General features: G+C 49.4%; 4 protein-coding genes and 1 pseudogene across 4 annotated transcripts; 3 read left to right on the top strand and 2 right to left on the bottom strand.

Annotated features, from left to right (window-relative positions):
• Positions 1-2399: 2399 nt before the first annotated feature.
• LOC137205628 (hypoxanthine-guanine phosphoribosyltransferase-like) lies at positions 2400-3159 on the bottom strand (annotated as a pseudogene).
• A 45253-nt stretch (positions 3160-48412) lies between these two features.
• On the top strand, positions 48413-75290 carry VAX2 (ventral anterior homeobox 2). The gene is made up of 3 exons (XM_067703898.1): positions 48413-48662; positions 68209-68396; positions 74632-75290. The coding sequence occupies exons 1-3, from the start codon at positions 48425-48427 to the stop codon at positions 75067-75069; spliced, it is 864 nt and encodes a 287-aa protein (XP_067559999.1). The 5' UTR covers positions 48413-48424; the 3' UTR covers positions 75070-75290.
• Positions 75291-77361: 2071 nt separating this feature from the next.
• ATP6V1B1 (ATPase H+ transporting V1 subunit B1) lies at positions 77362-105270 on the top strand. The gene is made up of 14 exons (XM_067703897.1): positions 77362-77479; positions 84099-84154; positions 96706-96804; positions 97013-97106; positions 97698-97775; positions 98664-98803; positions 99742-99843; positions 100361-100458; positions 101437-101560; positions 101706-101856; positions 102096-102178; positions 103021-103125; positions 103322-103451; positions 103542-105270. The coding sequence occupies exons 1-14, from the start codon at positions 77362-77364 to the stop codon at positions 103703-103705; spliced, it is 1542 nt and encodes a 513-aa protein (XP_067559998.1). The 3' UTR covers positions 103706-105270.
• An 11869-nt stretch (positions 105271-117139) lies between these two features.
• ANKRD53 (ankyrin repeat domain 53) lies at positions 117140-122641 on the top strand. The gene is made up of 6 exons (XM_067703845.1): positions 117140-117391; positions 117578-117811; positions 118148-118347; positions 119643-119807; positions 120182-120302; positions 121922-122641. The coding sequence occupies exons 1-6, from the start codon at positions 117140-117142 to the stop codon at positions 122639-122641; spliced, it is 1692 nt and encodes a 563-aa protein (XP_067559946.1).
• Positions 122642-125362: 2721 nt separating this feature from the next.
• TEX261 (testis expressed 261) lies at positions 125363-131657 on the bottom strand. The gene is made up of 6 exons (XM_067704778.1): positions 131475-131657; positions 130510-130589; positions 128961-129114; positions 127043-127110; positions 126258-126360; positions 125363-125999 (listed from the first exon to the last, which is right to left on the bottom strand). Exons 1-6 carry the CDS (start codon positions 131542-131544, stop codon positions 125884-125886), a joined length of 591 nt encoding a protein of 196 aa, XP_067560879.1. The 5' UTR covers positions 131545-131657; the 3' UTR covers positions 125363-125883.
• Positions 131658-141933: the final 10276 nt, after the last annotated feature.

Here is a 141933-nt window from a genome sequence, read left to right as displayed (position 1 = left end):
GAGAACGCTCCATACTTTCTGCTCAATTTTGCGGTAAACCTAAAACTGCTCTAAAAAATAATCTATTTTAAAAGAAGGGGAGGGACTTCCCTGGTGGCACACTGGTTAAGAATCCATCTGCCAATGCAGGGGACATGGGTTCGAGCCCTGGTGCATGAAGATACCAAATGCCGCGGAGCAACTAAGCCCGTGGGCCATAACTACTGAGCCTGTGCTCTAGAGCCCACACCGCAACTACTGAAACCCGCGCACTCTAGGGCCCACGTGCCACAACTACTGAGCCCGCATGCTGCAACTACTGAAACCCATGCGCCTAGAGCCCATGCTCTGCAACAAGAGAAGAACCAGCAATGAGAAGCCCAAACACTGCAACGAGGAGTAGCACCCGCTTGCTGCAACTAGAGAAAGCTATGTGCAGCAACGAAGACCCAATGCAACCAAAAATAAATAAAATTTTTTTTAAAAAAAGAAGAAGGGGAGAAAATCTAAGGCAAGAAGCTTTAGCTAACTACTGCATTGGGACAGCAGAGTGGGGAAGAAAAGCAAAATATAAAGATGAAATCTCTTCCAGAGTTTGATGGGGAAAAAATGTGTGTCAATGGACCAGACCTACCTCCACCGTTCCCTTCCACCCCCGCCCCCTGCCCTGCACCCTCTCCCTGCAGGAAACTCTTCTTAATTGATTGAGAGGGACTGAGCCAATATGGACTCAGAAAGCAGGCGCTGAGGTCAGGCCATAAGCAGACAGCCTGTGCAAGAGGAAGGCCATTGAGAGACCTGGGCAATGCAGGTCTCCTGAAACCCCCCAAATACATGCCCAGGAAAATGAATTGACATTTACAATATGCTGCGTCCAGAGGCATGAATACCAGATTTCAACTGTTCCCATCAAGGAAGACCTTTCTGACACCTGTAGCAAGCTACAATTTAGGAGTGGGGTGGGTAGAATGAAGAAGAGAGAAAGGAAGGGAACAAGATAAAAGCCAAGCCCTCCCCCCAACATCTCATACTGGGGAAGGAGAGAAACTCAAATCTGATGGGCATTTGCCCTTTTGTGGTTTTTTGACTCGATTTTTTTATTATATTAAAGTGACTAGAAAAGCTATAACACCTGCCTGAGGTTCCATCCAGGGTGAAAAAGAACAAGAAACGAAAGCAAGTTTGAAGGGCAATCATAAGGTTACTGTCTAACTAGTCCCGCTCATTCAGTAAACCACTTACTGAAGGCTAGTTAACCGTTAGAAGTCCCCAGAGCTCTAGAAACCACAGACCCAACATGGGGCAAGAATCACAGCTTCTTTCATCCACCTGCGCCCCCAGGCTTTCTTCTCAGGCTCATCCAAAACTTGGCTGCATAAACAAGGACCTACTGTATAGTGCAGGGAACTATATTCAGTATCTTGTAATAACCTATATTGAAAAGAACCTGAAAAATATCTATATATGTATAACTGAATCACCTTGCTGTATACCTGAAACTAACACAACATTGTGAATCAATTAAAAAAGAATATATGACAACTGTAAAAAAAAATAAAATACATATGGTTTTGATGTGATTCACCATGCTAAATATACTGATTATATAAATTATTGTTGACTATTTTCTTTCCCATAAAAAAGTCTATATTATTACTTCTAATGGAACCCTAGTACTCTATTGTATTATATAGCTATAACAATTTATGTAACCAATTCTTTATTAGTAAACAATTAGGATGCTTTCAGTTCCTCATCACTATAAACAACCTCACAATGAATATCTTTCAGCAGTATCTCTGTGTTGTATCCATGATTATTTCCTTAGGATAAATTCCTATAAGCATAATTGCTGGACCAAAACATGTATTTTTTTAAAAAAAATAGATTTTGTGATAAGTTTGGACGATTATGCTCTCGAAAGGTTTGTATATAATAGAACAAATCATTTCTCCTGGACCCTCATCAACAGTGGGAGTGAGTAATTCTTTTTTTCTTTTGTACCCATATTATAGCCAATTTTTATATTGCATTTTCTTGATAGCTAGTGAGATTACTGAAGACTTCACATGTTTTCTCTGACGTGTGTTATTGTCCTTTGTGGATGGAGTTTATTATTATGATTGTCTTCATTTGTAAGCATGCTTGAAATATTAAGCATATTAAACCATTGTCATGTGCTAAGAAAACACACAACAACAATCCACCCAAAGGGAACTGAGCCTATGACTAGGCTCATAGAGCAAATAAAGAGTTCTGGAATGCAACAACTGACATTGCTAAAATACAAAACAGATAAAATTCTTAGAAAGTACATGCAATAAGCTCTACTAAGCAGCTGGCCACAGACCTAGAACATTTGACAACTTTACTGGTGATTTCAGTGGGACTCCAGACGTTTCCAAACTTGAACTCTCATCTTAGGCTTCGTATTTTGCTTTTCCAGTTTCACTAATGACAAAAACATGATTCAAATCCCTGAAGTATTCATTATAGTCAAGAGCATATCCTACAACAAGCTTGTCTGGAATTTCAAATCCAACAAAGTCAGCCTATATCCAACACTTCGAGGGGTCCTTTTCACCAGCAAGTTTGCAACCTTGACCATCTTTGGATTACGCTGCTTGACCAAGGAAAGCAAGGTTTGCATTGTTTTGCCAGTGTCAATTATATCTTCAACAATCAAGACATCTTTTCCAGTGAAAGTTAAGAGATCATCTCCATCAATTACTTTTATGTCGCCTGTTGGCTGGTCACTACAGTAGCTTTTCAGTCTGATAAAGTCTACAGTCATAGGAATGGATCTATCACTATTTCTGTTCAGGGCTTTGATGTAATCCAGCAGGTCAACAAAGAATTTATAGCCCCCCTTGAGCACACAGAGGGCCACGATGTGATGTCCTCCCATTTCCTTCATTACATCTCAAGCAAGCCATTCAGTCCTGTCCATAATTAGTCCATGAGGAATAAACACCTTTTCCAAATCCTCAGCATAATGATTAGGTATACAAAATGAATCTAGGTCATAACCTGGTTCATTATCACTAACCTCAAATCCAAATAGTTCCTCTCATCTAACAGTAGGGAAAAAAAATCACCAAAAAAAGCTAAGTGATTCCTTAAAAGCCCAAACTTCTAGAAGTCTGAGATTGTTATAATCAACCCATGAGGTGCCTTCATAGAGATGCTCTAAGGCTGTTTGTGTAGGACCGCGTATTGGTCATGTTGGTATGTCCAGTCCCAAGACACTGGGGCTGCGGGTCGCCACAACGGAGCTGGCTGGCGTGCTGGAGTGCAGGCTGATTGTTGAATGAAAATGTCTGGCAGCATTGGTCCAGAGTTAAGAGTCTTGAACCAGAAATGGAAAAGAGAAGTGAGCCACCTTGTGGCCAAAAAACAAACCTCAAGACTCTGTAGCCTAAGTGCCCTAGGGTTGCAGGTGTGTGCACGGGGCCTTGAGTGGCCTACCGCCTGTCGGTCACACACATGGAACACAGAACACGTGCCCAGAAAATCAAAAACACGCCCAGAACTTCTCACCAGAGTGAATCAGATGCCACCGCTGCGTGACTGAGACAGTAATGCACAGTCTCGGAGATATCGGAGGTTCTTCAAGGGACATCTCCGGAGTCTTCTCTGATGGCCAACCTTCCCTGATCCTGCCCCATTTTCCAAGTCTTCCCCTTGAGTCTGAGAGCAAGGGGTTCCCTTCCCAATAAATTCTTTTTATGCTTAAACTATGCCGACATGGGCTTGTAATTCCAATCAAGAACCCTGAGTGACAGATCCACCAAGATAGCTCCTTTCCTATTGACTGGCACCGTTTTCCCAAAGTGTGTTGCATGGGACACTAGTCCAGAAATATGCTCTGCCCAAAAAGGGTTCCAAGATTAAATAAGTTTGGTAAATATTCCATGCTGTGTGCCTTCTTAGAGATTCATGGTAACTGTGAGCATATTAAAGATTCTGAGACATCTTATGCTAAGAAAAGCTGTTTAGGGAATTCCCTGGTGGTCCAGTGGGTAGGACTCCGTGCTTTCACTGCCAACGGCCTGAGTTTGATCCCTGGTCGGAGAACTAGTATCCCACAAGCCGTGCAGCACAAAAAAATAGAAAAGCTGTTTAACATTGTTTATATCAGAGGTTTCTGTTACTGCTTTTCTTTTATGCTTACATGATGGATGACACTTCTCACTCTGAGAAACCCCGGCCTAAAGCCATGAAAGGAAGATTCAGAGAGACTGCAGTTTCCTCAGATTTCCAAGTTCTAGTTTGCTCTGAAGTCTTGCCACCTTCCCGGTTTAATCTCACAAAGACTCATCAGCCCCTTCACAGGTGTCCATGCTAAGCAGAGAATTTCAGCACCATTCTGTTGAATAATCTGTACCTTCCGCATTAATTTCAGATGTTTCCTTTGTTTGACATTTATAAAGTGTTTTATTCTGGCGTCTGTTAAGAGTCTATTTTGTTTCAGTCATCTTTGAATTCTGTCAATATTACCAAACTAATAACTGCTTTACAAAATATCTTAAAATATGACAGGTCCCCTTTTTTAACCTTTTTATTAATTAAAATTTTCTTAGCCATCCTTAACTTGTTCTTTCAAATTAACTTTTGGCAAGTTACAAAAACAGAGTCCTATTAAGAGTGTAAGTAAAAAAAAAAAAGTGTAGACTTCCATGGTGGCACAGTGGTTAAGAATCCGCCTGCCAGTGCAGGGGACACAGGTTTGATCTCTGGTCGGGGAAGATCCTGCATGCTGCGGGGCAGCTAAACCCGTGAGCCACCACTACTGAGGCTGCGTGCCACAGCTACTGAAGCCCGTGTGTATAGAGCCCGTGTTCCACAACAAGAGAAACCACCGCAGTGAGAAGCCCACATACTGCAACGAAGAGTAGCCCCCGCTCGCCACAACTAGAGAAAGCCCGCGTGCAGCAACAAGGACTCAATGCAGCCAAAAATAAATAAATAAATAAAAGAGCGTAAGTAAAGCTCAATTTTAGTAAATTCAGTAATTTTAGTAAAGCTGTAAAATAATTTGGGAAGATTTGGTGTCCTTAAAAATAGTCTACAGGGCTTCCCTGGTGGCGCAGTGGTTGAGAGTCCGCCTGCCGATGCAGGGGACACGGGTTCGTGCCCCGATCCGGGAAGATCCCACATGCCGCGGAGCGGCTAGGCCCGTGAGCCATGGCCGCTGAGCCTGCGCATCCGGAGCCTGTGCTCTGCAACAGGAGAGGCCACAACAGTGAGAGGCCCGCGTACCGCAAAAAAAAAAAAAAAAAAATAGTCTTCATACCTAGATGCACATGAAGTTTCTCTATTTCCTTTATATCTGTCAGTCAACATTTTTCAGTTTTAAGGTAAGTCCCAACTATTTTTTAAGAGAAGACAAAGTTATTATTTGCATATGACATTTTTTTTACCTATGAAATATGAAAGAAGCATCTGGAAGATTTATCTACATTGACAAGAGAGTTCAATAATCATATGCACAAAAATAATCCACATGAGTAACTTTCCTTTATATTAAAAATATGGATATACAAAGAAATTGAGAGAATTCCAGATATATCTAGGAACAGAATTAACAGGACTGGATAATGGGTTTGCTATAGTGTGTGGAAGGATTAATAAAATTTTTCAGAATGTTGTGTGGCTTCCTTTTGCCCTACCATCACTCTCCAGTAGAATCATGTTGGGTTATATAATCTCATTCAATTTTAGAGTCCAGATAGTTGCCTCCAGATACCATTTTTCAAAGTTCTTGGCATTACTTGTCTCAGCGCTGCTGGTGTGACTTTTGGCTACTTTTATTCATTTTGTTCTTTTCATTTCGGTTGGGTGGAAGTGGGTTTGGTTAGCTAGTCAGCTCCTAGAAAACCGTCTGTAAGGTTCTCTGTGACTATTTATCTCTCACTCTTTTATGGTTGTTTGATGAAGTAGGAGGAAAAGATCATTTGCTGGAACTAAGAAAGAGTTATCTGCTTGGAACTGCATACGGGGAACTGAAAGGCAGACCGAGTATTTACAATAGCATAGAGGAGAATGAAAGAGGAAATTCATCAAAGACAAGGAAATGGACAGGCAGCCCTGAGACCACATACTGTAGTAGCCCTATGATCCAAAGTGATCCTGTAAATTTCATATGCTCTCAGACCCTTTGAATAAGGAATTTAGCATGCATGGAGGTAGGCAAGGAAATACCAAAGGCTCTTTTCTGGACCAACTTAAAAACTTGCAAGTTATACACTCAGAAAAAATATATATATATCAGTGTAAATATTGTTATCAGGGCATCAAACTATTGAGCGACAACCAATCAGAATTATGGACTTTTAAGGGTTAAAGGCTACACTTCACAGTACATAACAATCTCTGAAGTCCAGGCATCTTAAAAGACTCCTTTGTTATATGAAAACAGAGCAGGATTATGCACTTTCAACAAGTCTTCCCACTGGCAGGAGAATAAAACTAATGCTCTTTGTGAGTATTCTCAATATACCTCTTTATCAGAACTCACTTTCAATAGGTCCGCTTTCCTCTAGTTTTACGGGAGGGAATATTTTCTCCTTAAGTTTACAAGATCTTTTTTATGAGCACCATCCTCAAGGTTAAACCTATTCTCAAGGTTAAGTTCACTAGTCCAGGAGAAAAAGAAAGTGCTGAGAAACCTCAGTATGGGGGAAAAGAAAGGTAGAAGAGAATTTCAAGTAAATGGAATATGCAGGGATGTGCTCATAGATGTTTAACAGCTGGTCCTCTGGGTCTAGAGGGAAACCCTCTTTTGTAATATTTGCTAATTACCGTTGTGTAAACATCCCTACATTAGCCAATTTCAAGTTACCATCATGATGTCACTGAATGCAGAGTTGGGAAGATATGCACACGATAGGCTCTTGAGAGCCAATAAGGTCCAAATGCCAGCACATCACTAAGGGACAAGTAGTATTTTCCAACTATGGTCCCAATCTATCCAATTATGTGGTTTTTTCCAAGCTTGCTCTACAGGAAGGAGAGGAGGAGATTCCGATGTAGGTTTGGGACAGAATGTCAGGGGTACTGTCAAATGCCATCAGGGAGACTCAGAGTGGGGAAAAGATGCAAAAACTCAGTATAAAATGGTAGAAACGAGTCCCTGTTCCTCTTGGAGATCCTCTATTCCAAGAACTTATTTGTCCATTTATACCAATTTCCACCAAGAAAGTGCTATTGCTTGTTGTAAGTTCTCTCTGTAAATTCCAGAATGAACCATTCCTCTTCCCTGGCCACAGGAGACCTGGCTGCCTCCACAACCATAACTGCCTGATATGGGCAGGGTTCCCTTTTCTTGGTGTGACGTATGGTCCCCTTCTCAGGAGACAGTGACTGACAGGGAAACCCCCTGATTCTTGGGTACTTTCCCAGGGACAAGAACCACAGGGACCACAAAGGCCCCATGTTTGACTACCAGAGAGATGGGTGGGGGAACAGCTACATGCTACAAGGAATAAAAATCCTTTCCATGGGTGTGGCAACTCCAGGGGTCTGGGGACATTTGCCGGGTATATGGGAAGAAATAAGCTGCATCATGGGATTTTAAAACATAAATCTGGGGGCTTCCCTTGTGGTGCGGTGGTTGGGAGTCTGCCTGCTGATGCAGGGGACACGGGTTCGTGCCCCGGTCCGGGAGGATCCCACATGCCGCGGAGCGGCTGGGTCCATGAGCCACGGCCGCTGAGCCTGCGCGTCCGGAGCCTGTGCTCCGCAACGGGAGAGGCCACAACAATGAGAGGCCTGCGTACCGCAAAAAAAACAACAAAAAAAAACATAAATCTGACCAAGTCCCTTGCTTCAAAGGGATTCTTCCTTGATTCTCATTACGCTTAAAAGAAAATAAAAAATCTTTAACAAAACCCTTCAAGATCTGGCACCTGTCTGTCTCTGCATTCTCATCTCTCACCATTCATTCCCCCGGCCCTCTTTTTGTTTGGAAATATGCCAAACCTGTTTCTTCCTCCGGCCTTTTGCACTTGCAATTGCATATATGTACACATATGTATGTATGTATGTATATATATTTTCTCCTTGCTGAACCATCTGAAAGTAAATTGCAGCTTTCTAGTATTATTTAATATTTCAGCATTTATATCCTAAAAACAAGGACATTCTCTCCATAATCATAATATCATTGCCACACCCAAGGAATTTAACATGGCTGCAATATCTAAGCTGTACATAAATGTCCTCTTAAAAAAAGTCCCTTGTAGCTGGGGGGTTTCCCGACTCTAAGATCCAATTAAGGTTGGTACATTGTGTTTGACTGTCATGGCTCTGTAGTTTCCTGTAACCTACAACAGCCTCACCACCTCCACAGTCACTCACACACACCTCTTTTTATCTTTCATGCCATTGACATTGTAGGAAGTCCAGGCCAGTCGCTTATAGAATGCCCCCAATTCTGGGTGTGTCAGATTGTTTCCTCATGATTAGATTCAAGTTATGGATTTCTTTTTTTAAAAAAAAACTGCGAGTGCAATTTGACAGCCCCTCATGGGCAGGGCATTGAGTGGTGACTGAACCAGGAACCCAGCATGTGTACACCAGCCATGGCCTAGCCTGGCCTCCAGGTGTCCCCTGGGCTCCACAGCCCTGAAGCTGCTCATATCCTGAACCCTCCTGGCTGGAACCAAAGAATTTTCTCGGCCAATAAGTGTTCCAGAGCTCCTGGGGCCAAGTGTTTATTGTCTTCTGACAGTGATACCTGAGCCCTGGGGCAAACATGTCTTGATAGAGGACATAGAAACTAGGAAGCAACTCTATCCAGAAGCCCATGTTCTGGGAACCCCTCACCAAGACCAAGAAGATGCCCCATTATTAAGCAGAGAGATGGTTTCCTGGCAGTGTTCGCCCTGGGTGTATCCTTAAGGTCTCCATTGTGGGACCATGAACCAGACCTATCACATATCTGTGATACCAACCACACCTAGCTGGTTGCACAGGACGATGCCTTTACTGTGTGACCCTGGGAACAGGGGCTGGGCCCAAATCCACTGAGATGGACTGGGATCTTCTAATGGTGCCTTTAGCCATTCAGGAATTTGGCTTGGCCCAGTTCAAAACTAAAGTGGTTGAATGAAGTCTTCTACTGCTGGCCAAGACAGGGTAACAGAGATAATGTTTACTCTCCCGCCTGGTGGAGGGGGGGAGAGGGGTGGAGAACATTCAGGAAACAATGGTCTTTAAAACACTGGACATCAGGCAATGAAGGATGTGATCTGTGAGATGAAGGAAACAAGTGAAGTGAGCCCTAAGATCGCCCCAGTCTACTCTCTTGAGAGTTTCCACAGCACAGGGAGGAAGAACAGGCAGAGCCAGGCAGACTCCCTGGGTTGAAGAGACAGAGCTGAGAGTCCGGGGAGACTGAGGCAGCCAGAGTACATAGGACAGAGCACCCAAGAGAAGACAGCTGCTCAGATACAGAGCTCCTGAGACCTAAAGAGGGCCCCCTGCAGCTTCCAGAAGAGGACTAATCATGCATGTGTGTGAGAGAAGCACACGAGGCCAGGGAGAGGACCACGCAAGAGAATTAGAAGGAGTAGTGTGGGCGTTCACACAAAGCCTGGAATAGTGCCTGTTTCCATCAGCCAGATGGAAAAACTGTAATTCACGGGGCCCGGGGTAGAGTTCTCAGGAAGGCCTTGTCTCAGCTGTAGAGGATTCCTAGCCCTAGACTGGGCACTTCTCTGGACCTGCCTCACAATCCGTAAGAGCTAAATCTGAAAGGACCTGTTACCCAGTAACCTTACTGCACCCCCAGAATAAAGTAAAGAAGATTCACAAATATGCAAAACTATCCAGTGTCCGAAAAGGAAAAATTCATAAGATCCGGAATCTAATCAAAAATTACCAGGGGGCTTCCCTGGTGGCACAGCTGTTGAGAGTCCGCCTGCCGATGCAGGGGACGTGGGTTCGTGCCCCAGTACGGGAGGATCCCACGTGCCGCAGAGCGGCTGGGCCCGTGAGCCATGGCCACTGAGCCTGCGCGTCCGGAGCCTGCGCTCCGCGGCAGGAGAGGCCGCGATGGCGAGAGGCCCGCGTACCGCAAAAAAACCCACAAAATTACCAGGTGTGCAGAGAGGAAGAAAAAACAGACCCATAATGAGAATAATCAGCCCCCTGAAATCAACCCAGAGTTGATATAGCCCTTAGAATTAGCAGAGAAAGACATTAAAACAGACATATAACTGTATTCCATATGTTTAAAAAATGAAGTAGAGGGAATTACCTGGTGGTCCAGTGGTTAGGACACTGCGCTTCCACTGCAGGGGGCACACCCAGGTTACATCCCTGGTCAGGGAACTAAGATCCCACAAGCCACATAGCATGGCCAAAAGAAAAAAGAAAAAAAGAAGTAGAGGCATGGAAGTTTTTAAAGAAGACCCAAATCAAACTCCTAGAGATGAAAACACTAATGTCTAAGATCTAAAAAAAAAAAAAAAAGACATGGGATGAGATTAACAAAAGATGGGACATTGCAGAAGAAAAGATTAGTAAACCTGAAGGCATAGCAACGGAATCGCAAATGAAATACAGAGAGAAAAGAGACTTTAAGAAATGAAAAGGGCATCAGTAGTTATCGGACTTTAAGCAGCCAATTGGATTTCCTGAGGAGAGAAGGGACAGAAAATTTTTTGAAGAAAAAGAGCTGAGACCTTTCCAAACTTAAAGAAAACTATAACCTGCAGATCCAAGTTCAACAAACCCCAAGCAAAAGAAACATGGAGAAATCTACATGAAGAAAGGCACATCAGAGTCAAACTGCTCAAATTAACATAGTCAGTATTATCAAGGGTTTTAAATATATCTTAGCCAAGCTAGAAAGTGAAGGTCCTTCCAAGATGCCTGTCAAGACAGCAGAGGAAGCCTCGGGGAGAAATGAAAGAGATGATAGCATCCATGGGGACACACCAGCTAGGTGACCACCAGGCAGCAGTGGCAGGAAGTATTCCGTGTGGCCAGCCCGGCCCCTGGCGTGGCCAAGGCCCTCACCACTACTGCCACCACACGACAGTCTGACATGTGCCCTACCCCCACTTCCAGCCCTGTGCCCCAGGTGTACTTTGTCATGAAAGTCACCTTTCAGTCCTATGTACTGTTTAGAGTGTGTCCTCTTTTGCATCTAGAGCCTACCATAAATTATTACATGGCCTCATCTATCCAAAACAACCTCTCTTAGCTGGACCCGCTTAGCCCCCTTTAAATGGGTAAGGAAACTGGAGAAAAGAGTCACAGTGGTTTGCCCAGGATAACAGATAATATGTGACAGCGCAAGAGTTCAAACCCAGCCTGCGTCTGAAATCAACGATTTTCCTGGCAAAGACAGTTGGGGAAGCATAATACGGCTTCGACTATAAGCTCCATGGGGTCAAGGATCTTCACCTGTTTCGCTTTCTGTTGCATCTCAAGTGCTTAGAACAATATAAGCCATTCCAATAAATATGTTAAATGAATAACCAGCTCTGAAGTCCGACAACCTTTGTTCAGATCTTGGCTCCACTCTTTCCCAGCTTTATGACCTCAGAGCAAATCATCCCAGCCGGACAGGGTTAATAATCAATAGTACCTACCTGCACGACCTGTCAGGCTTCACTGTGGAGATTCATAAAAATGACTAGCAGTGTCTACCACAGTAGACATTCAATAAATGTGTTAAAAATTAAAATAAGTAAATAAAGGAACCTAGTGAAGGCTCCCCGTTACCTATCCGGGCTTTTATTCTTGTGGCCAATGTTTTATCCTTTGCAGTTCTCTGCTTTCCTAAATTTAGAGGCTATTTGAACCCCATCTCTCCTGTGAGGCCACCAAAAGGGAGGCTGACAGTGGAGAAGGAAGGCCTGCGGAAGGGGTACAGACACCGTTGACAGCTCCTGCCTGTCTCATTTACCTACCACCCAAAGGAGGCAGTTTGGGAGAATGACTGAGGTCAAAGGGCAGGGAATGAGGCGGACAGTGTGTGCAGACAGACATCCACGTCCTTCATACACTGCTGAGGCCATCCAGGGCCACGGCCACCACAGACCAGCCGCCTGGTTAAGGAGGTGAAAGAGGGCGGGCCTCTGCTCTGGGGTACCAAGCACCTCAAAGGCCTCCCCTGATCCCTGTCACCCCTCACTGCCAACAGCTCAATGAAGGTGGGGATCTGGATGGGCACCCGGAAAGGAAGAGGCCAAAAGGGGGTTCCCATTCTTAACCAAAGGGAGTGTGTTAGTCTGAGTCCTCCGAGAAGTAAATGTCAATACAGAATGAAGCATGCAATAAATGTATTAGGGGAAATGCCTGTGGGGGAAATCTGGAAGGGCTAGAAGAGGCTGGGGAGCCGTCAGACCCCAGTGAAGTAGAGAAGAGAGGAGGTTGGGTGGAATCATCCCAGTGTGATCGTCATCCAAGGAGCTTTTGGCAAGGCCAATGGGGAGTACTGGAGCCAGTGACCCATCAAAGGAGTCTTACATCCCCCAGGCATCCCCTTGGTATCCTGCCTTAGTGTCCCCACTGCACTCTGCCTTTGACTGTGAGAACACTGTCAGAAGTGTGGCCTCAACACCCAGGAGGTGATGGATTTCAGAGCACAGCAGCTGAGGACCTCCATCAATTACACTCCCCGGAGTTGGAGATCTGACAGGCTCATTTTCATGCTCGCCATGGGGCGGGTCTAGCAGAGTGGAGGTTAAGGACAAGAAAGGGGTAAAAGGGTTCTTGCAGAAACCTTCAAGGGCATGAAATTTCTCTGAAGGTTGCTATGAGCTTCTCACCAATCTGTGACTCAAATTTTTCTGCCGAATCAGGACACCTCCTCCTCTTTCTTGGAGGCCTCATTTGTTTCAGATTCATGCTGCAAACAAAATGAGAAAGAGAAAGAAGAAAGAAGATGATCATTCCAGAAAGGACCTATGGGTCATCTCATCTAGCCCTCTGCCACTGGGGGCCCCTGCAGGCCGGGGCCAGCAGAGTATTGCTGTGGCTATGCTGGGGGCAGTATGGACCCAGATGTAGGGAGTATATATCCCCCAGGAGAGCACAAGCACTTGACTATAGAGCTCAGATCAGACGGTTCCCACCCACCCCCAACTGGGGCTCTACACTCTGGATGGGGAGAAGAATCAACCTCTCAAGGAAACCTACAAAAGACCCTTTGCTCCAAATTCAGCCCCAGCTGCTGCCGGGTCTTTCTTGAGTTCAGCAGCATCTCCCTGCTCACAATCTTCCCCTTTCTCAGCACCCCTTCCTTCCTCTTCCTCCACATCGCCAGATGAAGCCAGCAGGAGAACGGCAGCTGCTAAGATGCTTAAGCACAAGGGCCAGATCTTCCCCAGTGGGCTTCCCCAGAGCTGCAGGGGAGCAGACAGCTGCCAAAGCAGAGAAGCGCCGAGAAAGAAAAGCTGTGTCCCAAGGCACCCCAGGGGAGGACCATGCCTTGGCAGTGCTTTGAGGAAGGAGTGGGGAGACCTGACCAGACTTCCCCTCCAGAGTGTGGTTCCCTCCTTGTCTGCTGAGCCCTGGACTGGCCTGTTCTGAAGGGTCCCCCAACCTAGTTCCCATCCCAAGATTAGAAAAACCAGCAGGATGATTTGCCTGGGGCTCCGCACTCTCGGAAAGGGCTGGGTGGGGTGCCCGCAGGACTAGGAGGTAAGGCGCTCACCAGGGTACCCATTGCCAGCTGGGTCTGCTCCATCCAGCAGGCACAGCCCCCGCCCCCTGCCCCCCCAGTCAGCGGCACCAGGGCGATGCACATGTCGAATGTTGCATCTCCATTGAGCAGAACGTCACCAGAGTCCCCAGGCCCCACTCACCAAGCACCTATTCCTTCTTCCAGTGAAACAAGATGGAGTAAGGGCAAAGGCCAGAGGCAAGGGCAGACAGGTGATGCTGTCTTCTGGAGCACTCTGACAGGACACAGTCACCTTGGGAGGCATTGAGGGCAGAGAGCAGAGAACGAGAGAGAAGATATCTGACCACAACTCACCTGGGTTCCCCATGCTTCTCACTCACAGACCACCCCCTCAAACCTGTGCCCAGAAGCCAGGCCAGGAGAACACACCTGTAGGGAGGGGCTCCGGATTCACAGTCATTGCTAAGTCTCCATGTCCATCACCCTTGGAGAAGACCTAAATCCGTTTCTAAAACTTAAATCGGACCATGGCACTCCCCTGCTTAAAATTCTTCCATAACTTTCCATCCCTCACTGGGTAAAGTCTTCAAAAAGTAGACTCGAGAACCCCAAATGACCTGGCAGCTGAGGCCCACCTCTCAGCAGCCTCTGAACCCGGGGCTGTATTAGTGCTATTGTGGTGATGAACACTTTAATCAAAACCACGAATAAATGCTTACTTTCTGAGCCTCATGCTGCATTTGGAAAGGCAGGGAACACGTAGTGCATGTAGAAGGATGTACAGCAGGTGTTGGTGCAGATGTCAGAAACACAGGACAGTGCTGGAGCTGCAATCTTGGTTTCCTCATGCTGTGTATCTTTGGGCAAGTTACCTAACCTCCCTGTGCCTCAGTTCCCTTCTATATAATGGGAGCTAAGATAGCATCTATCTCATAGGATTGTTCTGAGAGTTAAAGAGTTAATACAAGTTTTGAGGAAGGCTGGCACTCGGTAAGCAAGTGTTGGGTATTATTAAGTAACTGAGACACACAGACTTGACTTCCCGGGCTGTATTTGATTGCATCCAGCCCTAAACTTGTCCCTAAGCTGTGATCCACTGCCTCTGCTCACACAACTACAAACCCCATTTCCACCAGGTTTTCTTGTTTTTTGTTTTTGGTCATGTTCTGGAAAGGAAGCCTTTAGCTCTGCTTTTGGAGACACAGACATCCACAAGCTTTATCTTTCCCCCTCCTTAATTCACACTCAGGCTCACATATTGGTCCATCCATCTCTTGTGTTTCTTATACACGTCTGGTCATTAAACAAAGATCATGTCACTGTAGAGTTCACTTCTCATTAGTCAGCAGGAAGAACATGGAATCCTGTTCCTGAGGGCCCTGCCGCTGCTATTCCCTTTGTGTTATTACAATTACATGGATGCTCTCGCCTCCAGTGACCCGTAGATGGCACTATTACCTTCGGCTGGGCACAGCAGGACTGTGCTGCTTAGAGTAATATTTTTACTATGGGTGTGAATCTGGTCCTCCTTGCAATTCTGTAGGACGGAGTGATAGATACGATGGAATCCTGGCTTTCCAGGGATTTCCAGACCCCCTCAATAAATGTGGCCAGTAATACTAGTAATCCTATCCCTACCCCTTCCTCCCTAGGCCAGTAAATGGATAAAGACTTCAGTAAATGGATAAAGTTGCCAGATTCTTTGAACAGAGAGACAGGTGCTGGCTTCATGGAAGACAGACAGCTGCGGGCCTTATCCCCACGGAGCAGACACAGAGGATCAGTCGTGGTCTTTGGGACAGAGTGGAGGTGGCCTCTTTCCCCCAAACTGTTGCATACACCAAGCCCTGACAAGTTAGGTCCTGAGAGTCTAGAACCTCTAGAAACACCAGGGTCCCCTGTTGTGAGGCAGTTCCCAAAAACAGGAGTCAGGCGGCAGTGGGACTGCACACATCCTTGCTCCACCAAAGTTGTTCTTATCAAGGTCATGGTGAAATGACCATTTTGTTTTTCTTATAGTCTGAATGTTTACGTCCCCCAAAATTCATATGTTGAAATCCTAACCCCAGTGTTATGGTATTAGCAGGTGGGGGTTTTGGGAGGTAATTGGATCATGAGGGTGGAGCCCTCATGAATGGGATTAGTGCCCTTATAAGAAGAAACATGAGAGATGACTTCCCTCTCCACCATGTGAGGGTACAAAGAAACAACAGTTGTCTGTAAACCAGGAAGAGAGCCTTTGCAGAACCCGACTGTGCTGGTACCCTGGTCTCAGCCTCCCAAACTTCAAAACTGTGAGAAATAAATGTTTGCTGTTTAAGCTGCCCAGTCTGTGGTTTTCTGTTATAGATGCCTGAAATAAGACACTTTCCAAATCCAATAGGCACTTTCCTCTCTTTGTCTTTTCTTACCTCTTTGCACCATTCCATCCAAACCCCACCCCCTTCAAACTCCCAGTGCCCTTGGATTTTGTGGTCCCACATGCTCCTGGTTTTTTCCTATTTCCCTGGCTGCTCCTACTCAGAAATCTTCCTGAGCTCCTTTTCTTCTACCTTTCATCTCGTGTCGGTCTTCCTTGTAGGTCTAATCTTGATGCTCTTCCCTGCTCTCCACACAAATTCTCCCTGGGTAACCTTCCTTCCCTCCTCACTCCCCAATTCTCTCTCAACCTAAATCAGTCAGCCAGACTCCCCTTCACTTGCTTATCACACAGAGCCTTCAAAGGCAGTAAAACCTGAACCAGACCTCATCTGTCCACCACAGTTCCTATCCCCTCCCTGGCCCCCAAGTCTGCCCCTGTCTTTATGTCCCCAAGTCACCTAAACCAGAAACCTGAGTATCACCCTTGACTCCTAGGGCTCCTAGTTTCCTAGGGCTGCTGGGAAAAAGTACCACAAACTGGGTGGCTTAACTTAAAACAACAGAATCTTTTTCCCTCACAGTTCTGGAGCCCAGAAGTCTGAAATCAAGGTGTTGGCAGGGCCACTCCCTCCAAAGGCTATGGGGGAGGATCCTTCCTTACCTATTCCAGCATCTTGTGGCTACACGTGGTCCTCAGCTCATGGCAACATCACTTCAATCTCTGCCTCTGTCTTCTCATGGCCTTCTTCTCTGAGTCTCTGTGTGTTGTTTTCTCTTATAGAAAGACTCTCCTTGGGTTTAGGGCCCAACCTAAATCCAGGATGATCTTGTCTTGATCCTTGACTTAATTACATCTGCAAAGACCCTGTTTCCAACGAAGGTCACATGCTGAGGTCCTGGGTGGTCATGAATTTGGTGGGGACATTATTCAACTCACTAAAACTCCTCCACTTCCCTCGACAATCTAACAATTCTACCTGCTTCACACAATGGATCCACTCACTTCTCTTCATCCACACGGTCAGGCCACCACTTCCTGGATCATGGCACATGGTCCAGGTCTCCAGGCCTCCAGCCCTGCCTTCTATCCACTCCCTACACCGCAGCCAGAACAGGTCAAATCCTGCTCCTTACCTCACAACCTTCAATACACACACACACACACACACACACACACACACACACACAGTCCCTGGGAGAAAGCGCAAGCTCCTTAGCCAGGACCCCACTCCCTCTGTAAACTGCTTTTGCCTTCCTCTCTGCCTTAGCCTATAACAACTAACTGTCCACCTGCTCTGTACTTCTCTTCCGCAGGCTCCAAGCTTAACTGGACCAAACACGCTCACGCTGCCCATGCCCAGGTCTCTGCACGTGATGTTCCCTGTGGCTGAAACGCCTCTTAGCCTTCCAGACTAACCTCACTGCCCGCCTTCACCACCTCACTGGCTCCTCCAAGTCTCAGTTTGGATGCGAATTCCTCTTAGATGTTCCTGATCCTCGTCACGGAAGATTCCCCTTGGGGCTCTCCCAGCTCCCCAGGCCACCCTCAGCACAGCCCTGGTCCTACTGTACCACGTGTGTTTCCTCAGGCACTGGGTCATGTTCACCACGCAGCTTCTGCCCCTGGCTCAGAACTGGATGCAACAACAAATAACACACTGTGAGTGCCCAGCCTATGTCAGGTGCTGTCCTCAGCATTTTACTTGCTTTAACTCATTTACTCTTCATAACAGCCCTGTGAAGTGGTTAGTATTATTCCCATTTTTTAGATGTAGAAACAGGTGCAGAGAAAGGGGGTAACTTATTCAAAGTAACAAAGCTAGGGACTTCCCTGGTGGTCCAGTGGTTAAGACTTCGCCTTCCAATGTAGGGGGTGTGAGTTCTATCCCTGGTCGGTGAGCTAAGATCCCACATGCCTCGGGGCCCAAAAACCAAAACATAAAACAGAAGCAATATTGTAACAAATTCAATAAAGACTTTAAAAATGGTCCACATCAGAGCTTCCCAGGGCAGTGGTTATGAATCCGCCTGCCAATGCAGGGGACACGGGTTCGAGCCCTGGTCCAGAAAGATCCCACATGCTGCAGAGCAACTAAGCCCGTGCACCACAACGACTGATCCTGCGCTCTATAGCCCGTGAGCCACAGCTACTGAAGCCCACGCGCTTAGAGCCTGTGCTCCGCAACAAGAGAAGCCACCGCAAAGAGAAGCCCGTGCACCACAAGGAAGAGTAGCCCCCACTCACCGTAACTAGAGAAAGCCTGAGTGCAGCAACGAAGACCCAATGCAGCCAAAAATAAATGTAAATAAAATAACTAAATTTTATTTATAATAAAATAATACATTTACTATTTTAAAAATAAATTATAAATATAAATAAATAAATTATAAAATATTTTTAAATTAAATAAATAATAAATTTAATATTTTTATTTATTTATTTATTCTTTTAGGTCCACATCAAAAAATCTTTAAAAAAAAAAAGCTATTAAGTGACAAATCCAGTATTCCAACACAGGCAGTCTCGCTCCAGAGTCTACTCTTAATCATTATGCTATAGTCAAATATTTATGGAAATAATTAATTAGTGACTTCATTAGTTAATTCATTAATGTAAAATGGAGACACCAAGCTCCCTAAACATGTATCAAACAAACAGAGTATGTGGAGTTCATTTGCAAGCTGATTAAAGCAAGCTACCTATAGAAAGACACATATGAGATAACACAAAAGATGTGAACAGTGACTAGATACTTGATGATGTTAAGAATTAGTACTAATAGTAGTTATAATTATTGTGGTTTTTCTAAAGAGTTCTTACTTCTTAGAGATACATACTGAAGTATTTACAGTAGAAATTATATAATATCTGGGATTTGCTTTAAAACAATTTGAGGAAAAACCATAGGGGTGTAGATCAAATAAGATTGGTCAATTGTTGACGCTGGGTAATGGGTGCATGGGTGAGGACATTATACTATTTTCTCTACTTTTGTATTTGCTCAAAAATGCAGAAAAAAAGGCTAAAATAAAAGAGTGCCCAGCACAGTACACGAGGCAGCCACAGTCAACCAGTCAGAGTTAAAATTATAAATCAGCCTTCTCTGGGTGGGAGTGTGGTAATCCTGGGAAGGAGGCTGTGAACCAGGAAAGAACCCAGGGGTCTGGTTAGGGCCAAAAGCCTGACCTTTAGAACCTGGCTATTTTTATAGAATGCATTTTTCCTTCCTTCTTTCTTTTTTTCTTTCTTTCATTTTCTTTTTTTTGGTATATATATATATATATACTTTTTATTTTTATAAGGGAAGGATCTCTTCTTTTTTATTTTTTAAATAATTTTTATTGGAGTATAGTTGATTTACAATGTTGTGTTAGTTTCAGGTGTACAGCAAAGTGAATCAGTTATACATATACATATATCCACTCCTTTCTAGATTCTATTCCCATATAGGCCATTACAGAGTAATGAGTAGAGTTCCCTGTGCTATACAGTAGGTTCTTACTAGTTATCTATTTTATATATGGTAGTATGTATATGTCAGTCCCAATCTCCCAATTATCCCTCCACCCCTTTTTCTTTCTTTCTTTTTCTTTCTTTCTTTCTCTCCTTCCTTCCTTCCTTCCTTTCTTCCTTCCTTCTTTCTTTCTTTCTTCCTCTTTCTTTCTTCCTTCCTTCCTTCCTCCCTCCCTCCCTCCCTCCCTCTCTCTCTCTCTTTCTTTTAATATTTATTTATTTATTTTGCTGCACCAGGTCTTAGTTGTGGCACGAGGGATCTTCATTGGGGCATGAGTGATCTTTTTTTTTTTTTTTAAATTGAGGCATGCAGACCTAGTTGCATTATGCAAACTCACTGTTGTGACATGTATGCAGGATCTAGTTCCCTGACCAGGGATCAAACCCAGGCCCCAGGCACTGGGAGCGCGGAATCTTACCCACTGGACCACTAGGGAAGTCTCTCCTTCCTGTCTTTCTTTTCTTCTCTTTTCTTTTCTTTTCTTTCCTTTTTTTTTTTTTTTTTTTTTTTTGTCTTTTTGTTGTTTTTGTTGTTGTTATTCTCCTTCAACCTTTGGTAGATTTCTTTTATGAAAATTCGAACTTCTTTCAGCTGTAATTAGTGGAACCAAGGAAAGTTGAGTTGGTTTGCCAAATGTTGAGACCTCCAGTTCCATGTCCAGATGTCTTCTCCTACTAGCTCCCAGCCTGCTGGCAAACCTGGGCTTTCCCTCAAAGCAGGAGACTGGGAGAACCCTCTCTGGGGAATCTGACCAGCCCAGGAGCAATATCTTCAAGGTGATGAAACTGATAGATTTCTCTGAAGTTTTTAAGAGGAGTTTTGGAGAGTTGACAGGTTGAATATTTTAAAGTACATAGAGAACTAAACAAACAAAAAAGAGAAAGCAATTATTAATTTTTAAATAGTACAGGGAAGGAAAATACACATTGTGACTCAGCTGTGAATAATTTTTACTTATTCATATTAATATAAATACTTAATTAATGTGCCATATGTTATTTACTGGTTTTCAATGTCCATTTCTATTCCTGCTATGTTCTCCCCTATGTTGCTGGGAGTGAAAGCTAGAAACTATATGTCCAGATTTGCATAAAGCTTGGGATCTGACTGTAGTTTTAGATCTGCCACAGAGACATGATTTTTAATGTTTGGCCTATCAATAATTTAGAAGTGTGCTGAAACCCCCAATAGGGATGATGAATTTGCACACTTCTTCCTGTAATTCCATCAGTTTTTTTCTCTATCACCAGAAGCTATGTTATTAAGTGCATACATGTTTAGAACTGTTATATCTTCTTGGTGAATGTTTTTGTCATTTTCAGTGTCCCTCTCTATCCCTAATGATGCTTGTTGTCTAAAAGTCCTTTTGGTAGGATATTAATATGGCCACACCAGCTGTTCGTTGTTTGCCTGATATATCATTTTCCATTTCTTTACTTTCAGTTTGTCTGTGTCTTTATGCTTTAGGTGTGTCTGGGGTTTTTTTCTTTTTTTGTTGAAGTCTAGTTGATGTACAATATTACATAACTTACAGGTATACAACATAGTGATTCACAATTTTTAAGTGTTATATTCCATTAATAGTTACTACAAAATACTGGCTATATTCCCTGTGTGGTACAATCCTTGTAGCTTATTTATTTTATACATAATATGGTAATTCCCTAGATGTCCAGTGGTTAGGACTCTGCATTTCCACTACAGGGGGCATGGGTTTGATTCCAGTCAGGGAACCAAGATCCCACAAGCCACACAGCATAGCCAAAAATAAAATAAAATAAAGTAAAAAATAAAAATATTTTATACATAAGAGTTTGTACCTCTTAATCCCCTATCTATATCTTGCCCCTCTCCCATTCCCTCTCCCGACTGGTAATCACTAGTTTGTTCTCTATAAGGTGTATCTGTTTTAAAAAACATATAGTTAGGTTTGTTTCTCCTTTTTTGAATTGTTTCTCCAAAAGTGTTTTCAGTATAGGTCATTCTACAGCATATACTGAGAAAAATATTTATTATGCCCTGATATATATTTTTTTTAATATTTATTTATTTATTTTTGGCTGCATTAGCTCTTCGTTGCTGAGCCCGGGCTTTCTTTAGTTGTGTCGAGCGGGGGTTGCTCTTCCTTGAGGTGCACGGGCTTCTCATTGTGATGGTTTCTCCTGTTGCGGAGCACGGGCTCTAGGCGTGCGGGCTTCAGTAGTTGCAGCACATGGGGTCAGTAGTTGTGGCACACAGGTTTAGTTGCTCCGTGGCATGTGGGATCTTCCCGGACCAGGGCTTGAACCCGTGTCCTCTGCATTGGCAGGTGGATTCTTAACCACTGTGCCACCAGGGAAGCCCATGCCCTGATACTTGAATGACAATCTGCCTACATATAAAATTCTAATTTCAAAGTTCTTTCCCTTGGACTTTCCTGGTGGTCCAGTCGTTACAGCTCTGCACTCCCAATGCAGGGGACCCAGGTTCTATCCCTGGTCAGGAAACTAGATCCCACATGCATGCCACGAGGAAGTGCCCACATGCCGCAGCTAAGACCCAGCGCAGCCAAATTAATTAATTAATTTAAAAAATTCTTTCCCTTCAATATTTTAGGAATACTGCTTGATTGTTTGTATCTGGTGTTACTATTGAGAAATCTAATGTCAACCTGACTTGTTTGGAGATCATCTGCTCTTACTCTGTGGAAGCTTTCAGAATTTTCTGTCTTTATATTCCTAAATTTCACTATAACGTATCTAGGACTGAGTTCTTCCTTAACACTCCTGCTGTTACTCCAGGGATACTCTGTAAACACTTTCAAACTGAGGTTGTTCATCTTTTTAACATTTGAAGAAACATTTCTATTAGTTTTTCAAAGATTTCCTCTTCTGCATATTTAGTTTTCTCTCTATGACTCCTGTTGTCTGGATCCTGGCACTTGTATTTCTACTGCCACACCTCTTTTATTCCAAATTTCCTATTTATCCCTCACAGCTTCCTTCTAGGAGGCTTTCTTAATTTGATCTTCCAACTCACTCATTGTTTGTCAGCTGTGACTGTTCTACTATTTATCCCATCTCTTGTGTTCTTTGTTTCAATTATTCTATTGTTCACGCTTAATATTTCCTCTTGCTTTTTTACAATTCTTTATTCTTACTTCATGTTACTAATATCTTCCCTTGTCTCCTTAAGTATATTTATCAAGCTTATTTTGAATTATTGGTTGTCCATCTATTATAATTCTTCAAAAGATGTATTGTCTCATTTGTTATTTTCTTTTAAGATAGTTGTTCTCCTCAGGTTGTTTTGGCCTGTGAGCTCATGTTCCCCACAGAATTCCAACTACTCCATCTGATAGTGAGTGTGAGGGAAGGACTGTTGCTCAGACCCTAGACCTTGTCAGCCCTGTGAGCACAAAAAGAAGGAGTGGGGTGAGCCCTGAGTTCTGAGCACCAGAACCACAGGTAATCACACCTGTTTTCTATCACTCCACCAGGCAACTTCTCAAGTCAAGCCTTGAACTTCAGACCCCATGGAGAAGCAGCATTGGGCAGAGGTGGTCTCCCTGGAGACCCGGGGGTATGAAGGAGGAGAAATAGAGGATAAATGCAGCAGTCCAGTCAGTGGCCAATGATTTTCCCAATTACCCCAGCAAGGGCTGTGTTCTGCCCTAATAGTACCCCCATGGACAGCTGCCCAAGACTTATGGGCCATTTTTAAAGACCAAGGGAGCAAACAATGGTGTCCCAAAGCAACAGGGTGGGGGCAGAGCAAATGGAAATTAAAATAATAGTCTGCCCAGGACTTTCCTGGTGGCACAGTGCTTAAGAATCCACCTGCCAATGCAGGGGACACGGGTTCCATCCCTGGTCTGGAAGATCCCACATGCCGCAGGGCAACTAAGCCCGTGCGCCACAACTACTGAGCCTGCTCGCAGCAATGAAGACCCAACGCAGCCAAAAATAAACAGTCTGCCCAAAGTTAAACTGACACCTCCACCTCTTTGAAGCTTTTTTTTTTTAATTTATTTTATTTATTTATTATTTTTTTGGCTGTGCCGGGTCTTAGTTGCGGCACGAGAGATCTTCGTTGTGGCATGCAGGCTCATTTGTTGCAGCATGCAGGATCTTTTAGTTGTGGTATGCAGGCTCATAGTTGAGGCATGCATGTGGGATCTAGTTCCCTGATCAGGGATCGAACCCAGTCCCTCTGCATTGGGAGCATGGAGTCTTACCCACTGGGATACCAGGGAAGTCCTTCTTTGAAGCTTTTTAATGGCAGGGTTTGAAGGAGCAGTTCCAGGTTCACTTCAAAAATCACAGTCCTGTCCTTGGCTACAGGGGGAATGCTTTCAGTGTTCCTCCAGTAAGCTCATGGCAGCTCTACACGTACTGATACAGAACCATCTTCAAAATATGATAAGTGAACAAGCAGGGTACAAAACAGTACGGTATGATGCCGTTTATGTAAAGACAGTGGATGTGTGGGTGTGTGTGCATTTACCTGTATATGTACAGGACACCCCTGGAAGGCTACACAAGAAACTAACACTACTGAATGCCTCTGAGAAGAATGCCTGAGTGACTAAAGACTGGGGTAGGGAATTTAAGCTGTTACGCTTTTTTGTAACTCTTGATTTTTAAACATGATTTTTTTAAGTTGATAAATATCTCAAGCAGTGTCTTACCTTCAGGTTCCAGGGACCCCTCCCAGCTTGCAACTAATGTCTCAATGAATACAACACTTCCCAGGTCATCTCTTTTTTTTTTGGCCATGCCGCACAGCTTGCGGGATCTCAGTTCCCCGACCAGGGACTGAACCCAGGCCACAGCAGTGAAAGCGCGGAGTCCTAACCACTGGATCACCAGGGAATTCCCAACACTGCCCATGTCATCTCAGCCTGTTGCAACTCTCCTATTTTTCACTAGCCATCAAAAACACCACATCTTTCATTAAGCCTTCTCTGAACACCACAAGAAGATTGTCTCTCTCCTTCGAACTCTCAGCTCCCTTTGGAGTCAACTGTTTTAAGGTCCTGGTCACTCTGTACTACCTGTTAGTTACCTGCATATCTGTCATGCCACTGCTCATTCATTCATTTGGCCTTGAGGAATATTAGCATTCCATTTTATCCTGAAATGGTCCCAGTATCCAAAACACCACAAATTCCTAGTGGCATCCTCCAGGCCCAGTTTAGATGATTTTCACTCACACAAGCCACACATTTCCCCATATCAACGTCCCCTGGTAGCCCCTGTCCTGGTCAGGGTCTACCACATCCTAGGCCAGTGACCTAAGGACCACCAGGATTCCACATTCAGATAAACCAATGAATGAATGGCCATGGGCCATTTCCTCCAATTTTGGACATACAACAAAACTGAACCACAGAAACCAATAGTCCAAGGTGGCCAGATTTATGGATGACAGCAGCAGCCTCTGACTCCCCTCTGTGGCCGATCTTCTGGACAACAGTCCTTAGCTAGGGAAGTCCTTCCCACAAGACAGAAGAGGGGTCTGGGAAAGGCCTGTCCTCCTGATCCTTAGGGGGACCAACCTTCCCCTGACATATTTCATATTCCTGTTGTCATGTTTTATTTGTTCAGTTAAAGATAATTATTGTCCTCTTAAGTTGGCAAACACAGTAAAGAACTGTCACCCCGTGGTCTTGAAGGACCTAATCTCCCACATTGTGCCAAGAAGCTCAGGAAAGAGACAGGTGCTGCTTGGAACAGAGCAGACCCAGATGCATACCTCAAAACTGCTACCCACCATCCCTCTTCCCAGAGCCCTCCTGCATAGGAAAAGTCCACCGGATGGGCTCCAATAGATGCTACCAAGCTTTGCTCAGGTGCAACCTCTTGGTGACCCCTAACCCTCCTAGCACCAAGCTTGTACCTTATACCCAGAATTATTCTCCTATACGTCATCCTGCATCATTTGCTCCTATGTCTGTCTCCCCTCCTAGACACCCCAAATGGCCTCTAGTCACTAAGAGGAGGAGGGCGGTGACGTCAGGCCACAGGGAGGCCTGCGGTAGGGGCTGCCATTGTTCACTACATTAAAGTGGGTGTTTTCATCATCCTTGGACCCTCAGTCCTCGGGACGTACCTCAGGAATGAACATAAGACGCCCCTTGCCCCGGCCACAGTTCTCTGGGCTCCCGGTCCTAACGGCCCTCGGTCCCGCCCGCTTCCTACCCCTCAGGAAGGACCGGGGTTGGGCGAGTGCACTCAGGTAAACCAGAGAAATGACACACGTGACCAGCTGCTCGGCCTCTGTCCGAGACATTTCCCTCGCCCCCCACCACTACCCGGGACCCTGGGCGTGGACGGGAGTCACGGGGAACCCAGAGGGCCGGCGCCCACAACCAAGAGCGCATGCGCAGGGAACTGGCAGCTGGGCGAAACCCCCTCTTCGCTGTAAGTCCTTGACTAGCAGGGAGCGGCACGAGGCCGCTTCCCTAAAGGTGGAGACAAGTTAGCGGCGTCCGGCTGGAGGACCGGCTGACACCCGGCTGCCGCGGCGGGAGAAGGAGAGAAAGGGCCGCCCCCTCGCCTCGCGGTAAAATTAGCGGAACGACAGGGACGGGGTAGTAGTGCGCATGCGTGGCGCACGTCCCGCGGTCCCTGACCCCCGGGACGGAGTAGTTACAAGCTCGCCCCGCTGTCACTAACGAATGACATGGGTGGGGTCCTGTGGTGCAGAGGTGAAGGAAACGGGCTTTGCCCTGAAACTGAGCGAATTTCAGTCTCACTGTTCACTGTGTAACTTTGGGCAAGTTACCGAACCTGCCTGAGCCTTGGCTTCCCCGTGTAGTAAATGAGGGTAGTAGAACCCATCTCTTTGGGTCATTATGGATCTCAGAAGCTCACGACAAGTGCTTAATAAATGTTAGCCCTTATCAGCACTTTTCTTATTGCATCGTAACTGCCTCTCTGCGCATCTGTCTCCTCCCCCCTCCCCGTTCCCCGCCACTAGACCCACCACAGGTGCTCACACTGTGAGCTCCCCTGGGGAGATAACACGAGTCAGTCATCTTGGTATTACCTGGCCCAGCACCAGCCCTTATACAAAAATAACTGCTCAGGAAGTGAGTGAGAAGCCAAGCAGCTGAGTTGGGATGAGGTTATGGGGGTTCCACATAGGGCCCTACAGAATACTGCCCAGACCTCAGTCCAAATCAGACACTCAGACCCTCAGACTCCAGCCCCACAGAGCTCTGCTCTATCTAGGCAGCCTGGCCTCCCTACTGTGCGAAAGGAAGTACTGTCTCCCAGTCCCCAGTGGTCCATTTAGACCACACTGGCTGTTTAGTCCACCTGAGAGTGCTTTGCCTGCACCTGGGTCTCCATACATTTCCATCTCTGGCTCCACCTAACTCTACCTGTGCTTGTGTCTGTCACAGGCTGTGGATTCCAAAAGGAGGAAGAGGGAGTACCATCTCTAATTTCTAACTCAACTGCCAGAAGTTGGTATATATAATTAGCCCTCCTCAGCTCTCTGCCAAAGAAAGCAAGTTGGAAGCTCAACCCAGCTGCTTCAGTCTGCAGCCTGTGAAAATTCTACTCTTCACTGCACAATCCCACTCAGGCCCCGATGGGTAGGATCTCCCCCAGAGAGCCTGGGCTAACCTCCCTGGGGGACTGCTGGGAAAGGAAACATGTCCTCTTCCGGAAGAGATGGCTGTGGAGAGAGAGGTCCTGGGGACCCTCCCCTGGACAATTTCATGAGGCTGGCCTGAGGCCAGGAGCCCTGGGCACTGGCTCTCTTGGCTCACAGGCAGGTCCACCTCTAACCCATGCAACACCTCTCTGAAAATGAGCTTAGGCTGGTTTTCAGTTCCCATTTACCTTCTGAGCCAGGCGGCCTTGTACACAAACTGCCCAGCTACATGGCAGAAAACTGCATCCTGCCAATCCACATGGAGAGGAGAAATTCAGACTGTGAATATGTCTGTGATCAGCCAGATGGCGACTTTTCCACCTCCACGCTCCAGGGCCATGGAGCGGGGGAGGGAGGAGGGGAAGACAGTCCTTGTTCCTATGAAAATATAACACTTCTTACTCCCATCAGTGGACCCACAACTCCACATGGCTCCCTCCAGAGCCTCTGACTCTGGACCTGATGGAGTCTACAGGGCAGTTTCAGGAAGCTTGTCAGGGGGCCTCTTCCCCAACTGCCTGGCATATCCTGGCCAAGATGGTTGACCACTCCTCTGTGCTCAGCTCTATCTCCTGGGCACCACCTTCTACGCCTCTTCACATTTCCAAAACCAGGAGCACTTCTCAGTGATGCCTACTTTCTTCCCAAACTCTTGTCTGACTGAGTTCCAACTCTCCACTACAGACTTGAGGACACTGTTACATGTGACTACATACAATGTCTTCAAATGTACATTCTAAATGAAAGACAACACTTCTAGAAATTCATCTAAAGAGATGTGCAGAGATGTGTGTTCAAGGATGGTTATGGGAGCATTTGTTTGTGAAAACTCCTGAAAGAGCCCAGATGCCCATTAATAGGGAAATGGCTTACTACTTTATGGGCACCCAAGCTGTGGACTTTTATGTAGCTTATGAAAAGATTTTCAAGACATTTTAAGTGAGGGAGGAAAGTTGGAGAGTAATGTGAAAAGTCAGATCTATTTAGGTCTTAAGGAAGGAGAGGACCAACATAGCTAAATGCTTACGGACAGACCTGGGAAAGCCAAAAGACCACCAAGCACTTGGAGAAGTGCTCGAGATTATTAATAATCAGAGATATGAAGATTAAAACAAAATATCCCCTTATGCCTCATAGACCAGCAACTAGAGAGTCAGACATGCCAGGTTGGGGGCCGAGGGGATACGCAGATACAGAAACCTGTGTGCCCTGCTGGTGAGTGTGGACTGGAGCGGCTATCTGGACAGCAAGCTGCCAGTGTTTAGGCAAGCTAGACATTTTCATATCGTGTGACCCAGAAATTCTATTCATGGGTATATAACCCAAAGGTATTTCCCGTAGGTGCTTAAGGAAACCTGTACAAGGATGTTCATTGTGGCATTATTTGAGGTAGCAGGGGAGTTGGAGCCACCTGGGTATATTTCCCCAGAAGAGCAGATAAGTAAAATGAGATGGTCACACACTATGGAGTGTTATACAGCAGGGCGAAGCAACAGATTAGGTGTGCACAGAAAAACAGGGATGGATCTATAAAACCGTAATGTTGCTCTTCCTTCCTGAAAATTCTTCCCAAAAGCCATTACGTGGGGCCCAGAAAGGCAAATGTCCACACAAGGGAGCGTGTGTGCCACAGTGATCCAGCACGGGGGTTGGGATCCAAGTAGGGAGACCCCAGTGGTTCAGTCCTGAGTGAGCCCCAAGAGGGTGAGAAGGGCCCCTGCATTTGGAACGGGGGGTGGGAGGAGGCAAGGCAGCAATAAGAAACTGGTTACATGCCAGAGAAATGATCAAGTAAACAGATTGAGGTTACTAGGAGCCAGGTTTCTCACTTCAGAGAAGGGAGCTACAAATACAGAAAAGAAGAAGAGCCCTGTGATGTTGGATTGGAATTGGAGCTATTGGTGTGAACTCATGGGTCTCAATAAATGTAAGTGTAGATGTGTTATAGGTGCATTCACATATTCCCTGGCTCTGTTCACTGAGAGCGTCTTGTAGCTACAACCCCCAACAGCAATGGTCATGGCTAGGACCCAGATCTTTGCTTCTAAAATAACATTTTCCACTAAGAGAACCAGAACTCCTTGGGGAAAATGGCTGATTCAAGAGCTAGAGCATGGAAAGGTATGAGGTGAAACTGAAGCATCTTGGGCCAGAAAGTGAGGAAGTGCTCAAAGAATGATAAGCACATGTCAGAAAGAAACAGGAACTTTTTGACAAGGGTGCCAAGAGAATTCAATGGAGAAAGAATAGTCTTTTCCAAAAATAGTGCTGGAGCAACTGGATATCCACAAGCAAAATAATGAAGTTGGACTCTTCTCTCACACCATATACAAGAATTAACTCAAAATGAATCAGAGATCTAAATGTAAGGCCTAAAATTATAAACCTCAGAAGAACACATAGGCCTAAATCTTTGACTTTTGATTTGACAAGGGTTTCTTAGATATAATACCAAAAGTATAAGCAACAAAAGAAAAAATAGATAAATTGGACTTCAACGAAAGTGAACACTTTTGTGCTTCACAAGAACACTACCAGAAAAGTGAAAGACGACCCACAGAGCTGGAGAAAATATTTGCAAATCATATATCTGATAAGGGACTTATATCTAGACTATACAAACAACATTTACAATTCAATGATACAAAGATAAGTAACCCAATTTAAAAATGAGCAAAAGATCTGAATGGACATTTCTCCAAAGATATATGAATGGCCAATAAGCATATGAAAAGATAGCATCCTTAGTTATTAGGGAAATGAAAATCAAAACCTCAATGAGATACCATTACACACCCACTAGGATGGCTGTAATAAAAAAGACAGGTAATTACCAGTATTAGCCGGGATGTGGAAAAACTGGGACCCTCATACACTGCTGGTGGGAATGTAAAATGGTGCAGCCACACTGGAAAACAGTGTGACACTTCCTCAGAAAGTTAAACAGAGTTAACTGTTTGACACAGCAATTCCACCTCTAAGTATATACGCAAGAGAAATGAAAGCACATACTTACACAAAAACTTTTTTTTTAATTGAAGTATAGTTGATTTACAATGTTGTGTTAGTTTCTGGTGTACAACAAAGTGATTCAGTTGTGTGTATATATATATACTTTTTCAGATTCTTTTCCATTATAGTTTATTACAAGATATTGAATATAAAAAACTTTTACAAAAATATTCACAACAGCATTATTCATAATAGCCAAAAAGTGGAAACAATCCAAATGTCCATCAACTGATGAATGAATAAACAAATTGTGGTATGTCCACACAATGGAATATGAATCAGCATTTAACATGGATGAAATTTTTACCCAATATCTTGTAATAACCTATAATGGAATATAATCTGAAAAAAAGAAAAAAGAATCACTATGCTGTATACCTGAAACGAACACAATATTGTAAGTCAACTATACTTCAAAATAAAATAAAATAAAAGCTATGGGACTCCCAACTGGGAGAGGCTTCCTAAATTTAAATTTAAAAAAAATTTTAAATGAGTGAAGTAGTGCTACATGCTACAACGTGGATAAACTGTGGAAACACTATGCTAAATGAAAGAAGCCAGTCACAAAAGACTGTACATATTCCGTTTATATGAAATTTCCAGAATAGGCAAGGCTATAGAGATAGAAAGTAGATTAATATGCAGTTGCCTGAGTCCTGGCGACATGAGAGGCTTAGGAGTAGATGGCTAAAGGGTATGAGATTTATTTAGGGAGTGACAAAAATGTCCTAAAATTGATTGTAGGGATGGTCGCACAGCTCTGTGACTATACTAAAAACCATTGAATTGTACAGTTTAAGTAGGTGATTTGTGTGGTGCCTGAATTATATCTTCAGAAAGCTGTGTTGTAAAAGGGCGCAGAGGCCAGCTTGAAGGGACTCCCACTGACCACACTTGGGACACCTTGAAAGTAAATAATGAAGTAAATAATGATAGTAACAAGTTATGGCCCTACTGAATACAACAGGAATCCACTGGATTTTTTGATATAAACAATGAATAGAGAATTTGATAAGTAGCAGGATATATACATAGTCTCAAAGTTCTTCCCTGAACAATACGCATTAATTACAATGGAAAAAATAATTTTACAGGAAGAAACGTAGCAGACACCACCTTATACAATCAAAGTTAACATCACCAGTAATGGGATTAATCAAAATTATACCCCACCTGGTTAAGATACAATGAGAAGAATTCAACATCACTTCACTGATATTCCTGCCCAAAATGGATAATCTGAATTGAATCGTGAAGAAACATCAGACAAACCCACGCTGACAGCCATTCTACAACATAACTGGCCATGGAAGTCAAGACAAGACTGGACTGTTACAGACTGAAGGAGACTGAAGGGCCAATGACAACTCAGTGCAACACACAATCTCCCCTGGATCCTTTTGCCATGGAGATATTGTCAGGACGATTGGTAAAGCTTAATAGGTCTGAACAGTTGATGGCAATAATGTTGAGTTTATGATTTTGATGACTGTACCATGATTATTGGGGAGAATGCCCTTGTTTGTTGTAAATACGAAATAAAGCATGTGTCAGCAATTCATGCTCAAGTGGGTCTGGGGTACCGTAAGATCTTTATACTTGACAACTTCTGTGTAAGTTTCACATTGTTTAAAATAAAACAAGAAACCATAACGTGTATAAAACAACTGGTCCCTATTCTTCAAAAAGGTCTATGTTACAAAAGGCAAAGAAAAGTTGATAAATTGTTTCCAGCTAAAGAAGACTAGCAAGAATTTGAAAACAAAATGCAATAAGTGATACAGGATTAGATCCCGGACCATAAAAAAAATAATAATAGGGCTTCCCTGGTGGCGCAGTGGTTGAGAGTCCGCCTGCCGATGCAGGGGACACGGGTTCGTGCCCCGGTCCGGGAAGATTCCACATGCCACGGAGCGGCTGGGCCCATGAGCCATGGCCGCTGAGCCTGTGCGTCCGGAGCCTGTGCTCCACAACGGGAGAGGCCACAACAGTGAGAGGCCCGCGTACCGCAAAAATAATAATAATATAAAGAACATTATTGGAATAACTGGCAAATTTTGAATAAGATCTGAAGATTATATAATAGCATTGTATCAATGTTAAATTTCTTGATTTTGATCATTGCACTGAGGTCATATAGGTGAAGGTCTCCTTTCTTAGGAAATACTGAAGTATTTAGGAATAAGGAGGCATAGTGTCACTTATTCTCAAATGCTTCAACAAAAATAATTTTATAAATACATAGGGAAAGAGAAAGATAAAGCAAATGCAGCTAAGAAACGAGTATACTGGAGTTCTTTGTACTATTCTTGCAACTTTTCCATAAATTTGAAATTATTTTAAAATAAACTTTTAAAAATAATGTAAAAAATGAAATATAAAACCCAATGTACACAGGTGAAACACACACAAGAAAAAGACACAATGCATATTTTGTGAGAACATATAATGACAAAGATATACACAGTAAACAGAACCCAATGGTTCCTTACTGGGCCAGGGAGGAGAATGAAAGTTTGCAGGCTAAAGAGAATAAATAAAACAATCTTTTAAATTTTATTTTATTTATTTATTTTTGGATCTGTTGGGTCTTCGTTGCTTCACGCGGGCTTTCTCTAGTTGCGGGGAGCGGGGGCTACTCTTCGTTGCTGCGCCCGGGCTTCTCATTGCAGTGGCTTCTCTTGTTGCAGAGCACGGGTTCTAGGCACGCAGGCTTCAGTAGTTGTGGCATGCAGGCTCAGTAGTTGTGGCTCGCGGGCTCTAGAGCGCAGGCTCAGTAGTTGTGGCTCACAGGCTTAGTTGCTCCGCGGCATGTGGGATCTTCCCAAAGCAGGGCATGTGGGATCTTCCCAAAGCAGGGCTCCAACTCGTGTCCCCTGCATTGGCAGGCGGATTCTTAACCACTGCGCCACCAGGAAAGTCCCAACAATTTCTTTTTTTTTTAAGATTGGAAGGAGGGCTAAAGGAACAACCGCCAAATTTCTCACCTCACACTTTTGAGGAATGGGGTGGGATAGGAGTGGAGGCGAGCGTGAAGAGGGGAAACATCAGAAAAAAAGCCACACTGCTTCATGTTTTATCTTTATATTCTGGAATTGTTTGAATTGTTTTATGATATAAAGGACATTCATGTATTATTTATGTAAGTTTTTCAACAGAGGACACCATGGTGAAACTTCCATATAATGATATCTAGACAGCTGTTAAAAATGAGACAGAGTTCCATCCATTGACATGTAAGAATGCCATGGCCGGGCTTCCCCGGTGGCACAGTGGTTGAGAGTCCGCCTGCCGATGCAGGGACACGGGTTCGTGCCCCAGTCCGGGAAGATCCCACATGTCGCGGAGCGGCTGGGCCCGTGAGCCATGACCGCTGAGCCTGCGCGTCCGGAGCCTGTGCTCCGCAACGGGAGAGACCACAACAGTGAGAGGCCCGCGTACTGCAAAAAAAAAAAAAAAAAGAATGCCATGGCCTTTCGCTGGTTTTCTTTTTTTAAGGGCAGTTTGTAGAGTAGCAGGGATAATACGAATCATTGTTACAAAAACCATATAAATAGTTGGCATAAGCAACATTGTAACTATCAGTCATGCTATTTCTGGAGGGAGGATTAAGGCGCGGAACTTGTATACACTTCAGTCTGATTATTTTACAATAATTTTGTTTTAACTTATGATTTTTAATTAACCACATAATACATGAATATATTCTTATTGTGGCAAAAAATCAAGTAATATATGTGTTGCTTTTAAGATACATATTACTGTAGCTAAGGGAAGGAATTATTTCTTAACGGACAATTGGTATATTTAAATAAGGAAATGTGAGCTCCTTTCAACAAAACGCAATTTTTACAAAGCATGACTAAGTATGCCTCTCTTAGCATAGCATTCGTTTAAAATAGTGCAAATGCTCAATGATGAGGAAGGTTTCCAATTCCATTGGAAGGGGTGGTGAGTCTCACCTTTCCAGACTCTCCCACCCACTTTCTACACTCCCGCAAAATATAAGCCACTATGCCCTCTCCAAACCCACGAAGCTCTCCCAGCGCCCAGCCGGTGCACACGAAGGTCACTTTGTCCTTCCCTCAGTTTCTACCTGACAAGCCCTGCCTGAGACTGTCTGCCGTCACCTCCACTTTGAAGCCTGACCAGGCTTTTTTCAGGCAGGGGAGGAACCCCGGCCTTCTCCCTACCCCAGAGCTCCCAAGTCTCATCTTCCCTCTCCTGGAGAGCTTACCACTTTGCGCAGCAATTCCTGCTGCGGGAGCCTGTCTCAGCAGAGCCTTGGGGCGCAGGGAAAAGGCTTTAAGGCCTGACCACCAGCACCACGCCCAGCCCATAATGACCCGAAAATAAATGCCTGTACGAATTCCTTTGGAAAGTGGTTTGGCAATACATAAGAGCAGTGAAAATGTCCCTATCCTGTTGTCCCAGTAAGGATCCTGAGGAAATAAACCTTCCTGAAAGAGAAAGCTATATATTCGATCATTTTGGTTTGACCATTATGTTAATGCTGAAAAACTGGACACACTGGGATATCTAACAATTGAATGGCTCTTTTACACAGTAACATATTATTACGTGGCCATTGAAAAGTATACTTATAGGGACCATAGCACCTGACAAATATGTAGGCGAGACCTGAAGTATTAAAGGCTGAATACAAAACTACATGTTCACCATGACCAAAATGATGTAAATTAAATGTGCAGTGAAAAAACACTGCCTCTTTTCCCTCCTTTTTTAAGGAATGAGGAGGAGGATTTTAGGTTTGGGCATAGGGATTTTTTTTCTTCTTTAAATTATATTACCGTTGCTGTAACCCTTTGAACAGTGTGCAGAGGTTGGAAGCGGCATTAAGAAGAGTCTCAACATTGTTTATATGATTTAAAAACCGAAAGAGGTATTTTCACTTGGAGGAACGCATTTTGCACCTTGACCGGCCAGTGGGGGCCAGGGAGCAGGAACGAGATTCCCAGGGCCTTTCAGAACAGAGCCAGAGCCACCGAGTGCATCTGGACGCAGCGGTAGGAAAGGGACCCCTTGACCACTACCCACCGGCCCCACACCCGCGACCAGAGTCGGGTTGGGCGGAGCTGAATGTCGGTTGGTTGAGTGAGTGGGATTTCTCCAGCGATCGGTCCATTTAGACCGGCTCCCAGCCTGCTTGTCCCCACCTAGACCAGCCGATCTGCCGACCAAATCGAAAGATTCAAGAGAAATTGGGGAAAAGGCGGATCACCGTCGGCGGAGACCCGGCGGCGCTTTGTTTGGGTCGCGCGCGGCCTCCGGCTTTCCGGCCCCGCCCCTTCCCCCTCTCCGTGACCCCGGCTCTGGCTCTCGGGCTCCTGGGACCTAGTTTTCTTGGTTTCTCTCCCCTACCTGCCGGCTTCGTCCCCGCTCTCTTTCCCTTTCTGCCATCTTCACACACCCACCCTCCGCCCTCCATCTCCACGAAGTCCAGCACCGCCTTCACCATCACCGTCGCCCCAGGACTGTCAAACTTTGCCCCCGAGGAGTGGGCTCTTCTCGAGAGTTCTCCGCGGAAAATCAGGAGAACCCAATCCAGAGAGGCCGGCTTTCGTGGAGATCAGGACATATGCCTGAGCATCCCGGCTCCCTCTCTCCCGACGGCGCCGGCCTCGCCCTTGGAGAAGGGAAGGCGAAAGGCCGAGGATGGGGAAGGGAGAAGCAGGTCCCTGGGGAAGGAGTGACCGAACGTGGGGACACTGGAGGTGGCGACCGGGGCGGGGCCACTTCCACCAAGTGACTCAGAGCCATCCGTCGTCTGTTTATCTACCAACACCAGAATTTGAGTGGATCACCCACTTCTCATCACGCAATATCCCCAAGTTTATTCTTCACCAGCATCCAAGAGATCTTTCAGGAGAGGGAACTCAAGTAATATGTGAATACATTCTCATTCTTCTTAAAAAAAAAAAAAAAAAGGTTCAAGTCAGGGGCTCCCTGAATGACACACACACCTCCATCACTCACTTCTTTCAGGGAAGAGCTGTCTCGCTCCGCTGTTCCTCCAGCTTTCCCTTCATACACTTTCAGGATTCACAGAAGTGTGGGCTGTGGGTGGTGTTTATCTTTACACATAGGTGTGACACTCCGCAATTGTTCCTTAGCAGACGCCGCAGAAATCTGCCGCGGGAAGTGAGAGAGCCCCGCAAGAAATTGCTTAGCACAGCTCCGAGGAGTTTGTTGAACTATTTGCGTAAGAGATGTTCTTACCTTGCCAGAAAAAAAAAAAAAAGTTTATTAAAAATGGGGTTTAAATCTAAAAGAAAATAAAACATCTAAATAAAAGTAGGCTAACCCTGTTCCGCAGATACATGTGCGCGCATCGAGAGATCAGATACATTTGCTCTTTATTCATTGAAATTGTCTCGGGCGGGTCTCCGGGCTCACCTCCCTGCCGGCTTATTCCCCGAAGGCCGAGCCGCAAGCTCGGCGGGGTGCTAGTCCCGCGGCCGCCCGAAGGCGAGGCCTGCCCCGGGGAGGCCGTCCAGCCCCTCCGCGCCCTCGGACCTCGGGCTTCCCGGTCTAGCCTCCCCGCGATCGCAGTCCCCCCGCTGCCGTTCCCGCGCCCGGCCCGGAGCCCGCCTCTACCGAGGACCTTGACCTCGCACGGACCTCGTCGCCTCGTTTAGCTCTCCCTGACCTGCTTTTGAACCCGCTAATCCTGTCCCGAACTCTCGCCCCGTGGCGATCCCTCGCCCCGGCCCCGGCGCGCTAATTCCCGCTGACCCCGCCGCCCCGCCGCCACTCTCCTCTCTCCCGGCTTTGAAGCGCGCCGAGGGTTGCGGGTCTCCGAAAGCCGGGCGCTTTGATGCGCTGGTTACCACCGCCCGGCCTCGCCCTGACCCACGCTCACGCGACCTCCGAACGCAACAGCCGGGTGTTGCATTCTTTCCTTCTCTTGCTTTCCCTTGTTTCCCCTTAGATTAATTCGTTTCTTTTAGAAATCTATCAGACCCACAAAGATCAAAATTTTAGGTAACACCCTAAACTGGCGACGCTGTGGGGAAGCCACAAGAGTCTGGCAAGCAGTGAGGGCGCAGAAAGGGTAAGGCGGAGGCGGGCTTCCAGGAGCAAGCGCTGGGCCTCGGGCGAAGGCGGAAAAGGCAGGACCAAGAACAGAGGACAGTGTGACTTAATTCCTTTTTTAAGGCTGGGGTGGGTAGATATTTGTCCGATACGGGGCAACAGCTTGGGACTTCCAGCGATGGGGCTGAGGGTCTAGAAGATACTCACTTGTCACTTTATAATCCTTTGTGCTGTTTAGAATTTTTTCCCTCAGATGCATGTTTTCCTTTCTGAAGATCAAACTGATTGTTTAAAGAGTTAATGAAATTAGTGCGCACCGTATGCACTTACAAACACAAGCCCACAAGCTGGGTCCGCATGTTTGTTTGGGGGGGGGGTTGTTTGTATGCTTGTTTGTTTTGTTTTGTTCCATTTGTTTTGTCAGCCAACTGAACCGGACACGAGACCATGTGTTCCCTTTCTTGGCCCTTCGTTTAGTATAGGGCGGCTGAGGCTGCTCTAAGGTGTCTCTTTAAGGAGAGTTATTTTCAGAGGCGGTTCTCTAGCCAGGAAAACAAATCAGCTGGCACGTGTATATCTGTGAACCACCAGGTGGAGTGGCCTCGCGAGATCAAACTCCAAGGTTCCCTGTCCTGACCGTGGAGATTTGTGTCTGTTCGTTTCACAACTGTCTCCCAGTGCCTTGCACAGTGCCCGGCATATAGTAGTAGCTCAATAAATATTTGTTGAATGAAAAATATTCCAAAGAGTGTGGCAGCAACTCCTGGAGAATTGCTCCCAGTAGATATAAATTACTGGCAACATCTCTGGAGTAAGGGGCCAGGCTCCCTAAGGGACGATCACGGGATCACGAGGGGTTCTCGGCTACTGGTCAGGGCATTCTCAGCATTCCCAAAGAGGCCAACAGTTAGCCACCCAACGCCCACTGCCAGGCGGCTCCTTCCCCTTCCCTTCGGAAGTCCTTTCCCTGGGTCAGGTGATGGAGAATTCCTCCAGCCTCACCCTACTCCTGTCCCTAGGTAATCCCGTCTTTCACCGCACCCCTAACTGGACCCAACCCACCCAGAGAGCAAGGAAGCCTCGGGCCCGCCAGGTAGGGGAGACTCCAGAGCCAAGGTGGCCACGGAAGGGGTGCCAGCGACACCGCTCTTCCTCGCTTCCCTGCCAAGCTCAGTCTGGAACCCCACCTACAGGTGACGCTGATCGCAAATGATCACTTTTTGGGACAACAGGGCCCAAGCCTCGCGGGTTCCCCTGCGCTGGGAACTGGGGATTGGGGTAGCTGTTGACCTTGAATGTGCAGCGTTCCGGAGGGCACGGCCAAGACAGAAAGGCACCTGTCTACACTATAAGTCGCTGCCGGCCAGCTACCCGAGGCACACAGTCGGGGAGGGAAGACGAGCAGCTAGCTGCCCTTGATGGAAGCATGGAAACGAAACGCTTCTTCAAACCTCTTCTAACAGCATTTAAGAAGTTGTTTTTCTAGGTTTGTTTGAATTGTGTCATCCTACAAATTCAAAAGAAATCAAACGGTATAAAAGGCAGTCCCTGGGCCGCTGGCGCTCTCTCCTGGGCGTGCCTCGTGGGAAGTGCCCGGGAAAGGGTGAAAGGCCTGGACCCTGCCCACCGTGAAGCCCCCTGCCTCTGGGCAGGACTGGGAACCTCCCGGGCTCGTGATGCTGTTCCTCGCCGCATCCCTGAGTCGTTCTTCTCTGGGCGTCTGGAAAGGCCGCCGGGAGGCTGTCGATCGGGAGAATCTGGCTTGGGAGCCACAAATGGCACGAGTGGCGCTATAAACACGCAAAGCTCGGCAGTGTTGGCGCCAGGGCTCCGAGCTGGAGGACTGAAGGCAGGGCTGAGTCCGGGTCTCACCGCTCACTGTCTTCTCTCAGTGGCCACTTTTGAAGGAGGGTTGGGCTACAGCAGGAAGAGTTCTGTCCCATGTTTCTCTGCACCCCGACGCCGACTCCAACCGTGGAAGCTGGGGTTGAGGGCCTGGAATCGGGGCTCACAACCCACAGAGCAGACAACCTCCCCCTGTCCCCCGGGCAGCGCAAGGAGAAGGACAACTACCAACTAGTGCTGAGAGTGGGCTCTCGGCTTTAAGCCTTAAACGATAAAAGAAAGTGTCAATATTCTTTCCTCCGGCACCCACAGAGTGCCAGATCCTCTACACAGACTAACTTACCCCTCATAACAGCTTCAGGTGCTTGGTACTAATATTATCCCCATTTAAGGGATGAGAACACTGAGGCAGAGAGACGTTAAACAACCCATTAAGAATGAGTTCTCAGTAGAGCCAGGATTCCAACCCTGCCTAGCAGAGAGCCAAGGCTCTGAATCTTTACTCCAGGGTCTATATAATTCCTACAAGCCTCCAAGTCCTGCCTGGCCCTCCTCTTTAGACAGAAGTAGGAAGGACACTTCTGGAAGGTGATCGATTAGCTGGGGACACACAGCCAGTGGATGGCTCTACCCTGAGCCTCACCAGTCTCCTCCATCTGCTCCCAGAAAACTTTCTCCCTCTTCTGGCCAAGCAGGGCACCCTAGGCCAGGGGAGCACCCACATTCTACCCAGGTAAAATGGAACCAATCCAGATGTCTATCAGTAATGAATGCATAAACAAATGTGGTATAAACATACAATGGAATGTTATTTGACCTAAAAAAATGAAGTACTGATACATGCTACAACATGAATGAAACTGAAAACATTAAGTGAAAGAAGCCAGACACAAAGATCACATACTATATTATGATTCCATTTATATGAAACTTCCATACTAGCCAATTCCATAGAAACAAAAAGTAGACTTGTGGTTGCTGAGGGCTCAGGGGGGATGGGAAGTTATGGGTGATAGATAAAGGTACAGGTTTCTTTTTTTTTCCATTTTTAAATTGAGATATAATTGACATATATTTGTTTCAGGTGTTCAAGATATGATTCCATATTTGTATATATTGCAAAATGATCACCACAATAAGTGTAGTTAACATCCATCATCACACATGACTACAACTTTTTTTCTTGCGATGAAAACTTTTAAGGTTGACTCTCTTAGCAACTTTCAAATATACAATACAGTATCATTAACTATAGTCACCAACAACTTTCTTGTGGAGGTGGTAAAAATGTTCTAAAATTGACTGTGGTGATGTCTGCACTGTATATCTGTGCCTATACTATATATTTTAGTATACCTGTGAATATACAAAAACTATTGAATTGTACACCGTAAAGGTGTGAATTGCATGATATATTAATTATATCTCAATGAAGCTATCACCAAAAGAGCAAAAACAAAACACATACACAGGACTTCCCTGGTGGCACAGTGGTTAAGAATCCGCCTGCCAATGCAGGGAATAGGTTCGAGCCCTGGTCCACGAAGATCCCACATGCCACGGAGCAACAAAGCCCGTGAGCCACAACTACTGAGCCTGCACTCTAGAGCCCGCGAGCCACAGTACTGAGCCCACGTGCCACAACTACTGAAGCCTGTGCGCCTAGGGCCCCTGCTCCGCAACAAGAGAAGCCACCGCAATAAGCCCGCGCACCGCAATGAAGAATAGCCCCCGCTCGCCGCAACTAGAGAAAGCCCGCGCGCAGCAATGAAGAGCCGACGCAGCCAAAAATAATAAAGAAATTAAAAACACACACTCACACACACACACACACACACATACACAGTTCTAGGAGGTCAGTTCACTGTCCACATCAACCCAGGCTCTGCTCTGCCAGAGTCTGCATCCTCCAAGTCCAGATTTCCTTCAGTCACCACAGAGGCTACAGCTCCCTGCGAGGGTGGGTGCTTTGCCCCTCAGTCCAAAAGCCCCTCCCCGAAGCTCTGGCCCGGGAGTGCTTTCCTGTGTTTGGGAGGGAGCCAGGTTCTCAGAGGGAAGGAAGAGTGAGGGCAAGAGATTTTTGCCTTGGTTGAGCCCCAAGATCGGCGCCCAGGTTTGAACCCACTGTTTGACCTTGGTCTCGGTTTCCTTCTCTGCAAAATGCAGCAACTGAGTCACCACCCTAAGACTTGTGACGATCTCATGAAATTATGAGCCTAGAATAGCTTTGGACAGTTAACCACATATCCCTTGGTAGAAAAAAAAATGAAGGTGCAATTGTTTTAGGGGATGATCCAAATAAAATCAGAAGGTGCTGGAGTGAAGGGGTTTTGTTAAGAAAGAAGGAAAATGTTTTAGAAGATTCTCTCAAGTCACTGGTATCTTTTCTTTGATTTTAACTCCGTGTGCACGTCAGGATCGTAATTTCCAAAGACGGACAAGTAGAAGAGGGCACTCCTGCTGCAGCAGGGAGAGGGCTGAAGAGAAGGGGGAAAATAAGGGCTTGTGAGAGGCAGAGGGAGTGGGAGAGAGGATGGGGAAGGAGGATGGAGGGAGACTGCCATGGTCCAGAGGTTGGCCTGGCGGGGAGGACAACAGTGCAGGGAACTGATGGCCCAGAGAAGGGAGGAAAGCTGGACGACCTGAAGGAGAAAAGAAGCAAATGGAGAAGGAAGAGGTGGCCAAATCATCAGAGGAGGGGGAGCAAGGAATATTCACAGACAGCTACGTGGGGAAGAGAAGCAGGAAGCCAAGAAAGTTTTCTCATGGAATCTGCCTGGAGGAAAGCAAATGGGAAGAGAAGGTCGCCAAATCCTGAGTCACCAAGCTCCTGTCCTAGAACCTAGGGACACCCACCTAGCCCTACGCGGCCTTTTCCCTCACCCTTGGGTGGCCTCTACCCAAGAGAATCCTGAGTCCTATGGGGGGGGGGAGTTTTCAGATCAAGTTGGACACTTCGAGCTGGGTCCAGTTGTGTCCTGTCCAGGCCTATTCACCCTCTCTGATGCCTCTCCGTGAAACTGCCCCCACCCTCCAGCCCCAAGCATGCTGGCTTCCCCTCCCCCACTCCACCCAAGGTCTGGCTGAAACAACCATTTCTCATTCCCCGACCTGCCACCTCCAGGCCTTCACACCCGCCTTTCTCTCAGCCAGCAATGCCCGCTTCCCCCACTCTTGGCCCAGTTCAGTGGCTTCCAACCAAGCTTCACCTGGAAGCCTTTCAAATATGGCGAGCCCTCTCACCACCAGATTTGAATTCTCCAGGTAATTTAATACGTGGCAGGTGTTGAGAACTCCTTTGTGTCCTCCCTTAAGCCTTCTTGGCCCTGGGCCAAGGCCAGAGTCAAGGCACAAGCCACCCCTGTGTGGTAGGTATCTGGAGAATCTCATCAGACCAGATGAGGGTCACTCCAAGGGGCTCCTCCTTACATTCTGGCCAAACCCACAGCTTCCCCTGAGCAGCCCTCCCAGATAGAACCCTGGACTCACAGGCTCAGGAAAGGCATCAGCAAGTTCTACCAGGACTGGGGTGGGTGGCGGAAGTTGATGGCCCTGGAGCTCAAGACAGCCCAGCTGGGATCCTTGCCCAAGCAGAGGAGGGGACAGAGCCAAGCAGGAGAGCGCTGCCTTGGGGAGGGTCCAGGCTGTGCCTAGGAGGTGGCTTTGGGAGTCCAGACCATACCCCAGGACTCAGAACTGGACAAGGTGGGGTGGGGAAAAGGATTCAGCAACCACCCAAGCTACCTAGAATGGGAAGCAACCAGGTGCCGGACAGGAAATGTCAGGCAGCTGGACAGGCAGCCCCAGGAGGTGGTGCAGCAGCAGGTGGTGCAACAGGAGGTGGTCCCCCATCTCACCTGTACCACGGCCCTGGCCCAGCCCACTGGGTTCCCTGCCCTCCCGACAAGGGTGACCTCCACCCCCATGGTGGGCACCTCTAGCACCCCAAGCATCCTGCTCCCTGCAGAATTCTCAGAGTGTAACACTGGCATCCAGCACAGACAAGCCCCAGTCGTCTTGTGTTGCCTGAAATAAGACAATGACACTGCAGTGACTGAGCCTGTGGGCAGCTACCGACCTAGGAGTGGCCTAAGCACTGGAATTTGAAGAGCCTCACTCTGGCCCGAGCACCTCTCCCAACAACCCAACATTAGAACTGCCCTCCTTGGGTTTCAGCACTGCTGACGTTCTCAGAAACAGATACATTTGATTGTGTTTTACAAAAATAATAATGCTCATTATAAACAACAAGAACAACATCCCACCTCCTTTTAACATGCCAATCCCTCCCTCCCTGGGGGTGGGACAGTGGCTCCCTCCCTAATGTGCCAGTGCAGGGATCCAGCTCCCAGGCATGTGGGGTGGGGCACAGGTGGGTTGAGGGAAGGAAGTGATGAATGGGCTATTTCTACAAGCTGGGTCTTGTGCCCCCCAGCTGAGTGTGTGAGGAGTGTCCTTCCCTGTTCACCCCAAATTCCCAGTGCCCTTCAGTTACAGGGAAACCCCCATCCCATCAGTGATGGCTGAGCAGATTCAATCACCTGGGGGAACTAGATTCCCTGGGGGCAGAGCAAATGCTGCCCAGGATCTCCCATGGACATTTGGGCAGGGCCCCAAAACCAGCGGGGAGAAAGGTGGACAGGAGATCCAGACATGGGGTGAATCAGGGCAGAGGAAGACAGACCCCCTGAGCCTGTAGGCTCTGGGAATGGGCTGGAGAGATGCACAGGCTGAGAGAGGGAAGTGGCACAGTAGAGACAGAGAGGCCAAGAGGGAGGACAGGAAAGAAAAGGAAGCCATCTGGGGAAGGCATCTGAATTGGCTGTAAGCTCAACCCAGGCTCAACAGCAGTCGTGGGGGAGTGGCCTGGCCCCAGCCTCAGCAAGGACAAGAGGCGTAAGGAGTGGGTTGAGCTGAGACCAGAGGTCCAGGTCTGGAGACCTGGTCGGGTACGCCTGCCAGAGCACACAAGGGATATGAAAGATGGGAGAATAACCAGACACAGGACCAGACCTTTGAGGTTCCAGGTTCTGAGCGCCAGAAGATGAGCTGAAGGCTCCTGCCAGAGGCCAGAGCTGCAGGCCAACTGGCAGTGGGGGACTGGAGGGCTGGGCAGGCAGGTATAGGTAGCTCCTGGGGGAACCCAGGATCTGACTCCCATCCACCCACCTACACACCTTGGCTCCCCTAGAACCCCACTTCTGATCCTAGAAAGCCCTGATGCTGGGTATGGGAGGGGGCTATTTACCCGCAGGTGGCTGGGACCCCACTCTCAGCAGCCCAGCAGCTCGGGAAGTCAATCTCACCCACTGAGGCGCCAAAAGGCATGGAGAAGGTGGGTGGGGAGGGACTGAAACGTTCTTGGAGAAAGAGTGGAATAGGCTTACTCCCTGGCAAAGTGGCAGGAGTTGGAAGGAACTGGAGACTTATGGTACTGAGCCAGGCAAGGGGGTTCTTGCCCCAACTCAGGGGGTTCCTTGAAGAAACTCTCTGGAAACCTAGTCCTAAGGGGCATCTGAGGGGAGCTGGGGTTGGTGGCCCCTTCCTGATGACGCTCTCCCCACTTCATCTGCTGAGTGGAGAACCTGGGCCACCACGTGTCCGAGGAACTCCTAGTGGCAAAGTGTCACCCGACTCCAGCCCAGGACTCACCAGCTCTCTGTGCCCAGACCCACTCATCCCCTAATGCCCAAGGCCACTAATTCCCGGGGACCTGCTGAGGCCGGAAGGGAGATGGATAGCGCAGACCGAGCTGGGCCTCGAGCTGCCAGGGCCCTCCGGAGCCCCGGAGGGACGGATCAGCACCTGGGGTTTGTCTACGCTCAGCTGCCTCGGACCAGAGCCACTGAAAAAGCAGTTTAGGTTATCGCCCCGCCCCCTATCGGCTGAGATCGCCCCACATCTCCCAAGCTAAGGTTCTTCAATCGCTTTACAAAAAGGGTAAGTGTGTGGGTGGGGGCAGAGAAGCAGAGGAAGTTCTAGGGGTTCCTTGCGTCTTGGCCGGGTCGAGATGTGTCAGACGGCGGTTGGAGACTGGCGGTGACGGTGAGGGCAGCAGGCATAGGCCACGGGCCCTCTGGTCCCCGCTGCCCGGTGAGGAATCCCGGATCCACCCAGATCCTCGAAAATTCGAGCCAGGCGGACTCAGGACATCTGGAGCTCTGTGTCCCACTTATCCTCCTGGGCCGGAGAGTCCCGGCAGAGCCAAACAGCGTTCCAACCTGTCCGCAGGCGCGCGCGCACGTGCACACACACACACACACACACACACACACACACACACACTCAACAAGGCCGATCCTACACATCCCTGCCACGTGGCCATACAGAGCACTGGCGTTCCCAGCCTTCCTCAGCCAGGGCTCAGAGGATGTAGTCCGGCAGGGCACGGGTGGGAGCCCAGTGGACTCGCTTCCTGGACGGGGAACTGGGCAGCCTAGGCAGTGTGCCCCAGGAGGGTTCAAGAGCCTGGGTTTAAGGGTCGCCCAGGCTCCCGATCGGCTTGGTCAAGGTCTCTGCTGGGCCAGAGCAGGGGATTGACGAAAAGCTCCAGCCCACCACCATCCCCAGCCATACACACACGCGCACCACAAACTCCGCCTCAGGGAGCAGAAGCCCTGCGTTCCTCACTGGATCCCCGCTCGCACAATCACGGAGGCCGCGATCCCATTTCCCAGTCCTGCAGAGTAGAGAGAGCCGGGACTTCTGCGGGACGCCAAATCCCTTACTGCCTCTTAAGAGAGAAGGAGAGGAAAGAAGAAAGGGCGGGGGAGGAAGATTGGGAACTCCCAACAGTCAACCTGGGGCTGGCCTGTAGCCGCCTCCCATGCTCCCTGCCGGGCTCTCCCAGCAGAGAGGAAAGGGGAGGCGGCCCCAACTTCCCAGGTCACGGTTCCACGGGACCCTGCGGGAGGCCACCAGCCTCTCTCGGAGAACGGCCCGACTCCCCTGGAAGTGTGCGCATGCCCGGAAGCCCATCGACTGACTTTGGAAGAGGACGCCGGGACGTAGACCTGAGTTCCTGGCGCGTAAACCATCATTCATCAAATGAAAATTTAGAGGGGTGAAAACAAACAAAACCTGGTAGGGTTCAGCAGGTGCTGTTCTATTTTTCTTTGAACAGAAACCCGGGCCTCCCATGTGGTCGACGGAACAGCGAGGACTTGGGGGCCGGAGAGATTCCAGCCGAACGTTTGCTTTCTGCTTAGAATTTTTCTACACCAGACACGTCTTACTTGAATAATAAAAATAAACTTGAGAGAGCCAGAGAGGAAAGACTGAAGTGCAGAGCGAAGATGACGGGGGCTGGATCAAGCGACCAGCGTCCTGCGGGGCTGGGGTGGAGGGCGGGCGCCCTGGCCCATTGAGGCGGGGTGGGGGGGTTCACAGAGGAGTTCGGCATCCCCTCCAGGCACCAGGCTCCGAGGGACCAAATGCAAGTGCAGGGCTCAAGGTGCCACGCGGCATGGGTCCTTCCAGCCGAGCTGGGTCCCTCTGGGTTACACTCCCTAGAGCCCTTCTGTAACTATAACCCTTTTTTTCCCTCTGAGAGTTAGGGCGCCACAAATTCTCAGGCCCCGCAGCTGGTCCGCGCTGCTCTCACTCTGCACACCCTGCCCTACACCCTGGGCGCGATCTCGAACTCCCCTCCCCCACCCAAACTACCTTGCGACTGTTTCCTTCCTTTCTCCCTCTCTCCCTCCCTCCCTCTCTCCCTTCCTTTCTTCCTTCCTTCCTTCCCTCCTTTCCATTAGTACGGACCAGCAGGCCTCCTCCCCTGCCCCCTTTACCCTCCCTTTTTCCCGTCCCCAACCCTGTGGGGAGGCGCCATTAGTCACCCAATTAAATAATTGGCGCGCCCCTCCCACTTCGCCTTCAGTTGGGGACATTTGAGATTGGACACATGCACACACTCAACCGCGCACAAGCACACTGAACACCCACTAAGGCACTGACTCACACGCTCACTCATTTACCACTCCTCCGGCTCAGGGAGTGATGGAGGCTGCACCAGCAACGCACTTTGCCACCCCACTGCCACTGGCACCCGGCACAGCCATGGGCCCTGCCCCCAGACACTCTCGATCGGACACACCGAAGCACCCCCGCTCGCTAGCATGCGGCACAGAAAAGGGAAGACAAGTCTGAAGTTATAGCGTTTTAGGGAAGGGGGTCACGGGCCCTCCCGCGCGCACACACAGGTTTGCACACACGTCTTCGCTGCGGCCTCTCAATCTTTCTTCCAAGCCCCTTTCTGAGTCAAAGGAAGGGAAATCCGGGCCTGGCCTCTCCAGGCGCTGTCCAAGGAGAAGCTCGACTCACGAGAACACTAGGATCCTCATAAAGTGCTTGGGACTCGGAGGGCCCAGGGGCCCCACTGCTCAGCTTCAAAACCCAGCTCGGCTTCCAGCCGCCCTCACCCCCGCCCTTCCCCTCTCCCCAGCCCGGCAAAGCGGAACTGGGACCCGGGAAAACCTCTTCGGGGCCGGGAGTGGGGTGGGGGAGACAGGGAGATTTTCACCTTCTATCTCAGTCTGAGATACCCCGTGTGAAGGCCTCAGAGCCGCAGGGGACCTGGGCGTTTGCAGCCTACCACAGTCTCGGCCTCACTCGACCCTCTCGGCTCCCGGACCCGGCTATCCGTCTGCAAATCTGTCTTCTCACCCTGGCGAGTGCGGGTCATTCCCTCAGTACCCTTGCTTCACTGTCTCGGGCTCTTTTTACCACAGTCTTGGCCTTGCCCTGCAAGAAGCGCCGGGAAGGGCCTGCGATCTGTGCTCCTGAGTGTGGGCAGAGGTATGAGCCTGGAGGCAAGGGCGGCCACTGAACCCCAGGCCTGAGCCCCAGCCCCAGCCCCCCACCCCGCCAAGCGCCCGAGCAAGGCCAACTTCCTGTTTTCTGCTCGGTCTCGTAGGTGTCGCCTTCCTGGAACACTTGGGTTATTGATCCCGCTGAAAGAGCCGGCGTGCGGAGACAGCGCTTCCCTGGGGATGAAGGGAGTGGGGAGGGAGTAGGCTGGTGGTTGGGGGAGGGAGTTGATACAATTCAGGAGAGGATGTAGGGCCTCCCCGGCCTCCCTCTGCCGGGCTGAGTGTGGGGCTAGACAAGGGTGGGGGAGCAGGGCCAACGAACCCCCATCCCTAGGCGCACCGCTGGGAGTCGGAGAACCCCGACTCGAGACCAATCAGCAGGGAGGGGTGGAGCGGCCGGACGGGGGCGGGGCCGGAGGAAGAGGAGGCGGGCGGGGGGCGCGGGGGGCACGGGGGGCGAGGGGGGCGAGGGGGGCGAGAGGGGCGGGGAGGAGCAGGCTTGGCCGGCCCAGGCTGGCCAGGCGGTGGCTAAGGCGAAGGTGGCGGCCGGCATGGGCGATGGGGGCGCCGAGTGCGACCGCGGCACCTCACGCCGGGAGTCGCGGAGCGGGCGCGGCGGGGACCGCGGCGGAGCGGAGGACTCGAGTGCTGATGCTTGCGGCCGCAGCCCAAAGGAGACTGCCGGGACCTCCGCCTCCAGCCCCGCGGGCTCCAGGGAGAGCGGCGCCGACAGCGACGGGCAGCCGGGGCTCGGAGAGGCAGACCACTGCCGCCGCATCCTGGTGCGAGGTAAGAGGACAGCTCGAAGCCCTGGCCCACCGGACGCCCCTCCCATCCCCTACTGGCGCCTCCGACCTTCCTGCATCCTCCACCTCCCAATTCATATATTCATTCAGACAGTCATCATTCAGTCATTCATTCAGCAAACATTGTTTTGAGCGTCTATTGTGTGCTGGACAGCGAGCTGAGTGCAGGGGACAAAGCGGCGCCCGGTACCGAAGAAATCCCCATTTCACCGCCTTAACGATTCTCAGCTTCCCAGGCCCATCCGGGCGGGTTACTGTGGCGGGGGCGGAGTTGTGAGTGCGGGATGCGGAGAGCCGAGTCCCCGCCCCGCGGCCCTCGCGGCGGGTGCGGAGAAAAGCGTCACGAGCGCTTTGCGGAATCGGGACGAAGGGGCATCAGCGTCCGGAACCGCGGGAGGAAGAGGCCAGGCTCCGCTCAGCAGCTGGGGCGCTCCCCGACCCCTGCCCAGCCCTGTTTCCCGTTCCCAGCCACGCAGACGCACCGGGCTGCTCCCGGGAGAGGGTGCCGGGACGCGGAGGGCGGCGTGCGCCCCGCTCGCCCGCCTGGGCTTCGCTTTCTCGGTTCCCACTTCCTCGCGGCGCCTGGGCGCAGCCGGCTCTCGGCGCGGCCTTCTCCCGGCCGGGCCTTTTGCGTCTCTCCCGTTCTCCCTCACCCTTCGCCCTCCTCTCTTCTTTCCTGGCCATTTCTCTCCGCCGAGCTCGCATTCCCTTCCTGCAAGCGTCCGAGTGCCCAGCTCTGCCTGGCTTCCTCGCCGCGATGCTGAGGCTACCCCGGCCCCCAAAGACAGCCTCACGCGAAGCTCTAGGCTCGCCTTTAGCCGGACCCGGGCCTGGCCTAGCGAGATGGGAGAAGAAAGGGAATCCCAGAGTCTTGCCTTCAGCCCGTCCGTAGGCCGTGGTCGGAGCCTGAGGTCTGTTCCCCTATCATCCCGGAGTCCCAGGACCGGGAGACCCAGCGCCTAGAAGAGGCCATTCGAGAGTAACGGCTGCCCCGGCCTCCTCCTCCAACTCGCTCCCGGCTTCCTCCCGCTGCCTTTTTCTTGCCCCTTCTTTTTGAGCACCTCTCCTGCAAGCCTAAGGGCCTAGAAAGAAATCAGCCAGAGCTGATTTCCTCGGCCACCGCCTAGGGAAGGGAAACCAGCCTGACTGACACTGGCTCGAGCTCGCTCCAGCGCTAGGACCCCGAGTTTGTCTGATCTGGGCTGGGCTGTGTGGGAGCTACCCACACGCAGACTGGGACACCTTGGCCTGGTCGGGCACAGCTGCTGCGTTTGGGTGGCTCTGGGCAAAGGGGCTAAGGTAGAGCATGGAGGCGGCCCAATGTGAAGTTGACTGATGACCATCTTGGACACAGACTCCGGGACCCTGGTCTTCAGAAAACACAGGAAACTCCAGGCCAGGTATGGTCACCCAGCACTGTTCTGGGTCAGGCTTGGGTCAAAGGACGGTATGGGGAGGTGGTCAAAGGACAGGGTATGGGGAGGTGGTCCCCACCCAACAGGGATTCCAACAGGTATGTGGACCTGTTGGGCACCTGGGATTAAATTCGATCTCATTCCATAGACTGTGGGATGTCCTGGGTACAAGGTGTTAGCAGCCAGCTTGGAGTTCCATTAAGGAAATCTGCAGGACTTCCAGAAACAGAGAAATCAGCCCCTTAAGCCCACACTCCCAAATTTAGGACCTCAAGTCCCTGCAGGACACTCACCACCTCACACTCCATCTATGGGTAGTCATTTCCTTCTGCCTGGACAATTGTGAGTTCTGTGTCCCTACCATCCCTTCTGCTCTACTAACTCCACATGTAGGTCGAATAGATTTTGTGTATAGATGTCAGTCAAATCCTAGGTAAAAAAAAAAATAATAACTCCTAGGTGTAGACTCACAAAAGGTAGGAGTAAAAAATTACCCTCCAAGAGACCACCCAGTCTAGGAGCAATCCACAGCCAAGAAGAGATGGACCCCCTACTGTATGTGGGGCAGCTTGTGTGCATTGGCAGGTGTACTTCTACAAATGCGTGTAGGCAATACAGCAGCGCCATTACACTTAAACAGCATAATGGAAATAGAGCACAGAGGAGGTATTTATGCACCTAAAAGAAATAAAAGGTAAACAGGGCCCTCCTAAATCCCTCTGTCCTTTCCATTTAATGACAAGGAGGTTATTACAGGCCTGAGATACCAGGGACCTCATTTACCGCTAATCCCGCCTAGCCAGGGTCACCTGTGTCACTCCAGCCCCACTGGGCCCAGGGCAGAGGCTCTGACAGATGAAAGGCCCTGCACTGGTGAAGGGAAGTCTGCAGCGTCTTGGCCCCTGGCTGAATGTCCCTCCAGTATGCTCTAAGCGAAGAGTACATTTTACCCTTGACTTCCAAGGACACATCCTCCCAAAGTACCCTTGGAGGAAACCATAAAAAGGGGGGAGGTAGGCGGTTAGCATCTCAGCTGTCAGGTTGCTGGTGGGGTGAAGATTCTGGGAAAGAGCCCCACTCTCTCTGGGTCTTTCTTTCTGTCTCTTTTCCACTCAGCACTTGCTCCCTTGAGGGCTCTACCCCAGGGTAGCAGATCTGCTGGGGGAGTCCCAAGGTGCAGGGGAAGAAGAGGAAAGCCTGGTGCTGGAATTAAGCGAAGTTGGTTTGCAATACAGGCCTTACTACAGCCCTTTGAACTTGAACTAGTGTCTTTGCCTCTCCGTGCCCCAGTTTCCTCATCTGTACAAAGAAAGCATAGTGCTTCCCTACAAGGGCTATGCTAAGGGTCAGAGATGGTGTCTATAAAACTGCAACCAACTGACAGGATCTCCATAAATATTCCATTGAATGAAAGGGGAGAGAACTCAGGAGACTCAAACTGCTTCAGGCAGTGGGCCTACTTCCTCAGAGGCCTCCCCAACTGCACCCCCTGGGCCCAGAGGCTGTGTTAAGTGTTGGGAGGTGAACGGCCAAGGGGTCAAGGACCGGCTAATGAAAGGAGGCCCAGTGCCACCTTGCAGACCACGCAGTGCGGCCCCCCGCATCCCCTTTGAGGAACCCTCGCTCCACCAATCACTCACGTTTCCCTGCCTCTGCAAAATGTGGGTCAGGGAGCCAGGGAGGCTGACCTTGCTGCATCCCCTGCCTCAAAATGGAGGCTGCTTCGTGCCACACATGGGCACAAACAAGGCCACTGGGATGACAGACGTACACACAACAGGCACCCCACACACCGCACCGGGGACACAGCTAGGCTTCCACAGGGACCTTAGAGCCGCCTAGGCTGCCCCACACCTCTGCTTGCACAGCCCGTTGACTGATGAGGGGAAGGGGTGGGAGATCCTTTTGTTTTATGTTTGGAAAGGACAAGAAGGGGTGGGAGATCCTTTTGTTTTATGTTTGGAAAGGACAAGAAGGGGTGGGAGATCCTTTTGTCTTATGTTTGGAAAGGACAAGGCGCGGGCAGGAAGCAGATGGAAGGAGAGCCATGGCTCTAAGTTAGCTGCAGCCTTGGGTGATATGGCTTTTTCCGTTGAGCCGGGATCCCTGCAATCAGAAGAGGTGGGACAACTCTCCCCCCAAAACTCCCAAACCCCACAGTCTACGCACACTCAGATGCACCTACGTGATTCGCAAGTTAATCGAGTCGAATTCAACAACCCCTCTGGCTAGAGCCGGAAATGGCTGCCTGCCAGCGTCACCCCACCCAGCAGATGTTATGAACAATGCCTAGCGCTGGTCCCAGCTCACCCAAAGCGTCCCTCTGACCTGCCAGTCTCAAAACCCCAATCAGGCCTCACCAACTCTGTGCTGCCACCTTGGCCTGAGTGGAGCAGGATTTAGAGGCTGCCGGCCGGGCACTCCCGCACCTTGAGGCCTGCGGCACTCCGGGCCTGGCTCAGCACCCCTCTGTCTGGGAGCAGGGAGACAGGAAAACTGTGGAATCCTTTGACTGAGTGAATGGCTACCCCCTCACCCCATAGCACCAACACCCACTAGCGGAAATGCTTTCATCTGGGAGCCTGATGTATGTGACCAGTGGCTGGGGATGTGGGAGGACACAGGAAGTCCAGGGCCTCTGGCTGTGGCTGAACAATTCCCTCTGTGGATGTGGGTTTGGGGCAGGGGGTCATTGAATTTAGTGGTGTTGCAGCCCCCTGAGAATCCGAGTGCAGTGATGGACCCGCGCTGCAGAAATGCATGGGTCAAAACACAGCACAATGGTGTACACCAGGCAGGGCACTGGACGGATGCTGCAGACATGTCTGAGGACGCTGGGCAAGGGGCCAAGCCTTCCGGGGCTTGAGCTAGTATCGACCCATGGGAACAGACAACCCCCTTCTGCAGCCAGGGCTGGGCTCAGCGTTGACCAGCATCACCTCCCTTTCTACTTGAATTTACAGCAGCCCCTGGACCTAGGAGGACTCCGCCCAGACCGATCAGTCCTCCCCCGGCAGGTTGTGGCAGCTCCACAAGGGCACACCTGCCATCTTCCTGATGGCGTGTTTTGGCAGTGGAGTCGGTGAGGCAGAGTGTTGTATTGGAAGGAGCACTGGATTGCGAGTCCCAGCACCTGGGCCCTCCAGACACCGGACCTCGGGACTATAGCCTCAGTATAAGTCTGCTAAGAGAGGCGATAACCCAGGACCAGCCCGCCAGGCAGTGGTTAAAAGGTTTAAATGATTCATGCAGGGGATTGCATTTTGGGGTTTTTGGTTTTAGTTTTAGTTTGGGGGCTTGTGGCAGGTATTAGGTTTCTTTTATATTTTCCTGGGATTGTATTTGTTTTATGTTTATGCCTTGTTTTTGGCAGAAGGACCCGCATTCTCAGGTGGGTCTGTGCTGGGCCCTTTCATTTTTGCTCTTTATTTTTCTCCTTTATATCCATGCCCCCACCCCACCCCCAACACACACAAGCAGAAGCAGACCTGCAGCCAAATGCATCGTCTTGTTGGTGTGTCTCGCGCGCACCGTTTCATTTTCAGGGAACTGTGCAGGGCGTTTGGCGGCTCCTTGTGTTCTCAGCTCTTGCTGCCGCCCTGGGTGGGCTCTTGAACTCGGGTGCCGGTGGACCCGCTGCCGCATCCCGCGCGCGCGCGCGCACACACGCACACCTGAAAGGTCTGAGCTCCCAGGTGGCCCACAGGTGACCCAGCCGGGCAGGGAGGCTGGGGCTGCATGTGGGTACTCGGAACTGGAGGGGAGGGAACGGACTGCAGCAGCGTGTGTCCCTGGGCCTTTGTACAGTGACACCAAACAGATTGGGTCTCCGCACACTGTGCACCCCCCGTGGCGACAGAGGGCTTCTAAGGCTCCTGTTGGCCCTACGCTCTTTCCTCAGTTATGCCGGACTCAAGGCTGGGGCCGTAGTAAACAACGCGAGCTCCCTCTCAGTTCGCAGTTTCTTTGATTTGTACTTTAAGTGGGCGTGGGGCCGGCGGGGGCGGGATAGAGAAAAGCATGTGAATTTTGCCTTTTATTTCCTGTTTGCTTAATATAAACTAAAGATCGGCTTGACTCTCCTCGGAAAGCGGGTAGCGGATTGCTCTCCGTGCATCCGCGGAGTTGCGTACCCCAGTTTGAACATCTCTGACAGAGGACGCCGAGGCAGAGTAGGCCTGCCCAGGGATCCCCGGGACCAGGGCTGGTCAGTGCGCTTGGTTTGCCCCCCACTCCGCGCCCATCCAGGAGGGAGGTTGGAGGGTCTCGGCTAGGGGTGCCGGGGTGGCAGTGGACACTACGGAAAGAGGTGGCAGTGCCAGGACCGAATCTGGCCTACAAAGCCGGGGAGTGGGCGGACCCGGAAAAGCCAGGGCTTCGAGCGCGGCCGGGGGATGGGGGCGACCGTGGGATGCTGCTTGCCACCCCTCCCCCCAGGCCTAGTAAAATCCCCCGAACCAACTCTCCCACGTTCTCCCATGATCTCCCCCTTTGCTTGCTAGTTGATTCATTCCACAAACATTAATGAGTACCTACTACGTGCCAGACCGACCCGGTGGGGCTGCTGGTGCCCAGCTTACCAACCGAGAGACTGCCTCGCAAGCGGGGACTTGCCGGGGTCCTGACCCGCCCCGGCGGCGGGGCCCGGGTGGCGAGGGAGCGATGTCGGCGCTAAACTCAAGGGAAGCGGGCGCCGGAGCCCGGTTCCCTTGATGCCCCGCGGGGACCACGTAGGAGGTAGTCACCGCCCTCGCCAAACCCACGCGATCTCCCCAGACGCGTTCCGTACACATACAGGAGGCACTCAGTAAATATTTGCCGAAAGAATGAGAGGAGGCGAAACCATCCACATCTCGTGTTTCACGAGGTAGGAGGCCGCAACGCCCCTCCCTGGGAAGAACATCTGTTGTGAAATGACCTCCTTATTTTTTGACGTTACAAAGTCGTTCCTTACATGAAATGGTGATGATGCCAGAGCGCAGAATAAGTGTTAAAATATAAAGTTGACGACGCCATGTTTCTGTAATTTCGTGCAATCCTCAACTTGGGAACCACTGAAATGCAAAACCTGAAAAAGTTCAAATATGGTTTGTTTTACTGGTTTCTTGGATCCCCAGGGCCGGGGAGGCCCCCTAGAGGAGCAGGAGGCCGAGGGAAGCACAGGGCCGAAAGGGCGGTAGTGAGTCTCCCGGCTCTCTGCAGCTGCTTAGGGTGAGGTTCCACCCGCAAAGCCAACCAGGTAAATAACTAGATAAATCCGCGCTCCTCCTCCCCGCCCAATTCACACGTCCCCAGTCCTCTGTTGGAGCTTGAAATAACCGGGTATTTAAAGTCACAGTTTGTTCTGTGTTTTGCTTGTCCCGCCGCCCACGGCGGAGCTGCGGGGAGCCAGGGCGCGGCGGGTGGAGGACCCCCCCCGCGAGGAATGTAAAGGCCACGCTCCCGATGTAGACAGGAAGATAGAGAAATTAAATTCAAAAAGTAATACGTACTCAAGGTAAAAACAAACAAACCGAAGTGGTAGAAGCCAGCGTACCCAGTTTCAGGTGTGTTTCAGATTTCCTCGCTCTCCTATACAGACAGTAGCGAAAGCAGAGTCATATTACATAAGCTGTCTTGCGATTTACCATTAAAAAAAAATACAGTCCGCAGGGATCATCTCTTTGGCCCGTTTCACACAGTTCCGTGACTGTACAGTACTCCTCTGGTGGGGGAATGCCGGATTCTCCTATCCTCTGGGAGGACGTTCCTGTTATTTTTCCCTGGTACAGGGAAGCATTGTTTGTAACTGTGAAAAAGTAGAACCAACCTAAATATCCATCAACAAGGGACTGGTTAAATTAAATTTTATTATATCTGCTTAATGCAGTACTATGCAGTGGTTAGAGCACTTCCAGATACAAAGATTTTTTGTTTGTTTGTTTGTTTGTTTGCGATACGTGGGCCTCTCACTGTTGTGGCCTCTCCCGTTGCGGAGCACAGGCTCCGGACGCGCAGGCTCAGCGGCCATAGCTCACGGGCCTAGCCGCTCCGCGGCATGTGGGATCCTCCCAGACCGGGGCACGGTGTCGACTCTCAACCACTGCGCCACCAGGGAAGCCCTAGATACAAAGATATTTATTAAATAAAGTTTATCAAATAAAAAAAAAGTTTACAAAAAATCTTACTTTTGTAATATATAACTTACATATTTATTATTTTTCAATTACTAGGGAAGGTTTGGGAGATTGCGAAATGAGCTCTCAATGCCCGGGTCTTTGTGCCCTTGAGTGTTTCCAAAGGATAAATTCCTAGCAGTGGAATTGCTGCTTCAAAAGGTTTACACGCACTAAAAATTTTTTTAATGTGTTTCCTTTAATTTTAAAATAGTAACTATTTCATTTGATTCAAATATCAAAAAGTTGTTTTAAGCACACAGTGAATAATCTCTCTCCCATCCGTGTCCCCCATCCTTCAGTTCCCACCTGGCTCAAAGGCAGCCATTATTTACTGCTTTCCACTATGTTCTTCGAAATAATTTCTATGCTTATGCAAGTCAGTGCAGCTATATTACCTTTTTTCCTTTTGTTTTTTACTCATATGGTGACATCTCTATATATTTTTCTGCACCTTGTTATTTTCACTTACCAGTGTATCTTGGGATGTTAAGAACTTCTTGTTAGTTTTTTTACAGATGCATAGTATTCCATTTATAGAGACTGGATGGACCATAATGTACATTATATAACCCGTGCCTTAATGGCAGGCATTTAGCTTTTTTCTTATCTTCTGTTATTACATACAATGTGCAATAAATCAGCTTGTTTCTTGGTCATTTCCACGTGTGTGAGTATATCTGTCAGAGAAGTTCCTGGAAGTAGGTTACTGGGTCAAAGAGTATCTTATTTGTAATTTGAAAGACAGTGCCCAGGAGCCCTCCATAAGATGGTACCCACCCACTGCCCAGCAACGCCTGAAAGTGCTTGTATCCCCAAATCTTGCTATCACAGTTCACACTTTGTATCTCGATAGATGTTAAGTTGAAAAAAATGTTTAGCAATTTATACCCCCGCCTTTGCCCTTTCCCCATATTGGACATTGTATATCTTACATACCTTTGCTAAGAGGTACCTCACCGACATTTTAATTTTTATTTCTTTGATTATTAGTGAAGTTGAGCATTTTTTCATTTTTATTGGCCAGTTGTATTTCTTCTGCTATCTATTAATTCATTTCATTTGACCATTTTAATTTTCAAATATTCCTTTCCTTACTGATTTGTAGAAATTCTGTATTATGGACGGTAGCTCATTGCTTTCAATATATGTTGCAATTGTTTTTTTAGTTTATAAATTGTTCTCTAATTTTGTTTCTGATGTCTTGTTTTCTGAAATACAAAATATCTTTCTAATTACAAAACCAATCTGTGCTGTTTTGCTGTATCATGTAAAAATGGAAAGTTCTTCATTTCCTCCACATAATACACTTCTACTCCCAATATGCAATCTCCCAAACTTGCCCTAGTAATTGGAAAACATAAATATGTCAATTATATATTACAAAAGTGAGAGTTTTGGCAAACTGCTTTTCTTCATTTAATAAACATCTTTCTGTCTAGAACTGCCTCATTATTTTTAACAGATGCATAGTACTACATTATGCAGATATAATAAACTTTTATTTAACCAGTCCCTTGTTGATGGATATTTACGTTGGTTCTAGTTTTTCACACTTACAAACAATGCTTCAGTGAACATCTTTGTATCCTAATTTGAACAGATTTTTTTTAAAGTCTCATGAGACAATGTGAAAAATATGTAAACAGGTGAGACATTTTATTAAGAAATGGTTGTTAATGTTTCTAATTGTGACAATAGTATTGTGATTGCTTTTTTAAAGGAGTCTTTAGAGATACGTATAAAAATGTTTCTGGATGAAATGATATGATGTCTGGGACTTGCTTAAAATTACAGGGATATAGAAGGAATAGGACTATTCCTGGGTTTATAATTGTTGAAGTTGAGGGATAGGTATATCAGAATTCATTATACTATTCTCTCTCATTTTGTATGTTTGAAATTTCTCATGATAAAAATTTTAAAATTATAAACATCATTTCACATATGTCTGGTATGCATATAATTACAGGATAAAGTCCTAGAAGTGAAATTTTAAAATACAAGTATATATGCTTAAAACTGTGATTGTTATTTCTAAATGCCAAAAATGTACAAATTTATACTCGCAGAAATTGTATATGAATGTGCCATTCCTCCACATCCTCCCAGCCCAGGATATGCTCAATCTTTTAGAGTAAAATCTTTTCAAGTGAAAAAAAATCTTATTTTATTTGGCGTTTTTAATTACTAGTGAGGTTAAACATATTTTCATATACCTATTTTTCATTTTTATTTCCTCTTCTGTGAATTTTTCATTCATATACTTAGCCATTTCTCTATTGGTTTGCTCACTGTTTTCTTATAGTAGTAAACATTATTTATACATATTTATATATCAATATATGTTATATAAATATACTTATGTAAACATATATATGTAGCATATGTAAACATACAAACATATACATATTTTAAAATATTTTATAAAAGGGAAATGATCCCTTTTTCTGTGACGTGTTGCAAACATCCCCAGATCTTTTTCTTTTTCTTTTTTTTTTTGACTTTGCTGTGAGTTGGAGGGTTTTCTGAACTCAAATTTAAACGTTAATCACATCTCATGGTCATTTCCTTTTGGACTTCTACATTTTAGTTCTCAACTAGAAAATTCTTCTCCAACAAAAGGTAACAATATTATATATATTATATATAATGTATATGTTATATATATTTATAATACAATACTCTTAAATTTTGTTACAAAAAATTCAGTATACATTACAATTTTTGAGTTTATAATTTATCTTTTATTTTTCTTTCTAATGTCTCTTCATTTTTGAAGTACAAAATATCCATTTTTAAAATTTTTTATTTTATATTGGAGTATAGTTGATTAACAATGTGTTAGTTTCAGGTGTTCAGCAAAGTGATTCAGTTATACACATACACGTATCTATTCTTCTTCAAATTATTTTCCCCTTTAGGTTGTTACATAATATTGAGCAGATATTAGGGAGTTTGAGATTGACACGTACACACTGCTGTATTTAAAATGGATAACCAACAAGCACCTACTGTATAGCACAGGGAACTCTGCTCAGTATTGTGTATAAGATCCTTTTAATTACAAACCCAATCCATGCTGAAATCATGTGAAAGTTGAAAATTTTTCATTTCCCTCACACGATACACTTCCACTCCCAAGACGTAACCTCCCAAACTTTCCCTAGTAATTGAAAAACATAATTATGTACGTTATATATTACAAAAGTGGGATATTTTTGCACACTGCTAAAATAGTCTCTTCACAGACTGTGATAGTCTTGGCAACAAACCAAATAATAAAGAAGTGCATAAAGTAAGATGGGAGAGGGGCTTCCCTGGTGGCGCAGTGGTTGGGAGTCCGCCTGCCGATGCAGGGGACGCCGGTTCGTGCCCCGGTCCGGGAAGATCCCACATGCGGCAAAGAGGCTAGGCCCGTGAGCCATGGCCGCTGAGCCTGCGCATCCGGAGCCTGTGTTCCGCAACGGGAAAGGCCACAACAGTGAGAGGCCCGCGTACCAAAAAAAAAAAAAGTAAAATGGGAGAAATCTCTCCCAGACCAGCTCCCACTCCACAGAGCAAACAGGAAAGAGAGGTGTTCAACCTGCCAGACTTAATTCTATGTAGGTACAAGCACGCACACACAGAAAGTTTAGTTTTCCCTTTTGTTCTTTATAAAACTGGGTTTGTACACATGTAGTTGTTGTTTTCACGTAGCAGGATTTAATGGACATCCGTTCAGGTCAGTGTATGGAGATGTACCTCATTCTTGTTAATGTCAATATAACAGCCAAAGGCAAGACTATACTGTGACTTTATCAACAGTATTCCTGTTGATAAACATTCAGCTTTTTCCTTTTTTTTTTTTTTGTCCTCTTACAAACTGCTACAAACAATGAGTCTATCTTTATGAAAGTATACCAATATTTCTCAGGGGTAGAAACCTCTATAAAATTTCTGAAACAAAGGAACTATGCATTTTTTAATTTAGCTAGGCATTGTGAAATGACCCTCCAAGAAAAACTTATTTTGTATTAATTTGTATTCTCACCAATAGAGCTTGAAAAAACCTATTTTCCCTCACCTTTGCCAGCACAACTTTCCCAGCCTGATAAATAAAATATGGTATCTGAAAAAAAAAATTATCTCATTGCTGTTCTAACTTTCATTTTCTCTAAGTCCCTCTGAGCTTGAGTATTTTTTCATATATTTTAGCCATTAGTATTTCTTCTCCTCTGAATAACCCTTTCGTTGAATTTGTTAAGTTTCCCACTGGACTGCTTGACTTTATTTATTAGACTATAGAGGCTGTGTGTGTACTAGACATTAAGACTGTTATGCATGTACCATTAACATTTTCTCCCAGTCCGTCACGTGTCTTTTAACTGTCGCTCATCCTGCAGAAGCTTTTATTTCTAGATACTCAAATCTGCCATTTATTTTTTTAAATTCTTCAGAGTTTTTATTCCATTTTTAGAGCTTTGTTTTTTACATCTCAAGTTTTAATCCATCTTGTGTATATTTTTGCATGCAGGTGAGATAAATTACTTTATTCCAGATAATGAGCTAATCATCCAAAAGCCAGGTCTTTAATAATCTCATCTTTCCTCCAACTAACTTGAAATATCTTGATAATATACCAATTCCTCATATAGGCATGGATTTCCTTCATAACTCTTGTGTCATCATCATACCATTTTAGTTGCTGTAGATATGTAATATATTTTGCTGTAATGGTAATACAAGTATTCTCTCCTCATTCTTTACATTTTTTCTCAACTATTCTTCCATTTTTAATTTTCCCAATAAACTTGAGAATGAATTTTTTATAAGGAATTTTTATAGTGATCACATTATGTTTGTTAAGGCAGGAAGGACCTTGTCACACTTAAAAATCAGCACAGGACTTCCCTGGTGGCACAGTGGTTAAGAATCCGCCTGCCAATGCTGGGGACACGGGTTCGATCCCTGGTCTGGGAAGGTCCCACATGCCACGGAGCAACTAAGCCCGTGCGCCACAACTACTGAGCCTGTGCTCTAGAGCCCATGAGCCACAACTAGTGAGCCCGTGTGCCACAACTACTGGAACCCATGCACCTACAGCCCGTGCTCCGCAACAAGAGAAGCCACTGCAATGAGAAGCCTGTGCTTCTCAAAGAGTAGCCCCGCTCCTTGCAAATAGAGAAAGCTCGTGCACATCAACGAAGACCCAATGCAGCCAAAAAAAAAAAAAAAAAAATCAGCATGTTAACAGCTTATCATGCAAAGGAACTACCTGGGTGCTACCTGGATGAAGTCAGGTAGGACTTTGAGGGGGTCTATTGGGAGAGGTAGGTGGAGAGGGTAATTTTTGGTCCTGGAGGTCAAGAGCATTAGCTATCTGTTATCAAGCAGCGGTCATCACCTCTCCCATGGCAAAGGCTCTTTGGATGGAACTCACTCTCCCCTCTACCCCTAGGGCTCACCTCTCTTTGAGGAGATCTGAAAGACAGCAAAACTCAGCCTTCATTCCAGTTAGACTTACACAATTCACCCTAACAAGACCCTACCCACAAAGAAGCTCTGCAGTTAAGCCGCCCCTCCTTCCCGGTGCTTCCCCCGCAACCCCACCTAGAAAAGGAACAATTCCGGAAAGGGGGCTCTGTCAGTAGGATGGACTAGATTTTGCTGCAGAGACAACCCAAAACTTCAGAGATTTAACAAAACACAAGTATATTTCTAACTCACTTGATAAGTCCATCACAAGTGGGCAGGGGCTGGTCTTGGTACTCAGAAACCCAAGCTTCAGCTTGGCTCCCGCCTCTATGACTATCACAGTAGGGCGAAGGCGGCGTGCCAAATCACGAGCCGGCTTTTGACGTGTTCTCCTGAAAGTGCCTGCATCCTTTCCTCTTGACTAAAACAAATTATATGGCCACATCTGATTACAAAGGGCAGAAAATCAGTGCAACCCTACCACGTGCCTGGAAGGAGTTGAAAACACTGGCGAACAGCATTCATGGCTTATACATTAACTTGACTTTGATGAGTGGCCTTCTGTGCCACTCCTGGCTAAAATAGCAAATAAAAAAAACACACACTATGACTCTTTTTTTTTTTGTTTGCCTCGGGTCTTCATTGCTGCACTCGTGTTTTCTCTAGTTGTGGTGAGCGGGGGCTACTCTTCGTTGCGGTGCTCAGGCTCTAGGTGCACGTGCTTCGGTAGTGGCAGCACACAGGCTCAGTAGTTGTGGCTCGTAAGCTCTAGAGCACAGGCTCAGTAGTTGTGGCGTACCGGCTTATTTGCTCCGCAACATTTGGGATCTTCCCCGACCAGGGATCAAACCCGCATCCCCTGCATTGGCAGGTGGATTCTTAACCACTGCGCCACGAGGGAAGTCCCACACACTATGACTCTTGTATGTTAGCTATTTGGAGAGGGTCAGTAATATCCCCTTATCTTGTTTTATTTTCTTCACAGCATTTATCAGTACCTTTCATATTCGTTTTTAAATTTATTATCTGTCTTTCTCCCTTACACAAGGTCTATGGGAACAGGGACCTTGTCACTTTTGCTCATTTCTATATCCTCAGACCTGAGAATACTATTTGGCACATAGCAGGCACTTCTTAAATTTATGTTGAATGGTTGGATAGACACAGTTGTTTTATTTACATAAATGGGGTAGTACTACTTACTTTCTTTCACTTAATGTCAGTTCATATAGATATTGCCTCATTCTTTTACATTGCTACATGACATTTTATAAAATATGAATGGTATAAATGTACCACAGTTTGTTCAGCCATTTCCCTTACAGGGAACACTCAGGATGCTTTCGAATTTTCAACATTTTGAACAATGCTTCAGCAAACATTCTTATATATACCTTGGAGCACGTGAGCCTGTGCTTTTCTGGATAAATACCTACTAAACTAAAATTGCTGGGGCAGTAGTTGTGTGCATCTTTAAACTTGACAAATGCAGCCTTAAACGTTGCGACAATTTATGGTTCTACCAGCAGTGAATGGGAGTGTGGATTCCCCAACAGCGCATCATTGCTTTATTAATCATGTGCTAATGTCTTTCCAACCTTAAGGGAGATAAATGATTATCCATTGTTGCTTGAACTTGCATTATCCTGATGACTGTGAAGCTGTGCTCATTTTTTCATATATTTATTGGCCATTTGGATATCTTTTCTGTGAATGGCTCACATAAATTACTTGACCATTTTTGCTGCTAGACTATTGCCCTTTTTAAAAAAATTGTGTATTCATAATTGCATTTTATATATCTGGATATTATTTCCTTGCCTTTTAAAAAAAGATTTTCTTCAATTCTGTCTTTCATATTTTATCTTGGTTTTGGTGCCTTTGTCATACAAAAGTTTTTAGCTTTAATGTAGTCAAATACATCCTTTATTTTTCCTTTACAGTCCAGGTTTGCATTTTGCTCGGAAAGCTCTTCCCAAGCTTAGGATTCTAAAAATAGCCTCCTATATTTTCTTTTAATCCCTTTATCATATTATAGTCTATGATTTGCTCTCTAATCCATTTGAAACACTGTTCTTTATGGCGTGAGATGTGAAGTTAACCTGATTTTATTCCAAACGGATAATTTATGGTCATCAATCTACTTAACTCCACTGATAGACTAGACCAACCTGTCCCCATATAGAATGTTCCCTTTATCATAAACTCTGTCACTATATGTACATGGCTATTGTGTATTCCTTATTCCATTTTGTTTCCCAATATTCAGTTATTTGAATACCAACTTTACTATTTCTATTATACCCATGTTTCATTTATTTACTTAATATTTTAGCATAATATATTTTAAAACGAAATACCTACTTTAGCTTCATGCTAAGCATATAAAATCATAGATTTAAATTTTTTCTAGTAAACCCTAAAATAAGTGCATATCTTTTGAAATGACAAAGGTTAATCTATGTACCATTCTAAATCATCTTACAAACCACAAGTGAAATGCAAAGGCATTTGGGGAAACACTATTGTATTCTTTCCACTAATGGATTTGTCAGTTTCTGTGACAAAGCATCGTTCTAGCTTCATGGCATGTTTTGTTGTTGTTGTTGTTAATGTTTTATTTTGAAATAGCTGGAGAATCACAGGAAGTTGCAAAAATGGTAGGGAAATCCCATGTATCTACAACCTAGCTTCTCACAATGGTCACATCCTATATAACTAAAATAATGATCAAAATCTGGAAATTGACATTAGTACAATGTAGTTAACTAGACCACTGACCTTCTTCAGATTTCACCCATTTTTTGGGTGCACTTTTTTCTTTGTATATAGTACTATAGTGCTATGCACTTTTTTCTTTGTATATAGTACTATGACATTTTATCACAGTTATAGATCCATATAACCACCACCCCAATCAAGATACAGAAACTGTTCTGTCACCACCAAGAAACCCCTATATAGTCACAGCCTCCCTTCCCTAACCCCTGGCAAGCACAGATCTGTTCTCCACTTCCGGAACTTTGTCATTTTGATAATGTAATATACATGGAATCATACAGTACGTAATCTGAAGGACTGCCTTGGCTTTTTTCACTCAGTATAGTTTCCCTGGAGATGTATCCAATTTGTTGTGTCTATCAATAGTGATTGTGGTCCCACGGTTTGTTTATCCATTCACCTGTTGAGGGACATCTGGATTGTTTCCATTTGGGAGCTACCACAAATAACGCTACTATGAACAACTCCCTGTAGATTTTGATGTGAACCTAAGATTTCGTTTCTCTGGGATAGATGCCCAGGAATGAGGTCACGGGGTGGTTAATATAGGTTAAACTACCAGGTCAGTTTCCAGAGTGGCTGCACCATTTTACATTCCCACCAGCAAGGAGTGAGAGACCTCGTTTCTTGGCATCCTCACCAGCCTATTGGCACCCCTTTTTTTTTAATTGAGATGCAATTCACGTAACATAAAACTTGACTTTTTTTTTTTTTTTTTTTGGCTGTGTTGGGTCTTCGTTGCTGCATGCAGGCTTTCTCCCGTTGCGGCGAGCGGGGGCTACTCTTCGCTGTGGTATGTGGGCTTCTCATTGCAGTGGCTTCTCTTGTTGCAGAGCACGGGCTCTAGGCACGCGGGCTTCAGTAGTTGTGGTGCACAGGCTTCAGTGGTTGTGGTGCACGGGCTTTGTTGCTCCGTGGCATGTGGGATCTTCCCGGACCAGGGCTTGAACCCCTGTCTCCTGCATTGGCAGGCAGATTCTTAACCACTGCGCCACCAGGGAAGTCCCTCAGTCTTTTAATTTTTGCTACTCTGATACGTATTTCTCCTGGTTTTCATTTGTTTTCCCGTAATGGCTAGTGATGTTGAACATTCTTTCATGTGCTGATTTGTAGGGCCTGTTTGGATATCTGGGGACTGGTCTGAGGTGCCTTTGTTCCATGCTCCTGCCTCTCCTGGCCCTGAGGAGGAGGGCTGCCCTTGTCTGCTCCCCAAGGCAGGAATGCTCCTCTTAGCTCCTCTACAAAGAGGAAAGGAGGGGGCGCTATATGGTTTGACCTCAGTGGTCAGGAGCACAGGCTCAGAGCTTCAGGTGGGCTCCAGGAGGCTTACCCGGAAGAGGATATGAAGCTTCCAGCACCACGTATGATACCCCTCACCCTGTCTCCTGTTCACACCACCCCCCAAGACACTTTTAATAAAATCAGTGCCTGTGGAGCTGGGCTCACTTGAGTGTTGTGAGGAAAGTTCTGAGACTGGTTTCACAGTTGTAGACAGTATAACCTGTGCAAAGGGGACCCAGTCACAATGGGATCACAAATATTATGCCACTATTTTAAAATGTAGAAAGTATCGGGGTGAGGGGAAGCTTGAGTTGTCCCCAAAGGCCTACGGTTCTACCAAGCCTCCAAGGGCAGGGCGCCCTTCCGTGTGCTGTGCTCTGCCCAGCGCCCTGGCAAGACTAGCCCAGTGGTGGGGGAGGGCAGCCTCTGGGCCATGACTCTGTCCCCCACCCAGGCTCACCTTCTCCCCGAAGGTTGACTGAGAACACGAAGGTGCTCGAACCTCTGAGATCGGGGGCAGGACCTTCGAGCTAGGAGCCCATGAAGAGCTGAAGTGCACCCTGGAGGAGTGAACATTAACTGGCCCTAGCAGGAGGCAGGAAGAACCGGTCTCATAAAATACACTGAGGGACTTGGAGGGAGAGGTCTCAGGTTCACCCTCTAGAGTAGGGATTCTGAAAGTAGGCTTTACAGTCCTGTGGCTCAGAAGCAGCCTCTTAACAAACAGCACATCCCAAATGCAATTCCTTTCCTACATCTTCCAGGGCAATGATGAACACGTTCAGAAGATTCCATTTTCTACCCATGACAAAAGTTTTCTTCACTATAACCTATCAATTGAATCACTAAGGATTACTAAAAGAGGGTATTCATCAAGTAAAATGAGGGTGTTTCTAGACCTTATTAAACACTGTCAGTATGAACTTGGGTAAGTGACTTAAAATTTGTTCCTCCATTTCCCCATCTGTAAAGTGGGGATAATAACAGTTCCAACTTCACTGAGACATGGGCAAAGTTTAAGTGCTTAAAACGGTGCCTGGCCCAGAGCAAGCATTGCAGAGATGTCAGCTATTGTTATGAGTGGCCACAGCCACTTAACGCTTCTGACCGCATTGCAAACTTCCACTGTGCATGCCCCCTGGAGATGGGCAGAGTTCCTGCAAGCTTGGAGGTTTGCTTTGTTACCTGTGCTTGGTAACAAGTGCTGCCTTGAGTTGGTAAGTTTCCCAGTGACACTCACCTTCCTGTGTAACAGTAAATTACTCTTAGTTTAGCTTTATCGTTATTAACAGCACGTGTTGGGAGAGGTTTGGTAAATCCTACAGAATATGATGCTGCATATTTCCACACTTTAATTTTTGACATAAAACTTTTCTAATAACTAGATTTCAAGCCATCAGTGTATGTGGTTCAGACGTGGATCATCTTTGCCCCTATACTGAAAGCTGATGTGTGTATATATATATAAAACCCCCCACCCCAAGAAAATTTGCTTTTGCTGAGTTCTTTCAGTGGGACTATATGGTGAATGTGGGCTACAGATTTTTCAACCTTTCCTAAGTAGGCTCGCAGGGGACACGGGTTCGTGCCCCGGTCCGGGAAGATCCCACGTGCCGCGGAGCGGCTGGGCCCGTGAGCCATGGCCGCTGAGCCTGCGCGTCCGGAGCCTGTGCTCCGCAATGGGAGAGGCCACAATAGTGAGAGGCCCGCGTACCGCAAAAATAAATAAATAAAAAATATTAGAAACCCCATGCATGGAGGGCATCGGACCAGGGCCCAGGAGGGTGGCCCTGCTGAACAGAACTAGGCACACGAGGAGTGGCAGAAGTTCCCCCTCTCAAAGGCACCCCAGAAGCTTGATACAGTGGCCATGGTCCTCGGGCTCCTCTTGGGGATCCCAGCTCTACCCCACACCAGCAAGCCTCTTCATGGACCCCAGGAGGGTCTGTGGACAGAGACTGCACCCATACACACTAGACACACACACACACACACACACACACACACACACACACACGGCTTAAGACCTGGCTCTGGACATTTCCTCTGGTAAGCCTTACCTGATTGATCATATCCAATTCTAATCCATCTTTTCCTCTGCACCTGAGGACTTGGTATTTCTCTTTCCATTTTTTTCTTATTCTGCTAAGGGAAGACAATCCTGACTGGGTCAGACTGAGTCCTTTCTGACCAGGCTATGATGATAGACCTGACATTTGTGCTGAGGCCCATTCGCATACATACATTAGATACAACATACTGCATTGGGTGATTAAGGAGGTAAGGCCCAGAGAGGGTAAACAACTTATCAGAGGTCACACAGCCAGGCCCAGACATGAGGAGCTCCCCATCAGATTATGCTGTCTCTCATTAAGATCCTCATTGGGGGCTTAAATCCTTAACTAGTGAACTAACTTGCCTCTTTTCATGACCCCTGCAGATGCCAAAGGAACCATCCGGGAAATTGTCCTGCCCAAGGGCCTGGACCTGGACCGGCCCAAGCGGAGCCGCACATCCTTCACAGCTGAGCAGCTGTACCGCCTGGAGATGGAGTTCCAGCGCTGCCAGTATGTGGTGGGCCGTGAGCGCACTGAGCTGGCCCATCAGCTGAACCTCTCGGAGACCCAGGTAAAAGGGCAGGGCCAGGCCACTCCATCCCTGCCCTGGCAGCCCGGGGAAGTCCTTGGGGTGTGAGGCCTGTGGGCTGCTGCTCGGAGACCCAGCTTTGGAGTTCAGACATGTACTAGGGAAGGGCTTAAAGTTACAGATAAACCCGAGAAAATAAATATAGTGCTGACGAGAGAAAGTTGGTATATGCCAACAGGGTGTGGGTGAGGGAGTCGGGGTGGGGGTGGGGCTTCTGAATGTATCAGGTGCTACTTCCAGTGGAGTATGGGAATGGGAGGAAGGGTCATTCAAGTTGCCAGGGGGTGTCTGTTGGTGCAGGAGGGAGCCTGCAGGAAGGCATAGTGAGGGGTGGGCTTGCTGGGAGCAAAGATTCAGCGGTGAGATGAGGCATTACAAAATTGGGCTTGGGACCTCTCATTTCCCCATTCTGGGCCTTTTCCCATCCTCCCTTCATCCCAGTGTGCCTCTAAACCTCCTGTTGGAGAGAAGGGGTCTGAATGCCCCCTTCACCCAGGAAGGGCTTAGCACATAGCACTGAGCACCTACTCTATGTGAATGGAGGTATTTCAAGCTGGTAATAGAGCTAAATAATAATAATAGTAATAGTACTACTAATAGTATTGGGTTGGCCAATAAGTTCGTTCAGTTTCTCCATAACATCTTAGGGAAAAACCTGAACGAAATTTTTGGCCAACCCAAAAATACTTCCCCAGTACTTACTGTGCTAAGGCGCTGTTCTAAGTTAGTTGTTAGTTTCCTAACCCCTCCCTACAACCCTATGATGTAGCTACCAATATTATCCCATTTTACAGATCAGGAGAGGTTCTGCCCAAGGTCATATAACGACTAAGTTCCAGAAGTAGGATTTAGACAAGCAGCCCGGCCTCTTTATGCTGCCTGTAAACTGGGTAACCACCCTGGAGCTTGTCAAAAAAGACTTAGACACTCTAAGTCCAGCTACAGGTAAACAGCGAGGGAGGTCAGTCAATAAATGTATGGAAAGGGCCAAACCAGGACACATGAAGGGAAGGGGAGAGGAAGGAGAGGAGAAGGAAGCAGACAGTCTGGGGAAAGCCGCCAGAGGATCTGTGAGGCTCTCCGAGCACCGCCCGCTGCCGCCCTGGCCCTGGCCTTGGTACCGCCGTCCCGCGGCAGTGAGGTCAGGATCATGGGCAGCTGGGAGCAGCTGCTGTCCTGCAGGCCGGGGCATCTCCGCCTGGACTGTTTTCCTCCACCTGCCCCTGTAGAGCCCCAAACAACCCGGCAAATGGCCTGGGGCAGCTGGGCCCTCCGTCCAGCTGAGTCACTGGGGCTGGAAACCAGGCTGTGTTCAGGGGGCCTGCAGTGGCCAGGCGGGGCCAGAGCTCCGGGTGGGGAGTCAGGGAGACCCCCTCAGACCCTGAGGTCTAGGCACAGAGTCACCCCTCCTCTTTGCCCTAATTTCCCTCTGCGTTGCCTAGCTTTACCCCCAAACTCTCCCCTGAAACTTTCTTTCCAAGGGCACCTCAGATGCCCAGGCCAGAAGCTCCTTCTCAGTGCTCATCCTTCCCCTGCCCTGCCTGCAGTACAGGCTACATTTATCTGCCCTTGAAGGTCAAGGCCAAGCCCCTTCTCCCCCAGGAAGCCTTCCCTAAGCCTTCTTGACTTTGCTGCAAGACCTATTCCACATGGCTTGACCTGTGAAAGTGTGGGGGAGTGAGTGTGTGTGTGTGTGTGTGTGTGTGTGTGTGTGTGAGATGTGGTGGGCACCAACCAGTATGCACTTCCCAAAAGCAAGAATGTATTTGAAAGCCATATCTGCTCTTCAGGCCTCCCTGGGGAGCCCAGCACACAGCTGGGCACAACCCTCCTTCTTCTTTCCCCAGTTCTGGGGTTTTTCAGATAATTTACAGTGTAACTAACACTTACTGAGAGCTTCTGTGCACCAAGCACTGTTCTAAGTGCTAGGTGTGTTCTAACTGGTTTAGTCTTCACCACAGCCTCGTGGGATAGGTGTGCAGTTTTTCTTCTGACACCACTTCCCACATTAAATGTGTGGTGTTCTCCCACACCAAGAGCAACCAATTCTCCAATACCAGCTGGGTTTTCAGCAATGCAACTCCATTCAGTTCTGACCCTAACTCCTGGAGTTAACACAGACACTACAGGTTAAGGGCTCAGCCTCATGGGACAGTCCCACATCAGATGCCAGTAGCAAGTCCCAGGGCCACCCATACTTCTGACCAGCTACAAATAGGGGGGTTCCCACATCCCCCTCCTTAGGCTTGATAATTTCCTAGAATGACTCACAGAACCCAGGAAAACACTTCTCACTGTATTTACTTTTATGGATTTATTATAAAGAATACAACTCAGAAACAGGCAGATGGAAGAGATGCATAGAGCCAGGTAGAATGGGGAGAGTTCATGGAGCGATCCTCATCGTTCAAGAGACTTTATAACCCAGTCTCCAGCCTCCTCTGCTCCCTGGAGGGGTGGGGCTGAAAGTTCCAACCCTCTAGTCACAGGTCTGGTCTTTCTGCCACCAACCCCCATTCTGAAACTAGGGGTCCACCCTGAGTCACCTCATTAGCATAAACTCAGGTGTGCTCAGAAGGAACTGGTTATGGATGACAAAAAGCTCTGGGCCAAGAACCAGGTACAAAGACCAGGTGTATTTTTTTCAGTACACCAGAATGGCTTTTTATTATTTTTACGTTAAAGAGAAGGAAACTGAGGCACACAGAAATTAAATCACATGCTCAAAATGTAAAGCAGGCACATTCATTAGCTCTTCTAATCTTTATAAAAAGATGACTTTCAGGGCTTCCCTGGTGATCCAGTGATTAAGACTCCGCACTTCCGGGCTTCCCCGGTGGCACAGCGGTTGAGAGTCCGCCTGACGATGCAGGGGACACGGGTTCGTGCCCCGGTCCGGGAAGATCCCACATGCCGCGGAGCGGCTGGACCTGTGAGCCATGGCCACTGAGCCTGCGCGTCCGGAGCCTGTGCTCCGCAGCGGGAGAGGCCACAGCAGTGAGAGGCCCGCGTACCGCAAAAACAAAAACAAAAAAACTCCGCACTTCCAACGCAGGGGGTGCAGGGAACTAAGATCCCACATGCCATGTGGCATGGCCAAAAAATTAAAAAAAAAAAAAAAGATGACTTTATGGGTAATATTATCCCCATTTCAGAAAGCTGAGCCTCAGAGAGGCTAATTAACTTGCCCAAGTTTATATGGCTAGAATTTTGTGGAATTCTCAGTATATTCACCCATACTTTGGGGTGAGTATATTATTGAATGCCTGCTATGTACCAGGTGCTGTTCTAGGCATGCCCTCCCCTCTCTGTTACACCCAGAGCTGCAGCAGGACTGGACGGGTAGGAGATCATTGGTGAAATCTTCCCTCATCATTGGTGGCACCCCTGTTACTGCCACTCCCTTTGTACCTACTTGCCCTCCGTTTGCTGGGAGCGGTCAGTGCCAGTCTCCACTACATCCTCAGATTCCTGAGGCAAGGAGCCATGACTTCTGAGTCTGTCCTCTCCCTCTAGTTCAGAAGTAGGAACAGAGAAAGTGAGCAGTAAACAATACCTCACACTGAGTGTGGGCCAGGCTAAGCCCTCTACAGGGATTGCCTATTTGATCCCTGCCACAGCCCAGGTTTTTTGTTTTGTTTTGTTTTTTGGCTGCGTTGGGTCTTCATTGCTGCACAGCTCTTCTTTGCGGTGCGCGGACTTCTCATTGCGGTGGCTTCTCTTGTTGTGGAACACGGGCTGTAAGCGCACAGGCTTCAGTAGATTGTGGCTCACGGGCTCAGTATTTGTGGCTCGCAGGCTCAGTAGTTGTGGCACACAGGCTTAGTTGCTCCGTGGCATGTGGGATCTTCCCAGTCCAGGGCTCGAACCCGTGTCCCCTGCATTGGCAGGCGGATTCTTAACCACTGTGCCACCAGGGAAGTCCAGCCCAGGTATCTTTATCCTCATTGTAGAGATGAGAAACTGAGACTCAGGGGTTCTTGGGGGTGGTGCCTGGCCTGAGGTAGGCGCTAGCCTGGCCGAGAACCCAGGAGGCTTCTCAGCAGGGGAAAGGATTGCAGTGACACGCAGAGCCACGGTCCCCACGGATCTGGTGGGGCCACTTCCTGGAGCAATCAAATTCCAGAGTGACTACTAGTCACTTCCTTCAGCCAGACTTGGTTGAATCTTCCTCGGCCATCCCTTACCCATAACACCTTCAAATGTCACCTCTTCAGAGGTGCTGTGTTTGCCACCCCACCGATAAGATAGTCACCTCCCCGCCTCTCCCCTCCTTATTGTGCCTCCAAAGTGGCAGCCCACACACTGTTATCTGTGCATGCCAAGTTAAGTACAGAAATGGAGAACAAGTGTTTAGACATACACATAGCAATTTTTCTAGTAACTCATTTTAATTGTATTTTACAAAAGTATTGGTCCACGACAGATTGGAAACTTAAATAAAAAGTGGTTCCTCACCACGAATAGTTTGAGAGACGCTGCTCAAAGCACTTATTGCCACCCGACAGCCACACCTGTTTGTTTTTATTGGTTGTTTATCTTCTATCTCCCCCTCTCCCGTGTGTCCACTCCACACGGCAAGGATTTGCTCTGCTTCGTGCACTGCTGATTCCACCCGCCTAGAAGAGCGCCTGGCACAGAGTGGGCACTCAGTACCTATCTGCTGAATGATGAGTGAGTGAGTGAATGCAGCAATCAACCTCAAGTAGATCCCGGAACTCCCTGGTCACTTTCAGTTATTGAAACTCAATCCAATCCCGTTTAAAACACCCAACTCACATCTGTTTCAAATCTTTTCTTCCCTCCCCCTTCGCCCACTCAGAACAGGCCTGACTCACTGCTGGAGGGACCTGCAGGGGAAGAGCCCCTCCCATCACAGCCGCTAGAAGGGAGTGTGCTCTGTCTGAGCCACCTGTCACCCTCGCCCACCAGCAACCTCCCCCAGGGTAGGAGGGCAAGGAGAGTGGCACCTTCTGGCCTGAAGAGCCTCATGGCTAGAGGTCTTTGCTAGAGGGGCAGTTGCTCCCACAGGTGGCATGTCAGGCATGGCCCCAGGCAGCCTTAGCTCTGCGCTCACCCTGCCCAGGCCAGCCTCCTCCTCTCCACCTCTCCTTCACCCGGGACTACATGAGTTGCAGCTTCCCTTATGTCCTCTGAGGTTGGAGGGAAACAGCGGGTCTCCCCATGCTTTTCTTTCTGGGCCCTCCACTCCGTGGTCCCTCCTGGTCCTGCTGGCACAGACTACCCAGCCAGCTGCCAGCCTCTGGGCCAGAGGCAGGACCAGCCTCTGTGCTCCTGGGGACACGGGTCTGGGTGCTGCAGTGATTGACAGGTTTTCCAGCTGAGGAGAAACTGTCAGTCTCTCCTTCTCTCAGACATTTCCAGGCCCTGCAAGTGATTCAGGACCCAAAACCTGCTTCCTGGGGGGGAGCACCCTGTCCTTCCCAGAGAAGGGAGAAAATCCCATCACTGTCAGGGGGCCCGCAGAACTGACCACTGAACTCCTCCCCAACCCCCAGCCTTCCTTTCCTTCTACAGACTAGGATGGGGTTGGAGTGCTGGGTGCTGGGTGCCGGGTGCCGGGTGCCGGGTGCAAGTTCTCCTCCTCTCAAAGGCCTTGAAAAAGGTCTCTTCCCTTTAGTTGGTGGCTTCATTTAGGATGTCCCCAGCTTTGGGTGTGTGGCCATTGGAAGTGTCCCTCACCATCCTGACACATCTTCTTACACTTGGTATCACGTTGAGAAGCGCTTATAGGTGATGGGGTGGGAGGGAACTGCTGAGAGTTTCAAACAGGGGGATGGCCAGATGGGCTAGGGAGCTCCCTTCAGAGGCAGCATGGGGGCCGAGACAGGAGGAGGGGGGTGGCTAAGAGTGGAAGGAGTGCGGGCCAAGAGGGGAACTCATTTGTGCCCTCCCACCTCCACCCTCCAGCTGCCGATCCACCCCTCCATCCTAGGGTCAGCATAGCAGTGGAGGGGTGCCCATGATTTGGGGGGCCAGTGTCTCTTATCAGTTCCCCCAGTCAGCCTGATTGTGGGAAGATCTTAATGACAGTCTGATTACTCTTCTTTCCTCTCTCACTGCACCCCTGCTCCCCCCTCCCCACTCCCCTGCCCCTTCCTTTGCTCGCCCCCACCCCACCCCACCCCCCCGCCACCACTTTGCTCTGCCTGTCCCCTCTCCCTCGCTGACACCCCTCCCCTTGCTCCACCCCAAGGTGAAGGTCTGGTTCCAGAACCGCCGCACCAAGCAGAAGAAAGACCAGAGCAGAGACCTGGAGAAGCGGGCGTCCTCCTCGGCCTCCAAGGCCTTCGCCACCCCCGACATCCTGCGGCTGCTGGAGCAGGGCCGGCTGCTGTCCCCGCCCAGCGCCCCCAGCCTTCTGACGCTGACCCCCGGCCCGCCGCGCCTGCCTGCCAGCCACAGGGGCGCCTCCTTGGGTGACCCCAGGAACTCATCCCCGCACCTCACCCCGCTGACCTCAGCCTCAGCGTCGCCCCCGCTGCCGCCCCCTCCGCCAGCCCTCTGCTTCTGCACCGCCCCACTCCTGGACCTGCCTGCTGGCTACGAACTGGGCTCCTCGGCCTTCGAGCCCTACAGCCGGCTGGACGGGAGGGTAGGCAGCCCCGGCGGCGGCAAGAAGGCCAGCGCTTAAGTCTCCACCCCCCGTGTGACACTGGGTCCCCAAGCACAGCACCACCCTGGCCTCCTGGGCCCAGAGACGAGAAGGGGCAGCCACACACCCTGCCCCGCCCACCCTGCAGCTCAGAGACTCTCCAGTGGATGACGTTGGTACCGCAGCTTGTGTGTGTGAGTGCAGTGTGTGTGCGTGTGCCTCTAACTGAAATAAAAGGAAAACAATGACAAGAAGGGAAACGGAGTCCCCACAGCACTGCCACTGCCCCGCAATCCCCTCTCCCGCTCCTCACTGGGAAGGAAAATGGGCTACAGTCAGGAGGACCTCTGATGGGAGAGGCGGAAGCTGGGGCCACGTTCGCAACTGCGAGGGATAGGGGTACCCACCTGACTCCCACTGTCTGTTAGAGCTCCCACCGGGCGTTACAAGTCCCATGGTACCACCAACGATGCTTTCGTTGGTAAGCATTGCCCTCTGCAAGCTTCTCTTTCAAACATGTACTCGAGAGGGGGGATGTCAAGGCCTTGGAGAGGGTGACTAATGAAGGGTGACACCAGGATCCAGAGAGCTGGAGAGAGGGCATCACAGGTAAACCCAGGCATGACCGCACAGTGCTTCAGAGGACCCACCCATTACAAACACCCCAATTTGAAGCACTTTTTAAAATGTTTTCTTGCTTAAAGAAGACACTTTTATTTAACTTTTTATTTTGCAATAACTGTAGACTTATAGGGAGTTGCAAAGATAGTCCAGAGAAATCTGAGTATCCTTCACCCAGTTCCCCCCAATGGTTGCATCTTCCATAATTACAGTATAGTATCAAAACTGGGAAACTGGCATTGGTGCTGTGTGTGTGTGTGTGTGTGTGTGTAGTTCCGTGTCATTTTATCACCTGTGTAAGATTCGTGGAACCACCACCACAAACAAGATACAGAACTGTTGATCACCACAAAGATCTCCCCTGTGCTGCCCTTCGAAGTCACACCCATCCCCCACCCCAGCCCAAGAGAGTTCTTTGAAAGACTAGGAATCGTGAGGGGGTTGAACCTGAAGTGGGAGACGGAGAACCCTGAAATGGGTTCTCAGGTCGGAGGACGCAGGGTGAGATTTTGACTCTGAAGGAAGAAAAGGCAAGCACCTTCAGCCCCAGTCTGCTCTGGGAAGCATGTTTGGTTTCAAGTTGGCTGCCCTGAGTTACCCAGAAGGGGATGCTGGGAGACAGGGAGCCCCAGACAGCTGTGCTGTGGGGCAGTGTAGTCTGGGGAGGTCCTTAGAGAGGCTGGGAGATCCTGAGTCTGCAAGGAGACACGTAGGTCACCGGAGCAGCCAAACACGGGTGCCCACGGTGCCTTGCCCAGCAGACCTGTGCGTGCTCCACGGCCCAGGGGACAACTTCTTTAGCCACCAGGCATGAAGAGGGATCCTCTATTTGTACTTTCTACCTTGGGTTGAAAATGTCAGGGCAGACCTGCTGTCTGGGACCCTGGAGGTGAAATATAAGGTGAGACAGGGTCCTGTGATCAGTGGAGAGAGACATGCCCTGGTTCTCAGGGAGCCCTCAATATTATGAGACAGAAAGGCTTAAGAAGACCCAAGTCTGATGGAACAGCACAGGCTGATGGAACCCACAGCTCGTGGGGGCTCACAGCCAAGTGGTGGCAATGAGAGAACTCCCCAAAAGGCAGGACATAGGAAAGAGATCAGATGTGTGGTGAATCCAGGGTGCTGGAGGATCCAGGGAAGGCTTCCTGTAGGAGGTGGCACTGAAGCTGGCCCAAGAATGATCCTCTATAGATGTGCGAAAAAAGATGATGATGGAATTTTGCGGGGGAAGAGGTACTCAGATGTGGTCAGGGCAAGGAGGGCAGGGTGAGAGCAGGTTGGGAGGACAGTGAGAAGACCTGAGGAGATGGCAGCCTGCCGGAAGCAGGGTGTGGGAGGGAGCCCAGCAGGAGATGTGAGGGGCATGGGGCTGTCAGAGCACCTGAGGTTCCGGGGGAAGGGCTGACTTCACACCGGCTGCAGGGCGGGGGGCGGGAATGGAGGAATAGACAGAGGTGGGAGAAGCCTGCCCTACCCCTCTGCCCCTCCCCCAGCCTCCCACTCCCAGGTGGCCTAGGGCACCTCCCAGATCTGGAAGAGCTCAGAGCCAAAGCGCCCGGTTTCCGTGTTTACAGTCAACCCCGGGGGAGGAGAGGAGGGTGGAAGGGAGGGGTGGCCGCAGGGGGAGGCCGGCCGGCTCTCTCCAGCTCCAGCTGGGCCAGAAGTATTGGAGGCTCAGGCACTCAGCTCCCAGCCCTCCACCTCACCATGGCTGCAAAGGTAGACAGTAGCCCCGGGGGGGTCCCCAGCAGTGGCTCCAACCTGGGTGCCACCAGAGAGCACATGCAGGCGGTCACCCGAAACTACATCACCCACCCCCGTGTCAGTGAGTATGACCCCCAGTGGGTGAGGTCGGGCGGGCTGCTGGGTCTGCAGGTCCTCCTTCTTAGCCTCAGGGAAAGCGAAGGACCCGAGACCTGGGGAGACCTAAGGGGCTTTCGGTCCTGCGGAGTGATGCGGGTAGGGGGATGGGGGTCCCCAGCCCAAGGTACCCCGGAAGAAAGGGCAGGGGAGTAGCTGCAGGAACCTTCCTGTCATCAGTGATCTTGCACTGAGACCCCAAGTCCACAGAGAGCTCCCAACTGCCCCCAAGAGTGTGTGTGTGTGTGCACTCCTGTGTGCATATGTGTGTTTGGGGTGTGTGCATGTGTACACCAGAATACTCAGTGCGAGGAGTTGTATAATCAAGTGTCCCTGGGGGATGTATGTGGCAACGCAGAGTACGTGTGCGTTCTCAGGATAGGGAACACCTGACACCGTGTGTGTCACGTCATGTGTGCATTCTGGGGGAGGGTGCCTGGGTGTGGAACCAGGGGGGTGCCTGGGTGGGCGTGTGCCCCCACCTTCACTTGGGTGATGACATACGTGTGTGAATATGTATGTGACAGCGTGTGTGTGATCAGAAAGGAAATGTGTGAGACTGTGTGTGCGTGCTTGTACGCTCAGGGTGGGGGTGGGTGTGTGCAAGCATGCGTGCTCACGGGGAGAACATGGATGAGTGTGTGGTCAGATGATGTCACATGTCTGTGTTAGCAGCTAGGAGAAGGGCACATGCCTGGCATCCGGGGGTAGGGGTGTGGGGACCACGGGCACTGGAGTGGACCCTTGCGGGCTTCCGAGGGGGCATCGGGGGCATCTGTGGGTGTGGCTCGAGTGCCCGTCCTGCAGGGGTGGGCCGAGTCCGGGTGTCTGGGGCAGAAAACCCTGGAAGTCCCCAGGACCAAAGTGAGCACCCCTGCTCCGGCCATATTTCCTTGTCCAAGGTCACATTCCCTGGTGTGGTGAATTGTTGAATTCTCAGAAGCCCTGTTCACTGGAGTAAACCGGCCTGGCCGGCACCAGCTAAGCAGAGCCAGAGGCTCCCAAGAGAGTGTGTATGGGGAGAAGCTGGCCTAGCACGGCCACCCCTCCCTCTGCAGCCAGCCAGCCCCACCGGGGCAGGGGGAGTGTCTGGAGAGGCAGCTGAGAGCTGCGTGTGCGGCGGGGCCACACCACGGAGAGCAAAGCAGGAGCAGAACGGCCAGACCCAGGGCTCAGGGGGAGCAGCGCCTCGGCTGGGTGGGCCACCACCTGAGGCCCGAGGCAGGCACCGCGGGGTGCGGAACACTCCAGCTAAGGAAAAACTGACAGCGAGTGGGGTCGGATTTATCAAGAAGGCCCCGCGGGCCCGGGGAGGACCAAGGTCCAGATCCTCCCCGACTGCAAAGCCGGGGTCACCAAGGCCCAGAAATATGCAGTAACTGTGCCCCCCCGGGGTCCAGAGCCCGGGCCTGGAGACCTGAGTAGAGTCGGCTGACCTTTGTCCAGGCCACCCCCGCAGGCTCCTCCCCCGTCTTCCCCTCCCCCTGTGAGAACGGGAGAGCCGCCTGGGTGCTGAGTGGGGGGTGGGGTCTGAGGTCTGGACCTACAGCTCGGCTTTCCTCGTCCCTGGAATGTGCCCTCCCAGGGTGCAACCTTACCCGGGATCCCCTCCCAGCCCGCCTCTTATTGATAGTCCACAGGCCCTGGCACTAGGGCCAAGGCCCAGGAGGTTTGACCGCGGCTGGAAGCAGGAACAGCAGTGTCCCCCCCGCCGTTGGCACCATGCGGCCCCCAGCCAGGCAACTGTGTTCACACCCAACAGCCCACCCAGAGTCACGGGTGAGCGCGAGGTGAGCCCCTCGCCCAGTGCCGCGTTAAAGGTGTTGCTATGAAGACAGAGGCCGCTCCTGTGCTTTCGCTGCACACCGGCGTCCTGTCCTCACAGGTCCACGCTGGGGCCGGCCGGCACCCCCCGCCCGAGGGAGGCTGGACTCCTCAGCGTGCGTCTGCACCTGCAGCTTTCTCCAACACCTCCCTTCCTCCTCGGGGGCCTGGGCAGGTGGACTCCTGTGCCCCTCTGTGCCCTCCTGCCCCACCAGGGGACTCTAAGCACTTCCAGGCAGAACTTTGTGTAGAGGCAGAAGGAGCCTAGGAGGAGAGCTGGGGGACCAGAGGGCCAGGGGACGGGGCAGCTGACTCCCAACCCCAGAGCTCGCTTGGCCATGGGCATGGGTCCAGAGGAAGACTTCCTGGAGGAGGAGGTGGACTAAACAGGCCAGAAGCATTAAAGGTGATTTCTCTGCAGTGGCTGAGGGAGGGAATAGGGCAGAAAGCGGGGTGGGTAGAATCAGGATGGGGAGGGACCCCAGCAGTATCCACCCTGGGAAGGAAGGGACCCCTCTGCCTTCCTCAGAGCTGGAGCTGTGCTCCACGGAGAGGAGGCGGCAGGAGCTCTATCTGGTGGTGTGGGGCAGAAGGGGTGGGGTGAGGGGTCGGGGCGCCCCGCAGGAGCAGAGGTTAGGACGCACGGGCTGGCAGTCTGGCTGGAGGGCTGGAGACCGGTCCGATGGCCCAGGGCCCTGAGTGCCAAACCACTGGCTGCCTTGGTTTCCTCAACAGAAATGCAAGGGAGGTTACACGGAGAGAGTTCCACCGTCAGGGTCTTGGGCCGATTCTAAGAACCCTCCGCCCCTGCCCTCCCTCCCCTAATCCCTCCAGCGGGGATCTGGGAGGAGGTGCAGGGCCTGATCCGCTCCGCCCCGCCCCCCGGCCTCACGCATGGACGCCCGCCTCTGCTGGCTCCCAGGACGCTGCAGGTGTGGCTGAGCCGGCCCTAATTAGCGGAGCCCCGCTGAGCCTTTGCCGGGGAAGGCGGTGGGGAGGTGGGAGCAGAAGGGGCCCGCAGCCCGAAGAGCAACCCGAAGTGTCAGCTAGGACAATGGAGAGGGGGTGGGCAGAGCAGCTGGAGGGAGTGTCTGCAACGTGTCCGTGCCCTTCAGGGGTCTTCTCCTCCAGCCCTTGCCTCCAGCACCACCTCCCGGGTCAGGGACGTGCCCTGGGCTGGGGTAGGGCCCTAGGCCTCGAGTGCCACAGCCTACTGTCCTGACTTGTGGTGGGCCCTAGGAGAAATCCGCCGACTTCCTGGGCCTCAGTTTGCCACTCCATGCGACGGACACCATCAGAGTTGGGGGTGGGTGCAGACAAAAGACCTGGCTTCCGGTCAAGGACACCTTTGTTGCTCAGCCACCACCTTGGCTGTGTCCAAACCAGACAGCCTCTAAGAGAAGATACTGTCTAGTCCTACAGAGGAGACACCCTGGTCTGAAGGGACGGACACGATCTGTCTCCAGTACCGGACAAGCTGGAGAGTAGGGCACCCACTGGGGTGGCAGCTGTGGGACTTCAGAGGGGAAAGGGCCCAGTGAGCTGCCGTAGTCAGTCAAGGGCGAGGCCTCGGACAAAGGAAGGCAATAGCCAGACACTGAACCGAAATGGCCACGTAAGTGGATTATCTGCGGTGAAAGGTCCAGGCTATGGAGCGATATATCCACCCAGCAACTAGAGCCCAGAACCACCGTGTCCTCGGGAATCCTGGGAAGGCAGCTTATGGATGAGGCTGGTGCGATGAGATGGGGACTTAGAGACCTCATGCTGCATAGAATTGAGAAGTGCCGAGCACCCCGCTCTGCTGCAGGCAAGCACTTTGCCTGGGCTCCCTGCAGACCAGCCCCTCCTTGGGAGCTGGAGTGGCCCCCCCACGTGCAGATCGCTCCCCTCCTTGTGCCTGTGACCTTCACCGCTCCTCCCCTTGGCGGGTAGAGTTGTTGGTACTTTAGAGCTGTCTTGGTATCTTCTCCACAGGGCTGGTAAGATGCCAGCTCTTCCCCAGGGCTATTGAAAACGCGGGTCTCCCTGCCCCGTGCTCCTTCCCCTGTTCTCACAATCCTCCACGCTCCCTCTGCTGGGCTCCCTGGCTCCTCTCTACTTCACACAGTCCTAGTAACCCAGAGCGTTTGATCAAAATGCCCCCTGGGCAGGAAGGGCTGTTTGGTGATTTTCTTGGTGGGCAGGTGGAAGCCCTGGCCTCTGCCCTAACCCCCCAGAGGCTGGGGTCTTCCTGTGCCTACAACCCCTTTAGCCTGTGTATTCGCTTTATCATCCCTTCCATTCTACCTTCACAGGGGTGACAGGAGCCAGAGTAGGCGACAGGATCCTCGTTTGGTTTGGGGATGGGAAGGTGTGTGTGTATCTGTAGGGGGAACACATAGGTCCTGATGTGGGATATACGGGAATGGGCTGGTGGGACAAGGTGACACCTTCCATAATTCACCCAACAAATATTTACTGAGTGTCCATCATAGGCCCACACTCTTCTAAGAGGTGGAATCCAGCAGTGAACACTGTTCCCCAAAGGCCCCAAGTTCTTTCTCTGGGCTCCTGGGCCTCCTTATCTCTGCCAGATGTGCCCTTTGCCCAGCTGTCTGGGTGCTGCCTGGATGACTGCACTTGACCTTGGAGCCTCAGCTCAGATGGCCCTTCCTGCAAGGCGCCTCCTCCATGAGCTCCAAGCCTGGTGTTCAAGCCCGTTCCCACCCACCCTGTTCTTTCCCTTCAGACCAGTTGGCAATTGTTTCATCTTTATCCCCTTTTAAACTGTAGGCTCCATCTTTCATCTGCCTCCTTTATTTGCCTAGCCCAGTATTGTGAAGGCATCTGAGAGGCAGGCTTGAAGATAGGACGGGAGGAGGGAGGGGGGAAGCAGAGCTTGCAGGTCAGGAGTGAGATGTCAAGAACCAGGTCCCAGCCTTGAGGTCCCAGCATCCAAAGGTAAGGAAATAGGCTGAGGAGTAGCCAGAGGGGTGGAGGGGCGGGGCAGGGCGGGGCCTCCAGGAACCTGCAGGAGAGAGTGCATCCAGGCCCTGGTCCCTTCCAGGGGCAAAGCCAGACTGGAAGGTGAGGTGTGGGTGGCAGGTGGAGAGGGCAGTGGAGCCGGGCTGTGATCGTCGCTGGACAAGGATTGGGGTGGAGGGTGTGATTTTCAGATGGAAAATACCAGAACTTGCTTGATGAGAAGGCCACAGAGAGAAGGAACGCTGGCAGGTCACCCTAGTGCTCAGCCTTCTCTAGGGCCTGGTTCCCAGTGCCGGGGAGGGGCTGGCTTAGATGGAAGATGGGACACCACCTCCGTGGGAAAAGGACAAGAGAGTGGCTCAGGTGCACGTGGGGGCTGGTAGCTTGAGGGCAGGAAGGAGAGGGGAGTGCCCCAGCTCTGGGCCCAAGTCTGAGAAGAACTTAGCTTTCTTGAGTTTTCCTAATAGTCCTTAAGTTCAGGAGAACATAGAAAACATCTGTGCAAGGATCACCTTGCCCAGTCGGTCTTCCTAGACTAAGTCCCCAGGAAAGGAACTTCGATCTGACAAAAATAAGGGGTTGACCACTGAGCCCCGCTTAGCTTCGCCTGGCAGGAGCAGCTGGGCGGCAGGCCTGCTAAAACCATGAGGGCAGGTGGGAACCCATGTGGTGTGATAGGAAGCACGAGGGGGGCCCTGCCCCTGCTCTGCCACAGGGGTCTGTGTCCCTGGGTGGACTTTCCACTCCTCTGAGCCCCATTCTCCTGGCCTGTTGAGAGGAGGGCTGCACCGCTCTCCTGTCCGAGGCCCTTCCAGCCTGGGAGTGACCCAGCGACCTCACAGTCACCCCTGACCATCCTGCCCTGCCAGGTTCCTTCACCCCAGTTGTCCCACTGGCACTTCAAAAGGACCCTGGAGGAGGGCTACCATGTCCCGGGGTCATGGGTGATGGAAGGACCCAGGGCCCCTCAGCTAGCGCCTCACAGAACCACAGTAAGCTTCCCGTCTGCCAGTCTGTGCTTCTCCTACTGGGGTCCCCAGCACTGGAGCTGGGAAGTATTTCCTGATGTCTAACCCAATCCCTCCCTGTAAGCCGCGCTCACATCCCCATCTGTGGCTCTCTCCAGCCATCAGGACGGGGGCAATCTGCTTCATCCTCCTTCTTTGTGGCTCTGCTCTCTCCCCGCTCCCACAGGCGCCCAGTGAGCCCGGCCTCGTGGCAGCGCAGGGCCCTGGCTGACTTTTCTCACTGATGCCTGCACCCCTAACACACACACACACACACACACACACACACACACACACACACACACACACACACACACACACACACGAGTGCCCAGTCAGTGTGGGGTGATGGAGAGAAGTGTGGCCCTGCTGAGGTTCAGGGAAGGCAGCTCTCATCACATCTCTAGCTTTTGGAAAATGCTGTGGGTCAGAGAGGAGGGAGTAGTGGGTAAGTGGGGGCCGAGGCCAGACGGGAAGTAGCCTCAGAGATGAGAAAGGCTTCTGATGGCTGGGGGTGTGGGAGGGAAGGACTCGAGGGGCCTCTGCCCTTGCCCTGGCCCTCCCCCAGCCTTCTGCAGGTGTCCGAGGCAGCGGGGGCCCTGCGGGCAGGGGCATGACCCTTACAGCAATGGTGGCTGGCCCTGTCACAGCTAATGACCCTGACGGCCCAGGCTCCAGAGAGGGGAGGGGGTGGTGCTTAGAGGGAGGGAAGGTGGAGGATGCTTATGTGTGTCTGTCTCTCCGGGTGTCGGTGTGAGACCCTCACCTCCCCCACCCCTTCCCCAGCCTACAGGACCGTGTGCAGCGTCAATGGGCCCCTGGTGGTGCTGGACCAGGTCAAGGTAAGACTTCTGTCTCTTCCCAGGCACCACGGCCAAATCCCAGTACTCCCGGCCCCTGTACTGATCTCTTCTAAATTGCCCTGCCCCTCGGTGGCCCCCATGCCCCAGATCCCCAGACACCCACCTCCACATTCTCCCTCCCTGGCCACCCGAGGTTTTCTCTTCCTGCCTTTTCTGTGGGCCCCGCTGTGGGCCTTAAGAGACCTGCTCCTACCAGCAATGAACAGGGGCATTGCAGCTATCGTGCCTCTTTCTTCATCAGTAGAATGGCTGTGTCCAGCTTCCCCGGAAGGCAGGACCCTCCCACCTGCCTTTCATGGGTCTTCTTTTTTTTCTTTTTTTTTTTGTGGTACGCGGGCCTCTCACTGTTGTGGCCTCTTCCGCTGCGGAGCACAGGCCCCGGACGCGCAGGCTCAGCGGCCATGGCTCACAGGCCCAGCCGCTCCGTGGCATGTGGGATCTTCCCAGACCGGGGCACGAACCCGTGTCCCCTGCATCGGCAGGTGGACTCTCAACCACTGCGCCACCAGGGAAGCCCTCACGGGTCTTCTTTTAAAAGGAAGAGGAGGAGGCGGCAGGCAGATGGATACTAGCTGACTCTCCAGAGCTTGAGGCTTTCCAAGGTCTTTGGACTGTCTCCGCCCGGGAGCCAGCAGCCTGAGCTTGAGGGAAGTGAGGCGGGCCTCACGGAGGAGGTGGGGTGCGGGCGACTTGGTGTCCTCAGGGAACCGTAGGACCATGGCAGACACTGGCAGTATTCTGAGTCCCGGGGTTGGGGATTCTCGAGGCGTAAAGAGCTCTGCAAAGCTACCCGATCACTCTGCTTCCCCCCCAACCAGTTCTGCCCCTGTCTCCCACCCCACGCCACCCAACCCCAAACTGGAAATCTGGGTGCCACATTGATTCCTCCCTTCCTGGCCCATGTTCTGTCGGCAATCTCCCACCCACCACACCCTTATCATGGCCATGGCCTCAGGGGCCCCAGCCTAGCGCCCTCCCATCCTCTACCCTGCAGCCATGCATCCCTGACCCCTTCCCTCTGCTGCTCCAACCTCACTAGGTCTCCCCATGGCTTCACCTCACAGGCCCTCTGTCCTTTAAGGGTCCTGCATACCTCTCCACATCTCATCACTCTCCCTTCCCCACTTAGAAACCCACACTGTCTCTGTGTGAAGCTGCCATTCGATGTCTCTGGGCCTTTGTGCATACTCTGCCTTCTCCACTGCCTGTCCCCCTGGTCCCTTCTTCTGACTCACCTTCTCCTGGAAGCGGTGAGCCTGTCCCTGCTCTCAGCTTTGTGTATTGTCTTGCTGGCAGCATCCTTCGAGGCATTTGGTCACCACCTGGCCCCACGTCTTCTCCCTGCCCCTCTCCGCCCACCACAATGTGCCCTCCTATTGGACTTGGACGGTATTTGTCAATCCCAAGCTCCCAGAGCCCCACGGTGCACTTTTACTGAACACCTAGCCCATCATGGGGGCTCAGTTTGTTCAAAGGAAGGGTGAGTGAATGAATGAATGAATAAGAGCATGAATAAGTGTGGGCCTGTCAAAATCTGAGCCAACTCTATTAAAGAGATCAGACCCACTCATTTCTGGAAAACAGATTCCAAGCTCATGGAGACATCACGGTTGGGCCCATTAGTGTCAGGGACGCCCTGGGAAGAAGTGTGGCGGAGTTGGTCTGCACGTGCGCACTGGAACCAGACCGTGTGATTCAGACCTCTTGAACTTTAATCCCAGATCCACCCCACCCTTTCTATCAACTACCCGTCAATTCTAGATCAGCAGCATCAGCACCACCTGGGAACTTGTGAGAACTACAGATTCTCGGGCTCTACCCCAGGCTGACAGAATCAGAAACTCTGAGGGCCCACAAGTTTGTTTTCACAGCCCTCCAGGTGATCTGATGCTGCCTGAAATCTGAGAACCATCCGTCTAGGATTGTAAATCCTGGTTTCCTCATCCATTAAAAGACAATAGGGGACCTCCTTTGGTCGTCCAGTGGTTAAGACTCTGCATTGCCACTGCAGGGGGCATGGGTTTGATCCCTGGTTGGGGAACTAAGATCCCGTGTGCCCTGCAGCAAGGCCAAAAAAAAAAAAAAAAAGACAATAGAATTGTGGTGAGGATCAAATCAGTTAAATGTATTGTTATTATTCCTCCTTGAGAACAGCTGGCGAGAGCCCTGCCTGGAATGCGGAAATGCTAATATGTCTGATTAAATAAACAGTTGGTCAATCTCCTGCGCCTTTGCCCACCTCAGCCACACTCCCTGTCAGTCTATACAGGACTCTGTATGGAGAGTCAGTACCTATGCAGACATCCATTTTCCAGCTGTAAGGTGGGGCTGGACTAGGAAACTGGAGATAGATTCCCAGGCCATGGTTCTGTGATTACTGGACACATCGGTAACTCGTGTAGAACAGAGTAACTGGGTGAGGGAGACACCCAGAAAATCCTGGGCTTGCAGAGGGAAGGAGAGGAATCAGAAGCTGACAGTCTCATAAGTGCAGGAGATGGAGAAGGCACCTTTATGCACCCCTCTCCACTGTCCCACACGCCTTGTTCTAGAGTTGCTTGGGCAAAAATGCCACAATTCTGTCTCTGTAGCGCCACCTTCTGCCCGAATTGAATCACACAGGCAATAACGCTTTCTGCTTCCAGCCTTCTCAAATGGAAAAATATTGGGGGGAAGAATTTTGCATAGATCCAAAGTTCTTAGACAGGTAATCAGGGCCTTGAAATTGTATGAAAACCTCTTAAGGTAGCAGCCTGGGTTGAGGCCCAATAATGTGCATTCCTGACAAGCTCCGGTGGCTAATGCTGCCGGGAGGGCCGCATCACCCTCGGAACCGCTGTTCTAGAGGATCTTCCGCCTGCTATATTCTGTGATTCAAACAGGCCCTTGTTTGAGATTCACATTACCCACCAGACTAGGTTCCAAATGTCTGTGGCTGCTCCCAAACTCTTCAGGGAAAATCTTTCAAAAGTGTGTGCAGGGCTTCCCTGGTGGCGCAGTGGTTGAGAGTCCGCCTGCCGATGCAGGGGACACGGGTTCGTGCCCCGGTCCGGGAAGATCCCTCATGCCACGGAGCGGCTACGCCCGTGAGCCATGGCCGCTGAGCCTGCGCGTCCATAGCCTGTGCTCCGCAACGGGAGAGGCCACAACAGTGAGAGGCCCGCGAACCAAAAAAACAAAAAAAAGTGTGTGCATCAGCTCCAAAAACAATTTCCAAAGAGGAGTTCCCAAACTGCCCTGGGCGTTGTCATGGGGAGAAGCCTTGGAGGCTGCACGCCCTGTCCAAGTCCTGCCAGGCTTGCTAAGAACTTCCCAGGCTCCTGAGTGGATGCGACAGCACCCCTGTGCCTGACCCCTGGCTGGTTGGGAACTCGGTTGAATCTCCAGCAGAGGAGGTGGGCTGCACTCCCTGCAATTCTCTTAGTAACCAACAATGAGAGCTGAGAGAATCAGGTCTGCGGCTGGGAAACGGGGTATAAATAAAAGCTCACTGCTGCACATTGGAATTCTCCCACTGCACACACTGCTCTAAGTGGCTAAACCCACCCTTCCCCCCAAACAAATAACTGGCATTCTCTTCCTAAGGATTCCAGATAACACCCTCCATGCTTGGGCTCCATGGTTCTGAGAGTTCTTCCTCCTATCTGGCTGTAACCTCTCTGCTGCTTAAAGTTCACTTTCTGTGACGTTTCATCTTTCAGGGACACACAGTGTGCCACCTCTTCTCCCCTCTCCATCACCCGCACAAATCCACATACCAACGATCGCTTTTTTTTTAAGGTAATAGAGAATTTAAAAAAAAAAATTTATTTTGAATGTGCCGGGTCTTAGTTGCGGCATGCGGGATCTTTAGTTGCGGCACGCATGTGGGATCTAGTTCCCAGAGCGTGGAGTCTTACCCACTGGACCACCAGGGAAGTTCCCAAAGGATCGATTTTTATCAGCCTGCTGCCTGTTTTTCATTGGGCCCACTGCCTAATTGCTTTGGGGCCCGCTCAGGCTGGTGTTCTGTCGAGCATTTTTCCTCCTGAGGTTAGCAGCCCACCATCTGCGCCCCAGACAATGAGGCCAGTGGCCATTTCAGAGAGAGAGAGAGAGAGACACAGGCCCACAGAGACCGGAAGAGGGGTTGGAGCCAGGACTTGTATTTAACTTGTTTCCCGGGGCCTCGCAGTCCTTGCTCTTGGGCTCCCTCTTGTGGTTATGAAGCCAAAGGCTGTCCGGCATCAGCCCCTCCGCGGACCTCAGCACTCCTCTTGGGGCGAGCCCCCTCCCCCAGTGGCCCCATTCCGTGGGGCCTGACGGTGGTTTGGGAGGGAACAAGATCGCTTTCCTGTCATCCCCAAGCCAGAGTTTCTCTCAGTGACTGTCAGAGCTGGGAATCCTCCTGTCTCAGGTTCAACCTCCGGTCGCAGGGAGCCCTGGGGGGAGGACCCCACCCTACGCACACCGCTTAGGGGAATTGAGCCATCCACCCCTCTTCGCTGGCCCTGAAGGTCACTGGTGTGTGGACAGCAGGGGATATAATGATAGTCGTGATGGTGACAACGATGTCACTGTACTTGAACATGTTCCCCTACTCTCCCCGCCCTTTTTTTTTTTTTTGGCCGCACTGCGCTGCTTGCCGGATCTTAGTTCCCCGCCAGGCATGGAACCCCGGCCCCCTGCAGAGAGAGCGCGGCGTCTTAACCCCTGGACCGCCAGGGAATTCCCCCCACCCCCCCTTTTTTTTTACATTTTAATTACACGCACACGCAAAACATGCTTTTTGTAACTAGTGAAATAAAAGACACAAAGTTAACTATTTGCCCCTAACCTCTTTATTCCCACCCTCGTGTGATAACCAATGTAAAGATCCTGCTGTATATGGGCAACTATAAGCAAGTTAGATGTTTACGTTGGTGTTAGTCTCTTAAAATGTATTGAGTATTTTCCTCCATGTCAGTAGATACACATTTTACTCATTCTTTTTGATAGCGACTATGGTTTGGACATACTGTGGTGTGGATGTACCGTGATGTATTCCATTTTTGATAGACAATCAACATGTTTCCAGGTTTTGCTATTACAAATAGTATAGCAATATATATCCCTTTTATACTGGTGCCCTTATTGCTACAGGTTAGATTCCCCTCAAATGGAACTGCTGGTTCAAAGTTCTTATTTATTTTTAAATAGATATTGACAATTTGGAGCAAAATTGCTTGCCCAGCAAGGTTGTGGTAATTCATATTCCAACCAGCCATGCATGAGAGGACCCACTTCCCAGCATCCTTGCCAGCACTGAATATGTGCTCTCCAGTAATTTTGCCTAATGGTTAAGACTAGTCCTATCTTGCTTTTATTTGCATTTCCCTGATGACTAGCGGAGCTGAGTATCTTTTTATCAGTTGAGATCGCACTTCCTCCTCTGTGACCGTTTCCTACACACTGAGTTGTACGTTTTGCTTTGTTTATTGTTCACCTTTGTTTATGGTATCTTTGCCATACAGAAATTTCAAATATTTATATTATCAAAGATTTCTATTTTTTTGTTTATGGCTTCTGGATTTCTTATCTTGCTTAAAGATGTCTCTCTTATCCAGCTTTTAACTGGATTATTCCATAAAAAAGGAAAGAAGAAAAGCTTCTGGTATTTTGTTTTAGTTTTATATTTAAATTTTTATATGCCTGGAATGCATTTGTGTTTATGATAGGGATAGATACCCAGTGTATTAGCACCATTTGTACAATAAATTCTTTTTCCCTATGAACTTATATGCCACATTTGTTCTCTAATAGTCTCCTAAAATCTGGGATCTGTTTCTGGACTCTAGCCTTCCAACATCTCCGTTCATCTGCCTCACCCCAACACTGACCACTTGACCTCAGTAGCTTTAGAGCACGTTTCAGTTATCTGACAAGGCAAGTCCTCCACCCCTGATCTTTTCCATAACTCTTTTTGGATATTCTCAGACATTTACATGAATTTTAAGATCGTTTTATCAAGTTCCAGGAGAAGCAATCCATTGGGAAAGCATTGAATTTATATATTTTTGAAAAGGATTTATATTTTTGTGATAGTAAGTCATTCTGTCTTGGAAAGCACTAGTGCTCTCCATTTGTTCAGGGCTTGTTTTCTGTCCTTCAGTAAGAGTTTATTATTTTCTTGTACCTTTCTTGTTAAATTTATTTCCAGATATTTTATGGGTTTCGGCCCTATTGTGGATGAAATATTTTTCTCCATTTCCTCTTCCGTTTATTGCTGGAATAGAAAATAATAGCGATTGGTTTTTTTTCACTTTTTGCATAAATTTTGTTTAATGATACGTTTTAATATTCTGTGATTCTTTTGGGGGGAACACTTTTCTTAATTGAAGTATAGTTGATTTACAATATGTTAGTTTCAGGTATACAGCAAAGTGAATCAGTTTTATATATATATATATTTTTAAATGAGAAGCTTTTTTTTCTTTTAATAAATTTATTTTTGGCTGCATTGAGTCTTCGTTGCTGCACGCAGGCTTTCTCTAGTTGCGGTAAGCGGGGGCTACTCTTGTGGTGCGCGGTCTTCTCATTGCGGTGGCTTCTCTTGTTGCGGAGCACAGGCTCTAGGCGCACGGGCCTCAGTAGCTGTGGCACGTGGGCTCAGTAGTTGTGGCTCATGGGCTCTAGAGTGCAGGCTCAGTAGTTGTGGTGCACAGGCTTAGTTGCTCCGTGGCATGTGGGATCTTCCTGAACCAAGGCTCGAATCAGTGTCCCCTGCACTGGCAGGTGGATTCTTAACCGCTCTGCCACCAGGGAAGCCCTATATATATATTTTTTCAGATTATGAGATAAATTAGGAGTGTGGGATTAACAGGTACAAACTACTTAAATAAAATAGATAAGCAACAAAGATTTACTCTATGACACAGGGAACTATACTCAATATCTTATAATAACATAATGGAAAATAATCTGAGATTGATTTTTATATATTTATCTTGTATACAGCCAAATTCTCTTATTACTCCTGGTTGGGGTTGTTTTTGTTTGTTTTCGTTTTTAACTAGATCCTCTTAGGGTTTTTTAGATATACAATATCATCTGCAAATAAAGGGAATCATATCTCTTTTTCCACTGGCATACTTTAATTTGACTTTTTATTGAAACATTTTCAAATTTATAAAAAGTTGCAAAAATAAAAATAGTACAAGGAATATCCATCTACCCATTTGTTCTATCACTGCTCTGAGTGTATGTGTGTGTGTGTGTGTGTGTGTGTGTGTGTGTGTGTGTGCGCTTAATTTTTTTTTTTTTAGGTATTTTGAGAGTAAGTTATGCCCAAAACTCTAGTGTGTATTTCTGAAAAATAAGGATATTCTCTTACACAACCACAGTAGTTATCAACTTTAAAAATTTACACTGATACTTTAATCTACAATCTATATTCCAATTTATAAGCTGACCTAACAAAGTCTTTTATAGCATTTTTCTCCCTCCAGTATAGGATCCAGTCTAGGGCCTGGTATCACGTTTAATCATCATGTCTGTTTAGCTTCCTATAACCTGGAATATTTCCACAGCCTTTCTTTCTTTTTTTTTTTTTGATAACTATATTTATTTTATTTATTTTATAAAATGGGTCTTCATTGTGGTGAGCGGGGGCTACTCTTTGTCGCGGTGCACGGGCTTCTCATTGCGGTGGCTCCTCTGGTTGTGGAGCACAGGCTCTAGGCGCGCAGCCTCAGTAGCTGTGGCTCATGGGTTCTAGAGCGCAGGCTCAGTAGTTGTGGCGCATTGGCTCTAGAGCACAGGCTCAGTAGTTGTGGTGCATGGGCTTAGTTTCTCCGCAGCAAGTGGGATCTTCCCGGACCAGGGCTCGAACCCGTGTCCCCTGCATTGGCAGGCAGATTCTCAACCACAGAACCACCAGGGAAGCCCTCTACAGCCTTTCTTTAACATTTCTGAAGAATACGGTCTTCCCTCACTACCTTTTTTAAAAATAGAACATTCTCTATTTATGTTTATTGGTATACTTCTCAATTTCTTTTTTTGGTCTTATTGTATAAACCAAAAATTCCAAAACAATGCTATGTAACAACAGTGATACAGGCATCTCTCTCTGTGCATTACTGATTTTATTGGAAATGAAAATAGGCTTAGCATTTTACCATTTAGAAGGATGTTGATGTTGGTTTTGGTAAATAGTCTAGTATTCAAGGAGTTACCTTCCATACCTGTTTTACATAGAATTGCATTACAAACAGCTGCTGAATTATATCAAAAGCCTTTTGATTTCTATTTGCATAATCCTGTAGGGTTTTTCTTTTAGGTTCACAAACTCCCTATTATTATAAATGATGTTGTGAAATGTTGACTGATTCACAAAGGTTGATTGATCTAAGCTTGTATGCTTGGAATAAACCCTATTCGGTCATACATGTTTATTTATTTAATACATTGTTTGATTTGACTGGCCAGTAGTTTATTTATAATTTCTGCATCTATATTTATAAGAGAAATTAGTCTATAGTTTTTGGGGGGTACTAGATTAGATTTGGGGTTTGGGAGTTTTCCATTTTATAGTTTTGTTTTCTTCTAATCTCTGTTTTCTCTTCATCTTATTACTTTGGTTAGTTCCTCCATGCTGAATGGAATGATGATAGCAGGCAGTGTTGTTTTGCTCCTAAATTTAAAGAGACTGTTTTATACTTTTTACCATTGAGTATATTTTCTGTAGGTTTTCTGAGGCTACTTTTTGGGGTTAAAGAATTTCCCTTTTATTCTGTTTTCAAAGAATAGTTTTGTTCTTTGTTTTCAATCGTAGTTTTTTTCAAAACTTTTTGTAAAACTTGTTGAGATAACGTGTTTTTTAATCCTTTAATTCATTAATAAGATAAATTTATTAGTAGATTTTCTAATGTTAGACTAACCTTGAATTCCTGGAATAATCCCAACTTGGTCTTTTGTGTGTATGTGTTTATCTTCATTTCTTGAATTTTTTCTTTTATTGTTTGGTTTGTTTGTAACTTGTGGTCTTTTTGGTACATTGCTGGATTTAGTTTGCTAATATTTGCTTAGTATTTTTGCATCTATGTTCATGATTGAGATTGCCTATAAATTTCCCATTATTATCTTATTTTGTATCAAGATTATCCTTGCCTCATAAAATTAATTAAGACTGGAGTTTTTCTTCCAGTCTTTTGAAGAGCTTAAGTAGGTTTCAAATTATTTGTTCCTTGATTGTTAGAACTCACTAATTATCTGGGACTGGTGTTTTCTTCCTGGAAAGATTTTAAGTTATTTATCCAATATCTTGAAGATTATAGGACTATCCTGGCTTTCTATTTTGTTTTTAATTGGATTTGGTTTGATTTGCATTTTTCAAGACATTTATTCATCTAAGTTCTGAAATATATTGCATAAAGTTATTCATAATTTTAAAATTATTTTTAATATTATTAGTATAGCTATAGCTTTGACTGTTTTTATTCCAACAATTATTTACTCATGTCTTTTAGTCAGTGATGCCTGAGATTTGTCTATTTTATTAGTCTTTTCAAAGAACCAGTTTGGCTTTGTTGGTCATCTCGATTATATGTTTGTTTCTATTTTAATGATCTCTGCCCTTTTATTATTTCTTTTATTTTATTTGGAATTTTAATGCTGTTCTATTTTCTAACTTTTCATGTTGCATACATTTAAACTACCTCTACCTTTTTTTCTTTTCTAATATAAGCATTTAAAGCTTTAAATGCATCACATGTGTGTTGAAAAATAGTTTCTCATTATTGTTTAGTGCTAAATGTTTTCTAATCTGATTATAAGTTTTTCTATATTTATTTATTTATTTTTGGCTTCATTGGGTCTTCGTTGCTGTGCGCGGGCTTTCTCTAGTCGCGGCAAGGGGGAGCTACTCTTCTTTGTGGCGCGTGGGCTTCTCACCGCAGTGGCTTCTCTTGTTGCAGAGCACAAGCTCTAGGCACATGGGCTTCAGTAGTTGTGGCATGCGGGCTCAGTAGTTGTGGCACATGGTCTTAGTTGCTCCACGGCATGTGGGCTCTTCCCAGGCCAGGGCTCGAACCCATGTCCCCTGCATTGGCGGGCAGATTCTTAACCACTGCACCACTAGGGAAGTCCCAGTTTTTCTATATTTAGAACGTTTCAAAATTTCCAAATGTATGAAGTTTTTCTAACTATCCTTTTGTTATTGATTTCTAACTTACTTTGATTATGATCAGAAAACACTGATGTGTTCGAAGTGATATCCTTTTCATTATTTTCTGTTTCTTCTGTGATTTTAGTTTTGATTTCTTCTAATGTCCAAGGAGTAACTTAGAGGAGTACTTTAATTTCCCAGAATATTAGAAACATTGCAGGGAGAGATGCAGTCTTTTTTACATTTATTCTTATTGGATTAAGATTATGACTTACCCCTGAAGTGAATCAAGGAAGCCAGGTGGATGGGCAGCAAGGTGAGGGAGCCTGGGCGATGCCATGCATTCTCTCCAGGACCTCCCCTGGGAAGAAGGTGCAGGTGGAGGGCTTAGCTCTCCTGGTGCTGACCAGAGCTGAGAACCAGTGTCAGCTGGGAGCGTCTGCTCTCCCAGCCCAGCTTCTTTGGCTTGGCTCATAGCCTCGTCTAGAACTTGGCTCCTGAAGCACACACTGACAGCGGAGCTCAGGGATTCCCTTGGGGCAGACATCCACCTACCCACTTGCTGCCTGGGTTCCTGGAGGGACAGCCTGATTGGTTTTTAAAATTGAGTTATAATGTGTATACTATAAACTTCACTCTTTTCAAGTGTATAGTTCAGTGGGTTTTATTCTATACACAGAGTTGTGCAACCATCACCACTACTTGATTCCAGAACATTTTCATCACCTCAAACAGAAACCCTGAACCTGTTAGCTGTCACCACCAATCCTCCCTCCTCCAGTCCCCAGCAACCACTAACTTTTTGTTTTATGGATTTGACCAGTCTGGACATTTCATATCAGTGGAATTATATACTGTGTGGCCTGTTGTTTCTGGCTTCTCTCACTTAGCATGATGTTTTCAAGATTCATCCATGTTGTAGTATAGATCAGTACTTCATCCCTTATTTTTTTTTAATTTATTTATTTTTGGCTGTGTTGCACGCGGGCTTTCTCTAGACACGGCAAGTGGGGGCTACTCTTCCTTGCGGTGCGCGGGCTTCTCATTTCTCACTGCGGTGGCTTCTCTTGTTGCGGAGCATGGGCTCTAGGCGCACAGGCTTCAGTAGTTGTGGTACGCGGGCTCAGTAGTTGTGGCGCACGGGTTGAGTTGCTCCGTGGCATCTGGAATCTTCCCAGACCAGGGCTCAAACCCATGTCCCCTGCATTGGCAGGCGAATTCTTAACCGCTGCGCCAGCAGGGAAGTCGCCTTCATCCCTTTTTAAAGCTGACATATTCCACTGCCTGGATATCCCACCTTTTGTTTATCCATTTGTCAGTTTGTGGACGTTTGGGTTGTTTTCACTTTTTGCCTGTTATGAATAATGCTGCTATGAGCCTTCATAAGCAAGTTTTTATGTGGACATGTGTTTCTCTTTCTCTTGGGTGTACACCTGGGAGTGGAATTGCTGGGTCATATTGTAACTCTATATTTAACCTTTTGAGAAACCACCAGATATTTTCCAAAGTGACCACACAATTTTACATTCACACCATCAGTGTCTGAACGTTCCAGTTTCTCCACAACCTTAACACGTGTTATTATCTGTCTTTTTTATTACGATCATATTAATGAGTGTGAAGTGCTGTCTCATTGTGTGTTTTGCGTTTCTTTAGTGACTAATTAGTTGATCATTTATGTGCTTATTGGGCACATGTATATCTTCTTTGGAGAAATGTTTATTTAGATCCTTTGCCATTTTTAAAATAGCGTATTTGTCTTTTTGTTGTTGAGTTGTAAGATTTCTTTATATATTCCAGATGTTGGCCTGATGCTTTCTACATTGATAAGAATGAATACTTCACTTGATCTTAGCCAAAAGCAAAGTGATTGCCTGATTCGTTTTTTTCCTGAAGCCTGTGAGGACTACATGTGAATTGATCCCAGCCCCATGGCTAGGGAAAGATTGCCACTGGTAGATGGGGACATCTGGGAGCCGAGGAGAGAACTTTGCCAGTGTGTTCACCATTAGTCCACAGGGGCAGAAACAATGGTGCTGTCAGGAGACCTAAACAGCCATAACAGCTACTACATTTTATTGAGCTGTTATAAGGTCCCGGCACCAGCTAATGACTTTCCATATATTTCATCCCCACAGCAGCCTTATGAAATAGGTGTTAGTATTATTCCCATTTTAAAGATGAGGAAAGTAAGGCTCAAAGTCGGTACTCCTACCCACCCAGGTATACTGCCTCCCAAACAGAATTTAAGCTTTCCACTTACCAGTCTCTGAAGTTCATTTCCAGGAGTATCCGGGCACAAGATGGGAGAAAGGAGCTTGAGAATGGGTCAAGGAAGTCTGGGGAGGAGACAGGGACTTCACCTCTGGTCTCACTGACACTCTGGGGTGCTCTCCCCTCCTGCCAGTTTGCCCAGTATGCTGAGATCGTCAACTTCACCCTCCCCAATGGGACTCAGAGGAACGGGCAAGTGCTTGAGGTGGCTGGGACCAAGGCAATCGTTCAGGTAAGTGGTGTCAATAAGATGTTGGTGGTTGAATAAATGAATGAATCCACAAGGTTTCCACACTATCTTATAAACTCCAAAGGCAGAAAATGTTCTATTTCCCCTGAGAGAGCTTTGCCCGGAGCTGGACACAAAGGGAGCCTAGAATGGGAGGCCCTGTTCTCCCCAGCAAACCGCTTATTAGACTAACTAACCTCTTACCCTGTAGGTGTTTGAAGGGACCTCTGGGATCGATGCCCAGAAGACCACCTGCGAATTCACAGGGGACATCCTACGGACTCCAGTGTCGGAGGACATGCTGGGTGAGGGGTAGGGATGGGCAGGGTGAGGGCATCCCTCTGTCCAGCCAGCCCAGCTTCCCTGACCAAGTGCTTACCTAGCAGACCGCACTGTCATTGCCTCTTTACCTAGTCTGCCTCCCCTGGGAGCCCTTTAAGGTCAGAGGTTGTGCCTTGTCTTTGACCCCCAACCCCAGCTCAGGGCCTGACATACAGCAGGTGCTCAATACATGAGGAAGGCAGCTTCAGTAAATTAGAGGCAGAGGAGGTAGCCGTCTATTTGGGGTCAAGCTGAAACGAACTGCACATCCCTAATTTTCTCCCAAGATCTGCCATACCTGGCCCTCTCCTCTTTCCAGCCCTAAAACTCCCCATTAGAGTCATTGTCCTGGGCCAAGGCCTTGCCTGTAAAGGTTTCCAGGAGAGGAGGAAAGACCCCCAAGGAGGCAGTCACTGTAGCCAGCTCCCTGGGGGTAACCAAGGGCTGAGGGGAGGGGGACATGGGGCAATTGGGACACGAGGGCTGGGTGAGAGCTGCTGGTGTGGAGGGTGAGTGGCAGTGAGAGACCCAGGGCTGTTCCTGAGCACCACTCAACCCCTCTCACCCACTCCCAGGTCGGGTTTTCAATGGCTCTGGCAAACCCATTGACAAGGGGCCAGTGGTCATGGCAGAGGACTTCCTGGATATCAATGGTAAGTGACTGGAGGTTCAGGACAGCTCTCGGGACCCAGCCCCCAACTACCTTCCCCACCCCAGTCACTGCCTCTGTCACCTCGCCCTTGGAAATTCTGCCCCAGATGAAAGCCAGGGCCATTGCCCAGGGCTCACCCCCAGGACTGGTCATACTAACAGGCAGGTCAGGTGAGATACGAGAAGAGCAAAGGCCCCTCTGTCTGGGGCCAGCTGCATTTCATGTCCCATTCCTATAAAATGCTATCATCATTGTGCAAAGTTCCCCAGGTGCCCAAGACCCTCACTCTCCTGCCTTCTGGGATCCACCTGCCTGCCACTTCTAATGTGCCTGGGTGGCACCGTCCAAGGGAGCACTGGACTGTGGCTACTGAAATACAGACTAATTCAAATGAAATAAAAGTTCATTTCAAAACCACATGGCGGGACTTCCCTGGTGGCGCAGTGGTTAAGAACCCGCCTGCCAATGCAGGGCACACGGGTTCGAGCCCTGGTCTGGGAAGATCCCACATACCACGGAGCATCTAAGCCCATGTGCCACAACTACTGAGCCTGCGCTCTAGAGCCCGTGAGCCACAACTACTGAAGCCCGCGCGCCTAGAGCCCGTGCTCCGCGACAAGAGAAGCCACTGCAAGGAGAAGCCCGCTTGCAGCAAGGAAGACCCAACACAGCCAAAAATAAAATAAATTAATTTTTAAAAAAACCCCACATTTTGCATGCTCAATAGCCACACGCGGCCAGGGCTACGTTTTGGGCAGCGCAGTTAGAGCACATTTCCATCATGGAAGAAAATTCTTTTAACCAGTGCTGCCCCGGAGTCTGGGACGGGGTGGGGGAGGGCGGGCAAGGCCTGAACCCTTGAGCAGGGTCCATGGTCACCGTCTCCCAGGCCAGCCCATCAACCCCCACAACCGCATCTACCCAGAGGAGATGATTCAGACGGGCATCTCGCCCATCGACGTCATGAACAGCATTGCCCGTGGCCAGAAGATCCCCATCTTCTCAGCAGCTGGGCTCCCCCACAATGAGGTGAGGACTTCGAGGGGCCTGTGGGCATGACCAAGGGGAAGGGACGGAGCAGAGGCCGGGGCTGGTGGGCCAGCGAGGGGGGCCTCCTGTGCCGAGCAGGCTGGGGTCTCTGGCAGCTGTCTCCTGGCAGCTCAGGGACTCAGGGCCCCCAGACAGATCTCCAAGCCTCCATCCTGAGTGAGTGGGGCTCGCACTGGCTCATGAGAGAGCCCACGGGTAGCCTCAGTGTTGAGTGTCCTGCGCAGCTGAGCCCACGGCTCTACCACTGGTCCTTTAAATGGTCTTTACTTGCCTGCACTGAGCGAACCCCACCTCGGGCCAGCCCCATGGCCGTCTGAAGCCTCCCTGTGCAGGTTTGCTGCCCTACCCCCTCTACCCAGAGTGGACAGCCCATTTCTTCCGGAGTAGCTGGTGTGACAAGGTTTCTAGAGGGTCCCCCCCGACCACCCCCACTCCTCTACTCCTGGATGCACCCCGGCTCACCCTCGAAATGCTCAGAGAGATTAGACGGCAGAAGTGTCCCTGCCTTCCCCCTACACACACGCTCATCCTGGATCTGGACATGACGACTGGAAACTCCACACGCTGCAGGCCTGGGGCAAACCCCAGAGATACCCCTAGCAGGGTGCGGGGCAGAGGGGACTCTGAAGGGCCAAGTTGCCCCTAACCCACGGTAGGCAGTTGCTCTCTGGAACTGTTTTTCCACGCTGCTCCTCATGACAGGCACCCTGGGTCTTCAGGTGCCACAGAATAAGGCAGCCCTCCCCTGAGAGCGGCTGTAGGACCCAGGGCAGCCCTTCTTCCTTGCTGACCTTGGGTCCCTCCCACCGAAGGCCTTGGCGGCAGGATGGGCTGGGAGTTACCCTGTCCGTGCTCCTCAGTGGTGCTCGGAGGGCTGACTCGAGCTCTGGTTCTGCTGTCCTTCCTCCCATCCCCAGATCGCCGCCCAGATCTGCCGCCAGGCTGGGCTGGTGAAGAAATCCAAGGCCGTGCTGGACTACCACGATGACAACTTTGCCATCGTCTTTGCAGCCATGGGGGTAAGAGGGGCTGGGCCGATTGGCAAGTTCTGGAAGCTATGGGCGGGCAGCCTTGGCCCCTGGCACAGCCAGTCTTATGCGGGAGGCATTATCCTTCTTCTTGAGAAGCCTTCAAAGTCGGAGCCTGTCTGGTGAGAGAGGCAAGAGCATGACTGGAGGAGTGGGCAGTGTGTGCCCCACAGAAGCCCAGAGGCCACGGCAGCTATAAGATGAGCCCAGGACAGCTGGGATCCCGGGGGCCCTTAGAGGGCCCAAGGCAGGGACGGGGAGTTTAGCAGGGAAGCAGCGGGTAGGGGAAGGGGCAGGGGTGGCACTGAGCAGAGCTGAGCCTGAAGTCTGAACCTCTCTCTGGGGCTCTGATGAGACCCTATCCCGGCCTGGGCAGCAAACCCAGCCCCCGCCCTCTCAAGCCCCAGGTTCCCCCCAGTGACCGTTAGCAGGTCAGTCAATAGGCATTACTGAGAAGAGAGGGAAGGAGCCTGGTCCCCGCCTCCAGCCCTCCCTGCTGTGTGTCCAGGTGAACATGGAGACAGCCAGGTTCTTCAAGTCCGACTTCGAGCAGAACGGTACCATGGGCAATGTCTGCCTCTTCCTGAACTTGGCCAACGACCCCACGTGAGCCGTCCCCTGGCACCCATACTGCCCTTAGGCAGCAGGCCCTGTCCCCTTCCAAGACCCAGAGTACCAGGTCTCAGGCATCCCAGAACTACAGCCATGGGCCAGAGCTGGGAGAACAGCCCCTCATTGTGGAGATGGGGACACCGAGGCTGGGGAAGAGGTAGGGACAGCACACGGAGAGACAGGGAGCTGGGCCACAGCCCGCCGGCCACCTGTCGCCCCTCCGCCCTGCCCTCAACCTGCGTCTAGCCACCATCCCAAGTCAGGACCCCTCATCCGAGACTCACTTCCACCAGGTCACCACTAAAGAGATATTTCCCTAAACCATTCGCTTAGAAAAACTGCTATTTTAAAAGTTGAGAAAATGTGAGTTTAAATCTGCAGGTTAGGTGATGAAAAAAAAAATCTAATAAACTGTCCTGGGAACTGAAGGTACTCAGAAGGAACTCAAACCAGGTAGCAGAGTTCAGGAGGCCCAGATGACGTCACCAGAGAAAAGCGCCGCAGAGCCCGGGGACTGAGAGTGCCTGGACTGCCCCCAGTGGAAGGGCTGCCAGGGCAGGCCAGCCTCTGACCCATGCCCAGCAAGGAATAGTGAGGGGAACAGTCAGGAAAGGACCCCGAGGACACAGAGTGTGTGAGTGCTCCAGATGCCCAAGCTCGGGTGTCCTGGGGGACGAGGGACACCGTCATCCTCATCAGTCACTCCTGGCCCTGCCTGTCCCTCTCTCACCCAGCTCCCTGCCTGTCCCCGCCTCTGTCCTCATTCCTACCTTGAATAGCAGGACATGATTGAGGGCCCACTCCCAGGAACCATGGCCTGGATCTGGGGGCTGGGGCCTGGGGCTCATCTTACCCAGTCCTCTGCTGCTGTGCACTGTACCAGCTTCCCAGTTCACCACCCACTCAGCACTGGGGCTAAATGGAGCACAGGCCTGGGCCTCGAGGCTCTCTAAACATTGGCCGTATCTGCAGGATCGAGCGGATCATCACCCCGCGCCTGGCACTGACCACGGCTGAATTCCTTGCTTACCAGTGTGAGAAGCACGTGCTGGTCATACTGACGGACATGAGTTCCTACGCAGAGGCCTTGCGGGAGGTGAGGTGGCTGTAGTCACTGTGCCCAGAGCTGGCCCACGCAGGCCTGTCCCCACTCCTTTCCTCATGGTCACTGAGACCCCACTCCCCTTCCTTGTGTCAGCCTCTTGCCCCCTTTCTTACCCCAAGGCCCACAAACATTGCAGGTCTCAGCTGCCAGAGAGGAGGTGCCCGGGCGCCGAGGCTTCCCTGGGTACATGTACACAGACCTGGCCACCATCTACGAGCGGGCAGGCCGTGTGGAGGGCCGGGGCGGGTCCATCACTCAGGTCCCCATCCTCACCATGCCCAATGACGGTGAGCCGCCTCTCTGCCCACTACCCTCTGCAGCCCTCCTGCCCTCCCATCCTACCCAGACACTTAAAGGACCCATGCTTCTTTATATAGGTGTGCAGTAGCTCTGTTCCTCCATCAGGGTAGACACTGTCCCTTCCTTGCGTCCCCCGAGCACCCACTCCCATGAGGGAATAGAACCTACATGGCCCTGAGTGGGTGGAGACCTGGATCTACACTGACACCAGTGCCTTTCCTTGCAGACATCACCCACCCGATTCCAGACCTGACGGGCTTCATCACAGAGGGACAGATCTACGTGGACAGACAGCTTCATAACAGACAGGTACTGTCCCCTCCTTACCCACTTCCTGCTCTCTCCACCATCTCCAAGTACACTGACTAATAACCAATGTCCCACCACCCCCTGTACTTCATCGCCCTGTGAATGAGGAGGGGCCGGCCAAGGCTAACCGCTAACAGGAGATAATCCCCAGGAAGACTGTTTGGTTCCCAGACAGAAGACAAGTCTGGGTGGAATCCAGCCTACCTGGATGTGGGACCTTGAGAAAATCATTTCATCTCTCTGATCCTAGGTTTCCTCATCTGTAAAATGGGAATGATAATATATGTCACACAGTTGCATTGTGGAGAATAAAATAAAATAAGTTGGCCCACAGAAAGCATCTAGCAGATCGTAGATACAAAATAAATATCACTTCTCTTTCCTTTCTAGTAATTTGGTGAACAAAAACAATAGGTAACGGACACAAGTAGGTGGTGAATAATGTACCAAAGGGTTAGAAAATGTGTCTGTCCCATCTTAGGCCACCCCCTTACTCTTTCCTCTTTGTTTGGCAGTTTTTCTTTGCAACTATGAACTATTAAGTTTCTACCTGGCTTTTGTCCAAATAATCAGAAGTTTTGAAATAGCGAGACTTTCATGAACTAATGTCATGTCATCTCCCCCCTCCACTCTCCTGTCTAGGTGCGCACATGTAGACACCTGTATACCCAAGCCCTAGAATTTGTGGGCGATAGAGGGCGGGGTGTGGCCAGCTGACCTCTCTGTGGGATGAATAACGACCAGCCTGCTGAGAACCACAGGGGGAGGGAAGACAAGTAGAGGTAGGAAAGAAGGGAAAGTTTGGACCCTGCCTTCTGACACGCCTTCTTCGCCCCGCCCAGATCTACCCCCCAATCAACGTCCTCCCTTCCCTCTCGCGTCTGATGAAGTCCGCCATTGGGGAGGGCATGACGAGAAAGGACCATGGCGATGTCTCCAACCAGCTGGTAAGGAGAGAGCCCAAGGGCTGGTGGGGAAGCTAGTTTCAGAAGCTGGAGATTGGAGCCCTAGCTGGACCACGAACTTTTCTCCTGGAAGAAAAAAATTCCTCCCCTTTTGGGGTCCCCGCACAGTCACATGGGGGAACACGGGACTCCTGCGGTAAGCCTGCCGTGACCGCTGAACCCCTCCCCCCTTCACCAGTATGCCTGCTACGCCGTCGGGAAGGACGTGCAGGCCATGAAGGCAGTGGTGGGGGAGGAGGCGCTCCTTTCCGAGGACCTGCTCTACCTGGAATTCCTGCAGAAATTTGAGAAGAACTTCATCAACCAGGGTGAGGCGCGTTGGGGGCGTTCAGGCAGCAACCCCCTTGGTCCGACACCCACACACGCACACACCCTTAACACTCCTGCTCTGTCCCTAGGTCCCTACGAGAAACGCTCGGTGTTCGAGTCTTTGGACCTGGGGTGGAAGCTGTTGCGCATCTTCCCCAAGGAGATGCTGAAGCGCATCCCGCAGAACATTATCGATGAATTCTACTCCCGCGAGGGGGCGCCGCCGGACCCCGAGCCCGACACGGCGCTTTAGCCCCGCGGGAAGCCTGGCCCCGGAGCCAGGTCCTGGCACCGCCCTCGCCGGGCGCCCGATCTACACACCCCGCCCTATCGTCTTGGTCCGCACACCTTAACCCATCGCTCCGTGCCCACCCTCAGTCCCCTACAGGTTATGGGGGGCTCCTACACTCCAGTCCTCTCCCTGGATTCCCCGACATGGGAAACAGAAGGTGGTTAAGCCTATATTCTCTGTCTTGTTCTGATAGAAGCATTTGTATTTTAAAAGTACCACCGCCCTCTCCCAAGAATTTATCTCATGTAAATACAAGATTGGCAAAACACTGATAATTGTTGGAGCTGCGGGGGTACATGAGGTTCACTAAACTATTCTCTCCACCTTAAAAAAAAAAAGGCTACATTAGTGTCTTAACAGGTGACAACAGAATTCTTCTTAGGGAGATATTTATCTTTGTTAAAAAATATCTTGATAAATTTCTTGGGTGGAATGTGAGCTCATGGGCCATAGAAAGGACAATCTCAAGGCCACAAAAGATGTATCTGATTCTAAACAGCTCTGCCTAAGAGATGCTAGGAAGGAATTTGGTTTGCTCCAGATGGGGAGGGGAGTTGCTGGGGAGATGGCCTGAGGAACAGTGGGGGCAGTGTGCAAAGGCTGAGGAAAGGCCCCCCAGTTAAGAAATGGGCGAAGAGCTTCCTAAAAACCAGGATACCTGGTGTTCCTTTGAAAGCTGCCTGCTCTTCTGTAATGCCATCCCTTCCTGTCTCCTCTGCCCCACCTACGATGGAGTCATGGGTGCTTCCTAAGAGGTAGGGCAGGTTGGGAAGATAGAACTTCAGCAGAAGGCTGAGTTCCATTTCTGGGTCAATGTGTTGTGGAACCAGGCCAGAATTCTCGGATCAAGAGCTGACACCAAAGGAGGACTTGAGAATAAAATTCCCATCCCCAAGACAATTTCCAGCCATTTTAGGGAAAGCTTCTGGGTGTCCACAGGACATAGGGTTGTTCTGACTTAATAACAGCTTTATTGAGATTGATTCACGTACCATACAGTTTACCTATTTATAATTGTACAATTCAACAACTTTTAGTCTATTCACAGAGTTGTGCAATCATCACCACAATCGATTTTAGAACATTTTCATTACCTTAAAAAGAAACCCTGTACCCCAAGTTATCACTTCTCAAACCACACTTCTGCCCCCTCCCCAGCCCAAGACAATCATTCATCTTTCTATCTCTGTAGCTTTGCCTGCGCTGGTCAACTCATATAAATAGAATCATACAATATGTGGTCTTTCGTGTCTGGCTTCTTTCACTTAGTGTAATATTTTAAAGGTTCATCCACGTTGTAGCCTGTGTCAGTACTTCTTGCCTTTTTATTGCTAAATAATATTTCACAGTATGGATACATCTTTTATCTCTTCATCAGTATATGGACATGTGGTTGAAGCAACTGTTCACTGTCATAAATAATGCTGCTATGAACAGTCATGTACAAGTTTTTGTGTGGATGTATGTTTTTATTTCTATTGCGTACATACCTAGGAGTGAAATAACTGGGTGTCAGATGGTGACTCCCTGTTTAACCATTCGTGGAACTGCCAGACTGCAAAGCTACTTCCAAAAGTGGCTGCACCATGTGACATTCCCCAGCCATGCAAGAGGGTTCCAATTTCTCTACAGCCTCAAGCACACTTATCTTTTTCCCCCCTTTTTAAATTGAAGTATGATTAACTTCCAATATTAGTTTCAAGTGTACAACCTAGTGACTCGATATTTTTATACATTACAAAATGATCATCACAAAAGTCTGATTACTGTCTGTCACCATAAAAAGTTGTTACAATATTATTGACTAATTTCCTATGCTGTACATTACATTCCTGTGACTTATTTATTTTATCTACAAGTTTGTAGCTTTTTATCTCCCTCATCTATTTCACTCATCTTCCCCTACTCCCCTCCGGCAACCACCAGTTTGTTTTCTGTATCTATGAGTCTGTTTCTGTTTTCTTGTGGGTTTTTTTTTTTAGATTTCATATATAAGTGAAATCATACAGTGTTTGACTTTCTCTGACATTTCACTTAGCATAATACCTTCTAGATCCATCCATGTTGTTGCAAGTGGCAAGGTTTCTTTCTTTGTATAGCTGAGTAATATTCCATTGTGTGTATATATGTATATACCACATCATCTTGATCCATTCATCCATCAATGGACACTTAGTTTACTTCCATATCTTGGCAACTGTAAATAATGCTGCAGTGAACATAAGGGTGCATGTATCGTTTTGAATTAGGGTTATTGTTTTCTTCAGAGAAATACCCAGATGCAGAATTGTTGGATCGTATGGTAGTTCTATTTTTTTTTTTTTTAAAGAAGATGTTGGGGGTAGGAGTTTATTAATTAATTAATTTATTTTTGCTGTGTTGGTTCTTCGTTTCTGTGCGAGGGCTTTCTCTAGTTGTGGCAAGCGGGGGCCACTCTTCATCGCGGTGTGCGGGCCTCTCACTATCGCGGCCTCTCTTGTTGTGGAGCACAGGCTCCAGTGCACAGGCTCAGTAGTTGTGGCTCACGGGCCTAGTTGCTCCATGGCATGTGGGATCCTCCCAGACCAGAGCTCGAACCCGTGTCCCCTGCATTAGCAGGCAGATTCTCAACCACTGTGCCACCAGGGAAGCCCTGGTAGTTCTATTTTTAATGTCCTGAGGAATCTCTGTACTGTTTTCCATAATGACTGCACCAATTTACATTCCCACCAACAGCACACGAGGGTTCCTTTTTCTCCATCTCCTTGCCAATACTTGTTATTTGTTGTCTTTTTGAAATTAGCCATTCTGACAGGTGTGAGGTGATATCTCATTGTGGTTTTGATTTGCATTTCCCTGATAATTAGTGATGTGAATATCTTTTCATGTGTCTCTTGGCCATCTGTACTCTTTGGAAAAATATCTGTTCAGGTCCTCTACCATTTTTTAATCAGGGGAAAATGTCTATTCAGCTATTCAGCCCATTTTTCAATTGGGTTGTTTGTTTTTTTGATGTTGAGTTGAATGAGTTCTTTGTGTATTTTGTTTTTGTTTTTGATTTTCGGGACTTTTTTTTGGCTGCACTGGGTCTTCATTGCGCCCCGCAGGCCCTCTAGTTGTGGCATGTGGGATCTTAGTTCTCCAACCAGGGATCGAACCCGCGTCCCCTGCATTGGAAGGCAGATTCTTAACCACTGGACCACCAGGGAAGTCCCTCTTTGTGTATTTTGGATATTAACTCCTTATCAGATTTATCATTTGCAAATATCTTCTTCCATTCAAGGCAGTCTTTTCGTTTTGTTAATAGTTTCCTTCGCTGTGTTAATCTTTTTAGTTTGATGTAGACCCAATTTGTTTATTTTTGCTTTTGTGTCCCTTGCCTGAGTAGAATATTGCTAAAACCGACAGCAGAGAGCATACTGCCTGTTTTCTCTAGGAGTTTCATGGTTTCAGGTCTTACATTTAAGTCTTTAACCCATTTTGAGTTTATTTTTTTATATGGTGTGAGTCCAGTTTGATTCTTTTGCATGTAACTGTACAGTTATTGTGTCTTTTTTTTTTTTTTTTTTAGCGGTACGCTGGCCTCTCACTGTCGTGGCCTCTCCTGTTGCGGAGCACAGGCTCTGGACGCGCAGGCGCAGCGGCCATGGCTCACGGGCCCAGCCGCTCTGCGGCATGTGGGACCCTCCCGGCCCAGGGCACGAACCCGTGTCCCCTGCATTGGCAGGCGGACTCTCAACCACTGCGCCACCAGGGAAGCCCTATTGTGTCTTTTTGATTAATAGCTGTCTAGGGGGTGTGAAATGATATCTCATTTTTGGTTTTGATTTGCATTTCCCTGATGACAAATGATATTGAGCATATTATCTTTTCATGTGCTTATTGGCCATTTGTATATTTTCTTTGGAGAAATGTCTGTTCAGATCCCTTGCCCATTTTAAAATTAGACTGTCTTTTTTATTGTTGAATGTAAGAGTTTTTTATATTTTCTAGACACAAGTCCTTAATCAGTAATTTGTAAATATTTTCTCTCATTCTGTAGGTTGTCCTTTCACTTTTTTGATAGTATCTTTTGAAGCACAAAGGATTTTAATTTCAATAATGTCCAGTTTGTTTGTTTCTTTCAATGTCATATCTAAGAACCCATTGCCTACTCCAAAGTCACAAAGCTTTGCACTTATGTTTTTTTCCTAAGAGTTCTATGGTTTTAGCTCTTACATTTAGATCTTCCTTCATTTTGAGTTAATTTTTGTTATGATACGAAGTGAGGTCCAGCTTCATTCTTTTGCGTGTGGATATTCAGTTGTCCCAGCACCAGTTGTTGAAAAGACTATTCTTGCCCCCATTGAATTATCTTGGCACTTTCATAAAAACTCAATTGACCAGGGGCTTCCCTGGTGGCAGGGGACACGGGTTTGATACCTGGTCCGGGAAGATGCCACATGCCACAGACCAACTAAGCCCGTGCGCCACAACTACTGAGCCTGCACTCTAGAGCCCGCGAGCCACAACTACTAAGCCCACGTGCCATAACTACTGAAGCCCGCGCGCCTAGAGCCCATGCTCTGCAACAAGAGAAGCCACCTCAATTAGAAGCCCTCACACGGCAACAAAGAGTAGCCCCCTTTCGCAGAGAAAAGCCCGTGCGCAGCAACGAAGACCCAACTCAGGCAAAAATAAATAAATAAATAAAAAACTTGATTGACCATTAATGTGAGGGTTTTTTTTCCCTGGATTCCAGATCTATCCCATGGATCTGTATGTCTATCCTTTTGCCAGTACCAGGTTCCTTAAGATTTTCAATATACAAGATCATATCATCTGTAGAGATAGTTTTACTTCTTGCTTTTGAATGTGAATGCCTTTTATTTCATTTCCTTGCCTCATTTCTCTGGCTATAACCTTCAATACAATGTTGAATAGAAGTGGCAAGAGTGGACATTATTGTCTTGTTCCTGATCTTAACGAGAAATCAATCTTTCACTATTATGATGTTAGCTGTGGATTTTACACAGATACTCTTTATCAAGTTGGGGAATTTCTTTCTATTCCAAGTTTGTTGAGTGCTTTATCTAGAATAGGTGTGGAATTTTGTTAAACACTCTTTCTGCGTCTGTTGAGATGATCATGGGTTTTGTCTTTTATTCTATTGATATGGTATATTACATTAAGTGATTTTCAGATGTTAAGCCCATATTGCATTGGCTGGGATAAATTCCTGGGATAAATTCCACTTTGTCATGGTGTACAATCTTTTTTATATGTTACTAGATTCTGTTTGGTAGTGTTTTGTTGAGAATTTTTGCATTTTTATTCACAAGAGCTATTGGCCTGTAGGATTTTTTTTTTTTTTTTCTTGTGATGTTTGGTCTGATTTGGGTATAAGGATAATACTAGCCTTACAGAATGAGTTGAAATTGTTTGATCTTTTAGTTTTTACTTTTGGAAGAGTTTGTAAGTAATTGGTAATAATTCTTCTTTAAATGTTTTGTAGATTCATCAAATGTCTAAACCTGGGATTTTCTTTGTGGGTAGGTTTTTTAAAGTTTATTATTACTAACAACCTCTTGTTACAGTTCTATTCATATTTTGTAGTTCATCCTGAGTCCATTTTGGTACTTTTTGTCCTAAGAATTTGTCCACTTCAGGGAATTCCCTGGGGGTCCAGTGGTGAGGACTCCATGTTCTCACTGCCAAGGCCTGGATTCAATCCCTGGTCGGGGAACTAAGATCCCACAAGCTGCACAGTGCGGCCAAAAAAATTTTTTTTAATTAAAAAAAATTTGTTTTAAAAGAAGAATTTGTCCATTTCATCTTAGCTATATAAATTGTTGGAAAATGATTGATCATAGTACTCCCTTGTAATCCTTTTTGTTTCTGTTAGGTCTGTAGTAATGTCCCCTCTTTAATTCCTGTTTTAGGAATTTAATTCTTCTTTTTCTTTTGGTCAGTCTAGCTAAAGATTTGCCAGTCTTCTTGATCGTTTCAAAGAATCATCTTTTAGTTTTGTTGATTTTATCTACTGTTTTCTATTCTCTATTTCATTAATTTCTACTCTAATCTTTCTTTCCTTCTACTTGCTTTGCTTTACTTTGCTCTTCTTTTTACATTGTTAAGGTGGAATTTTAGATTATTCATTTGAGATCTTTCTTCTTTTTTAACATAGGCATTGACAGCTATAAATAGTCTGCTTAGCACTGCTTTAGCTGCACCCAATAAGTTTTGGTATGCTGTGCTTTTGTTTTTATTCATCTCAAAGTAATTTCCCTTGTGATTTATTCTTGGACTCATTTGTTATTTGGAAGTGTGTTTCTTAATTTTCATAGATTTGTGAATTTCCCAAGTTTCTTTCTGTTATTGAGTTCTAATTTCATTCCAGTGTGGTCAGAGAACACACAATTGGACGATTTACACTTATTTAAGTTTATTGAGGCTTTTTAATGGTCTAATATGTTGTCTATTTTGTAGAATGTTCCATGTACACTTGAGAAGAATGTGTATTCTGCTATTTTTGGGTGAAGAGTGCTATAGATGTCTGTTAAGTCATTTATTTATAGTTTTGTCAAGTCTTCTATTTCCTTGTTGTACTCTGTCTCCTTGTTCTATCCATTGTTGAAAGTGGGGTGTTGAAGTTTCCAACTATTATTGTTAAGTTGTATATTCTTTCAATTCTGTCAGTTGTTGCTTCATATTTTGGGGGCTGTGTTGTTAACTGCGTATCTGTATAATTGCTATATCTTTCTGATGGATTAACCCTGTTATCATTATGAATTGTCCCTCTTTAGCTCTAGTAACAGTTTTTTGTGTTAAGGTCTTTTTTGTCTGATACTAGTATAACCGCTCCAGCTTTCTTATGGTTGCTGTTTGCAAAATATAACTTTTTCTTTCCTTTTATCCTTTTACTTTCAACCTATTTGCGTCTTTGAACCCAAAGTATATTTCCTGTAGAAGGCATATAGTTGGATCTTGATTTTTATTCAGGTTGCCCATTTCTGTCTTTTGATTGAATTGTTAAATCCATTCATATTGACTATTATTTCTGATATGGTAGGATGGACATCTGCCATTTTACTTTTCATTTTCTATATGTGTCTTTTTTGTTGTTATGGTTCCCCTATTCTTCCTTTAACGCTTTCTTTTACATTAAGTGAATCTTTTGTAGTTTAACATTTTAATTCTATTAATGATGAGTTAAACTCTTGTTTTTTATTTATTTTCTTAGTGTTTCCTCTAGGGCTTACCATATACAATCTCACCTTAGCAGAATATATTTTAGACTTACATTAACTTAATTCCAAGGAGATACTGAATATCCTATATGTCCTGTATATCTCTATTTTCTCTTCCACTTTTTTGTAATATTATTATACATATTACAATCTGTATATATTACATATGCATTTTTACTATTGCTTTATGTAATTTTACATCCTTTAAAGAAGCTGAGAACAGTATATATTTATAGATTTTGTTATACTAACTTTCTAATTTACAATTTCTGGTTCTCTTCATTTGTTCCTGTGGATTCAAGTTAAAATTGTACTTTCTGGGACTTCCCTGGTGGTCCAGTGGGTAAGACTTCGCACTCCCAATGCAGCAGGCCCGGGTTTGATCCCTTGTCGGGGAACTAGATCCCGCATGCATGCGCAACTAAGAGTTCGCATGCTGCAACTAAGAAGTCTGCATGCCACAACTAAAAAAGATCCCACATGCCGCAACGAAGACCTGGTGCAGCCAAAATTTTAAAAATAAATAAATAAATATTTAAAATCTTACTTACTTATTTTCTTACTCCATACAGCTTTGCTCCCATCTACCTCCTTTGTAGATGTAGTTGTTATTGTGAAATATGTTTCTATATGTTATAGGCCCAACAATACAATTATATGTATATTGTTTTATACAACTTCTTTTAAAATCAGTTAAGAGAAAAAGGAGAAGAAATACACATTTATATTGTTTTTTATAAGTACATAACTACCTTTACCAGTGCTCTTTGGGTTTTTTGTTTGTTTTGTTTTTGTTACAAGGATCCAAATTATGGCATGGGGTCACTGGCTAGTAACCTGAAGAATCTCAATTAGTAATTCTTGTGAGGCAGGACTGCTAGCAAAATATTTTCAGTTTTTGTTTTCTGTTTTTGGGGGGTGTAGGCAAAGTTTTTATTTCATCCTCATTTTTTAAAGATAGTTTTGCTGGATATAAGATTCTTGGTTGACAGTTTTTCTCTTTCAGCATTTGCGTATGTCATCTCACTGCCTTATGACATTATTTCTGATGGGAAGTCAATTGCTTATCTTTTTTGGATCCCCTTGTATGTGGTGAATCACTTTTCTCTTGTTGTTTTCAAAATTTTCTCCTTGTCTTCAGCATTTTTAGTATGATTGCCCAGGTGTGAATCGCTTTGTGTTTTTGTACTTTAAGTTTGTTGAGCTTCTTAAATGTGTAGATTAATCTTTTTCAACCATTACTTCTTCAAGTATTTTTTCTGCTCCTTTCTCTCACTTCTCATCCTGGTACTCCCACTATGTGTATGTTGGTGTGCCTACTGATGTCCCATATGTATTTTTCTTTTTTTTTTGAGGATCTGTTCATTTTTCTCCACTCTTTTTTTAATCTCTGTTCTTTGAATTGCATAATCTCTATCCACTTATCTTCAAGTTTGCTGATTCTTTTTTCTGCAAGTTCAAATCTACTCTTGAGAATTCCTAGTAAACTTTTCATTTCAGTTATTGTATTTTTCAATTTCAGAATTTTCATTTGGCTCTTTTTTTAAAAGATAATTTCTCTTTATTGATATTCCTTATTTGATGAGACACTGTCATACTTTCTTTTAATTCTTTTTAGTATGGTTTCCTTTAGTTCTTTGAAAATACTTATAATAACTGTTTTGAAATCTTGGTTTGTTAAGTCTGATATCTGTGCCCTTTCAGAGACAATTTCTGTTGTATGCTTCTTTTTTTCCCTGCTTATGGGTCATACTTTTTCTGTTTCTTTGTATGTCTCATAATTTTTTGTGGAGAACTGGACTTTTTAAGTAATATATTGTAGCAACTGTGGATACTGATTTTCCCGCCCCCTTCTCCAAGGTTTGTTTGTTGTTGTTTTCTTGTTTATTCATTTAGTGACTTGGATGGAATATTTCAGTGAAGTATTTTTCCCCATCAATGTGAAGCCTCTGATACGACTGCTAAGAGGATGCAGCTCTGGATATATGCAGGTAACTCTGGGATGGCAGTAGTTTTAGCAGGACTCTCTCAGACTGTCTCTTTCCCTGAGTCCTCTGTTAAACTGGCTGTCTCTGCTGGTATCATACTCGACTTTTAGGCTCCACTAATTGTCAGCTTATTGCTCTATTGTCAACAATGCCCTAGGACATAAATTGCTCTAGGGTCCGATTCAATTAAACTTGGGTCCCTTTGTGAAGGTAGTTTTTAAAGCCATTCTTTGAGGTTTGTTCTGACCCCAGGAGGGCTCTTCTAAGATTTCTCTTTCCCTGGTTCTCTCTGGTAAACTAGCTGGCCTACAGCTTGTTGTTTTTAATTGCTTACCACCAGAATCTCCATTGTTTTCAGAGCACTCTTAAGTTTGAATGTCCCCATGCTCTGTTCCAAATAAAGTCAGTGATTTTTTTTTTTGTGGGTTTGTGGCTTGTGGGATCTTAGTTCCCGGAGCAGGGATCGAACCTGTGCCCCCTGCAGTGGAAGCATGGAGCCCTAACCACTGGACTGCCAAGGAATTCCCTAAAGTCAGTGATTTAGGGAAGAGCTTCGGAGCTCTTAGTTTTTATGGATTGACTGGGCATAATCTCTGAGTCTCTGTTGAGGAGCTGAGGGCAAGGACAGTGGCTCATATCTCTCAGAATGACATCCGGCTTTGAGAGCAGGGTTCTGGGCACTGGTGGTAGCCTCTGATCCTGTCGATGGACATTTAGGTTGCCAGTAAGCCTCTCCCAACACAGAACCCCTGCCCCATGAGCATGTAAGCTGGGACAAGGGTGATCAGTATTCTCAGAATGCCATGCCTGAAATGAAGCCTCTGCCCTGTTGGTGAGGGCTGGGTGAAGGAAGGGAGCCCCAATCTTTTGGCTACACTCACCAGGAATTTAGCCTCTACAACTTGGAGCAGAGAAAGGAGGCATTGGTGAGATGCCGGAAGCCTGCTCCTCTCAGTGAGATACCATATCTCTTGACTGGGAGCTGAGGGGAAAAGGAACCCCATTTTCTTGGCCACACTCACCTGGATCAGAGCTTCAGGCATTGCTCTGAGATGGGGAGAGAGGAGGGAGGGAGCAGGTTGTAGCTTAAGTGCCACAGACTCTCACTGTTCTCGCTGAGATTTAGTAGATTTTCTTGAATAAGTTTCTTCATTTGCTGTATGCCCTTAGGAAAATTTCCAGAGACTTTTACAATTGATTTGTAAAATAATCTTTACCAGTTACGGTAGGACAGTGGGTCAACAGAGCGCCTCATGCTACCATTCCAGAAGTGGAAGCTGGGCATAGGGATTTGAGACAAACTCACTCTAGCTCTCAGCAGTTCAAGAGACATTAGAATTACATTTTAGATCCCTTCTGGGGTTGTTAGAATTAAGCATGATACTCAGGTGCTAGCCTGATTAAATCATCTCCCTGTTACTGAAAGCTTCATGATAACCTCCAATCCCTGAGGTGGTGGGTTGAAAACACCAGCCCAGCTAAGGTTCTGCTGATCCTTTGGAATTGCTCTGAGGCTGAAGCAAAGGATTCATTCAGATTTGACGCCTTCATTGAGAGTACTAGGGAGAACAGATAAGAAAATGGGCACACAAATCTGAAAGAGGCCTCACTCTGTGACCTTCTTTCCTCAGGGGTTCCTGTCCTGAACAGACTCCACCTCCATGCTCACAATGTAATAGGCACCCAGATTCCTGTCTTTCTCCAAATCTGGTCTCAAGAGGCAGGCATTCCCTCTCCTACCTCTTAGGACCTGTCTTCCAAGCTTCCTTTCTACCGCAGATGGGAGTGTTTACCCCATCAAGGTAGCATTATTCCTCCCTCCCACAACTACAGCTCAAACTACCTCAAAATCAGTCAGCCCTGTTTCCTATGCCATTACCACCACAGCCAGAAACCAGACCCATCACTCGAGGACTTCAAGTGCTTGCAGCCAAGATCCCCTGTCCTACGACCATTCTCAGACAATGTGCTAGCACCGGCCAGGCACAGTGAGAGTGCCAGCCTCCCCCTGCCCTAGCCCAAGTGAGTGTGCCGCTGCTCAAACCAACCAGTCCTGGCGTCCAAAGCACACCCACCCCTTAGGAACTGGTCCCAATGTCCTCTGGGGTTCCACAGTGCCCTGGCCCACACAGCAGCCTCCAGGGACCACCCCACTGGTCCCAATAACTTGTTCCTATGGAGAATTTAACCTCAGGAAGTTTTTACTAGTCGGGCTTCAGTTAAAAGCGATAGAAACAATCCAAACTAGCTTAAGCTTCGGAAGGATCTCGGAACGGCTTCGGGAGCAACGAGGGGCGGGCCTTGGGCACGGGACCGCGGTGTGGAGACGCAGGCTCTGAGGTCCTGCCTCCGCTTCTCTCTGGGTTTGCCTCTTCCCTCTGCCTTCCCTCACCCTTGCCTGGAGGCTGTCAAACCAGTTGTTCAGGAGATATACCCTCACCATCCCCTTCCAGAGAGGCACTAGGCACTTTCTGCCCTCTGCCCTCCCCGTGGTCTGGCTTCTGTTGTCCCATCAGGCACTGTCTGCCCAGCCGCATGGCTCTAGCTCTGGCCAAGGGGTCTTTAGGGTAAAAGCCATCCTCTCCTCCCATCTCCTCCTGCCTCCCTCTGTGACCTTCTTTCCTCAGGATCATCGGCAGCCTCTGGCCTCCTCAGGACGAGGACGGAGGCAGGAATGCCTCAAAGTCCTTCTCAACCCTGGCCGCATGTGACAATCACCTAGAGAAATTTACAAAACGCCAACTGCTCAGGCTCTAAACCAGATCAATTAGTTGACCCTTGAACAACGTGGGGGTCAATCCTCACCTAACGTAGAGTTGGCCTTGCATAAACGCGGTTCCTCCTTATCCGCAGATTCAACCAACCAGGGACCATGTAGCATTTACTATTGAAAAATATGCACGTATGAATGAACCCGCGTTGCGCAGTTAAAACCCGCGTTGTTCTAGGGTCAACTTGTAATTTGAATCGCTAGGCACAAGTCCCCCATATTGATATGCACCCCCCCACCGCCAGGTGATTCCAATGTACAGCCAGGGTTGCAACCACCGCTATAGAGACCGCAAGATACCCCAGGTGAAGATAAAGAGCGTTTACTTGAAGAGGTCCTGAGATACACCCTCCGACCCCTAACACAGACATAAGGTCTTGCTGCCATTGTTTGGATCCTCATATTCCAAAAGCAACAGCCCAAAGAATCCCTCAGCTTCCAGGAAATCCTCAAAATCTGTCCCTGCAAAGCACTGTCACTTTATCTTACTTTGAAGCCAGTTGCTAAGGCCCCACCTGGGGCAAATATCCAGTAGGAGTTGCTGGTTTTCAAGGTGCTCAGGAGAGGTGCTGACTCCTTCTGACCACTGGGATTCGAAGGCAAGTGGGCTACAAAAGGAGGTTTCCCTGGAAAGGGGGAGAGGTCCTTCTGGTTGGAGAATCTGCATTTTTGTCTCTCCTTGCAGGTCACTGTGGTCATAATAGACCCTCTCCCCTCCATCATAGACTTTCCCAGTGGAAACACTGGGAAGTCCGGTGCAGAAGGAAGAAGGTCGTTAGAAGTGGGTGGTGTGGCCAGATAAGCCTAGAGTCGACCCTGGGGCCTCAGTAGCCCTCTAATAAGCTTGGGGTCTGTTTCCCCTGAGAAGGGGTGAAAATGTGGATGGCTCAGTAACACTAACACTGACTCAAGCAACACTTATTGCTTGGCTACTTGACCAAAGTCACGCGGCTGATTTACAGTGCACCCGTTTCGCTTCAGGTGGAAGTGTAAGGGAATAGAAAACCTTGCTGGAGGGCAGTTTGGAAACGTATATAAACAGCTAAAAAATGTTCATTCCCTTTCACTTAGTAATTCTACTCCCAGGAATCCATCCCAAGAAAACAACCAGAAGTGAGCCATTTAGTTTTCTGCAGCACATGTGAAATTGACAGCGCACCCATCACGATGTTGGGCTCTGGTTGCGTCATAATACACGTTTAGTATGTGGACTGACAATGGAAGCTGGCTCATAATTTAGCGCTGAAAGAAAAGAGGCACAAAAACGTATACAATATGCATACGCATAGAGTAATAGACCGTGATTTCTGTGGGTGGTGGGATTGATTTTTAATATCTTCATTGTCCTTTCTGTTTGGTACAATCAGCACTTAACCAATTTTATAATCATAAACAAGAGGTACGCGTCTTTCAGTGTGGGGTGTGTGCGATGTCGGGTCTCCAGGACGACTGGGCCGCGGGGGTGGGGTGGCAGGCTGGGCGGCGCCGGGGCCGAGGAGGCGAGCGGGACCGACACCGCGACCCTCGCCCGAAAGCGCCCGCCCGATCCCCGGAGCGCGAGCTGGAACCTCGGCGGGCGGGCGGCACCCCGCAGGCGGCGGCGCCTCTCAGGGGTCGTCCCCATGCAGCTGGCGGAGAAGGTGTCAGCCAGGTGCGGCGACTCGGCGGCCCGGCGGCCCAGGTGGGCCTGGGAGCGGGTGTGCGGGCGGCGGGGCGCGGGAAACCGCTCGGGCCTCCCGGAGCGGCCGGGCGTGGAGCGGCGGGGGTCGGCCGGGTCACGCTCGCCTCCTGAGCGGTGTCCGGGGCCTTCGACGACGGTCGCGTCCCCATTGCCCTGCCGCGCAGCGCGCCCTGGCCCGGCCTCCAGAAAGGCCTTCGTGCACGTGGGGGCCTGGCCCGCGCGGGCCCCGCAGGCCGCCGCTGCCCGGCTCACTCCCGCCTTCCTCCCCGCGCCTGCTCTAGCTCCGTGAGTCTCGCCGAGGTGTGGGACCAGAGGGCGATCGGGAGCTACCACGAGCTGTTCGCGGCCTCGTTGGGCAACCTGGAATGGTTGCGGTTCTGTCTAAATCGGCACCGGGGGAAAATCCCGGCCGATGACAAGGTAAGGCCTCGGAGCTCAGGGGCGGGGACCGAAGTCGTCTCCACCCCACAGAGAGCTCCGTACGTAGTAGTTACCTGGCGAAGAGTGACAGTGGAGCATCCGGAGATGTCCTTTTCTGGGTAGATGGTCCTAATTCACCTTCCGACCGTCTGGAAGGCCATCTTGGGGGAGCGAGGAAGGGTGAGCGATACGGGAGTGGGAAAGGGGTACGTGCGATTCCCCGGGGGCACAGAGACGAGGGGGAGGGTAACCCCAAGAAATTGCTCTCTAGGTTAGGTTGTGGGCCCTGGGTGCCAGTCCTGCTCAGCCTCTTCCCGCCTCCTCTGGCCCCCACAGGGTTTCACTGCCATCCACTTTGCAGCCCAGAGCGGCAAGCTTGCATGCCTGCGGGTCTTGGTAGAGGAGTACAAGTTTCCCGCGGACCTGCCCACCAACAATGGCCAGACACCTCTACACCTTGTCATCCGCAGTGACAACAAGACCACGGCCCTGCCCTGCATTCACTATCTGATTAAGCAAGGGGCGGCCCTCAACACGTGAGTCCAGCCTATGAAGGGAGAGTGGCTTGGAGCCTGGGCAGATAAGAACCCCACTTCCAGGCAGGCAGATCCAAGCAGGACAGGCAGAGGGGCTGTGGGGTGACAAGGATTGATTCCCACATGAACAGTCAGAGAGCCCACATGGTGTCGTGGTTAAGAGATTTTGGGAGAGGACAGACCTAGTTCGTGTCCCAGCTTTGCTACCTGCTACCAGACAGAAAAGCCTCAGGCAAGTCACTCAACCCTAAGCCTCAGTGCTCTGGTTCCCAAACCTGTCTGTACACTGGAATCACCTGGGGAGCTTCAAAAATACCAATGCCTGTGTTCCAATCCAAAGGCTGTCATTTAACTGGTCTGAGGTGTGGCCTGGACTCTGGAAGGCTCAAAAGATCCCCAGCTATTTCCCATTTGCAGCAGAGTTTGGGAACTTCTTGCCTCAGTGTCTTCAACTGAAATTTGGGGGGATGACAGTGCCTATCACGTGAGACTATTGTGATAATTGAGAAAATGCGTGGAAAGTGCATGGATGGCATATAGGAGACTGCATTCATTCAAAATACTTATTCAGCATGTAATGTGCTAAGCGCTGGGCCAGAGCTGAGGAATACAATGGTGAACATACAGCAATGGTCCCTGCCCTCGTAAAGCTGATATACTAGCGCAGGAGCAGACAGCCAATTAGCAAACTAATGAATGAACAAAATGACAGAGTGTGGTAAGTGGTTATGAAGGGTATAAACAGGGTGGTGGGGTGGTGAGTAAAGCGGGCAGGGAGAAGATCTATTTGGGAAGAGCAGTTACCTCTAAGGAGAGAATGGAGAGGTGAGCCAGCCTAGCAAAACCAAGGACAAGTGTTCCAGGCAGAGGTGTAAAGGCCATGCTGGGAGAGAGCGGGGCAAGGTCAGAGGGCAAAGTTGGGGAGGAAGCAGGGCCCCGGCCATGCAGGCCTTGTGGGCCATGGCTAGGTGTGGGGAAGGGGCAGGAGGGCTGAGTGGTTTAAGAGGAGATGAGGTTAGTGGTCTCTGAGCTCCAGCCAACCAGCTCTCCTTCTAGCATTTCCTCACGGGCACACACCCCATAATCAGACTTTTGCTGTTCATTTAGTACAAACCCTCCTTCTACAGTTGAAGAAACTGAGGTACAGAGAGGAGAAGGGACATGCCAGGGTCACACAGTGGACTGGTGGCAGAGCAGGCCTGGAAGCTGGTTGGCTCACCTATCTGACAGGCAGATGCCCTTGGTCCTTCCTTTCTGCCCTCCTCCCACCCCCACCCCGGCGGGGCCCTCCACAGTCAGACATGCAACGGCTCCACACCCCTGCACCTGGCAGCCCGCGAGGGCCTGCTGAGCTGTGTGAAGGTCCTGGTGCAGAAAGGTGCCAATGTTCATGCCCAAGATGCCATGGGCTGCAAACCCATCGACTACTGCAAAATATGGAACCACCGCATCTGTGCCCGGTGAGGCTGTGAGAACCAACCCTGCCTGTCACCCTTCCCCAGGGCCCTCACCCAGAGCTGAGCATGTAAGAGGAGGGTCTGGGGATGAGCCTACAGAGGGCGCCTCTCCCCAAGATGCTATTCCCAGGGCTGTCCACAGGGCCTCACCCCTGGGGTTTAGCACTGCCGTGAGGCCCCAGCTCCTCGGCAGGGGGGTGGTGATCCATCAGACGCTTTAGCCAGAGGGGCCTCGGGCAGTGGGGATGGGTCATCTTGCTCATCTCACCTCTGGCAGCTCTGCCCACTCCCACCCAGGCCCTCAGCAGCAGCCAGTCTTCCCTGCCCAGGGCGAAGTTCAGTCACTGGGGAATGACACGCCCCCGCCTCGGCACCAGGTTCTTGAAGGATGCCATGTGGAAACAGGACAAGAAGGACTTTGCCCATGAGATGGGGAAACTGAAGAGGCTCAAGAACCAGCTGGCCCTCATGGAGGAGGACTACCTGACTGAGTATCAAGTAAGGGGTAGGGCCAGTAGGACGGGCAGCGGCACCGGCCATCCAGGCATGTGAGCAGAGGGGGCAGGGACCCACATGCACAGTTAGTTAGAAGAGTGGCTAGAAGTGGTCCCATCCAGAAGGAGGCTCCCTCACCCCCTCCTCTGAGGAGGAGGGCCCCAGGAGGGTGCCGAAGGGATGATGCTCAAGAGGACGCTTTAAAGGTGGGCAGCAGTTGGCCACATGAAGAATCAGGAAAGGACTAACCTGGTAGAAGGAACAGAGAGCCCTGCGGAGGGGCATAGGGGCACATGAGAGCGTGGAGTTTGTCAAGAAGTGCAAATTCAGTACAGCCAGGGGATCAGATGTGACCTGGAGACTGACAAGCTAGAGGCCCGGCAGGGGCCCAGATCAATGTCAGACCTCAGCTGGGACAGACAAGGAGAATAAAGGATTTTAAGCAGGTATAACGACACAGGATGTAAGAACCAGAAAACCCCAAAAGAAGATGATGGGACTCCTAAGCGGATCCGGGAGTTGGGAGGGCTTCGGGGCTGGCAAAACCCGGTACTCCAGCTCTGTTCCAGCTGCATTCCTCGCCAAACTGCCCTGTCCTACCCTCCGTTGTCAGTGTCACCCAGCCTTCACAGTCATGTATGTATCCAGAGGAGGTAAAGCCCATCTGTTCCCGTGGCTCTAAGATTTCCCAGAAGCCCCTTGAAGATCTCCCCTTATCTCTTATTGGCCTCAACTGGATCATGTGTCCATTCTTGTTCCAATCCCTAGAGCTAAAAGAAAGCCATGTGTTGACTGACTTAGGTCTGGGGCGAGGCTGATGGAATTACTATGATTGGCTTAGCCTAATCAGAGCCTACACCTGAAGCTGGGTCAATCTCCAAACCACCTGACTGCTTAGCAACAGTCTGGCAAGTGAGACACTGAGATGGGGAGGGGGGAAGGGATCGGTTCTGTGACAAGGAGTTGAAGGTTCAGCTCTAGTGGAGGCAAGGACAGAGAGCATCACCACCCAGCCTGGAGAGACAGCCAAAACTGTCTCTCTCCCTACACTGACCACTCAAGGCCCACCACTTCCAAGAAGCCTGCCCAGATTAGCTCCATCCAGTTCCTAGCCTTCCAAACTTTTCTGCTTTCTCCTTCCAGGGTCAAGGATAACCCTACATCACTCATTTGCCTTTTTCCCCATCAACCCAGAGACTCTCTTAGGGCAGGCATGTCTCCACCACCAGACTGGGAACTCCTTTAGTGGGGGTGGAGGCTGGTCTCCCCCATTAAGACTCAAGTTTTTCCATAGGGCAGGGACCGTGTCTCCGCCCTCAAGTTGGAGACCTCACCTAGGGCAGAGGCTGTGTCTCCATCAGATTGGAGGTCTCTCCTATGGGAAAGGCTCTGTCTGTCCCATGAGCCCAGGGGCCCCCTCCAGGCAGTGGCTGTCTCCCCAACAGAACAAGGGCTCCCACAGGCAGGGGTTTCTCTCATCAGACTCCGGGCTCCCCGGAGGCAGGAAGGTATCTACTCAGTCAGGAACCTGAGGTTTCCAGGGCTGCAGCCACAGGGCCCCCTTCCACAGAAGCACACGGGGGTAGCCCTCCAGAACTATCTTGTGCCTTCTGATGTTGCAGAAAGAGCACCAAATTCTGAGAGAAGCTGCCTTCAAGAAGTGGCTCCATCGCAAGCTGCCGTCCCAAGGCCCATCCCTGAGCCGCAACACTCAGGGAGAGCCCCGTCCTCCACCCCAGGCCACTGTGCTCTCCAAGACCCCCAGGCACGGGGCACTGTGGCCTCCCAAGAGCTTCTACCCCTCCCAAGAGGCGCGCCTGCGGCAGACACCGCAGCCCAGTCAGCCCTGGGTGATGCCTATACCCACCTGCAAGCAGCTCATGGTCAGGCGGCCCAAGGTGTGGAATCTCAGCAACAACCCTCTCAGGTCCCCCACCGCCCAGATCGGCTACCCGCAGGGCATCCACCTGGGCGTGCATCCCGACCCCAGGCCGGAGCACGACTTCCGCTGCTTCCTCGAGGTGAGGTCCGACGGGCACGGCGGTGCGCTCCTGCGCACGGTGGCCGGCAACCATGTGGCGCCTGTGCCCCGGCTGCCTTTAGAGGTGATAATCCGTGAGCTGTACCCGTCGCTGCAGCCGTGCAGGATGAAGGTACCCCAGGGCTTCTGTTCTGTCACCATGAGAGAGGTGCCCCGGAAGCGGCGCCTGGGCGATGGCACCTTCTGGACCGACACTCTGAGCATGAACCTGCGAGAGACGTTTGACGAAAGCTTCCTGGCAGCCGTGCGAGCCCATCAAGGGCTCCCCACTCTGCCCTCCCCCAAATTACCCCCCACTTAAACTTATTTTGGTAGCCTCCCGACTGGAGGCTGCCCAGTGAAGGCTGAGGTGTGGTGATTCTGTATGGATGGGGAGGAAGGGGAGTGCCCACAGGCTGCCCACCCCCAAGCTCAAGGATCGGAGCCCCCTCCCCGACAAAACCCAGCTCCCAGGTCTCCCTTCTCTCCACAAAGGAATCTCTTGGACCCCCCAGGAGATCCAAGTTAGGGCAGTAGCCCAAGGCTCAGAGTGGGGATCCTCCTCTATCCTGGGCCTTACCATTGTAAAAGTGACACCTTGGTGTCCCCATTTCCCTTCCTCACACCCAACAGCTCACCAGGGACAAGGATTCCAGGATGAGGGACCACTGGGAAATTCTGCCTCTTGTTCATATTAAGTCCTTCCTGCTGCAGGTTCTAAGCCTCACTCTGCATCTCCAGAACAGGGAGGAAGACAGCTAATGTGTCACCCTGCCATTGGCTTCCCTGCCACTATGGGCTGCCATCCTTCATACCCAGCTGCCACTGGGGTTTCTGCAGCACAGGGAGGCACAGGCAGCCTTTCTGGAGAAGGGAGGGAGGACCTATGGCTTCAGTTTGAGACTGAAAGCACTTGTACTTTCTCCAGGAAGCTATCCTGGGTCCCCTGCTATCCCCTGTACACACCACTACAAATCATTCATTAAACAAACATTTATTGAGTACTTTCTATGTGCCAGGTGCCAAGCTAGGCACGGTTGATACAAAAACTGAAGGACGATTCCTGCCCTCAAGGAGCTTACAGTCTAATGGGGAGATAAACCAGTAAGCAGGCAAATAAGCCCAGAGTGATCTGTGTGGTGTGCTGGAGGGAGAGGGGACATTCAAAGTTCCTTGGAGGAAGTGAAATCTAAGTTGAGAACTGACAGAGAAGGTACTCAGGCGAGCAGAAGAAAGGGAATTAAAGGGTATCTCTGGATACAGGAGGCTGAAAATCAGAATGCAAGGTGGCAAGTGATGAGGCCAGAGAGGCGGGCCAGAGCCGGGACACCGCGAGCCTCACGAGCCATGCTCAGGAGTCTGGACTTTATCCTGACGGGGGGAGCCGTGGAAGGTTGTAAGCCAGGGAGTGACTAGATCAACCATGCATTAGAAAGACAACTCTGGCTGTGGGATAGAGAAGCAGAAGGAGGCTGTCACAATAATCCAGGTGAAAGGTGCTGACAGAGGGAGTGGCTCAAATCAAGAGATGTTAAGAAGGTAAACTTGACAGTTGTTAGAGATTGGATGTCAGGGCAGAAAGAGAAAGCAGGTTTCTGGTCGGGCTCCTGAGTGATCTTGGGGCCAAGGCAAGTACCCAGAAAAGGCAGGTTGCAAAGGGTGGCACCAAGTGCAGCAGAACTGTGGTTCAGAGGACCGAGAGGGATGCTGGGGCTGGCTGTCGGCTCTCAATTCCTTGAAACCATCAGCACGGATGGGCTCCTCCAGGGAACACACGACCGAACCCTGAGAAACCCCACTGCGCGGGGGGTGAGTGGAGGGGCCTGCACGGGATCCGGAAAGGAGCAGCCAGAGGGAGAACCAGCCACAAAAGTGCTTGGGACCCTGGGGGCGACGAGCCCTGCCCGATGCTGCACAAATCCAGAAAGAGGAGATAGGAAGAGGGTCCGCTGGACTTAGCACAAGGCCACTGGCAGCCCCCAGAACACTGGCAGTGGAGTGAATGGAGGGCAAAGCCCCACCATTGGGGTGAGAAACAAAGACATGGACAGCAACGGAGGGCAAGGCCAGCTGCTGGCCAGCAGTCAGGACACTGGCCTCCAGTGTCCTCCACCTTGTCCTCCCTTGTCTGCATAGGACAAAAGGGCCTGGCAATCTCAGTGCCACTGAGAGAAGGCCCAAATGTACTGCTCCTCCCCAGGAAAGGGGAAGGCTGGGATTTTTAAGAGAACGGGAATGCTAGACCCAAGGAAATGAAGGGCTACGGCGGGACTTGAGGCAGGACGTAGAGGTAAGATCTTCAAGCACAGAGGTCTTCCCTGTGGCTGAAAGGTACCACATGCGTGCAGTCCATCTCTGCACCTGTCTGCTTTGCTGTGAGGTACAGGACATGTCCGGTGATGGCTCTCGTGGGGACCTCATTCGCATAGGTACTGCTGAGTACTTGTAAGGCACTGTAGTTGGAACGCAAGGCCAACAAATGCGGGCCTGTGCCCAGGACCCGGCCTGCCTTTTTAGAAGACTGATCACCTCCCCAGGAGCCAAGAGCGCTCAGAAGAGAGGGCCAGCCCTTGTGTGCTCTTAGAGTGACAAAGAGCTTCTCTCATCAGCCCTGTTTCTTACAAACAGGCTGTAGCCCGGGCTGCCAAGAAGCCAATTTTTAATGTTTCTCCTCGAGCCTGAGATAGAATTCAGCCAGAAGCCGCTCTCTTCCCTAGGCGAAGACTTATAAATAGGACACTGTACATGTTCTCCTGAAAGATCTAACCCAGGCCCACACCATCCCCTCTCGCCCCCAGTCTGACAGTCACGGAGCCCTGAGGAAAGAAGAGATGCAAGGAGAGAGAAGGGCGTTAAGAAAGGCCGCATCCATCCCCACTCCCCCGCCTCCCACTCCAGGCTTGGCTCCTCATCTCTGTCCCCTTCCCACTAAGGGCCACAAGAACAGTCCCTTCGGAAAGGCAAGACCCAAACCCAGAAAAGGAGCCCCTGGCGCAGAAAAGCCAGTCCAGGCGGAAGGTCAGCAGAAGAAAGGAAGATGAACTTTCAGGGTATTAAGGCAAACAGGGCCACCTAGAATCTTTATTCAAACGGGAATCAGCACTTGGACAGAAATCACAGTTCAACAGCAAAACTTTCTCTTGCAAGTGCTAAGCCACGGCCCCTCCCCACGGCCATCTGCCCATAGCAGTTATCACTGTCTGCTCTCCAGCTTCACGGCCCCTGCCCTGCCTGCCCTGGGAGAGCCAGAACTCCGGACCCATCACAGGAAGCGGCGGGAGGGCCACAGGAGCTCAGCTCTGCACACCCAGGTGGGCCACGGCCTCCTGGCTAAGCAGGCACCGCATCCTCCCTGGCGCCCTCTGAGGTCTCAGCCTCCGGCAGCATCACATCTGAGCTAAGCTGAGCCTCCTGAGGACGGTGGGGATAGGGGCTTCCGGGGGAGTCGAGGGAAGGAGGGCCAGCGCTGGGGGAAGGTGCCTTCCAGCTCCCGGCACCCACCTACTGCAGAGGCCCAGGGGCCTGACTCTCCTGATCTTGCCCCAGCATCCCCTCCGCAGAAGTTCAGTACATCTTCTGCCGACTGGGTAGAATGGCCTCTTTGATGAAGGAGAAGACAACCAGGATCCCTAAGCGTTTGCCCCGCTTGCCTTTGGTGAAGTAATTGGAGACCACGTCATCTGTGGAGACACAGGCAGGGAGATGAGAGTGTGTGTGTGTGTGTGTGTGTGTGTGTGTGTAGGGAGATGAGAGTGTGTGTGTGTGTGTGCAGGGAGAGTGTGTGTGTGTGTGTGTGTGTGCGCGCGCGTGTGTGAACACAGCTCTGCCCACCCAGAGTCCAAGTATCTCCATCACAGGGCGGGCTCCAGCTCCCCCAGCAACTCAGGCCTTGCTGGCGTCCTCCCACCATGCCTCCCACCTTACAAACCCCTTCTCACCTCCAGGCTGCATGGTGGAGGGCAGGACGTTCTCCCCAGCCGACAGTGACACAAAGAACGCAAACGGGATTATCCACAGACAGAAAGTGAAATAGGCCAGGACCTGGCAACAGAGACACCGAGATGAGGGTACCCCTGGAGATGCCAAGGCTGGGCCAGGTGTGCTCACCATGTATCTTAGAGAGGCGGTCAAGCGTGCCCCACACTTGATCTCTGAAGGGGACCAGGGCCCGGGAAGCAGAGACAGGACACCCCCAGACATGGAGAAAATTCAGTGGGGAAAGGTGGAGACCAAAGATGACTGTGTGGCCACAATCCCCAAATCGTGGTCACTAGGACAAGCAACTCCTCTGAACCAAAGGAGGCAGATGGAGGGCAAAACCATGAATGACCCATGTTCCCTAGAGAAGAGACCTTGTTCTTCCCCAGGGGTTCAAACTGGAGTAGCAGGGTTCAGGGTTGTGGCCCACCCCTGCCCTGTGAGGTCTGCGTCAGACCAGGCCACCCCACCGCCCCTTCATGACCTTAGGATGCTAGGCTGGGATGCTGGCATCCCCAAAGGACTCACTGGGAGACAGCAGTGTCCTCCCCACCGCAGCCAAAGGGGTCCCTGCTTCTCATCCTCACTGCTTTCTAAAATCACCTATACCATATTTTTTTAAAATGTGTCATCCCTGAATAAACTCAGTTTCAAATCATAGTCAAGTTCACAAAGAAATCACGCAAGTCCCTTTTACTCGCTCTGTCCCGGTTAGTAGTTTGATGACGTACTGAATACTTCTTACCTCTGAGAAGGGATAATATTCCTCTGCAAAAAACTGAAACGCTAGGTAATGATTCACCACCACTAGCCCTGTTGAGGGAATGAAGAGTCATTTATTCTGGGGTGGATAACATAAAGCAGACTTTCAACCTTCACAAGGCCCCGGAGGTTGGGAGCCGATGCTTAGTCCTGACCTCACACCCAGCTCAGAGTACGGCTCCGTGCCAAGCGCACTACTCTCCAGAACCCAGTTTCCCATCTGTGAGAACGGAAGAACTAGCCCCCACCCCACCTGCCCGCTGCAGAGGGCACTCATGAATCCAATTAGAAGTAGGTAAAACACTCTTTGAATATTATAAAAACGAGACTCCAGTGCTACACACTCCAAAGCATGGTGCCAGTTGACCTGGTCTTTAGCAGCCATGAGTCCTGAAGAGAGCTCCGCAGGGCTGTGTGGAAGGGTGTCACGGGCGTGCAGAGCACACGCTCCCAAGGAGTCCACTCCAGTCGGGGCAGCAGGGAGGAGGCTCTCACTCCTCAGGAATGAAAGGGCACAGTTTGCTAGACGGTTTGCAGTGCAATCTTAGGGTTCCTCAAAATTCTCGGGGAGGGGTCCGTCCTCAGGATAAGGTTCACTGGTGTGAACTGGTATGTTCTGGATCCCACCACCTCCTTAGCATGCAGCCAAATTCAGAGAGAGATCCCGGGGACTCGCTGCTCCGAGACAGGCATTCCTGCCGGTTCCCACGGTGAGCTGAAGGGCAGGCACCAGAACAAGGCATCCCCTCACACCCAACACCCCTCACATACACCTCACAGCCAACTGCCACGAATCTTTCCTCTTTTCTCTTCTCTTGCCTCTCCCCTTCTAAGGCAGACAACCACAGCTCTGCCGCTCCTAGCCGCGCTCTAGGGCGAGGGCATACTGGAAGATAGGATGGTACCTGACACCCACAGATCTTCAGAAAAACTCTCCCAGGCACCTTGAGGGCAAGTCAGGGGAGTGACAAAGGGAAGCCAAGGGAGCTCCCCAAGGGGTGGGGGGATTGGGGAGCACCCTCCCCCCTGGGAAGACGCAAGAGGAGCCTGGTCTCCAGGGAAGGATCCTCACACCAATCCCCGCAGAACAAATCCTTTGGTGGAATCACACCAAGGCACTCAGTCCTGGCTTTAACACTGTGCCCTCCTTGTGAGTAACAGTCTCTTTCCAGATTCTCTCACAGAAACAGAAAAGCAGCTCTAAGAAACCCCAATCAATCTGATATCTTGACCAAAGGCTACGATGACCAGTAATGACTAAAGGGAGAAAAGGCAATCCCGGTAACCAGATACTGTCTAGAACCTTTTCCGAGAATAACTATAGCATCTATGTGCCAAATGAGTCTCCTAAACATCACTGAACAGATGGAGAAGCTAAGGCCAGAGAGGGGAAATGACTCCCTGGGGTCAGAAACTGGTGGCAGAGCAAAGGCAGGAAGGCCACGGTCCTCCAAACTGGGTCTGTCAACCCCAAGGCAGCTGTCTGCAGGGACCCCCAGAGCCCCAGGAGGCTCGTCTTAATCACGACTTTGGGCCAGAGGACTGGATGGGGAGCTGCCTGCAGGCCAGGGAAAGGCTTTGGGCTTTTCCTGGCCAAGTGGTTTCTTAGGGGCTATAACTGCTCAGCCAACCCACCTCTTTTCCCTTCGCAAACCCTTTGTCAAACTTACCTCCCTAGGAAAGCCCTCCCTTTCTGAGTATCCCAGCCCCCCAAATTCTAGTCATTAGAGCCAATGCGGGCCCTAGGCTCCTCATGTGTGAGAACCCCAGCCTCCAATCAGCCTGGTCTCCTGGAGGACCTCAGTGGTTTGCCTCTTTTCTTTATATCCCCTTCAGTGCCCTAGACTGAGCTGGGCACGTCCAACCAACTCAGTTGCCTCCCCAACTATGTCCCCTCTCACCGCACGACAGGATGAAGTTAGGCGAGGTCAGCATGATGAAGGGGAAGGTCTGGAGGAGGCCAAAGTAGACAAGGTTGGTGAAGAGGCCCACACCAATCATGTAGGTGGGGAAGCGCTCAAAAACGTAGAGGCCAATCAGCACAGCTGTGGAGAACTGAAAACAACCAGAGGCACACAGTGCGGGGAGCTTCTTCCAGGCAGCCTTTCTGGACTCACTAACCCCCAGCCTACTCAAGGCAACACTCTGTTCATGTTTCAGTCTCTCCTTGTTTCACAGCCACAGTTCTGACCTCCCCAGCTAGTCTCTCAGCTCCCAAAGGGCAGCACTTTTCAATCTCAAAGTTTGTTTGACAGCAACCCACAGTAAGAAAAATAGTTTACACTGTGACCCCAACACATGTACATATACATGATCAAAGTTCAGATTTCAATTCTAGTCTTTCCCATTCCTTTTTTTTTTGTGGTACGCGGGCCTCTCACTGTTGTGGCCTCTCCTGTTGTGGAGCACAGGCTCCGGACGCGCAGGCTCAGCGGCCATGGCTCACGGGCCCAGCCGCTCCACGGCATGTGGGATCCTCCCGGACCGGGGCACGAACCTATGTCCCCTGCATCGGCAGGCAGACTCCCAACCACTGCGCCACCAGGGAAGCCCTCCTTTTTTTTTTTTTTAATGCTGATAATGATCTACTGAATTGATTGCACAACCCAATAATGAATCCTTCCTGCAGTTTGAAAAACATTGTTCTGAAGGACTTATAGCTGTCAGTGCTCAACAAAAGGCAGGCAGTTGGTTGAATGAAGGTCTAATTCCTGTACCAACACTCATGAGCTGGGCCTCTGAACCCAGAGCTGAGAGCTATGGTCTTGTCTCCACCACTAACTCCCTACCCCAGGCCATGCCCAAAGTGGAAGTGGCTTTTGACAGCAGGTGACTTGAGAGGCACTGGGCTCGTCCTGTCCAAACGTGCCCCCAGACCCTCCCCAGCCTTTCCTGCAGCTGCAGAAATCTATCCACCAGCAGTCACTCCTGTGGCTTGGACATCAACGGCAAGGATTGTGTCTTCAGGAAGAGAATCCTTCCACGAGCCCTGAGCAGGGCAGGGCCTGGGGCAGGGAAGGTGTCTCCCTCTTAGACCAAGTCACTTGTTCCAGTTAGAAAGAGGGCAAAGAACAAGTACTCAAAACTGTCCTTAAGGTTCCTCTCAGTTCTAAATGCTGTAAGCAGAGCAAGGGGCTAAGACCCCTGAAGGTGGTCAAACAAAGGCAAAGCCACAGCCCTGTCAACAGAGAATGGGCACTCAGCTCTCGCCTTAAGGAACCAAGAACGAGGCCCGCAGTGAAGCGATGCCACTTGGGGAAGGAGGCCAGGGAAGACACAGGCCCAGGAGAGCAGACCCAGGGGGACAAGGTACAGGGCAGGGAGGTAGGGGGTGGTGCCCTCAGGAAACAGCAAGGACACAGGTCTCATCACCCAGGCCAAACTTTCCCCACTTCCTCCTTCTGAGGCAGGGCAAGAGTGAGGGGGATCCTGGGGAAAACTGCCACTTACCCAGATCATGTATTTTATGATCCTGCTGGTGGCCACTGTGTATTCTTCTATCAATTCTGCCAGGTAATAGAGTCCGGCCGCTGGCAGGGGGGAAGCAAGCAGGGAGAACATTAGCCAGTGTCACTCCCACCATGCTGATCACCCCTCTCTCTGCAGCTGGATTCCACTCAACCTTTCATGATTCCATCAGGTAAGAAACAAACCAAACAATCCGTGTGTTACCCTCCCAAGTCGGAAGTAAAACTGTCAGGGCAACTAAGGAGAGATTTCATAAAAGTGAATGGAAACCTGTATCTGATGCCTCCGCACAAACCTAACCTCTGGCCCATAAAAGGGAATTTCTTTCGCTCATTCAGTAAATATTCGCTGGCATTTAGTATGCGCCAGCTGCTGGGCTGAGAGCTGAGTACGGCACGAGACAGACGAGGTCCCTTCCCTGACCAGCTTTGCGGGGGTGAGGGGGTGCTGAGTGGGAAGGGGAGTCAGACGATCCCAGTAGGACAAGTCAAACCCCATAAGGAGTGCTTCCCGGAGGAGGTGAAGTCTCAGCTGAGATCAAGAGTAGGAACTAGCCAAAAATGGAAAGGCCGTCAAAGTCAGAGTGGGAAGCACCAAGGGCCCGAGGCGAAAGGGCGGGGGTAGGTGTCTGGGAAAAGTTCGGTGCGGCCGGCCCCGCGACGGAGGGCGCGGCAGCGGTTGGCCATGCGCGGGCAAGGGGCACTTGAGTCAGCCTCCCCTGGGCACCAATGGGGCGGACTCTGTGACTCCTGGAAGGACCCGAGGTCAGGCTAGGCTACTGGGGTCAGGAGGAGGGGCAGGACCAGGCGGGGCAGGAAGGGGGATGCGAAAGCCGGAAGGAACGGGCGGGGGTCTCCCGGCTCTCTCCGGCGCCCTCGTGATGCGACCCCCGGCGAGCACAGATGCCGGAGCTGGAGCCCGCGCGGCCCGGGGTCGCGCACTCTCACCGACGGCCAGCGTGATGAAGGCCACCTGGATGAAAAGCGACAGCCAGCTCAGCACATACATGAACCACATGGCGCCCCCGCCCCGGCCGCCCGCCAGCCCGCCGGGACGGGCCTGCGCGCTCGGGCTCCGGCAACACGGAGTCTCCGCCACCGCCGCCGCGTCCCCGCCCCGCGGACGGTCGTGCGCCGCCGCCGAGAGCAGCCCGGCCCGAGCACCGCCCCCAGCCGGGTCCGGACTAGCGCCGCCCGCCGGCGCGGAGGGCCAACCGCTGCTGCCCAGACCGGCGCGCGCCCGCGGACCGCCGGGCTCCCGAGGATGCAAAGAGGGGGCCGGTCGGCAATGCAACCACGGGGAGGCGGGACGGTCCTGAGGCGCGGGGACGCAGCGCTAGTACCGGAGCTTGGAACGTAGCCACCGGCCCCTCCCTGTGCACTCACGCGCCGGCCTGGAGTTGCCCAGGGCTTTCTTTTGCTCTCGCAGGTAACAGGAACAAAACTGTTGAGTGCCTAACGTGTGACAGGCACTATGCTAAAAGCTAGGCTGTAGGTTCATGATGGAAATTAATCCGATGATGTAGATCAATTTATGGATGGGAAGCCAGGGCCTAGGAAGGTTACTTTGCCTCAGGTTATTGTACATCTAGGAAGAGGCACAGGTAGGAATTGGGGCACCTTTGATTAGTCATCCTCAAGCCTAACTCTCCCTCTCTGTTGACTTCGCCCATTAGGCGCTGAATGCATTTACTACACCTCTGGAAGAGCTAACTGAGGGGCCCCAAGGAGCAGGGCAGCCCTTGTCAAGAAGTTCCCCATCTGGTGGCCGAGACAGGCATGCCAAAATAATGTATAACGGGCCCCTGGTATATTTCTTATCTCAGAATTTTTTCATGTATAAAAATAAATAAATATTCCTCAGAAAAATTAAACATAGGATTACCATGCTATCAAGAAATAGAGAAGCCCTTATGTATTTTTTAATCGTGGTAAACTATACATAACATAAAATTTACCATTTGAACCATTTAAAATGTACAGATCAGGGCTTCCCTGGTGGCGCAGTGGTTGAGAGTCTGCCTGCCGATGCAGGGGACACGGGTTCGTGCCCCGGTCTGGGAAGATCCCACGTGCCGCGGAGCTGCTGGGCCCGTGAGCCATGGCCGCTGGGCCTGTGCGTCTGGAGCCTGTGCTCCGCAATGGGAGAGGCCACAACAGTGGGAGGCCCGCGTACAGCAAAAAACAAAACAACAACAACAAAAAACACACATAAGATTACAAAGCAAAGAAATTACACTGAAATACAGATATCAAAAAGTTTTTTAGAAAACTGTGTGATATAATAATATATATGTTTCTTTATTAAAGCGTAACATAACCCAATCTAACAGAAAGGCTAATAACTACCTCCCAGTGACACAATAAGAAACATACATTTGGTCTCTGCCCCCAGTTCCTGACACAGAACTCCTAAATTCCTCGGAATTTCCTGGGTGATAGGAGCATCTTCTGTTCTAATGAGGTGACTCTTGGTGGGTCCTGGTTAGCTTCAGTAAGGGGGCTGGTCACCAGATTGGAAGCTTGGAACTGTTTCTTCTTTGGCCACACTGCGTGACTCGTGGGATTTTAGTTCCCCGACCAGGGATCGAACCTGGGCCATCAGCAGTGAGAGCGAGGATTCCTAATCACTGGACCATCAGGGAATGCCCTAGAAGCTTGGAACTCTCAATCCTACCCTCCATCCTCCAGGTAGGGGAGAGGCACTGGAGATTGACTTAATAATCAGGAGGAAGCCTCCATGAAGATCTCGAAACCATAGGGTTCGGAATGGTGAATACATCCACATGCTGGGAGGGTGGTGCACCCCAACTCCACGAGGACGGAAGTTCCTGAGCTCAACCCTTCCAGACCTCACCTCTTCTCTGGCTGTTCATCTATGTCCTTTATAATATCCTTTACGATAAACTGGTAAACTAAGTAACTATTTCTGAGTTTGGTGAGCCATTGTAGCAAATTATCGAACCTGAGGGGAGGTATGGGGGAACCCCCAGTTTTGTAGCCAAGTCAGACAGAAGTATGGTACCACAGGGGCCCATGACTGTGACTGGAATCTGAATTGAAGGCAGTGTTGTGGGACTGGGGTCTTAAAGCTGTGGAGTCTGACGATACCTCCAGGTAGATAGTCTCAGAATTGAATAAAATTATAGGACACCCAGGTGGTGCCCAGAGAGTTGGAAAATTGATTGATGTGGGGGAAAAAACCACATATTTGGTGTCAGAATTGTGGTGAGTAAAGAGACAGTTTTCCTTTACTACCACAATGACAAAGGAGGGATGAATGTAAATATTTTCAAAATATCTTCAATCATATAAGAAGAGAGAGTCACAGATACTGCCAACTACTGAGTTTGTTGCCTGCATTCATAATGGAAGGAAATGTTAAATTTCAGTTAGACCTTAGTGTAAATAAAGAGGGGAACTTTTTCCCTTCCAACTTTCTAGAGTCCTTCAGTTTGTCTCCCTGAATTTTATATCTGCTGACTTCTTAGGGGTCCCCACACCCCTGGTTAAGAATTTCTGAGGGTTGTGTATAAGGAGAAGTGGGACCTTAAATGACTGTGTGCTTGGACTTCCCTAGTGGTCCAGTGGTTAAGACGCCACACTTCCACTGCAGGGGGTGCAGTGGGTGCGGGTTCAATCCCTGGTCAGAGAAGGGGAAGTTCCTTGTGCCGCCATGCGATGCGGCCAAAAAAAAAAAGACTGTGTGCTTACTTACAAGGCTCTACATTATAGCACCGGGAGAGACTGAAAACAAGCTAAATGTTCATTATTAGGAAACTGGACAAGTACGTTTTGGTACATTATAAAGCAGAGCCGTAAAAACAATTGAGGATGTTCTTTAGGTGCCCATAGAGGAGGATCCTCTTTTGAAAAAAGCAAAAGAATCTGCATAGATATTTCTTTATATGGACTATCTCTGGAAGAGTCCATTAAAAAATGGTAACTTTGCTTGCCTCCTAGGAAGAGAAAGAGTGGGGTTCAAGAGTAAGAGGGCATTTCCTCCATATTCCTTTTTATATCCTTAAAGCATTGAACTATGTAAATATATGTAAATGTATTACCCATTCATGAATTAAGTTTAAAATTTAAATGTTTGTAGTACGCTGGACCTGCCAGGATGTCTCAAGTTGTCTGTCGTGATAATCAGTCCCTTTGTGAGAAAAGCATGGGGCGCCTTACAGGTAAGTCAGCTAACCTTGGATCATGTGACCTGGCCACCCCTGACTGGCCCAATAGGGGAGCTTCATGGTTAGGTCTTTTCTGTTGGGGAGTTCGTATTTGAGACACAGAAGCATCAGTGAGTAGAAGCACAATAAAATCTCAATTCGTCTTAGTTTTTCCTAAACGTTATCCTCCCAAGGAGGAAGGAAAATATAAAAGTATTCTCCCACGCCTCCCCAGAATTGTAGATAAGGGAAAGTTGAGGCTGGAAAATGTTAAGGGCATTCAGATGGCTGACCCAGGACGGTTATTCCGTCCTGCAGAAGCTGGGCATTTTGACTTCCCCACAGTCTCAGAGCCAAAACTGGCCCCAGGTACCAAGGCTGAGGATTCATGTTTCCTCTGGACAGCAGGAAGAAGCCACGATTTCCCAAGAAGGTGGGGCAGGGCTCATGAAGGCTCTTTGGGACCTGTGCTTAGGCAGGAGGTCACCAGGATGAAAAAAAAAACAACCTCTCTTGAAGGAGGGATGGGGTGACGCAGAAGGGCTCCCATGCTCAATTCAAGGAACTCAAGAGTGAAAAGATTTGTAGATTCAAAGGTTTGTTGATTTACATATCGACAGACCTCAGTAACTACATACACTTATACCAATGTTACACATACTCCTTTAACTTTTACTGATTCACGAGCTCATACGTTACCATTTGATTTCCACGTGTGTGGGGGTCAGTTCCCATACATCTCATGATGATGTTCTAGGGAAACTAGCTCTTTCAGCATCATGTGGATCTCTTCCTCCAAAGACAATCATTTCCTTTTGTTTCTTTTTATAGTTTCTGTAAGTGCACTCTAGTGCGCGTATAGTGTTCTTACTCTGCGCCAGACACTGTTCTGAGTGATTTGTATGTTTTAACCCATTTAACACTCACATCTAGCATAGGACATAATGCTATTACTGTCTCCATTTCACAGATGAGAAACCGAGGCTCAGAGAGGTTCAATACCTTCTCTAAGGTCACACAGCTAGTACTTGGAGGAGCTGGGGCTTGAATCTGGACAGTCTGGCTCCAGACCCACGTGGTTTTCTCTGGTCTCTTTTACTAACCTGCTGTCAGAGTGATTCTGCCTGCCTGGTCGTGGGCTGGGCCCCGCTTTATCTCCCTGAAGGCTGCCTGGTCCCCTGGCTCTTCCTTGTATCCCTCTACCTTTATCCTTATAGGAGCTAATGAATACACATCAGGGTTCTGGCTTTGGCCACCTCTGTTCACCTCTGGTCCCCATCAGCATCTTCCCTAGCTAACCTTCTCACATTCTCACACACTTACACCTTCACTGCACCCAAGGCTGGGGACTGGCTTTAGTTTGTTCTGTGGTCTCAGTGGTTATATGGCCGGGGCCTGAGCATCTCTAGGTGCTCAGAAGGGCGGGGAAGCGTGGAATGAAGAGGCTGGGCAGTGCGGGACCCTGCAGCTCCAGTTCCCCTGACCTGGCTATGTTCGCTGCCGCCCTCTAGTGGCGACCAGAGGACCGGAAGAGGACCAAAGCCAGGGCCGGTTCAAGAGAGAGCGAGCGCACACGTGCACACTTACACTACACACAGTTGGAGACAGGGTCTACCTCAGCATCCGGGCCTCTGCTGCCCCTGCCTGGATTGGCTACAGACAGTGATTGTTGTGTGAGAGACACCATGGAGTCAGAGACAGGCAGGGACAGGCCTGGAGATCCAGGCCCCTCTTCCGTCCTCTTCCTCTCCTCCCGCTGTGTAGCTCTTGCCCCTTTCCTGGCCAGCTCCCCAGTGCCAACAGAAGCACAGTGTTGGGGTAGGTACCTGTCGCCCCCCTCCCACTCTATCCCTAACACGTACAAAGTCCCCTCTCTAAGGAGCCCACACCGTAGAGGAACACCTTTCCTGTGACAGTCCACGTAGTCAGCAGGTTTCTCGTTTGGAAGCTCACCTCTTAGGCCTTGGTTCTGCAGCAGGTCAGCCAGAGGAAAAGTCTAGGAAGAGACGAACCAGAAACAGTGAAAAACAATGGCCACTCCTATGTCCCCATAATCCACAGGCCTCCTGACCCTGTTTCTCTGCTATGCCTCTGCCCCACCCAGGCAGCTGCCCTGGTGTTCCTGGCACCCCTCCCCCATCCCTGTCACATGCCTGGGGCCCCAATTCAGGTGGCTGAGTTAAAGAGCTTTCTAGTGACAAGTCCTCAAAAGGCTCTGTTAATTGCCTCAGCATTGTCTTCAGCTAAGCTGCCGGGCCTGCGAGCTGAGAGGACCGGATTGGGGGTGGGGAAGGGTGTGTGTGTGTGTGTGTGTGTGTGTGTGTGTGTGTGTGTGTGTGTGTGTGTGTGTGTGTGTGTGTGTGTGTGTGTGTGTGTGTGTGTGTGTGTGTGTGTGTGTGTGTGTGTGTGTCTGGAGAATGACAGGAAAGAACAAGGCAGGGGAAGGCAATACTCTGGGATTCGGCACATATCAACTGAGACCCTTGCAGATGTCTCCCTCTCCCTCTCCCTCTCTCTCATACAAACACACACACACACACACACACACACACACACACACACACACAGAAGAGCCCCTGAGCAGGGTTGTGGGACCTCCTCTGATGGAAGTCCAGCCAGAGCTGGGAGCTCCTCTCCAAGGAGAGGAGGTGGCCCCAGGAGCCCGGACAGCAGCCAGCCATTCACATTCACTCCACCTTTACCCACACAGATAGCTGGAGTGCCTCCCTGTCTTGATTCAAGCAGCTCTGAGTGGTCCCCCGTGACAGGAAATCCTGATTAGAAGAAGAGGGACAGCTGTCTCTGACGAGCTAACTCCCCTCGTGGGGGGAAAGAGGAGGCTGAGATGAATATATCAAAGGACTAAGAAGGGCCAGGGCCAGGAGGAAGTTCTACCTCCCACTTCACAAAGCAGGCCCAACATGTGCCTTTATTTGAACACCTTGAAAATTCACTACCCCATGATCTGTGAGGAAATATTTCTTTGTACTGAAGAGAGTGGTCCAGTTTTCCCCTTTGGGACTACCCAGAAAAAGTCTATACACCAGCTGTGATATTGTTATTAATGGCTAAGATTTGTTGAACATGTCTTTGTGCCAGGCATCGAGCTAGGTCCTTTATACAAACTCTCTTGTTTAATCCTCACAAAAAGTCTTTAAAGTAGGTATTATTTTTATACCCATTTTATGGAGGAGGAACCCAGGGCACAGAGAGGTTAGGTAACTTTATCAAGGTCACACAGCTAAGAAGGCCCAGATTGGGTGGCCAACCCTGCTGCTCTGGCCAGGATACAGGACTTTCTGGGCCACAACCAGGAAAGTCAAGGGCTAACTGGACTGAGTTGGTCACCCCCAGTCCCTCGTCTTCCTGGTACCGGTACCCGCATGCTTAACCCCAGAACATCTTGTACCCGTAACCAGTGCCAGAGGAGGACTCCAACTATGGGGATCATCACAAAGGTCATCACAGCGTCAGCCACTGGAACAAAAGTCCAAACACTTCTGCCCGCTGCATCTGGGTGTTGGAGTCGCCAAGGAAAACACAGCGCGGTCAAGCACTGAACCGCCCAATGCTTTCTTTACTCGTGTGAAGACAGAGCAAGGGCAGCTTCAGCCGTGGGCCTTGGTTCCTCATGGCCAGCAGGTGGCCCTGATGGCAGGTGCAGCCACCGCGGGGCAGCTGGCCTCTGTGCACCCCTCTTGTGCTGAAGCAGAAGCATCCCAACCCCTCCTTCCTGGAGTCTGGAATCCTGAAAGCTGGGGGCGTGCCGGAGGGGCACTGATGTGCACGTATAAGTGGGACAAAGGAGCACACGCTGAGCTTGAAACGGGGAAGGATATTCCCACACGAGGTGATAAGCCCGGCACGGGCTGTATGGGCTCATTATCTCTTGGGGAGGAAACGTTCCAGGCCCAAGGCCTGTCCTTAGGCCCAGTTAGGGTAGAAAGACTGCACACAGGAGAATGCCTTTCCCAACAGATACACTGCCTCCGAATATCCACTCTTCAGATATTTCACACACACACACACACACACACACACACACACACACACACTCTCCCCCCAGCCCTCTCCTTCCAGGCGTTCTCATATGGAACACTTTCGCCTCCTATGCCAGCCTCCTCCGCTTCTGCAGGCTTTTCGTATCACCTCCTGTGATGGGCAGAGTCAGGTGCTTACCGTACGAGGGAACGAGGATGTGTAGACTGAAGGGCTGCTGCCCGATCGCCCTCTTTTCCTTTTTCCTTCCTAACAGAACGTCTATTTTGCTTAGGGCAGCGATGTGTCCTGCTTTTCAAACAAAACAAAACAAAGCTCTCTGCTATCAACTTCAGCCCAACCATTGGGGGATTGGGTGGTAGCAGTAGGCAGGGGAAATACGGTGCATATCAAACCCAAACTGCACCTTAGCGCGGTGCCCCATTAAGGGTCCCTCCTTGCGCAGGCGTTCTCTCTCTGTTCACACAGAGTTAAGGGAGTTGGAGGTTCCTTCTCTTTCTGTGGTGTTCTTGCCTGAGACGCAGACTCCCCAGCCTCACCCGTTACACCCTTTCCACCCGGCAAACTCCTACTCATTCTTCAAGACCCAGCTCAAATGTTTCCTGAGACGGCGATGAGCATGTGCTCATTTCCTTGTTCCCAGTGCCCAGCACAGGGCCTGGCACGCAAGAACCATCCTGCCTACAGGGCTGGCCCCTGCAGCAATATTTAGCCAGATCACACTACAGATCGCACTAGGGGTGGATCCTTAAGGACAGCCAGATTCTCTTTCCCAGAAGTGGAAAGGCGGCCTGAGAGAAAGCGGGGCCAGCCTGTGTGTAGCACGTGGCACTTAGCCAATAAGATGTCAACCTGAGAGCCCACTATGTGGGTGACAACAAAGGAAGCTAGGCTGTGGTGAGAAGGCCCCGGGCTGGTGTGTGAGAAGATATGGTCAGTGGGGTGTGGCTTAGTCTTTCTGGATCCCAGTTCCAATCCCTTCCCATCCCAGCTTCCTCTTATCGAAGTTTCTGTTTCTTGCAACTCAAGAGTCCTAACTGCCCCAGGGGAAGAGGTTACCAGGGTTCAAAAGACACTGATGCGAAGTTTGCACCCCCCCCCCCCGCCTTCTCCGATGTCAGCTGCATCTACTCCCCCCTCATTGTTTAACTCTGAGTCAGGGGGTTCTTGGTCCGGCTGCACAGCGTAACGACTTCAGACCAAGTGGGATCAGACCCTGGGCTGGGGCCCCGGCTGCGGCAGTTTTTCAAATGCCCCCTTTGCACCGGATACCCCACTGTTTGCACAGGGCTTCCACAGGGCAGCCAGGATGGGATCCACTGCCCTGGGGGAGAGAAGTACACAGGGCACCAGAGTCTGGAGTACCCACCCCCCTCAGGTAAGACAGTAGTAACGTTGGCCGTGGAGGGGCCTGCCTGTGTGGCCAGCCGTGCCCAGCCTGCCCTTCTTCTCCCTCCCCTTCCTTCCAGCCCCTACTCAGCAAAGGGCAATCCCTGAAGCTTTCCCGGCTCTATCCCCCAGCCCTACACGACACTGAGTCATGGCCCTGGAGCCCTAAAGGACCTTGCTCCTCCTGGCTGCCTGCCCTGCACACACCCTCCTTGCCCCACTCACAGTGCTCTTCCTGCCCTTTCTCTCTGCCCAACCAGTCCCTACCAGTTTTTCAAGACCCACTTAATATTCCTCCTCCAGGAAGTCTTCCTGAGTGTTCCAGCCCATTCTAGCCTCCATCTTCTCCGGCCTCCTCTTTGCATCCAGAGTCCACGGTCCTCACCGGGCTCATTTACTGCCTCCTCGTGACTTTTCCAGGAGCTGACACTTTACCTCCGCAGCCAGCGTGTGAGACCCACGCCTGCCCTCCCCCAGTCTGGCCAAACCCCGGGGAAAGCACGTGGACAGGCTCAGAAGCCAGGGCCCTGGTTGCCGCCCCCAGCCCCTCCCTCTCGCCTCCTCACTCCTGAGTTTCAGTGAGGGCCCACCCTTAGGAGGGTCCAGAGAGAGTCAGGTTGGAGGGGAGTACACAAAGATGGAACTGTGCCGCTGCGTGGATACACTGGGGAGGGGGCTAGATTCCCTCAGAATTGCCTCCCAAATCTGATATCTCTGAGCCCCGCCCACCAGCTGCCGTCCAACCAACCCACCTCCTCTCCTCGCCGCCACACTCCGTGCCCCTTCAGGGTCGGCAGTGGCAGTGACGAGAGTGTGAAACCACAGCCAGAGGTCAGTAAGAGGCCACGATCAGTGCGGGACTGGTTTGGGGGCCGCCGGTCTGGCCAGCCATGCAGCGGCGGGTGACAGTGACAGCAAAGGCAGAGCTAGGTGCGGGCCTGTGCCCACCAGCCCAGCACTGCCGCATCCCCCAAGAGCTGCTTGTCTCCCACCACCCAGGCCACCGCCTGGACCAGAACGCAGGAGGCGGCTTCTCCCCGAGAGCTTCGGGGTCATGCTAGGGAGCAGGGTGTTACAGCTTCAGAGGCTGACAGGCGACGTACCGCGAGACCCCTCACACACTCACACCCAGAGAGGTACGTACCCAGAGAGGCCCCCACACAGCCGGCACGTGCGGGGGCCACGGAGGTGCTCATGGGCACAGAGGCACGGGTACTCGCCCACAGACACACAAACAACCAGGAAGGACCCAGACTGACCCAGACACCCGATGCGCACCTGTACACACGCACACAAACAGACCCGCAGACGCAGCTTCCCAGCAAGACACAGGGACACGGGCCCCACGCCTGCCGTCATCCCGAGACGCCCCAATCCGTCTGCCCCCCTGGAAGGAAGCCTCTGGCTGGTTTGATGGGGTGACAACAGTTTTCCCACCTAACAACCTCCCTTTCCTTTCATCCACCCAACCTCTGCCAGAGGCCTTCTGCAGCGGGCCCGCTAAGCTTCCCCTCCTGGGCCTGCGAGGCTCTCTGGCCAGGGCTGCGGGGTTTGGGAAATGGAGGACAAGGTCCGAAAGCAGCTTCTGGAACCTTTGCTGGGGTCTAGAGCCTGCCCTTCCCACGGAGCGGCGGGGTGAGGGGCAGTGAGGCCTCCAGCTTTCCCAAGGCCCAGCCCTGGTTGCTGCACGCGCCAGGCCTCCCAAGGGAAAGTCTGGGTTGAGGGAGCCTGGTCCAGGGTCTCCAGTGTCCCCAGCAGCCTCTTAGCAGTCCCATCACGCCATCTGCCAGGGGGCTCCACACATCAGGGCACCCACAAGCAGCCTTGCCTCTGGTAACTAGGACGCAGCT

Source organism: Pseudorca crassidens, chromosome 14, assembly GCF_039906515.1.
Source record: "Pseudorca crassidens isolate mPseCra1 chromosome 14, mPseCra1.hap1, whole genome shotgun sequence".
NCBI lineage: Eukaryota > Metazoa > Chordata > Mammalia > Artiodactyla > Delphinidae > Pseudorca > Pseudorca crassidens.
Note: the sequence above shows the minus strand (reverse complement) of the source record. Positions and strands in the feature narration are given on the sequence as shown.

Coding starts and splice junctions, on each gene's coding strand:
- VAX2 (XM_067703898.1), top strand. CDS start 48,425: ATGGGCGATGGGGGCGCCGAGTGCGACCGCGGCACCTCACGCCGGGAG. Junction 48,663..68,208: donor CCGCCGCATCCTGGTGCGAG/GTAAGAGGACAG, acceptor TGACCCCTGCAG/ATGCCAAAGGAACCATCCGG. Junction 68,397..74,631: donor TGAACCTCTCGGAGACCCAG/GTAAAAGGGCAG, acceptor CTCCACCCCAAG/GTGAAGGTCTGGTTCCAGAA.
- ANKRD53 (XM_067703845.1), top strand. CDS start 117,140: ATGTCGGGTCTCCAGGACGACTGGGCCGCGGGGGTGGGGTGGCAGGCT. Junction 117,812..118,147: donor AAATCCCGGCCGATGACAAG/GTAAGGCCTCGG, acceptor TGGCCCCCACAG/GGTTTCACTGCCATCCACTT. Junction 119,808..120,181: donor AACCACCGCATCTGTGCCCG/GTGAGGCTGTGA, acceptor CCTCGGCACCAG/GTTCTTGAAGGATGCCATGT.
- ATP6V1B1 (XM_067703897.1), top strand. CDS start 77,362: ATGGCTGCAAAGGTAGACAGTAGCCCCGGGGGGGTCCCCAGCAGTGGC. Junction 97,776..98,663: donor GGACTTCCTGGATATCAATG/GTAAGTGACTGG, acceptor ACCGTCTCCCAG/GCCAGCCCATCAACCCCCAC. Junction 102,179..103,020: donor GACAGCTTCATAACAGACAG/GTACTGTCCCCT, acceptor CGCCCCGCCCAG/ATCTACCCCCCAATCAACGT.
- TEX261 (XM_067704778.1), bottom strand. CDS start 131,544: ATGTGGTTCATGTATGTGCTGAGCTGGCTGTCGCTTTTCATCCAGGTG. Junction 127,111..128,960: donor TAACTTCATCCTGTCGTGCG/GTGAGAGGGGAC, acceptor TTCCCTCAACAG/GGCTAGTGGTGGTGAATCAT. Junction 126,000..126,257: donor CTCCACCATGCAGCCTGGAG/GTGAGAAGGGGT, acceptor GTGTCTCCACAG/ATGACGTGGTCTCCAATTAC.